Source organism: Bos indicus, chromosome X (assembly GCF_029378745.1).
Source record: "Bos indicus isolate NIAB-ARS_2022 breed Sahiwal x Tharparkar chromosome X, NIAB-ARS_B.indTharparkar_mat_pri_1.0, whole genome shotgun sequence".
NCBI lineage: Eukaryota > Metazoa > Chordata > Mammalia > Artiodactyla > Bovidae > Bos > Bos indicus.
The window spans coordinates 56,930,033-57,074,211 of record NC_091789.1 but is presented as its reverse complement, the minus strand read 5'-3'; the positions used below and the strand labels follow the sequence as shown (position 1 = coordinate 57,074,211).

At 40.3% G+C, this 144,179-nt stretch overlaps 1 pseudogene; it reads right to left on the bottom strand.

The window, feature by feature from the left end:
• Positions 1–32,480: 32,480 nt before the first annotated feature.
• On the bottom strand, positions 32,481–132,041 carry LOC139181518 (rho GTPase-activating protein 12-like; annotated as a pseudogene).
• Between the last annotated feature and the right edge of the window lie 12,138 nt (positions 132,042–144,179).

Here is a 144,179-nt window from a genome sequence, read left to right as displayed (position 1 = left end):
TGTGACTTTTTGTGAGACCATGGACTGTAGCCCACCAGACTCCTCTGTCCATGGAATTCTCCAGGCAAGAATATTGGAGTGGGTTGTCATTCCCTTCCCCAGAGGATCTTCCCGACCCAGGGATCAAACCTGGGTCTCTCGCACTGCAGGCAGATTCGTTACCATTTGAGCCATCAGAGACACAGGTCAAATCCTGTTGCCCAACACATAACAAATCCAGGCAAAACTTCCTATTATAGATTTAGAGTCCGACAGGAATGTTGATCCTGTCAGACTCTAAACCGACTCTAAACCTGTTCTCAACCCCAATGTTACGAAGATAGCCCAAGAACTGAAAGAACAGGACTCTCCAAATCAAATTCCAAAGCTTCAACCTGCTTCAAGTACACTTACACAGTAGGAAAACATTCTGTATGCTTCTCAGAAGGAAAATACTAGCAACATTTTACCATGATGGGAATTTGTCTCCATGGTGCATTTATGCCAGATGAACTTCCAGAGGGAATTGCAGCTGTGGTACCCAGAGAGGTACATCTGCAAGAAATTTACTAGGCAGAAGGAAAAAAAATGTTCATGACATTCTCCCCAAAGGGAAATTTCGGTAACCTTTTTCTGACAGGCAAGTAATAAGTATTCACACAGGAGCATATTGCTTATATTCCCCTGACAGGCAAGAACGTTTTTTTACCCTGGCAAAAATTATGGAGGATAAACTCCAGGTATATTTCTTGTGCTAATCCAGGTGCAAGATTTCATTGCTTGAGTGAAGCCAAAGGCAGAGTCAATAAAGTACTCACAACTATAATAGAAGGAAAAAGTAGATCTTGAGGTGAAGACAAAAGGGCTCCTGGTTACGTAAGTTGGCTTCAGTCTCTAGAAAACAGATGAACCTTTTGGGTACCTCTCTGCTTTTCTCAAACCTAGGAATATGTGCCTATAAATCATGGCTACTATCCATCACTGAATAGCATTATAGTGGCATCCTCTTCTTGTAATGATATTCTATTCTTATATTTTTTTTAAAATGGATGGGTGCATGGATAGAAGATAGATAGAAACAGCAGCAATAATACTAAAAATTAGCCTTGAGAACTAAAACAGAAATATTACCCAAGTTCATTGGCCAGGCTCAGGGAACATTATCGAGTTGTCAGTATTCCCTGACAATGGTAACCATAAGTTAAAAGGAATTCTAACAAGAAAAGAAATGTCAGCATAAATTTCATGGTGACTGACAGACATTAGTGAGGAATGTACTTTTATCTCTGACTGCATGTGATCGTGCCTGTAGTCTTAGATATTCACTGAAAGAATATACTGACTGTATCTGAATTGCTTATCTAGGCACTGCCATGTCCTGCCCTGTGAGGCTAATGGTATGAGTTTTAGTGATCACCTAGCTGGTGGCAATGGCACCCCACTCCAGTACTCTTGCCTGGAAAATCCCATGGACGGAGGAGCCTGGAGGGCTGCAGTCCATGGGGTCGCTAAGAGTCAGACACGACTGAGCAACTTCACTTTCACTTTTCACTTTCATGCATTGGAGAAGGAAACGGCAACCCACTCCAGTGTTCTTGCCTGGAGAATCCCAGGGATGGGGGAGCCTGGTGGGCTGCCGTCTATGGGGTGGCACAGAGTCGGACACGACTGATGCGACTTAGCAGCAGCAGCAGCAGCAGCTGGTGGCAAGATGGCTACAGCAAAGGCTCAAGACACATATCAAGAAGCTAACAACGGGGGGGAGGAGCTAAGATGGCAGAGGAGTAGGACAGCGAGAACACTTTCTCCCCCACAAATTCATCAAAAGAACATTTAAACGCCGAGTAAATTCCACAAAACAACTTCTGAATGCCGGCAGAGGACATCAGGCACCCAGAAAAGCAACCCAAGTCTTCGAAAGGAGGTAGGGAAAAAATATAAAAGACAAAAAAAAGAGACAAAAGAGGGAGGGACGGAGTTCCATCCTGGGAAGGGAGTCTTAAAAAGAGAGAAGTTTCCAAACACCGGGAAACCTTCTCACTACCAAATCTGTGCCGAGCCTTGGAAGCACAGAGCGCAACGTAACAGGGAGGAAAAATAAATAAACAATTAGAACCCGCACGTTGCAAGCCCTACGGTAACTCCCCCAGCAGAGAAGCAGCGCAGACGCCTGCATCCGCCACTAGCAAGCGGGGGCTGGGCAGGGAGGCGCTGTGCAGGCTGCATCGCTTAGAGTAAAGATCTGGCCTGAATACCCTGAGCGCTATCTGAGTGAACTAATTTGGGCTAGCAAACCAGACTGTGGGATATCTACCACGCGAAAAGCCAGCCCTAACCTAAGACACCGCCAGGCCCGCGCACAGAACAAAGGACTAAACAGAGATAGCCGGCTGCAGACCATCCCCCTCCGGTGACAGGCAGCCAGAGTCAGAAGAGGACAATCGCAGCACCAGAGAGACATTAGCTATAAAACTGTAAGTAGGCTTCTTTGCTAACTAAAACTTCTTGGGAGTCTGGACAGTCAACATCTGCCTGAGAAGGTGCGCTGGTTGCACACCTAGATAACTGAGCGGCGGGGAGACGATAAGTCGCAGCAATCGCGCGGGCCAAACACCTCATCACCTGAGCTGCTCGGATCTGGGAAGGGCACAAAACGCAGGCCCAACCGAGTCTGCGCCTCTGAGGACTACCCGAGTGTCTGAACCTGAGTGGCTTGGACCTGGGAGGTGCAGGCAGCCCAGGGCCGGCCAAGGATGGTTCCCGCCTGAGCAGTGTGGGCAGGGAGGCTACACGTGCCGTAAGTGGGGGCAGACCCAGTGTGACTGAGGCACTTCGAGCACACGCCAGTGTTATTTGTTTGCAGCATCGCTCCCTACCTCCCCACAGCGCGACTGAACAAGTGAGCCTAAAAAAAAAAAAAAGTGTTCTCCACCGTCCCCTTTGTGTCAGGGCAGAAACCAGACACTGAAGAGACCAGCAAACAGAAGAAGCTATACCAGAGGGAACTGCCTTGGAAGCTACAGGCAATAGATTAAAACCCTGTGGTTAGTACCAACTACATAGGAAGTGGCCTATAGATCTTGAGAAATATAAGTCGGACCAAGGAACTAGCCAAAAATGAACTGAACCCACAATACTCACAACAAAACCAGATAAAGTCCTAGATATATTTTTACTATTTTTACGATCATTCTTTTTTTTTTTATTAAAAAAAAAAAATTTAAGTCTTCTATTATTCCTTTAATTTTCACTTTTATAACTGATTACTTTGCAAAAAAAAAAAGAAGACCCTATTTTTTTAAGCAAACTTCATATATATATATAATTTTTTTGACCTTGTTTGTTTTTTTTTTTTTTCCTCTTCTTTTCTTTAACATTGTATTTTTGGAATTCCAAACTCTACTCTAGATTTTTAATTTTAGCTTTTTGGTATTTGTTATCAATTTTGTACCTATAGTTGTTTTTTAAAATTTCTGTGACCCTTTGTTTTTTTTTTTTTTTTTCTTTTTCTCTGTTTCTTTCTCTTCTTCTGTTAAATAACATTGTATATCTGAAATTCCAAACTCTACTCTAGATTTTTAATTTATGCTTTTTGGTATTTGTTATCAATTTTTTACCTGTGTTTTCTTTATAATTTATGCGACTGTGTTTGTTTTTGTTTGTTTTTTTTCTCTCTGTTTCTTTTTTTTCTTCTTTTTTTAACACTTTATTTTTTAAATTCTAAACTCTACTCTAGATTTTAAATTTGCTTTTTGGTATTAGTTATCAATTTTGTACCTATATTTTCTTCATAATTTTCGTGACCTTATTTGTTTTTGTTTGATCGTTTTTTCTCTCTTTCTTTTCCTTCTTCTTTTTCTTAACATTGTATTTTTGAAATTCCAAACTCTACTCTAGAGTTTTAATTTTTGCTTTTATGTATTTGTTACCAATTTTGTACCTTTAAGAACCCAATCTTCAGTACCCATTTTTCACTAGGGAGCGAGATTACTGGCTTGACTGCTCTCTCTCCCTTTGGACTCTCCTTTTTCTCCACCAGGTCGCCTGAGTCCCCTCCCTAAACCCTCTCTACTCTACCCAACTCTGTGAATTTCTGTGTGTTCCAGAAGGGGGAGAACACTTAGGGAACTGATTACTGGCTGGATCTGTCTCCCTCCTTTTCATCCCCCCCTTTTATCCTCCTGGCCATCTCTGTCACCTTCCTCCTTCTTCTCTTCTCTGTATAACTCCATGAACAACTCTGAGCGGTCCACCTGTGGAGTGCACATAAGGAAGAGATTACTGGCTAGCCCACTCTCTCCTCTATTGATTCCACCTCATCTCATTCGGGTCACCTCTAACTCCCTCCTCCCTCTTCTCTTCTCCATGTAACGCTGTGAACCTCTCTGGGTGACCCTCATGGTAGAGAAACTTTTCATCTTTAACATAGATGTTTTATCAATGGTGCTGTAAAGAAGAAGAAGCTTTGAAACTACTGTAAAAATAAGACCAATAACTGGAAGCAGGAGGCTTAAATCCAAACCCTGACTCCAGGGAACTCCTGACTCCAAGGAACATTAATTGACAGGAGCTCATCAAATGCCTCCATACCTACACTGAAACCAAGCACCACACAAGGGCCAATAAGTTCCAGGGCAAGACATACCAAGCAAATTCTCCAGCAACAAAGGAACACAGCCCTGAGCTTCGAGATACAAGCTGCCCAAAGTCACCCCAAAACCATAGACATCTCATAACTCATTACTGGACATTTCATTGCACTCCAGAGAGAAGAAATACAGCTCCACCCACCAGAACACCGACACAAGCTTCCCTAACCAGGAAACCTTGACAAGCCACCTGTACAAACCCACACAGAGCGAGGAAACGCCACAATAAAGAGAACTCCACAAAATGCCAGAATACAGAAAGGACACCGCAAACTCAGCAATTTAAACAAGAAGAAGAGACAGAGGAATACCCAGCAGATAAAGAAACAGGATAAATGCCCACCAAACCAAACAAAAGAGGAACAGATAGGGAATCTACCTGATAAAGAATTCCAAATAATGATAGTGAAATTGATCCAAAATCTTGAAATCAAAATGGAATCACAGATAAATAGCCTGGAGACAAGGATTGAGAAGATGCAAGAAAGGTTTAACAAGGACCTAGAAGAAATAAAAGAGAGTCAATATATAATGAATAATGCAATAAATGAAATTAAAAACACTCTGGAGGCAACAAATAGTAGAATAACAGAGGCAGAAGATAGGAATAGTGAATTAGAAGATAGAATGGTAGAAATAAATGAATCAGAGAGGATAAAACAAAAACAAATTAAAAGAAATGAGGACAATCTCAGAGACCTCCAGGACAATATTAAACGCTACAACATTCGAATCATAGGGGTTCCAGAAGAAGAAGACAAAAAGAAAGACCATGAGAAAATACTTGAAGAGATAATAGTTGAAAACTTCCCTAAAATGGGGAAGGAAATAATAACCCAAGTCCAAGAAACCCAGAGAGTCCCAAACAGGATAAACCCAAGGCGAAACACCCCAAGACATATACTAATCAAATTAACAAAGATCAAACACAAAGAAAAAATATTAAAAGCAGCAAGGGAAAAACAACAAATAACACACAAGGGAATTCCCATAAGGATAACAGCTGATCTTTCAATAGAAACTCTTCAAGCCAGGAGGGAATGGCAAGACACACTTAAAATGATGAAAGAAAATAACCTACAGCCCAGATTATTGTACCCAGCAAGGATCTCATGCAAATATGAAGGAGAAATCAAAAGCTTTTCAGACAAGCAAAAGCTGAGAGAATTCAACACCACCAAACCAGCTCTCCAACAACTACTAAAGGATATTCTCTAGACAGGAAACACAAAAATGGTGTATAAAATCGAACCCAAAACAATAAAATAAATGGCAACGGGATCACACTTATCAGAAATTACCTTAAACGTAAATGGGTTGACTGCCCCAACCAAAAGACAAAGACTGGCTGAATGGATACAAAAACAAGACCCCTACATATGTTGTCTACAAGAGACCCACCTCAAAACAGGGGACACATACAGACTGAAAGTGAAGGTCTGGAAAAAGATTTTCCATGCAAATAGGGACCAAAAGAAAGCAGGAGTAGCAATACTCATATCAGATAAAATAGACTTTAAAACAAAGGCTGTGAAAAGAGACAAAGATGGTCACTACATAATGATCAAAGGATGAATCCAAGAAGAAGATATAGCAATTATAAATATATATGCACCCAACATGGGAGCACCACAATATGTAAGACAAATGCTAACAAGTATGAAAGGAGAAATTAACAATAACACAATAATAGTGGGAGACTTTAATACCCCACTCACACCTATGGATAGATCAACTAAACAGAAAATTAACAAGGAAACACAAACTTTAAAAGATACAATAGACCAGTTAGACCTAATTGATATCTACAGGACATTTCATCCCAAAACAATGAATTTCACCTTTTTCTCAAGCGCACATGGAACCTTCTCCAGGATAGATCACATCCTGGGCCATAAATCTAGCCTTGGTAAATTCAAAAAAATAGAAATCCTTCCAAGCATCTTTTATGACCACAATGCAATAAGATTAGATCTCAATTACAGGAGAAAAACTATTAAAAATTCCAACATATGGAGGCTGAACAACACACTGCTGAATAACCAACAAATCACAGAAGAAATCAAAAAAGAAGTCAAAATTTGCATAGAAACTAATGAAAATGAAAACACAACAACCCAAAACCTATGGGACACTTTAAAAGCAGTCCTAAGGGGAAAGTTCATAGCCATACAGGCATACCTCAAGAAATAAGAAAAAAATCAAATAAATAACCTAACCCTATACCTAAAGGAACTAGAAAAGGAAGAAATGAAGAACCCCAGGGTTAGTAGAAGGGAAGAAATCTTAAAAATTAGGGCAGAAATAAATGCAAAAGAAACAAAAGAGACCATAGCAAAAATCAACAAAGCCAAAAGCTGGTTCTTTGAAAGGATAAATAAAACTGACAAACCATTAGCCAGACTCATCAAGAAACAAAGGGAGAAAAATCAAATCAATAAAATTAAAAATGAAAATGGAGAGATCACAACAGACAACACAGAAATACAAAGGATCATAAGAGACTACTATCAGCAATTATATGCCAATAAAATGGACAACATGGAAGAAATGGACAAATTCTTAGAAAAGCACAACTTTCCAAAACTGGACCAGGAAGAAATAGAAAATCTTAACAGACCCATCACAAGCACGGAAATTGAAACTGTAATCAATAAATGAGGTGGATGAAACTGGAGCCTATTATACAGAGTGAAGTAAGCCAGAAGGAAAAACATAAATACAGTATACTAACACATATATATGGAATTTAGAAAGATGGTAACAATAACCCTGTGTACGAGACAGCAAAAGAGACACTGATGTATAGAACAGTCTTATGGACTCTGTGGGAGAGGGAGAGGGTGGGAAGATTTGGGAGAATGACATTGAAACATGTAAAATATCATGTAAGAAACGAGTTGCCAGTCCAGGTTCGATGCACGATACTGGATGCTTGGGGCTAGTGCACTGGGACGACCCAGAGGGATGGTATGGGGAGGGAGGAGGGAGGAGGGTTCAGGATGGGGAACACATGTATACCTGTGGCGGATTCATTTTGATATTTGGCAAAACTAATACAATTATGTAAAATTTAAAAATAAAATAAAATTAAAAAAAATAAATAAATAAAATAAAATGGAAAAAAAAAATCTTTCAGCACACAAAAGCCCAGGTCCAGACGGCTTCACAGCTGAATTCTACCAAAAATTTAGAGAAGAGCTAACACCTATCCTGCTCAAACTCTTCCAGAAAATTGCAGAGGAAGGTAAACTTCCAAACTCATTCTACGAGGCCACCATCACCCTAATACCAAAACGCGACAAAGATCCCACAAAAAAAGAAAACTATAGGCCAATATCACTGATGAACATAGATGCAAAAATCCTTAACAAAATTCTAGCAATCAGAATCCAACAACACATTAAAAAGATCATACACCATGACCAAGTGGGCTTTATCCCAGGGATGCAAGGATTCTTCAATATCCACAAATCAATCAATGTAATACACCCCATTAACAAATTGAAAAATAAAAACCATATGATTATCTCAATAGATGCAGAGAAAGCCTTTGACAAAATTTAACATCCTTTATGATAAAAACTCTCCAGAAAGCAGGAATAGAAGGAACATACCTCAACATAATAAAAGCTATATATGACAAACCCACAGCAAACATTATCCTCAATGGTGAAAAATTGAAAGCATTTCCCCTAAAGTCAGGAACAAGACAAGGGTGCCCACTTTCACCATTACTATTCAACACAGTTTTGGAAGTTTTGGCCACAGCAATCAGAGCAGAAAAAGAAATAAAAGGAATCCAAATTGGAAAAGAAGAAGTAAAACTCTCACTATTTGCAGATGACATGATCCTCTACATAGAAAACCCTAAAGACTCCACCAGAAAATTACTAGAACTAATCAATGACTATAGTAAAGTTGCAGGATATAAAATCAACACACAGAAATCCCTTGCATTCCTATACACTAATAATGAGAAAACAGAAAGAGAAATTAAGGAAACAATTCTATTGTTTCTATCTACAATTGTTTCTATCTACAATTCTATCATTGCAACGAAAAGAATAAAATACTTAGGAATATATCTACCTAAAGAAACTAAAGACCTATATATAGAAAACTATAAAACACTGGTGAGAGAAATCAAAGAGGACACTAATAGATGGAGAAATATACCATGTTCATGGATTGGAAGAATCAATATAGTGAAAATGAGTATACTACCCAAAGCAATTTACAGATTCAATGCAATCCCTATCAAGCTACCAACGGTATTCTTCACAGAGCTAGAACAAATAATTTCACAATTTGTATGGAAATACAAAAAACCTCGAATAGCCAAAGCTATCTTGAGAAAGAAGAATGGAACTGGAGGAATCAACCTACCTGACTTCAGGCTCTATTACAAAGCCACAGTTATCAAGACAGTATGGTACTGGCACAAAGACAGAAATATTGATCAATGGAACAAAATAGAAAGCCCAGAGATAAATCCATGCACATATGGACACCTTATCTTTGACAAAGGAGGCAAGAATATACAATGGATTAAAGACAATCTTTTTAACAAGTGGTGCTGGGAAAACTGGTCAACCACTTGTAAAAGATTGAAACTAGAACACTTTCTAACACCATACACAAAAATAAACTCAAAATGGATTAAAGACCAGAAACTATACAACTCCTAGAGGAGAACATAGGCAAAACACTCTCTGACATACATCACAGCAGGATCCCTCTATGACCCACCTCCCAGAATATTCGAAATAAAAGCAAAAATAAACAAATGGGACCTAATTAAACTTAAAAGCTTCTGCACAACAAAGGAAACTATTAGCAAGGTGAAAAGGCAGCCTTCAGAATGGGAGAAAATAATAGCAAATGAAGCAACTGACAAACAACTAATCTCGAAAATATACAAGCAACTCCTACAGCTCAACTCCAGAAAAACAAATGACCCAATCAAAAAATGGGCCAAAGAACTAAATAGACATTTCTCCAAAGAAGACATACAGATGGCTAACAAACACAGATGCTCAACATCACTCATTATCAGAGAAATGCAAATCAAAACCACTATGAGGTACCATTTCATGCCAGTCAGAATGGCTGCTATCCACAAGTCTACAAGCAATAAATGCTGGAGAGGGTGTGGAGAAAAGGGAACCCTCTTACACTGTTGGTGGGAATGCAAACTAGTACAGCCACTATGGAGAACAGTGTGGAGATTCCTTCAAAACCTGGAAATAGAACTGCTTTATGATCCAGCAATCCCACTGCTGGGCATACACACTGAGGAAACCAGAAGGGAAAGAGACACGTGTACCCCAATGTTCATCGCAGCACTGTTTATAATAGCCAGGACATGGAAGCAAGATGCCCATCAGCAGATGAATGGATAAGAAAGCGGTGGTACATATACACAATGGAGTATTACTCAGCCATTAAAAAGAATACATTTGAATCAATTCTAATGAGGTGGGTGAAACTGGAGCCTATTATACAGAGTGAAGTAAGCCAGAAAGAAAAACACCAATACAGTATACTAACGCATATATATGGAATTTAGAAAGATGGTAACAATAACCCTTTGTACGAGATAGCAAAAGAGACACTGTTGTATAGATCAGTCTTATGGACTCTGTCCGAGAGGGAGAGGGTGGGGAGATTTGGGAGACTGGCATTGAAACATGTATAATATCATGTATGAAACGAGTCGCCAGTCCAGGTTCAATGCACGATACTGGATGCTTGGGGCTGGTGCACTGGGACGACCCAGAGGGATGGTATGGGGAGGGAGGAGGGAAGAGGGTTCAGGATGGGGAACACAGGTATACCTGTGTCGGATTCATTTCAATATTTGGCAAAACTAATACAATATTGTAAAGTTTAAAAATAAAATAAAATTTAAAAAAAATTAAAATAAAAAAATAAGCTAACAAAGGATAATATTAAATATTTGCATGACATGTGGGTCTAACAAGACTGGGTAAGGCAGTGAGGGTAGGAGCTGCCTGATGTGAGGGCAAGGAGTAGCAAGTATGCCTTTATTCTTTCTGTTATTCTGTTATTCTCTCCAGTGATTCTTTCCAGAGATGTGGCTTGATATGTTGACATCTCATTTTTCAAATCCCTGTTCTTGCTCCCCATTTTAAAAGTCTCCTTCCTTCTCTATTCTCTATTTCCATATGTCCCATTTCAAATTCCATTTCTTGCTTTAGCTGTCCACCATTTCTCGTTCTCTGGAGAATACACCCTCTCTGAAGCTCCTCAAGATGGAGTGCAAGGTGCACCTTCCCCAAGTTGCCAGGGGTCTCACCTGGCCCCAGAGATTCTGAGGAGTTTTCCATTCAGTAAAGCAGAGAGTGCTCCATTTATTCAGCTTTTTCCGTCCTGAATACCATTCTATTTATGTCCTATTTTTATGAAATGTTGATAAGCTAATTTTTGTTGGTGGGTAATGGGTTACTCTAGCTCTTGCACATGCATATTTAACATAATGGGTTATTCTAGCTCTTGCGCATGCATACTTAACATATTTAACATCCCTTCAGTCGTATCCAATGCTTTGTGACCCCAGGGACTATAGCCCGCCAGGCTCCTTTGTCCATGGGATTCTCCAGGCAAGAATACTGGAGTGGGTTGCCATGCCCTTCTCCAGGGGATATTCCCAATCCAGGGATCAAACCCGCATCTCTTATGTCGCCTGCATTGGCAGGCAGTTTCTGTACCACTAGTACCACCAAGGAAGTCCTTAGCCATAGTAATTAATTACATTTTACTTGGAAACTCTTTGGAGATAATGTTGTGGCCCCCAGACCTATTTCAATAGTGAAAATATCAGACACTTTGTCAGGCCAGGGAGAGATCCTTCTGGTCAGGGGAAAATTTGGGGATAGGACAGGAGCCTCCAGATCATACATCCATCAGCATCCAATAACAAGATCTGTCCAGATCACAAGTCCATTGCATGTTAGGAGTCATCCGGATTCTGCTGTATCCATCCATGAAAAAAAAAAAAAAAAAACAACAGGGCAGTGTGAGAAGGTACCAGGCAAGGTGAACTCTGAAATTCACAGGGCTGAATATATCACCTGTCCCACTGAAAGAATGTCAGTGTTTTCTACTTTAAAAAATGATTAATAAATATAAGTGATAAATTCTGTGAAAAACCTATATAAGTCACCCATTACTAGGAACAATTAAGCAACCAATAATTATGGGAATTCAAATTGCAAGACCCTCACAAGTTTCTAAGTCAACTGCTAATATCTTTTCAGCTCACTCCTATGGAGTAGGAGCAGAAGTATCATTATACCAAGCTGTTTTTCACCGAGTGCTTGAGAAGGTGCTTGAGTTTAATTGCAGCCAACCATCCTACTTCCTAGGAGTGGTTAGGCAGGTGTGGAGCAGGGGAAAGGCAGGATGTGGGTGTGATATGAATTAAGTCCTTCCCAATGCATGCTAATATGCTTTCAGCTACCTTTGCCATATCTGAGAAGGCTTTAAAGGGTCCAAAGAAATTGAACCCCCCTATTTCAGTGAAATGTTTGTTTTCAAATCCATTCATGCTTGGCCAAGGGATTTAGGGTTAAAGGAATGTCATGCTAAGAGCCCAGATAATTAAATGTCACATAGAAACATATACAAGGCATTTTGAAAGTGTCTATATGATTCTTGAGACAATTTACCTAGATGACTGCATATACATCTAGTGTCCACGCATTAATTCTGGGTAATGGTGAGTCTGAAAAACATTTCTAAGAAGAATAATGATGATCACTACCAGAAATTATCTGCCTCAGTTAGCCTGGTCCCCTCAATGTTAACGTTACAGTAAAAGCTCTAACAGACAATCCCTGAAATCTTAGGAGCTTAACACAATAGAAATCTTACTCAAGCAAAGTCCAAAACAGATGTTCCTTATGGGTAAGGGATATTCAGAGTTATTTTGGCACCCACATTGGTGGAATCTGTACCAGTTCCACCTTGTTGATTCCAAGGTTGCCCAAGGTATCAACATCAAGCCAGTGGATAGAAGAGAAACAGTACAAGATCACATGGGCAGGTTTTATGGGCCAGGATTAAAAATGACACACAACATAAGTCCACATTCCACCGGCCAGAACTAAGTTAAATGGTCATGAGTCACTGTGTGAAGGCTGGGATATGTACTCCATGTGTCTAGGAAGAAAATAGAAATGGTGAATAACTAGCCAGTCTCTGCAACATATTCCATTCTCATCCCCACCTCTGGTACCCCTTTTATGAATCTCCTCCCACCACGAATTCTTCAAATTCAGCCCACCCTTCCAGGCTCCAGTCAAACCTTTCCTGGTCACCCCCAGCCTTTACATGTCTCCCCATTTTTCACAGATACTTTTATCCCAATGCTTCCAAACTATAGCTTAGGCACCCCCAGCAGCAGAATAGCCTAGGCATCTTGATAAAATGCAGATTACTGAGTATCACCCATGCCCTAAAGAATCAAACTGTCTGAAGTTCAGGAATTTGTGTGTTCAACAAAGATCTCAGGTGATTCTAAAGCACACTAACATATGAGATCCCTAATCTAGGAGGCTTGCCATCTCTGCATTTTATTGTATGAAATGTATAATGCTTCTCTAGATTTGTCAATCTCCAAGTAAACTCCAACAAAATCTCAGGCTTTCTATAGGCTGAGGTGATGTCTGTTCCTTCTATTATTTCCCCAACAGTGTCTGAGGCTCTGTTGGGCACATAATAAAAGCTAAAAATGCATTGCCACGTTGATTGTGGATTGATCAATGAAATGGAGAGCTACCAAGTAAAATACACTGGATAAAGAGAATTTTTCAAACTGGAAAGATAAAGGCTGAGAAGCAACATGATGAGAGCACAGAAAACCATGAAAGGCCAAGTTGGAGGGAATAAGAACTGGGTCATTTCTTCCTGGTAATATTAGAATTTTGCCCCTCATCCAATAAAAACTAAAAACATCCAATCACATTCAACAAACAGTGAAAACAAACAAAAGGAAGGACAACTTTGCACCATTTTTAATGAACTCGAAGAGTTTGTTCCCCTCAAAAGAGAAATTTATATATAATAAAATTCAAAATATAAATAATTTGCAAATTGTACATGCAATACAGGGTACTAATAGAAACTGGGAAGTTGGAGGACACCCCTAACCCATGAGGGTTTTCATGTCATTGACAGAGAAGATACCTGCCCTTTAATTATGCCCTTGTACCCTTTTAAAAATGGAATGTTTGAACTATGGGAAAGACCCTGTGTCTTTGCAGGAGTGGAGTTTTGGCAAAATTGGATAAATGCTGTGCAACCAACCATGAAATTTAGACTAGGTTACTATCTCATGTCCAATGTGGCCGCGAGTTCATAAAATAAGCCACAGGTACTTTGACCCTATTTCAGTATTTAACTCTGTTCCCTCTGCTGATGCTGCTAAGTTGCTGCAGTTATGTCTGACTCTTGGTGACCTCATGGACTGTAGTCCACCAGGCTTCTCTGTCCGTGGGATTCTCCAGGCAAGAATACTAGAGCGGGTTGCCATGCCCTCGTCCAGGGGATCCTCCTGACCCAGGGAATCATACTGCATCTCTTGTGCCTCCTGCATTGGCAGGCAAGTTCTTTACCACTAGAGCCATCTGGAATGTGGCCATGAGTTCATAAAATAAGCCACAGGTACTCTGACCCGATTTCAGTGTTTAACATCTTCCTTCTATTCTTGCTCCTGCTCCGCTTCTCCAAACAAATTCTGCCCTGCTTCTGAGTCTTTGTTTTTATCTCCTATTTTTGGTTCTACTCTCACTCTCTGTACTTAAAAAAATGAGCCTTGGTTTTTATTTTCATTTTTGGCTTTCAATAAGTATAAGATTCCCACTTCTTGTCATTTTGGACATAAACCTTTGCCAAACACAAACCAAGCCCTCTGGCCTAGGTCCTGGCACCCAGACTGGGCCCACCTCAGCCCCTAAGAAGGAGGAATCAATCAACTGTAATACACTGGGAAGTTTTCAGAGATAATGCCTTCCCTATTCTAAAATCACAGAATGAAGATTGCTATGAAGCAATATATCATTCTTCCTTGAACTCATCTGAACTAAACAGGGGAGTAGACAGGGAAAGAACATTTAGTTCTTTATCATGGGAAAAATCTCTTCTGTCAGTTCCCTGATCAGGAGCCTATATAATCAGGGACTTCATAATTACCATCTGTATTACATATATACTATATATATATATATATATATATATATAATATGTATGTATGTATGTATGTATATATCATAAATGTATAGTATCTTACATTTATAGAGTGTTTATTTTGTGCCAAGCATCGTGCTCAGTTCAGTTCAGTTGCTCAGTCATGTCTGACTCTTTGCAACCCCATGGACTGCAGCATGCCAGGCTTCCCTGTCTATCACCAACTCCCAGAGCTCGCTCAAACTCATGTCCATTGAGTTGATGATGCAATCCAACCATCTCATCCTCTGTCATCCCCTTCTCCTGCCTTCAATCTTGCCCAGCATCAGGGTCTTTTCCAGTGAGTCAGTTCTTCAAATCAGGCGGCCAAAGTATTGGAGTTTCAGCTTCAGCATCAGTCCTTCCAATGAATATTCAGGACTGATTTCCTTTAGGACTGACTGATTTGACCTCCTTGCAGTTCAAGGGAGTCTCAGGAGTCTTCTCCAATACCACAGTTCAAAAGCATCAATTCTTTGGTGCTCAACTTTCTTTATAGTCCAACTCTCATATCCATACCTGACTACTAGAAAAACCATAGCTTTGACTAGATGGATCTTTGTCAGCAAGGTAATGTCTCTGCTTTTAATATGTTTTCTAGGTTTGCCATAGCTTTTCTTCCAAGGAGCAAGTGTCTTTTAATTTCATGGCTGCAGTCACCATCTGCAGTGATTTTGGAGCCCAAGAAATTAAAGCCTGTCACTGTTTCCATTGTTTCTCCATCTATTTGCCATGGAGTGATGTGACTGGATGCCATAATCTTAGTTTTTTGAATGTTGAGTTTTAAGCCAGCTTTTTCACTCTCCTCTTTCACTTTCATCAAGCATCCTGTTACTTTAGATTTATTAATTTCATCCAGAAGATGACCTATGAGGTAGGCAGTATCACCATTCTTTACAAAAGAGGAAACTGAGGCCAAAGAAATTAGATAAGTTGCCCAAAGTCATGCAACTGGGAACTAGCTGATTTGAACTTCAGCACAGACTTGTCTGATTCCAGAGCCCATACAATGACCAGACTTAACTTCTACATGATACATCACAGGTATCATGGGAGGCAGTTCACACTGAAAAATTCCAAGGAGGCATTAGAAGTAAGTCTGTTTTGCTATGACATTGTCTGTCAATGGATATAAGTTTCCTGAAGGCAGGGACCACATGCCATCTGTACATGAGAATTCAGAAATCAATAATACAAAGTTCCAGCAGGTACAAAATACTGGGAAAGGTGTTTGCTGCCTAAAATAACTCAAGTTCCAGATTCTGACAGATATTCCATTATTCTGAAGGATAAAGTGGACAGTGAAGTTTGTATGGAGGGGAAGGTGAAAAGAAAAAAGATTTAAAAACTATATCCAGAATAGGCTTAATCTTAAGATTCAGAGAAAGTATCTTCTCTGAAAGATTTCACATGCACTGAAACCAGATATAGCACTATAGGATGAAACTTCATAGCTTTGTCTTTTAATACGTGGAAAGTGGGGGGAAAGCCAGAGAAGAGAATAGAACTGACATATCATGAAGGCTCTTAATTGGGATGATATAAAACCTACGTTATCAAAGATGGGGCCACAGCTTTAAAAATTATTCTTAACAACTCCAATGAGTCAAGCTCTTAAAATTTCACGAGCTCAACAATAGGAGTATTACAGTATTTGCTCCTAAAAATGTGTCTCCAATTGCTTTAAGAAATTCTTTTAGTCCTAAAGTGACTGGGTAATAGCTATCACTGTATCTGTATATCATAACACTGGTTCTAGATGAGAAATATTCTTAGCCCCCAGCAAAGATAGTTTAAAGGTCAGAGCCATTTTCTGGAGAGTGAAATAAAATGCCATTTAAGTGAAATCAACTGACTGGTTAGAAATAAAGACATAAATAAAGCTTATAAATTTATTTCATTTTAATTAAGGTTCTCAGTATCCTAATACATGGATAAAGAAGCAAAAGAACAGAAATATTTGTTAATTTCCCATCATTGCTCAAGCAAAGTAGAATGGATTCTTATATAACACCTTCTGGATAAATTGCCAGTTTACATTTTTCAAATGTCCTCGGAAACTAACTTATCATGTACAAATGAAATTTCACAAGATATATTTATTCTATTTTTGTATCTCCTGGAGAATGTAAAATGTTAGAAGATGCTTGGCTTTAAAACAACTTAAGCCACTGATGCCTTATTAGAACAGATTAATAACTTAATGGAGAAGGGAATGGCAAATCACTTCAGTATTCTTGCTTTGAGAACCCCATGAACAGTATGAAAAGGCAAAAGATAGGACACTGAAAGGTGAACTCCCCAGGTCAGTAGGAGCCCAATATGCTACTGGAGATCAGTGGAGAAATAACTCCAGAAAGAATGAAGGGATGGAGCCAAAGCAAAAACAACATCCAGTTGTGGATGGGACTGGTGATAGAAACAAGGTCCGATGCTGTAAAGAGCAATATTGCATAGGAACCTGGAATGTTAGGGCCATGAATCAAGGCAAACTGGAAGAATTCAAACAGGAGATGGCAAGAGTGAATGTCAACATTCTAGGAATCAGCAAACTAAGATGGACTGGAATGGTGAATTTAACTCAGATGACCATTATATCTACTACTATGGGCAGGAATCCCTTAGAAGAAATGGAGTAGCCATCATAGTCAACGAAAGAGTCCAAAATGCAGTACTTTGATGCAATCTCAAAAATGACAGAATGATCTCTGTTCATTTCCAAGGCAAACCATTCAATATCATGGTAATCCAAGTCTATGCCCCGACCAGTAATGATGAAGAAGCTGAAGTTGAATGGTTCTATGAAGACATACAAGACCTTCAAGAACTAACACCCAAAAAAGATGTCCTTTTCGTTATAAGGGACTGGAATGCAAAAGTAGGAAGTCAAGAAACACCTGGAGTAACAGGCAAATTTGGCCTGGGAACACAGAATAAACTAGGGCAGAGGCTAATAGAGTTTTGCCAAGAGAATGCACTGGTCATTGCAAACACCCTCTTCCAACAATACAAGAGAAGACTCTATACATGGACATCACCAGATGGTCAATACCAAAATCAGACTGATTATATTCTTTGCAGCCAAAGATGGAGAAGCTCTATACAGTCTGCAAAAAACAAGACCAGGAGCTCACTGTGGCTCTGGTCATGAACTCCTTATTGCCAAATTCAGACTTCAATTGAAGAAAGTGGGGAAAAGCAGTAGACCATTCAGGTATGACTTAAATCAAATCCCTTATGATTATACAGTGGAAGTGAGAAATAGATTTAAGGGCCTAGATCTGACAGTCATAGTGCCTGATGAATTATGGATGGAGGTTTGTGACATTGTACAGGAGACAGGGATCAAGACCATCCCCATGGAAAAGAAATTCAAAAAAGCAAAATGGCTGTCTGAGGAGGCCTTACAAATAGCTGTGAAAAGAAGAGAAGCAAAAAGCAAAGGAGAAAAGGAACAATATGCCCATGTAAATGCAGAGTTCCAAAGAATAGCAAGAAGAATAAGAAAGTCTTCTTCAGCAATCAATGCAAAGAAATAGAAGAAAACAATAGAATAGGAAAGACTAGAGATCTCTTCAAGAAAATTAGAGATACCAAGAGAATATTTCATGCAAAGATGGACACAATAAAGGACAGAAATGGTATGAACCTAACAGAAGTAGAAGATATTAAGAAGAGGTGGCAAGAATACACAGAAGAACTGTACAAAAAAGATCTTCATGACCCAGATAATCACAATGGTGTGATCACTCACCTAGAGCCAGACATCCTGGAATGTGAAGTCAAGTGGGCCTTAGGAAGTATCACTACGAACAAAGCTAGAGAAGGTGATGGAATTCCAGTGGAGCTATTTCAGATCCTAAAAGATGATGCTGTAAAGTGCTGCACTCAATACGCCAGCAAATTTGCAAAACTCAGCAGTGGCCACAGGACTGGAAAAGGTCAATTTTCATTCCAGTCCCTAAGAAAGGCGATGCCAAAGAATGCTCAAACTACCGCACAATTGCACTCATCTCACATGCTAGTAAAGTAATGCTCAAAATTCTCCAAGCCAGGCTTCAGCAATACATGAACCGTGAACTTCCAGATGGTCAAGCTGGTTTTAGAGAAGGCAGAGGAACCAGAGATTAAATTGCCAACATCCGCTGGATCATCAAAAAAGCAAGAGAGTTCCAGAAAAACATCTATTTCTGCTTTATTGACTATGCCAAAGCCTTTGACTGTGTGGATCACAATAAACTGTGGAAAATTCTGAAAGAGATGGGAATACCAGACCACCTGACCTGCCTCTTGAGAAACCTACATGCAGGTCAGGAAGCAACAGTTAGAACTGGACATGGAACGACAGATTGGTTCCAAATAGGAAAAGGAGTACGTCAAGGCTGTATATTGTCACCCTGCTTATTTAACTTATATGCAGAGTACATCATGAGAAAAGCTGGGCTGGAGGAAGCACAAGCTGGAATCAAGATTGCTGGGAGAAATATCAATAACCTCAGATATGCAGATGACACCACCCTATGCAGAAAGTGAAGAAGAACTAAAGAGCCTCTTGATGAAAGTGAAAGAGGAGAGTGTAAAAGTTGGCCTAAAGCTCAACATTCAGAAAACCAAGATCATGGCATCCAGTCCCATCACTTCATGGAAAATAGATGGGGAAACAGTGGAAACAGTGGCTGACTTTATTTTTGGGGGCTCCAAAATCACTGCAGAAAGTGATTACAGCCATGAAATTCAAAGACACTTACTCCTTGGAAGGAAAGTTATGACCAACCTAGACAGCATATTAAAAAGCAGAGACATTACTTTGTCAACAAAGTCCATCTAGTCAAGGCTATGGTTTTTCCAGTGGGCATGTGTGGATATGAGAGTTGGACTATAAAGAGGGCTGAGTGCAGAAGAATTGATGCTTTTGAACTGTGGTGTTGGAGATGACTCTTGAGAGTCCCTTGGACTGCAAGGAGATCCAACCAGTCCATCATAAGGGAGATCGGTCCTGGGTGTTCATTGCAAGGACTGATGTTAAAGGTGAAACTCCAGTACTCTTGCCACCTGATGTGAAGAGCTGACTCATTTGAAAAGACCCTGATGTTGGGAAAGATTGAAGGCAGGAGGAGAAGGGGACGACACAGGTGAGATGGTTAGATGGCATCACCGACCTAATGGACATGAGTTTGGGTAAACTCTGGGAGTTGGTGATGGACAGGGAGGCCTGGTGTGCTATGGTTCATGGGGTTGTAAAGAGTCAGACAGGACTCAGTGACTGAACTGAACTGTATAACTTAATGAGTGAACATCTAAGCAACTTCTTTAGTGGCAAATAATACTGGAATCATGATCACAGCAGTTCTCAGCAGAAATATCAATTCAGTTTGAAGGGGAAATGCCCAGGAAAAGCTTCTAATTACTTTTGCAATCATAATCATCATCATCATAACCATCCTGTGTGTGTATATGTGTGCATATCAGAGTGAGAGAAAGCATATAAGGCAGCGAGAGACACAGAAAGATAACACTCTGTAGGGCACAAAATGTATTTTTTGTGTCATCATAAAGAATTTGAACAAGTTTGTAACAGAAAGACAATGAAACAAAAGGAATCCTCAGTTTAATACAGCAACTGATTTTCCAACTATATATTTTTTTTCTGAAAGCCCCATTTGAAAAGAAATTATCAAAGGGGGATAGGCCACTAACCCCTTACTGCAAACTTAGCAGATATGCTTTAGTCATCAAGAGTGGCGGAAACTGACTGGTTATCCTTCAAACCCATTTTCCTTCCATCCTAAACACAGAGCTAAAGTCTACTTCCTATCCTCTGTTGAAGTCAGGTGTGGCCATGGACTGTGAACACAAGATACACATCCAGTCCTGGGTCATAAAAGCCTCACATACATGATTCTCCATGCCTTTCTTTCTTCTTCCCACTTGACACAGAAGAGAATGGCAACCTTGGGATAGACATAGCAAAGATGATGGAGCCACAGGTGAAAGTAGCATGAGTGCTTAGAGTAGGAACCTCCAGCCAAACAGGAGCACCCATTTTGGAATTTTTAAAAATATTTATTTATTTGGCAGCATCACATCTTAGTTGCAGCAAGTGGGATCTAGTTCCCTGACCAGGGACTGAACCCAAGCCCCGTGCATTGGGAGCATGGAGCCTTAACCACTGGACCACCAGGGAAGTCCCTGATTTTTTTTTTCTTTTGCATGAAAAATCAACTATTATGTCAGATCACTGAGAGTCAGCAGTTTAATTGTTACTGTAGCTCCATTGCCCTAACTAACATTCCAGCAAAGCCTCTAGGGGAAAAAATAGAAGACAGATGAACCTTTGATGTCAGAGGGAAGAACTGGCATTGACTGGGTCCTACAGCAGTGGGCAGCCAAAGGCAGCTCAGGAGCTTGGAGTTCTGAGAGGTAAAACTGCAGGAAAGACAAACCTCTCCACTTTGCCATTTTGCCTGAGGAGAGCACTTGTTAAAGTAATAAACCTGAAGCCACAAGACGAATCACATCAGCATGGTGCTATTTATACCTCTGATCCCTACTCATGTTTCTGTTCAAAGGGCACAGATTTATAATTTTAATTATCTAAAAGTTGTAAAGATTTAAACATCTGTTTAAAGTGTTCAATAAGTACTAGAAAAGCAATCCATTTTTCTTTAAGCTGAGTCATGATTTACAGTTTTCTGCGGCTTGCACAACTCATTGCAGTCAATGTCTAAGGGGAGCTTGAGAGAGAAGCAGGGAGCACTTTAATTAGCCCACAATTAATTGCATTTAAGCTGCCTCCATGAAATGTAACCACCCTAAAGAACAGTAAATCATTCAATTACTGATTTTAATATGTTATTCAGCCCCAAAGCCAAAAGCAATAGTATTGATATTGAGTGTTCTCAGCATTGAATTTAGAGGCAATCCAATGGCACCTATTCAGTCTGAGGAATACTTAGGAGGCATTTTACTAATTCAGAAGCTGTTACCCAGTGCATAGTGTGAAGGCTTAATCTTAGTCTTCATAATTTGATTCCGGAGACTTGGTGTGGCATCTCCTCCATGAATAGTAGATTAAAAGAGGACAGAGCGGGGAGAGTCCGTGGTGGCCCAATGGTTAAGAATCCATCTTGCAATGCAGGGGACATGGGTTCCATCCCTGCTCTAGGAAGATCCCACTTTCCGCAGGCAACTAAGCCTGTGCACCACAACTGCTGAGCCCACAAACCTCAACTACTGAAGCCCACACCCTAGAGCCCATGCTCTGTGGCAAGTAAGCCACCGCAATGAGAAGCCTACATACCACAACCAGAGAGTAGCCCCTGGCCACAGAAATGCCTGTGCAAAGCATCAAAGATCCAGCACAGACAAAATAAATACATATATAAATCTTACAAAAAGGACTGGGTGCATTATCCTAACAGGAAAACACAAGAGACTTTAAAGAGATCATTTCTAGAAGCAAAGAGCTCTCTCTTGGATTGCCCTTAATTAGTATACCATCTAGGGCTTCCAGATGTCTCAGCAATAAAGAATCTTCCTGCAACACAGGTGATGTGGGTTCAGGAAGATCCCCTGGAGAAGGAAGTGGCAACCCACTCTAGTACCCTTGCCTGAATTTCCCATGAACAGAGGAGCCTGGCTTCCAAAGGGTCGCGAAGAGTTGGACAGGACTGTGACTGAGCACACACACAATATACCACCTATCTCTTTAGAGACAAGAACCACATGGAAAGAAAATGTAACCAGGATCAGGTAATTTAAGATCAGTTTTGCTGAACCCAAGAAAGATATAATCCTCCACTTCAAAAGACAAATATGGTCATACTACTATACTGCTCAAAACTTTCCAATTACTTCACACTACTTTTAGAATGAAATCCCAAACCATCAGGCTCCTGTCTACTCCCCCAGCCCCATCTACGTGTTCCATTCACATTGGCTTTCTCTAAATCTCTCGAAAGAAGGGTTGGACCCTTCTTCCCACCTGTGGGCTTTTGAATAGACTGTCAGAAAGGCCTTTCACCGTTACCCTTCTTTATCTGAATAATCCCTAATCATCCTTCAGATTTTTGTTCAAAATGTCCCTTCCCCAGCCCGACCTTCATGTGCCCTCAGATCAGGATAAGGCCATCATTATACACTTTCATAGCACTCCCTCTATTTCTTGCATTCACAAACTTCTATAATGTAATCATCTTATTTTTAAATAAAAATAAATTTAAAAAAACTATCACTACCAACACAGGATACATTACTATATCATATCAGCTATTGGATAGAGCTGTTTGGTTTCCTTGGAGTGGGAGGACTAAGGGACAAAGGCACTTTTAGAGAGGTCAGTGTTGAGGGAGCAGCACCAAGTAGAGACAAGGGGAAGCATGAGGAATGAAGGCCTTGAATAGGCATCTGGAAAAAAGGGATAGAGAAGGGGAGGGAAAGGAGACTAAGACCAACCTCCTAATTTTGCTGCTTATCTATTCTGGTCCTCAATTCAATGTGCAAAATAAGGTCACAGACGAGATGGAGATGAAGGAGGAGTCGTGGATCATACATAACAAACATATCTTGCATGGATAAACATATCTTGCAGTTGCTCTGCATTTAACCAATAATCTCACAGTTATAGGATGTGCTCATCTCAAAAAAACCATAGAGCATTCCTATCAGAGCACCTGGGAATTCACCTGCTTTCTGAAAGTCCTGCTTCTCAAATTTTTCTAGAGTTCTTTTAGAGTTACAATTTACTTTTAATGATCAATTTCATTGCTTGATAATAAAATTTTCATTTTTCCATCCTAAATGTCTTGAAGATGGCCACCTCTGATATTTATAGGTTTCTTAAGTATACAAATTTTACCTGATCAGATATCTATTAGACAATGTGATGGGGAAAGCAGGTGAAATGCAACATGATCTTTTATTTTCCTTTCCAGACTGAACAGTTCCTGCAGAAATCTTGCTATATATACAGATATTTCATATGAGTACATTTCTCTGTAATGATTTTTAAGACAGGCCCAGAGGCTTACCCAATTCTAACAGGCTTTTAAAAAAATCTTTATCATTTTCATTGATGATTAAAGGACTCATAAAATTTTAAAACTATAGAATAAAGTACTAATAAGAGCTGATATTGACTAATCAATTACTAAGGTACTATGTCAACTATTATACACCTGTAGGACTCCTATTATCATTACCATTTTACAGAAGAGGACATTGAAGCTTATCCTTCCTGAGGTTAGGAAGGATATTATTGCATTCTTCCTGAGGTCACATGGCTAGTAAGTGATAGAGCTAGAACTTTGACCCAAGCAGTCTGTACTAAGCTGGCTCAACCACAGCTCCACAATGTTAAGTAGTAAAGTATATGATGAACATCTCTCAGCCTGGGGTAGGGGTTAGGCTGCCTCAAGGGTCAGTCAAGGATGTTTCTTGTGAATATTATTGACGATTAAAAATAAACAGTGTTTTTGTAGTTTGACAGGGCTCTCCTGATGCCAGCTATTTCAAGATGGCTGTGAAAAATGGCCAGTTTCTGAATTCAACATAAAAGCCCTTAGAGAAAAGGGTCCTGAGAACAGATTAAAAAACCTAACAGTATGCCAGTGCCCTGGTTCCCTGCTAGACCTAGAGTGGTTCTCCATTTGCTTTTCAGGTAAAACTGTCATTATACTGATCAAATCTCCAGAACTAATTAATCCAGGAGAGCCCAAAGGGGAACAGGATTAAAGGAGATGAGATCTAGCTACAGTCCAAGACTTCCTGCCTGTTCAATGTGAAGGAGACTAAACAGAGCAGGGCTGCTGCTTCAATGGCATATAAGTTGGCTCACTCCTGTTTTTTTCTCTCCCTCCCTCTGATCCATCACACCCTGGATGGCCTTTCCAAAGATAAGAGGATTTCATTTCCCACCATTAAGCCAGGAAATACTCTCAGGCATTTAACTCCTCAACAACTTATTTGAAGTGATTTTACTGAAAGCAGCAGCTGACTGGGCCCCTTAAGGCTCAGCTTTGTGTGAAACACACACAGCAGGCCAGGTTCTGCTTCTAGCCATTCACAGAGCTCTCTCTACAGCTCTCTGACATCTCCAGGCTGGTAGAGGAGAGCTGTCAGACCTCCAGGCCTTTTACAGGGGATTATTTTCAAAAACTTTTTTCATCTAACCCTGCTCTAACTAGAGTTCCAAAGTGAACTGTTGGACAGCATTAAAGAAGAAACTTTCTAGACTGGCTGAGAGTCTATCATCTGAGTTAGAGATTTTCTTTTTAAAAAAGAATCAGAACTCCATGCTGGTTCAGAGGTTAAGACTCTGCACTTCAAATGCAGGGGATATGGGTTCAATCCCTGGGCAAGGAAGCTCCACATGATGTGGCTCCAGAAAAAAAAAAAAATCAATGATTGTCTTAATTAGTCTTGTATAGGCTACCCACTCCAGTATTCTTGGGCTTCCCTGGTGGCTCAGATGATAAAGAATCCACCTGCAATGTGGGAGCCCTGGGTTCGATCCCTGGGTTGGGAAGATCCCCTGGAGGAGGGCATGGCAACCCAGTCCAGTATTCTTGCCTGGAGAATCGCTATGGACAGAGGAGCCTGGCAGGCTACAGTCCACAGGCTCACAAAGTGTTGGACATGACTGAGTAACTAAGCACAACACAGTACACACACACTCACACACCCACAGAGAGAGAGAGAGATCATTATATGAAAACAGAGAAGAATGAGGAAAAGAAACCTTAGGTATACAGAAACTGAAATAAATTGTGAAAGGTGGATACTGCTTCCCTGGCAGCACTCTGAAGTGTTAGATGATTATTTTCTCACACCCCAAGAATCCCAGGACTAGAAATCACCCTTGCTCCTCATTGTTATTTCTACTGCTCTTTACTCTTGTAAATCTCTCTTTGGCTTATGTCATCTGACTATACCAACCACTCTTCCTCCTTTCTGTAGCTGTCAACAATTTTTTTACTTATCAGATCTTGGCATCATCTCCTGCAACCCAAGCCTTGCTATCTTGTCATCTTTCTTTATTTAATATCTTTGTTTGTTTTTTAAAATTTTTACAATGTTGTGTTGGTTTCTGCCATAAAACACGAGTCAGCCATAATTATAAATATATTCCTCCCTCTTGAGCCTCCCTCCCCTCCCTGCAGGCCACCCCTCCAGGTCATCATAGAGCACCAGAAAGGGTTCCCTTTGTTATACAGCAACTTCTTTCTTAGTGATATATCAACATTCATATAGATGGTTCATCCAACAGCTTCTAATAGTTCATTGACTTCCGAATTCTCACTGGCTTGGCCTACACCCCACCAATCCCTAAGATTCTTGAATCTGTTTCACCTTCCATTTCACTAACTCCAGTATTCTACTATCTGTCCAAAACGACTTCTCTTTCTGCTTTTCATATTCAAGTTCACGGAGTTCTTCACTTTCTCCTAATCCATCAGCTAGTTTTTCTTTACCTCACTTTTTATACTGCTTCAGTCCCTCAGTCCATCTTTTCTATAATTCTCGTCAATATCATAAACTCTCTTGCCATTCTCACATTTCATTGCATCCATCTGGCAAAACTTTAATCAAGGATGAACACTATTGTCCACTTTAATCAGGTCTCTATCATAGTGACCCATAAGTGCTAGGCAAAGTCACACATGAGGAAGACCTAGAAAATACTGTGTTCAAGACCTCCAGCCCAATACCACCTGTAACCCTAAGATGTATCTTTGGTTCAATTCCATTTCCCACTCTCTAAAGAGTGCTTTGAATTGTCCTATTATCTTCAAAGCTCCATCCCTTGATTCCATCCTCTTTCTTCTGTCTTAGCAAATTACAGGGAAAAATTAAACCATTAGACATAACTGCTCTATTCTTCTTGATTATAAACAAAGGCTGGCCTACACTTGTATGTGTTCTTTCACCATTAAGGGAAAGCTCTACCACTCACTAGCTGTATGAACTTTATCAAATCACATAGCTTTTCTGTGCTTTTTGTTTTCTATAAAAATTTTGACAATAGCAATAATTGATTATTAATTAATAGGTTTGAAAAGTTAATGAGTTAATATGTGTAAAGTGTTTGGAATACTGTGTGGCACATGGTAAGCCCTATTTAACAATTTGCTATTTTGAGTGTTACTATTATCCTTCCTTCTAAAATAAAGGCAGTAGCATTCCTTCTAGAAATGATAAATTCCTCCAACTCTTCTTAATATCCCATCTTTTCTATTTATACTAGGAATCTCTCATCATTCAACAAACATTTGTTAACTGTCCACTATGTGCCAAACACTTTTCCTAGGCTTTGAGTAGACAGGCAGCTGTGAACTTGTAGAATTCGAAGTCTATCAGTGGTAGAGCAGAATCAGAAAGTCATATGAGATGGGAGAGGTAGCTGGACTATAACATAGAAAGACTTATATGATTAATGTTTGCTAAAATCTCAATGACGGCCATTGTGTCTCAAGATTATGGACAAAGCCATAAATTGAAATTTGTATAAGACTTGATAGCAGATATTAGTGAACTAGTCAAATGGGTTAACTTCTTCAGAAGGTGCTATGGAATATTGGGATCCACCTCAAAATCAAGTTGTCTAATATAACTCACTTAATGATTAAAAGAGGCTAACTCAAGAACCCACCTGTGGACTTCTCAAACCCATCTACTGCCACTGATCCCTGTTAGTTGTGACTTACATAGTGGCCTCTCAATGATCTATTCTGCATCTTCATAGTTTATACCATCTCCTTGCTTTGGGATTTTCCTGCTTGCCTCACATAGTGTGGAAAGCATTTTATGGAGTAATGGACAAGAGAACTGGCTCCACCATTTATTAAACACACAACTTTTGTGTGTCTGTTTCCTCATCTATAAGGTCAGGATAACAATAGCAGCTATGGCATAGCACTGTTGTGAGGCTTCAATGGTATAGTACATGTAAAGTTCTTAGAACAGTATTTAAAAGTGAAAGTGAAATCACTCAGTCATGTCCGACTCTTTGCGACCCCATGGACAGTAGCCTACCAGGCTCCATGGTCCATGGGATTTTCCAGGCAAGAATACTGGAGTGGGCTGCTATTTCCTCGTCCAGGGGATCTTCCCAACCAAGGGATCGAACCCAGGTCTCCTGCATTGCAGACAGACGCTTTACCATCTGAGCTACTAGGGAAGGACAGAACAGTGTTTGGTCAGTAGTAAATGATTAAATACCTTGGCCACCTCATGCGAAGAGCTGACTCACTGGAAAAGACTGTGATGCTGGGAGGGATTGGGGGCAGGAGGAGAAGGAGACGACAGAGGATGAGATGACTGGATGGCATCACCGACTCGAAGGACATGAGTTTGGGTGAACTCCAGGAGTTGGTGATGGACAGGGAGGCCTGGTGTGCTGCAATTCATGGGGTCACAAAGAGTGGACACGACTGAGCGACTGAACTGAACTGAACTGAAATGGTTAAAGGGTAAGCTCTGGAGACAAGTTGGCCTGAGTATTATTCCCAGCTCTACATCTTACTAGCCATGTGCTCTCAGGCAAGCTAATTTACCTAAGTTTCTACTGGGGCTTCCCTGGTAGCTCAGTGGTAGAGTCCACCTACCAATGCAAGAGATGCACATTCAATCCCTGGGTTGGGAAGATCCCTTGGAGAAGGAAATGACAACCCACTCCAGTATTCTTGACTGGGAAATCCCATGGACAGAGGAGCCTGACGGGCTACAGTCCATGGGGTTACAAAGAGTTGATTCAAATACAACTTAGCGACTAAACCACACACCACCACAAGCCTCTATTATTTCATTTGTAAAATAGGGATAATATCAGAACCTGCCTTACAAGTTGCTGTGAAGATAAAATGAAATATAGTGCAGGGAAAGTGCTTAGCACATAGTAGTTACTCTTGTTATTATGATTAAAGTCTCAAACTTTGTATTTAAAAAGCCAGATTTCCTGTGACCCCTTTCCACATAAAACGGCATTGTTTGCTGCCATATATTTCCTTTTTCACCTCTTGGCCGCATTCCCAAATCCTAATTATCTTTCCAAGGCAAATGTTCCTACCCAGAATCTCACAGTCTACCTAACATTATATGCACCTTCTGTCACACAAAACCAAGACCTCAGACAGGAGCAAACACATTTCAGCTGTCACTTGTTCTATCTTTATCCCATTTATTTTCACAGGTGATTACCACATTTTGGAATTCATCTGCAAGTCAGAGTAGTTCCTTGGCAGCAAGACGGAGCAGGCCTGAGACAGTGCTGGAAGCTGACCATGGAAAACTCATCACACTAAAGATGACAAAGGAGATACAGTCAAGCACACAATGCCTGGAGTCCAAAGCAAAATCACATCAATCACTAGAAGGGCCTGTGTTTGGGACTGATGGATAGGGGATGCTCGGTAGCAAGGGTTCTAGGGACAAGGAAACGAGGGAGAGTGAGGGAGCAGTAGTCTGGAATGAAGAAATATTAAAATGACTTCATCTCTTCCTCAGTGACTTGAGGCAAATCCATGATGATCTTAGAATTTTTTTATTTTTATTTTCCCTTTATAAGGGAATTAAAATCCTCTCTACAAGGTATGTCCCCCTATGCCATGTAACTAGAAACTTTCACAGTCATAGATTCAATTCTTTAGGTTGAATGGGTATCCCTAAGATAACCTTTAGACATGTTTGTATTCCTGGGAACGATATATATGATTCCATTAGTATGAACTAGATGAGCAACTATTCTGTCACCTCGTTGTTGTTCAGCCATTCAGTCATGTCCAACTTTTTGTGACCCCATGGACTGCAGCATGCAAGGCTTCTCTGTCCTTCACCATCTCCCAGAGCTTGCTCAAACTCATGTCCCCTCAATCAGTGATGCCATCCAACCATCTCATCCTCGGTCCTCCCCTTCTCCTCCTGCCTTCAGTCTTTCCCAGCATCAGGGTCTTTTCTAATGTCAGCACTTCCCATCAGGTGGCCATAGTATTGGAGCTTTGACTTCAGCATCAGTCCTTCCAATGAATATTCAGGGTTGATTTCCTTTAAGATTGACTGGTTTGATCTCCTTGCTGTCCAAGGGACTCTCAAGAGCCTTCTCCAATACCACAGTTCAAAAGCATCAATTCTTCAACGTACAGACTTCTTTTTTTTTTTTTTTTAATTTCAGCCTTTAATATCTTTTCTACTAAAAATCAAGCTGTCAAGACAGGAAAATATTATTGGTTTTATTATGACAAAACAAGTGAGAATTTTTAATTCACAGAGGATGAAAACACAAGACACTGATCTCACTGTACATACAATATTACAATAAGCTGTTAGCCATGGACTATTAAAACATTTAAGACTTCACATACACACATGTGTACTTTGAAACAAGAAACACAGGACAATTTTAATCTTTGATATGTTGTAACTACCAAGAGAAAGAACATCACTGATTTGCATCTAATTGTTTTCCTGGCATACAATCACTGCACAGACCAGGCCTAGGGCATACTATATATTGTTATGAACATCTTTAGGCAAATATAAACATTCTCATTTGGGGGATTTTTCTCCCTGCCCAAGATAATCTGCTTTCCCATTGCTGTCAAATAGCTTAGTTTGTTATCAATTTAATAAGATCACAACAAACAATGCTTTTACTACAAAACTCAGGTAAGAGGTTTTTAGACAGGTCATACAAAAAATATTTGTTCCCAAGAAAACAAATCTGTAAATTGTAAATGTAATCCTAAGACAAAGAGTCTTGGTTACAAACCATTCACTTTCAAATACTGATAAAGAAACAGAGTGGAGGGCGTGGGGGTGGGGATGGCACTGGTATGGTAGAGAGCAGAAAAGGTGTTGAAATGAGGGAGACATATTTGCCACAGGATATACCAGATTCACTTGATTTTTTTAAAATGAGGTATTATAAAAATGTGCCAGTAAATGCAAAAAGAAAACAAAATTAAAAACCAAAATGCACAATTTCCAACATAAAAAATCTCTAAACCTCTTACAGTTTTCTTTATTCTGATTAGACATTTCATTTATAGCACTTAATCTAGAAAAATACATTTTAAAAAATCTTCAGCAGACCATGCTCTCTGTAATAAAACCTTCCAAACCTTGTTTTATTATACAAACTGATCTACATTACTAATGTAAAAAAGAAATTCTCAGATTTAGCAACGTCATTTTCGATCTGACCTCCATGTAATTTATATATAGGTTTCCACTATTCATACTGCAGAGCTTGAATTCTGTAATACATTTTTCTAATGTATTTTGTACATATTAAATAATCTAAAAGTTTCCTCTTGTAGTTCATTTATCATTTAGCAAGTCTATTCAGCATTTTTCCAGTACCATTTGCATTACAGTGATTGCTGTAAATGTAATTAAAATCTAAAAGTGCACACAGTTAACTTCCTCAAATAACGGCCTATTTCTGGAGGAAACCTAATATTCATGGAGAAGAATTACCAGTATCGTGATTAGAAACAAGAGGTTAGAATGTACTCTGAGACTATACAACACAATTATATACATAAGCTAAAAGACAGTTTTCAGCCTGAACTTGCATCAAAGAAAGTTCATTTCTCCACAGGGTCATACCAAGAACTCAATATGGCACTAGAGAGAATTAGGATTGCTAGCTACAAGTCGGAGAAGGCAATGGCACCCCACTCCAGTACTATTGCCTGGAAAATCCCATGGACAGGGGAGCCTGGTGGGCTGCAGTCCATGGGGTCGCTACGAGTCGGACACGACTGAGCGACTTCACTTTCACTTTTCACTTTCATGCATTGGAGAAAGAAATGGCAACCCACTCCACTGTTCTTGCCTGGAGAATATCAGGGACGGGGGAGGCTGGTGGGCTTCCGTCTATGGGGTCGCACAGAGTCAGACACGACTGAAGTGACTTAGCAGCAGCAGCTACAAGTCAGTGTAGTATAGACAGCACCCAAATACCCTGAACTGGCTTATGCTAAATTCAACTCTAGTATATCACAGCATTTTAAGTACTATTAGTGTGCTGCTGTGTTACACAGTGAAGACAGCCAGCCTTCATCAAGGGATGCTGTCTGGGTTGTAATGGGTCCTAGCACTCAGACTGCCACTGCATGCAGAAATCCTGGAAAAGATATACACAGGTTTCGAAACAGAAATACTTCACTTTGTTTTAAATGCCCAGGAGCATTTTAAAAATAACTGATTGTAAGTGTTGTTCTATCAAGTAATGAATCTATCAAATCGTGAAAAGAAATTCTTCGTTATCCAGTTTGAGGGGAAAAAAAAAAATGTATTCCTACCAAATTACCCAGTGTATATGACTGGTTGGAATTGCAAGTTTTGATTTTTTTTACTGAAAGTCAGAGTGTGAAATGCAAACATTCAGGATAAAATTAATTCAAAAGCACCCACAGGTTTATGAACTTGCAACAAAGCAGCAAATAACACACATCCGGACCCTTCCATTCCCTTCTGATCCCTCAGAAAAGTCCAAAAGAAAAGAGTCACTGCTTGGTCCAAACATAAAATACTTCAGGTATGAGGATCTGGAATCTGATGAAATCCAGCTTCTATTTCACAGGTTGTCTTCAGTAAGTGTCAGTATCCAAAGACGGAATTTTTCTCGAGAAGAATTAATTCTATGATTTGATTCTGGTAGATGGTGTGGACCACTATGTTACCAGTCTCCTTCTCTGGCTTGAGCAGAGTGGGACCAAAAACAATCACTATTCTCTGATAGGTCATTCGGTTTTTCCCTCCATTTTCTATAACTCGTTTGAGATGTCTGAACAGAATCTGCATTGTGTCCTGATTTGACTTTGGCAACTGTTTGATCAGGTCCTTCACAGCAGAGACACGCTGTCACGGTTCTTGTTTAATTGCATTAACAAAATCATTAAAATGATTAAGTGTAAAGAGAGGTTCTGGTAATTCTCGAAAAAACATTTTGAGGGCTCCAGTGATGACATGAATATCTTCCCATTTACTATCCTTCAAGTCCAATTTCTCATCATGCTTGACTGCAAACCTCAGCTTCTGGATCACTGCTAGGTTGCCACTAACTCTGTAAATCCCATCAACATCCAGCCCATATTGCTCAACATGTTCAATATGTATAATTTCACAAATTTTGGCAATGTGCTATTCTCCCTCTGACACAGATACGAAAGACTGGCTCCAAATACCTGATCTTTAATATAACCTTTTTCACGAACAGCTTGCAAAGTAGGGCATTGTGTAAGAAACTTCTTTAAGTTTTTCTTGTTTTTCTTCTGAAGAATCTATAATAGATACTTTCACAGAATGCAATTTCTTTGGTTCCTTCTGGTCCTTTTCTTTATCATGCTTTTCAATTCCTGGTGAATCTGGTATCTCCTGTTTGATTGCTTCATTGGGTTCTACTGTCTGATTAGTAATAGTACTACTGAGAAGATTAAACCAATCATTTGTAACAGTGTCACTGTCAGACTGAATCAGCAATTCTGTTCCTTGATGGCTTTTCAGCTCAAATACATTCTTTTAGCTGGATTTATCTTTTGAAGCCATCTCGATGGTCACTCCCTTAAGGTCCGCTATAACTCTGCTTTGGACTGATTACTCTCAAACCAACTTGTGCTACTTCCTTGTATTTTGGTGAAGAGAAAAGATGAACCCTGCAAAATGGCCCAAGAAGACAACCAGTCTTTTGAACCTTTTTCCCATTTTCAGTAATTTTTGTTACATTTAATAATCCATCTCTCTCTCTCAATGACAAGTGTTAAGAGAAATATGGATTATTAAATGTAATGTTCAGTCTTCTTTATGGTCCAAATTCTCACATCCATACATGACTACTGGAAAAACCATAGCTTTCACTTATATGGACCTTTGTCAGCAAAGTAAGGAGTCCTAAAGGAATTGGACCCAGAGCTGAAAAGTTTTAGTTGGGAGTTTAGTTTTCAGTTCAGTTCATTTCAGTCACTCAGTTGTGTCTGACTCTTTGTGACCCCATGGACTGCAGCACACCAAGCCTCCCTGTTCACCACCAACTCCTGGAGCCTGCTCAAACTCATGTCAGTTTTGCCATCCAACCATCTTATCCTCTGTCACCCCCCTCTCCTCCCACCTTCAATCTCTCCCAGCATCAGGATCTTTTCAAATGAGTCAGTTCTTCACATCAGGTGGCCAAAGTATTGGAGTTTCCACTTCAGCATCAGTCCTTTCAATGAATGTTCAGGACTGATTTCCTTTAGGATGGACTGGTTGGACATCCTTGCTGTCTAAGGGACTCTCAAGAGTCTTCTCCAACACGATAGTTCAAATGCATTAATTCTTCAGCACTCAGCTTTCTTTATAGTCCAACTCTCACATCCATACATGACCACTGGAAAAACTGTAGCTTTGACTAGACGGACCTTTGGTGGCAAAGTAACGTCTCTGCTTTTTAATATCCTGTCCTTTTTTTCCAAGGAGCAAGTGTCTTTTAATTTCATGGCTGCAGCCACCATCTGAAGTGATTTTGGAGCCCCCCCAAAAGTGAAGTCTGTCACTGTTTCCATTGTTTCCCCATCTATTTGCCATGAAGTGATGGGACCAGATGTCATGATCTTAGTTTTCTCAATGTTGAGTTTTAAGCCAACTTTTTCACTCTCCTCTTTTACTTTCATTAAGAGGCTCTTTAGTTCTTCTTTGCTTTCTGCCATAAGTGTGGTGTCATCTGCATATCTGAGATTACTTATATTTCTCCTGGAAATCTTTATTCCAGCCTGTGCTTCATCTAGTCCAGCACTTCTCATGATGTACTCTGCATATAAGTTACGTAAACAGAGTGACAATATACATCCTTGATGTACTCCTTTTCCTATTTGGAACCAGTCTGTTGTTCCATGTCCAGTTCTGACTGTTGCTTCCTGACCTGTATACAGGTTTCTCAAGAGGCAGGTCAGGTGGTCTGATATTCCCATCTCTTTCAGAATTTTCCACAGTTTATTGTGATCCACACAGTCAAAGGCTTTGGCATAGGCAATAAATCAGAAATAGATGTTTTTCTGGAATTCTCTTGCTTTTTTGATGACCCAACGAATGTTGGCAATTTGATCTCTGGTTCCTCTGCCTTTTCTAAATCCAGCTTGACCATCTGGAAGTTCATAGTTCATGTACTGTTGAAGCCTGGCTTGCAGAATTTTGAGCATTACTTTGCTAGTGTATGAGATGAGTGCAATTGTGCAGCAGTTTGAGTATTCTTTCACATTGCCTTTCTTTGTGTTTGGAATGAAAACTGATCTTTTCCCGTTCTGTGGCCACTGCTGAGTTTTCCAAATTTGCTGGTATATTGAGTACAGCACTTTCACAGCATCATCTTTTAGGATTTGAAATAGCTCAACTGGAATTCCATCACCTCCACTAGCTTTGTTCGTAGTGATGCTTCCTAAGGCCCGCTTGACTTTGCATCCCAGGATTTCTGGCTCCAGGTGAGTGATTATTTGTGTCGTGAAGATGTGGATTGGTTTTAGGAAAGGTCAAAACAAGAAGGCAGGCTCAACTTGTAGAACTTCTATGAGGGCTTAGAACATGCAAAGTAAACATAAAGGAAGAATAAGAGCCAGGAGTGAATGGACCATTGGATACAGAGCACTAGAGGTCCATTGACTTCCTAATCTCCCCATTCAGTGGACATGTATTACTTATTCTCTTACTTGACTTCATCATGGAAATGACTTGGTTGACCTCTTCTCTCATTCACAAAACTCTTTTCCCTGGAGAGTTACCTTTGACCTCTCCTTCTCCTTTATCTTCTCTATCAAAATAAACATGATGTTCTATTGAGTCTCTCTCAGAACTATTTTTTTCAAATCTCTCCCCTCCATTCCATTGCTTCTTTCACTGTCTTAATGTCATCCCTCATCACTTAGCACCAGAACACTACCATAATCCCTTCTTAACTACTACTTCTGCAAAACTCCTATCCCATGTCTACACTAACACCAGAGTATCTGAAGTCTTAAATCTAACCAAGTCTTTCCACTGCTGAAAATCCTTCTAGTACCCAAATGTCTTGGCCTTTGTCAATCGCTGAATACAAATAAGCCCACATTAATATACTCTTACCAAAGTCACAATAGCTCTCAACTTCTACCTGTTTGAATGTAGAAAGTTCAGCCTTTTACAGAATATTTCTAGAACCCCCGGGGTGCCTATAGGTGTCCATAAATCCTTCCTAGTCATCTCTTATTGATGCAGATGTCTGAGCCAGGATTCTGCAACCTGAGATCTATAAGGTGCCTAGGAAAAAGCACTTCAACCTGAAGTCTGTGCTGGCTGAAGTCACTATCACCTAGGGGCTCTGACCCTTAGAAACTCCTATGTGAGCTATGTGGCATATTATTTGAACACCCACTAGTAGAATGTGGCTACTACCACAGTTTCTGTCAAGCTAATTCCAAACATACACAGGTCAATAATAAAAGATGTCAGAAATAGGGGACCACTGCTGTTCATCCCATAGTTTTCAGTCTATGACAGGGCAAGTGACTACCCAGCCTTCCAAGCAGATATGACTACCTTCTGAGAGACTTTCACTGCAAACACCCACCCCAGAGGATCATCAGCCAGGCATTCCTTCTACCCTGTGAGACCAAATATGAGTGAGAAAACCCTTGGGCCAAATTCCCTTCCTCCCACCTCACAGAGAAGCTCATCTCAGGAATATCTCTTCCCACTCTGCTCATCTTCTAGGATGTGCATATTGTCCTGAGAACTGGTAAAAGTGCCAGAAGAATAGGGATGCTTTGGCTAAGAATTCACTCAGGATATCTATATACCAGAATGACATCCACAGCGGCTCAGTGGTAAAGAATCTGTCTGCCAGTGTAGGAGATGCAGGAGACATGGGTTTGATCCCTGGGTTGGGAAGATCCCCTGGAGAAGAAAATGGCAACCCACTCCAGTATTCTTGTCTGGTAAATTCCAATGGCAGAGGATCCCCATGGGCTACAGCTCATGGGGTCACAAAAAGTAAGACATGACTTAGCAACAGTATGCACGCATCTATATACCACATGCAGCTAGCCAAAGATGGAAACAAATTTAAGAACACCTACATACAACATAATATTTGCCATACACTGCTTTAAGCATTTTAGTACCATGTAAGATAGAATATAGTGATAGAGAAGAGTGGAAAAGATAGAGGAGAGATAAAATAGAGAAGAGTGAAAAAGTTGTCTTAAAACTTAACATTCAGGGTGGCAGTCCTAAGATGGCAGAGGAATAGGATGGGGAGACCACTTTTTCCCTACAAATTCATTGAAAGATCATTTGAACGCTGAACAATTACTACAAAACAACTTCTGAACACTGGTTCAGGACACCAGGCACCCAAAAAGGCAGCCCATTGTCTTCAAAAGGAGGTAGGACAAAATATAAAAGATAAAAAGAGAGGCAAAAGAGTAAGGGATGGAGACCCATCCCAGCGAGGGAGTTGTAAATGAGGAGAAGCTTCCAAACACCTGGAAACCCTCTCACCAGTGGGTCTGTGGGGAGCTCTGGAATCTCAGAGGGCAACATAACCGAGAGGAAAAAATAAATAAAACCCACAGATTACACGCCTAACTGCAACTATCAGTGGAGAAGTAGCCCAGACGCTTGTGTCGGCCAACAGCAAGCGGGGGCTGAACAGGGAGGTGCGGACTGCATTGCTTAGGGTAAGAACCAGGCCTGAATGCCCTGAGGGCAATCTGAAGGAGCTAACGTGAGATAGCAACCCAAACTGTGGGATAGCCAGAGAGAGGAAAAAAAAAAAAGAGGAAAGAGACAGAGAGTGAGAACTTTCCCACAAGAAGTTCTAACCTAAGGCACTGCAGGGCTGCTCACAGAACAAAGGACTGAGCGAATACCAGAGGAGAGCTAGCCAGCTGAAGACCGGCCCATTCTCCGCCAGAGGCAGGGAGGCAGGTGGGCAACAGCCAGAGCTGGAAGGCGAGGGGCAAACTTGGCCCCGGAGATGGCATCCTTTACCAAACTTCGAGCAGGCTCCCAGTTGCTAACCAAGTCTTCCTGGGATCCTGAACGGTTGACATCCACCAGCAGGGTCACAGCCAGAGATCATCTCCCCAGAAGAGACACACAGCACACCTGAGACGGCACTCCCACTGCACACCCAGGAAACCGAGTGGCTGGGACAGTGGAGGTGATAAGATGCACTGTCCCACCTGGGGAGAGTGCACTACTCACCAAGCACCTGGTCACCTGAACTCCTCGGACCTGGGAAGGGTACAAAACACAGGCCCAAAAGAGTCTGTGCCTTTGTGGAGTACCCGAGAACCTGAACCTGAATGGCTTAGACCTGGGAAGTGCATGCAACCCAGGGATGGCCTTAGACAGTTTCCCTGCAGAGCAACCTGGAACCTCAGCAGTGCAGACCAGGAAAGCACACACACCATGAGCAGGAGCAAACCCAGTGTGGCCCAGACGTGGAAAGCACTCTGCACATGCCAGTGATATTTGTTTGCAGTGTTCCTCCCTCCCAGCAGCACAATTAAACAAGAGAGCCTAAATAAATGACCACCTTTGCACCCTTGTGTCAGGGAAGAAGTTAGATACTGAACAGACTTGCAAACAGAGGAAGCCAAAATAAACAAAGAAGACAGAACCGCTTTGGAAGTGACAGGTGTAACAGATTAAAACCCTGTAGTTAGCATTGGCTACACTGGAAGGGACCTATAGACCTCGAGAAGAAGTATAAGCTGGAACAAGGAATTATCTGAAACTGAACTGACCCCACACTGGCCTCAGCAGCTCCAGGGAAATTCGTAGATATATTATACTATTATCATTTCTTTTTTAAGTTCTTTATTACTCCTTTAATTTTCATTTTTAAAACCTTCTATTACATAGCAAAAAAAAAAAAAAAAACACATTGTTTTTAAAGCAAATTTCTTATATACATATTTATATAATTTTTGCGATTTTGTTTTGTTTTTTTAATATTGTATTTTTGAGAGTATAACGTCTACTGTAGATTTTTAATCTTTGCTTTTTGGTATTTGTTATCAATTCTGTATTTTTAAGAATCCAATCTTCAGTACCCCTTTTTACTTAGGAGTGTGATTACTGGCTTCACTGCTCTCTCCCATTTTGACTCTCCTTTTTCTTCCCCAGGTCACCTCTATCTCCTCCCTCCCCCTTCTCTTCTCTACTTAACTCTGTGAATGTCTTTGGGTGTTCTGGGCTGTGGAGAACACTTAGGGAACCGATCACAGGCTAGACTGGTCTCTCTCCTTTTGACTCATCCTCCTCTCCTCCTGGTCACTTCTATCTTCTTCCTCCTTCTCTTCTCTATAGAACTCTGTGAAACTCTCTAGATGTTCAAGACTGTGGAGAGCAAATAGGGAATTAATTACTGGCTAGACTGTTCTATCCCCTTTTGATTCCCTCTCTTCTCCTTCTGGTCACCTCTATCTCCATCCTCCCTCTTCTCTTCTCCATGTAACTCTGTGAATTTCTCTGGTTGTCCCCTACTGTGGAGAATCTTTTCACCATTAACCTAGATGTTTTATCATTGGTGCTGTATGGATGAAGAAGTCTTGAGGCTACTGTAAGAAAAAGACTGAAAGCCAGAGGCAGGAGGCCTAAATCCAAAACTTGAGAACACCAGAAAATTCCTGACTCCAGGGACCATTAATCGACAAGAGCTCATCCAAAAGCCTCCATACCTACACTGAAACCAAGCTCCACCCAAGAGCCAAAAAGTTTCAGAGCAAGACATACCAAGCTAATTCTCCAACAATGCAGGAACATAACCCCAAGCACAAAAATACAGGTAGCCAAAAGTCACACCAAACCCCTAGACACCTCAGAACTCACTACTGGACACTTCATTGTACTCCAGAGAGAAGATATCCAGCTCCACCCCCCCATAACACTGATGCAAGCTTTCCTAACCAGGAAACCTTGACAAGCCACTCGTCCAACCCCACCCACAAGGAGGAAACTCCACAATAAAGAGGAACCACAAACTTCTAGCATACAGAAAGACAACCCCAGACACAGCAACCTAAACAAGATGAAAAGGCAGAGAAATATTCAACAGGTAAAGGAACATGATAAAAGCCCACCAAACCAAACAAAAGAGGAAGAGATAGGGTGTCTACCTGAAAAATAATTCAGAATAATGATAGTAAAAATAATCCAAAATCTTGAAAACAAAATTGAGTTACAGATAAATAGTCTGGAGACAAGGATTGAGATGATGCAAGAAAAGTTTAACAAGGACCTAGAAGAAATAAAAAAGAGTAAATCAATAATGAATAATGCAGTAACTGAGATCAAAAGCACTCTGGAGGTAAACAACAGTAGAATAACAGAGGCAAAAGATAGGATAAGTGAGGGGGAAGATAGAATGGTAGAAATAAATAAAGCAGAGAGGAAAAAAGAAAAAAGAATGAAAAGAAATGAGGACAACCTCAGAGAATTCTGGGACAATGTGAAACGCCCCAACATTCAAATTGTAGGACTCCCAGAAGAAGAAGACAAAAAGAAAGGGCATAAGAAAATACTTCAGGAGATAATAGTTGAAAACTTCCCTAAAATCGGGAAGGAAATAGCCACCCAACTCCAAGAAACCCAGAGTCCCAAACAGGATAAACCCAAGGAAAAACACCCCAAGACACATATTTATCAAATTAATGAAGATCAAACACAAAGAACAAATATTAAAAGCAGCAAGGGAAAAGCAACAAATAACTCATAAGGGGATCCCCATAAGGATAACAGTTGATCTTTCAATAGAAACTCTTCAAGCCAGAAGGGAATGGCATGACATATTTAAAGTGATGAAAGAGAAAAACCTACAACCCAGATTACTGTATCCAGCAAGGATCTCATTCAAATATGAAGGAGAACTCAAAAGCATTACAGAAAAGCAAAATCTCAGAGAATTCACCACTCCCAAACCAACTCTTCAACAAATGCTACAGGATCTTCTCTAGACAGGAAACACAAAAAAGGTTTATAAACTCAAACCCAAAACAACAAAGTAAATGGCAATGGGACCATATTTATCAATAATTACCTTAAATGTCAATGGGTTGAATGCCCCAACCAAAAGACAAAGACTGGCTGAATGGATACAAAAACAAGACCCCTATATATGCTGCCTACAAGAGATCCACCTCAAACCTAGGGACACATACAGACTGAAAGTGAAGGGCTGAAAAAAATTATTTCATGCAAATGGAGCCCAAAAGAAAGCAGGAGTAGCAATACTCATATCAGATAAAATAGACTTTGAAATAAAGGCCAGGAAAAGAGACAAAAAAGGACACTACATAATGATCAAAGGATCAATCCAAGAAGAAGATATAACAATTATAAATATATATGCACCCAACATAGAAGCACCTCAATACATAAGGCAAATGCTAACAAGTATGAAAGGGAAAATTAACAGTAACACAATAATAGTGGGAGAATTTAATACCCCACTAACACCTATGGATAGATCAACTAAACAGAAAATTAGCAAGGAAACACAAACTTTAAATGATACAATTTACAGTTAGACCTAATTGATATCTATAGGACATTTCACCCTAAAACAATGAATTTCACTTTTTTTCTGAAGTGCACATGGAACCTTCTCCAGGATAGATCACATCTTGGGCCATAAAGGTAGCCTTGGTGAATTCAAAAACATTTAAATCATCTCAAGCATCTATTCTAATCACAATGTGATAAGATTAGATGTAAACTAAAGGAAAAAAAAAACTATTAAGAATACAAACATGAAGGCTAAACAACAAACATCTGAGTAACCAACAAATCATAGTAGAAATCAAAAAAGAAATCAAAATATGCATAGAAACAAATGAAAATGAAAATATAACAACCCAAAACCTATGGGATTCAGTAAAAGCAGTGCTAAGGGGAAGGTTCATAGCATACAAGCCTACCTCAACAAACAGGAGAGAAAGCAAAAAAATAACCTAACTCTACACCTAAAGCAACTAGAGAAAAGAAGAAATGAAGCACCCCATGGTTAGCAGAAGGAAAGAAATCTTAAAAATTAGAGCAGAAATAACTGCAAAAGAAACAAAGGAGACCATAGCCAAAATCAACAAAGCCAAAAACTGGTTTTTTGAAAAGATAAATAAAATAGACAAATCATTAGCCAGACTTATCAAGAAACAAAGGGAGAGGAATCAAATCAACAAAATTAGAAATAAAAATGGAGAAATCACAACAGACAACAGAGAAAAACAAAAGATCATAAGAGACTATGATCAGCAACTATATGCCAATAAAATGGACAACTTGGAACAAATGGACAAGTTCTTAGAAAAGTATAACTTTCCATAACTGAACCAGGAAGAAATAGAAAATCTTAAAAAACCCATCACAAGCACAGAAATCGAAACCTTAATCAGAAATCTTCCAACAAACAAAAGGCCAGGACCTGATGGCTTCACAGGTGAATTCTACCAAAAATTTAGAGAAGAGCTAACACCTTTCCTACTCAAACTCTTCCAGAAAATTGCAGAGGAAGGTAAACTTCCAAACTCATTCTATGAGGCCACCAACACGCTAATACCAAAACCAGACAAACATGCCACAAAAAAAGAAAACTATAGGCCAAAATCACTGATGAACATAGACGAAAAATTCTTAACAAAATTATAGCAAACAGAATCCAACAACATATTAAAAAGATCATACATCATGACCAAGTGGGCTTTATCCCAGGGATGCAAGGATTCTTCAATGTTCACAAATCAATCAATGTGATACTCCACATTAACAAATTGAAAGATAAAAACCATATGATTATCTCAATAGATGCAGAGAAAGCCTTTGACAGAATTCAACATCCATTTATGATAAAAAAAAAAAACCCTCCAGAAAGCAGGCATAGAAGGAACATAACTCAACATAATACAAGCCATTTATGATAAACCCACAGCAAATATTATCCTCAATGGTGAAAAATTGAAAGCATTTCCCCTAAAGTCAGGAACAAGACATGGATGCCCACTCTCACCACTACTATTCAACATAGTTTTGGAAGTTTTAGCCACAGCTATCAGAGAATAAAAAGAAATAAAAGGAATTCAGATTTTAAAAGAAGAAGTAAAACTCTGTTTGCAGATGACATGATCCTCTACATAGAAAACCCTAAAGACTCCACCAGAAAATTACTAGAGCTAATCAATGAATACAGTAAAGTTGCAGGATATAAAATTAACACACATAAATCCCTTACATTCCTATACATTAACAATGAGAAAACAGAAAGAGAAATTAAGGAAACAATTTCATTCACCACTGCAACAGAAAGAATAAAATACTTAGAAATAAATCTACCTAAAGAAGTAAAAGACCTATATATGTGAAAGTGAAAGTGAAATCGCTCAGTTGTGTTTGACTCTTTGTCAACCCCATGCACCAGGCTCCTCCATCCATGGGATCTCCAGGAAAGAGTACCGGAGTGGGTTGCTATTTTAAAACACTGATGAAAGAAATCAAAGATGACACAAATAGATGGAGAAATATATCATGTTCATGGATTGGAAGAATCAATACAGTGAAAATGAGTATACTACCCAAAGCAATACATAGATTCAATGTAATCCCTATCAAGCTACCAACGGTATTTTTCAGAGAACTAGAACAAACAATTTCACAATTTGTATGGAAATACAAAAAACCTCGAATAGCTAAAGCAATCTTGAGAAAGAAGAATGGAACTGAAGGAATCAACTTGCCTGACTTCAGGCTATACTACAAAGCTACAGTCATCAAGTCAGTATAGAACTGGCACAAAGAAACATAGTCAATGGAACAAAATAGAAAGCACAGGGATAAATCCACGCACCTATGGACACATTATCTTTGACAAAGGAGGCAAGAATATACAATGGAGAAAAGACAATGTCTTTAACAAGTGATGCTGGGAAAACTGGTCAACCTCTTGTAAAAGAATGAAACTAGAACACTTTCTAACACCATACACAAAAATAAACTCAAAATGGATTAAAGATCTAAATGTAAGACCAGAAACTATAAAACTCCTAGAGGAAAACATAGGCAAAACACTCTCTGACGTAAATCATAGCAGGATCCTCTAAGATCCACCTCCCAGAGTAATGGAAATAAAACCAAAAATAAATAAACAAGACCTAATTAAACTTAAAAGCTTTTGCACAACGAAGGAAACTATAAGCAAGGTGAAAAGACAGCCTTCAGAATGGGAGAGAATAATAGGAAATGAAGCAACTGACAAAGAATTAATCTCAAAAATATACAAGCACCTCCTGCAGCTACATTTCAGAAAAACAAGCGACCCAATCAAAATGGGCCAAAGAACTAAATAGACATTTCTACAAAGAAAACATACAAATGGCTAACAAACACATGAAAAGATGCTCAACACCACTCATTATCAGAGAAATGCAAATCAAACCCACAATGAGGTGTCATCTCCTGCCGGTCAGAATGGCTGCTATCAAAAAGTCTACGAACAATAAAAGCTGGAGAGGGTGCAGAGAAAAAGGAAGCTTCTTACACTGTTGGTGGGAGTGCAAACTAGTACAGTCACTATGGAGAACAATGTGGAGATTCCTTAAAAAACTGGAAATAGAACTGCCATATGACCCAGCAATCCCACTGCTAGGCATACACACCAAGGAAACCATAACCGAAAGAGACACATTTACCCCAATGTTCATTGTAGCACTGTTTACAATAGCCAGGACATGGAAGCAACCTCGATGTCCATCGGCAGACGAATGGATAAGAAAGCTGTGGTACACAATGGAATATTACTCAGCTGTTAAATAGAATGCATTTAAATCAGTTCTAATGAGGTGGATAAAACTGGATCCTATTATACAGAGTGAAGTAAGTCAGAAAGAAAAACACCAATACAGTATATTAATGCATATATATGGAATTTAGAAAGATGGTAACTATGACCCTATATGCGAGACAGCGAAAGAGACACAGATGTGAAGAACAGACTTTTGGACTCTGTGGGAGAAGACGAGGGTGGGATGATTTGAGAGAATAGCATTGAAACATATATATTATCATATGTGAAATAGATTGCCAGTCCAGGTTCGATGCATGAGACAGGGTTCTCAGGGCTGGTGAACTGGGATGACCCTGAGGGATGGGATGGGGAGGGGGGTGGGAGGGAGGTTAAGGATGGGGAACACATGTACACCCATGGCTGATTCATGTGAATGTATGGCAAAAACCACTACAATATTGTAAAGTAATTGGCCTCCAATTAAAATAAATTTTAAAAAATATAAAAACAAACAACATTCAGAAAATGAAGATCATGGCATCCAGTGCCATCCCTTCATGGCAAATAGATGAGGAAACAGTGGAAACAGTGACAAACTTTATTTAAGGGGACTCCAAAATCACTGCAGATGGTGACTGCATCCATGAAATTAAAAGACGTTTGCTTCTTGGAAGAAAAGTTATGACCAACCTAGTCCGCATATTAAAAAGCAGAGACATTACTTTGCCAACAAAGGTATCTCTAGTCAAAGCTATGGATTTTCCAGTAGTCATGTATGAATGTGAGAGCTGGACTATAAAGAAAGCTGAGCACTGAAGAATTGTTGCTTTTGAACTGTGGTGTTGGAGAAGACTCTTGAGAGTCCCTTGGACAGCAAGGAGATCCAACCAGCCCATCCTAAAGGAAATCAGTCCTTAATGTTCATTTGAAGGACTGATACTGAAGCTGAAACTCCAATACTTTGGACACCTGATTGAAGAACTCACTGATTTGAACAACCTTGATGCTGGGAAAGATTGCAGGTTGGAGGAGAAGGTGGGAGAAGAGGATGAGATGGTTGGATGGCATCACCAACTCAATGGACATGAGTTTAAGCAGGCTCCAGGAGCTTGAGAGGGTAACATGCAGGAAGGCCAGGGGTCTCCAAACGGAGGAAATACGCTGCAAGTGTCAGACATTTTTATCTCTCTTAAGTGGCATGAGGAAACAAACTAGTGATATATTTTTTTTCCCCTTCTCTATACAAATTTAAAAGGAGGTTTCTCTTAAAATACTGTGTCGCCACAATGACACCTGGTTCCACCTGAAGTTAACTCAAACCTTGAGTTAACCAATACATTCTTCTTATGGAAATGTTTGTCTTAAGCTATGTTAATGTACTATGCATTTACCCCAGACTCTGTCTTCACATCGGTTCTGCCTAATGGCTCAGAACCTACTTGACAAACCATTATGTTATACTCAGATATTGTTCCCCTAATCTATGTAAATGAAACTATTTGTATGGTAATCTGCCCTTCTACAAGATTCAAGTCAATAATTTTATGGCCCGGGATGACTTATCTGGTGCCAAGATTATCCCAAAATACATCTTATGGATGAAGGGCCTGGTGCCATTCTGAGTTTTAAAACATTCCTTTCTTTCATTAACAAACTGCTAGTGACTATATAACATCCAGCTGAAGACTAGCAGGGGGGTACTCTTTCTGCTCCCTTCTGATGCCTATGTCAGAAGCTTTCTCTATCTCCTTTATACTTTAATAAAACTTTATTACACAAGAGCTCTGAGCAATCAAGCCTCGTCTCTGGCCCCGGATTGAATACTTCTCCTCCAGAGGCCAAGAATCCCAGCGTCTTTTCATGGTTCAGTAACAACCTTTCAAGCTGGTGATGGACAGGGAGGCCTGAAGTGCTGCAGTCCATGGGGTCACAAAGAGTTGGACACAACTGAGTGACTGAACTGAACTGAACTGAAGATACAATAAATATCATCCCCATTTTACAAATAAGAAAACTGAGAAACAGAGAAAGCAACTTGCTCAAGGTTATAGAGCTAACAAATTGTAGAACCAGGATTAAAACCCAGAGAGTCTGGTTCAAAGCTCTATGTACTGGGACTTCCCTGGTGGCCCAGTGGTTAAGAATCTGACTGCCAATGCAAGGCACATGAGTTCAATCCCTGGTCCAGGAAGATGCCATGTGTTGCAGAGCAACAAAGCCCACGCAACACAAGTACTAAAGCCCATGCTCCACAATGAGAGAAGCCACCACAATGAGAAGCATGCACACCGCAAAGAAGAGTAGACCCCGCTCACTGAAACTAGAGAAGGCTGGAGTGTGGCAACAAGGACACAGCCTAGCCAAAAACTAAAAAAATAAATAAAAAAATAAAGTGGCCCTTAATTGCTGCCTAAAAACAAAAAATAAGAAATATAAAACAAAAAATAATAAATATAAAATAATAACAAAAAATACTCTGTATTAAACCACTCATCTTATTGGAGCTGTGCTCAATTACATTCAACTCTTTGTGACCCCATAGACTATAGCCCACCAGGCTACTCTGTCCATGGAATTTTCCAGGCAAGAATACTAGAGTGGGTAGCCATTTCTTTCTCCAGGGGATCTTCCCAACCCAGGGATCGAACCCATGACTCTTATGTCTCCTGCATTGGCAGGCGGATTCTTTACCACTAGCACCACCTGGGAAGTCCATAGCTCTAAGGAGCAGTGATAATTTTGCCTGTTAGGTATGTGTCCTCCTTCCCTTCCCCTCCCCTCACCACCCACCACCACCCCACCTCACTGATAGGCTATTCAAACCTTCCAGTTACACCATATCCATAGCGTTAAACAAGCCTGTCCCCAACATGTGTGTGGCATGGGGACAAGTGTACAAATGAAGGTCTATATACCATGTGTCCAAATAAGTTTAACAAACTGTTAAATAAAATACGTTTTATCTTCCTACCTTGATAAATATTCCTACATAACAACCTGGAAGTCTAGGTTTGAAGAATTCTTGAGCTCCTTAGAACTCTTCATAAACATTTGGCAACACAAGGAAATCTGGCCTACCTCCCTTCTCTTCCCACTCCTGTCTGCATAGTACACTATCCTGTCTGGTACATATGAGTGGAAACTCTAGGCTGAGCGTGAAAGATTCACTCACACATCCCACAATATCATTCTGGGGCCTAGATGTATACACACTAACAGTATAGTCTGCCTTTGGGAGAACAGACCCTAGAAAGAGACCTATGAAAGCTCTGGAAATCGATTCCAAGCCACTTGAGAGATTGAGAGAGAAAGAGGTTACAACAGTACCTGGTACACAGTAAGAGCAATAGAAATCATAGCTATGATTAATCCTCTCATAAAAAACACAGACATCATGTGTGCAAATAAGGCAGAGTCCCACCTCTAAAAAACAGCATAGCAACTACTGACTGCCCATGCACAGAATCCAACATATTTTGGTGAGAGGGAGTTTCTGAGCTGCAGAAACACAATCTTCTGTCCCAAACCTCCTCAGTTTCCATGAGTAAATTTAAACACATTTTTGGAAAAGTACAGAGAATCACATTGTAAACAAATTCTTAATATGTTGGTAAAGAAAATTAAATAAAAACATATCCTCAAGCTCTTTGTGATGAACCTGGCTATTCTTCAACACAAATGCAGAGGTTATTAGTTTTTTCTATCATATGAAGTTCAAAGAGTTGGAAAAAAGACATGCAATGTGTGAAAATTAAATAAGTGAAGTACAGTGTTGCCTAAACAACGTGAAGATAAAACTGAAAGTTGCTCTACTCAAAGTTAATTTCCCCCAGGTACCAGAAATTTCACCAAGTGAAACTCATTTCTTTGGGTATCTTATCCAAGAACCACACTCTGGAATGCAATTATGAGCTGGAAGTTCTTTTATTAGCCCATTTTTAGCCTGAAAGTATTAGTGTGAAATTTATCACCAGATAACCAAGAGCTGAGAGCAAGGTCTTAGGGTCTAGATTCCCCAAGGTCTTCACTGTGCCTTCACTGAAAAAAAACAGAGGTGAGGGAGCTACTCCACCCCAGTGTTCCGGGGACAGAGCCAGAAAAGCAGAGAACACCTAGAATGTTTTTGCTTCAGTGGTTGTAACATTTCCAACTCAACAACAATAACAAAGTACAAACAACCTAACTTAAAATAAGCAAATAACTTGAATAGACATTTCACTAAAGAAGATACACAGATGGCCAAAAGTCACAAGAAAAAGTGCTCAACATCAACAAATCATTAGGGAATTACAAATCAAAACCAAATGAACTATTACATCATACCTACTTAGATGATTAACAAAAACAGAACACAACAGAAGATAGCAAGTGTTGGCAAGAATGTGGAGAAATTGAAGGCCCTGTGCACTATTGATGGGAGGGTAAAGTGGAACTGCTGCTCCTGCTGTGGAAAACAGCATGGCAGCTCCTTACAAAATTAAATAGAATCACTATGAAATCCAGCAGTTCTATTTCTGGGTATATATCTAAGAGACTAAAAATAGGGTCTCAAATATATTTTGTACAACCATGTTCATATCAAAATTATTCACAATAGCCAAAGGGTGGACATAACCCAAATGCTCATCAATAGATGAATTAACTTTTTTAAAAATGTCGTATATTCACAAAAAATATTATTCTTTCTTTAAAAGGAGGAAAATTATGATACATGCTACCACATGAATGAATTTTGAAAATATTATGATAAGTGAAATAAGCCAGTTTCAAGAGGACAAATATTGTATGGTTGAATTATATGAGAAACCTAGAACAGGCAAATTCTAGGTCTAGACAGAAAGAAGAAAAATGGTTGTCAGGGGCTGGGAAGCAAGGAGTTATTGTTTAATGGGTACAGAGCTTCAGTTCAGTTCCGTTCAGTCACTCAGTCATGTCCGACTCTTTGCAACCCCATGGACTGCAGCACGCCAGGCCTCTCTGTCCATCACCAACCTCTGGAGCTTGCTCAAACTCATGTCCATTGAGTCAGTGATGCCATCCAACCATCTCATCCTCTGTCATCCCCTTTTCCTCTCGCCTTCAATCTTTCCCAGCATCAGGATCTTTCCAAATGAGTTCGTTCTTCACATCAGGTGGCCAAAGTATTCGAGTTTCAGCTTCAACATCAGTCCTTCCAATGAATATTCAGGACTGGTTTCCTTTAGGACTGACTGATCTCCTTGCAGCCCAAGGGACTCTCAAGAATCTTCTCTAACACCACAGTTCAAAAGCATCAATTCTTCAGCACTCAGCTTTCTTTATAGTCTAACTCTTACATGCATATATGACTACTGGAAAAACCGTAGCTTTGACTAGACAGACATTTGTTGGTAAAGTAATGTCTCTGCTTTTTAATATGCTGTCTAGTTTGGTCATAGCTTTTCTTTTTTTAATTAATTAATTTATTTTATTTGGATGCTAATTACTTTATAATATTGTAGTGGTTTTTGCCATACATTCACATGAATCAGCCATGCGTGTACATGTGTTCCCCATCCTGAACCCCCCTTCAACCTCCCTCCCCATCCCATCCCTCAGGGTCATCCCAGTGCACCAGCCCTGAGCACCCTGTCTCATTCATCGAACCTGGACTGGTAATCTGTTTCACATATGATAATATGCGTGTTTCAGTGCTATTCTCTCAGATCATCCCATGCTTGCCTTCTCCCACAGAGTCCAAAAGACTGTTTTTTACATCTGTGTTTCTCTTGCTGTCTCACATAACTTTTCTTCAAAGGAGCAAGTATTTTTAATTTCATGGCTGCAGTCACCATCTGAAGTGATTTTGGAGCCCAAGAAAATAAAGCCTGTCACTGTTTCCATTGTTCCCCATCTATTTGCCATGAAGTGATGGGACTGGATGCCATGATCTTTGTTTTCTGAATGTTGAGTTTTAAGCCAATTTTTTAACTCTCCTCTTTCACTTTCATTAAGAGCCTCTTTAGTTCTTCTTCAGTTTCTGCTGTAAGGGTAGTGTTATCTGCCTATCTGAGGTTATTTATATTTCTCCCAGCAATATTAATTCCAGCTGTGCTTCATCCAGTCCAGCATTTCACATGATGTACTCTGCATATAAGTTACATAAGCAGGGTGACAATATATAGCCTTGACATAATCTTTTCCCAGTTTGGAACCAATCTGTTGTTCCATGTCCAGTTCTAACTGCTGCTTCTTGATCTCCATAAAGATTTCTCAAGAGGCAGGTCAGGTGGTCTGGTATTCCCATCTCTTGAAGAATTTTCCAGTTTGTTGTGATCCACACAGTCAAAGGCTTTGGTGTAGTCAATAAGCAGAAGAAAGTAGAAGTAGATGTTTTTCTGGAACTCCACAGGGACAGAGTCCCAGAGCTTCAGTTAGGGAAGATGAAAAAGTTCTGGCAATGGATGGTGGTGAGGGCTTCACAACAATGAGTGTGGGCTTAATGTTACTGAACTGTACACTTAAAAATGGTTAAATGTTAAATTTTATTTTGAATATATTTCACCATATTAAAAAAGTATTACTACCTGCCCACCATAATACTTTTCACTCTCATGAGAATACTATGTGGCTAAAATTTATAAACTTTTTACAAGACTCGTATCTTAAAATGTTTGGAATTCCAGACCATAGTATATTCATGCTTGTTCAATGCTTCTAAAAGGGTCCTAAATCTTGGATGAAACTTGTTCTAGGAAGACATTGGCCCAGAGGTTACAAAGCAGAACACGTGGTCCTCTGTCAGCAATTTGAATACTGAAGGCCTAAAATAGTTTCTTAATTGCAGAATTATTGACATTTGGGGCCAGACAATTCTGCTGTTGGAGGGCAGCCCCATGCACTTTGGGATGTTTAGCAGCCACCAGTTGCCAATAGTAGGAGACCCCACTAGACTGAGCCCTATGTGAAAGGTGGTCCTAGGCAAGCACAGGATTCCAGCGAGGAAAACAAACTTTGCCTACTTAAAAATGTGGCTGACAGTGGCTAGGTAGATGTAGGGAGAAGGTCTGTTAACTGAAAATGCTTTAAATGATTCTTAATTCATTAACCTGCTTAGTCTCTAGTTAAGCAGAAGAGTTATTTTTCTCTGAAATTTTTTTGCCACCTAATTTCTATCTTTGAATTCTCTTCTGTTCTTTCACTGAGCTATTTTTTTTTTTTTTCTTTTCTTTTTTTTTTTTTTTTTTATTCTTCCAATTTTATTTTATTTTTAAACTTTACATAATTGTATTAGTTTTGCCAAATTTCAAAATGAATCCGCCACAGGTATACATGTGTTCCCCATCCCGAACCCTCCTCCCTCCTCCCTCCCCATACCATCCCTCTGGGCCGTCCCAGTGCACCAGCCCCAAGCATCCAGCATCATGCATCGAACCTGGACTGGCAACTCGTTTCCTACATGATATTTTACATGTTTCACTGCCATTCTCCCACATCTTCCCACCCTCTCCCTCTCCCACAGAGTCCATAAGACTGTTCTATACATCAGTGTCTCTTTTGCTGTCTCGTACACCGGGTTATTGTTACCATCTTTCTAAATTCCATATATATGCGTTAGTATACTGTATTTATGTTTTTCCTTCTGGCTTACTTCACTCTGTATAATAGGCTCCAGTTTCATCCACCTCATTAGAACTGATTCAAATGTATTCTTTTTAATGGCTGAGTAATACTCCATTGTGTATATGTACCTTAGCTATTTTTAAAAATTAATTAATTTTAACTGGAGAATAATTACTTTACAATATTGTGATGGTTTTTGCCATATATCAGCATGAACTGGCCACGGGTATACATGTCCCCCCACCCCCGACCGCATCCTGAACACCCCTCCAACCTCCCTCCCCACCTTATCCCTCTAGGTTGTCCCAGAACACTGGTTTTGGGTGCCCTGCTTCTTGCATTGAACTTGAACTGGTCCTCTATTTTACATACAGTAATGTACATGTTTCAGAGGACTCAAGTCTTTAAGTCACACAATGAAGTCAAAGTACCTCACATCAATGACTTTATAGCTCTTTGGGGAAGGGCAAACTTTCCATCTTTTCTGAGTTCATAAACTATCCATTAATGGGCCTTAGACCTTGGGAGCTTTATGATTATACTTCCTATTTATTTTGGGCCTACTATATGCTAGGCACCATGAAAGAAAGTGAAAGTTTTACTCAATTAGTCGTGTCCAAATTTTTGCAAACCCAAGAACTATAGCCAGGCTCCTCTGTCCATGGGATTCTCCAGGCAAGAATAATGGAATGGGTTATCGTGCCCTCCTCCAGGGGATCTTCCTGACCCAGGGATCGAACCTGAGTCTCCTGCATTGTAGACAGATTCTTTACCATTTGACCCAGCAGGAAAGCCATATATATGACTTAATTCGTACCTTCGTTTTAATCCTCACAACAGTTCTCATAACAACACCTGTGAGGAAAGTGAAGTGAAGTCGCTCAGTCGTGTCCAACTCTTTGCGACCCCATGGACTGTAGCCTACCACGCTCCTTCATCTATGGGATTTTCCAGGCAAGAGTACTGGAGTGGGTTGCCATTTCCTTCTCCAGAGGATCTTCCCGACCCAGGGATAGAACCTGGGTCTCCCGCATTGTAGGCTTTACTGTCTGAGCCACCAGGGAAGTCCGTGAGGAAGACGTTTTAGTAATAATACTCATTTTCTACATGAAACTGAAGCTCAGGAAACTTGAATGCCTTAAGCAAGGCTGCATGGCTTAGAAGTGGCAGATTTGAACATAGGTCTGTCTTACCCAGGAGTTGCACTTATACAGTGCCTCCCAGGGTAGATCTAGGCCCCTACTTCAAAGCAGATTCAACCTGGAGCACAGGAAAGAGCTGAACCAGAGATTTCTTCTAGTTCAGGGACTTGGGCAGAGGATGGGTGGGGTGGGGAATAAGGCTTAGAAACCAGTCCACTTACACCGAATTTCCAATTATAAATGTCTCCTCTGTGACTGACTCAATCACTGCATTTGGCTATCTAGATTTGAGATATTATGGGATATTGGTATTATCTGAACATGTCAAGTATCTTGCTGATTACCATACAACCTTTAAGGTTAATGGTTCTCAAAGTCTGGTCCTAACCAGTAAGTGTGCCCAGGATTGTCCTAGTTTTAAGTGCTCAGAGTCCAAAATTCTGGAAAACTCCCCACTTTCAGGCAAGCTAAGATAGTCACCCTGTGACCCACAGCATCAGCATCACCTGGGAAGTTGTTAGAAATGCACCATCCCAGATATGGTGAATCAGAAACTCTGAGGGTGGCACTTGGCAATCTGTTTTAACAAGCCCTCCAGGCAATTCTGATGCATGCTACAGTGTAAGAAATACTGTCCAAAACTAACCTTCTGGATGACTGGGGAAAGTGCTCATTTGTCCTTCTGCCTTTTTCTCTGAACATTCAAATAAAACATGCTATTGAGAGAAAGCCTATTGCTTTAGGTTTTTATCATTTTTCTATCTCCAAGGTTATATAGAATTACTAAGTAAGTCAAAGCCTTGAGTGAAACAAATAAATCCATTAAGGAAATGCTTGCTGAACATCTACTATGCATCACTGTGTGTTCCACCACTGTTCTTGTTTTTCCTTCTTAATTTTGGCAGTTGCATTGTCCATAGTATTGAACACTATATCATATGATATGACACATGTGAGCTATTTCAAATCCTGAAAGATGATGCTGTGAAAATACTGCACTCAATATGCCAGCAAATTTGGAAAACTCAGCAGTGGCCACAGGACTGTAAAAGGTCAGTTTTCATTCCAATCCCAAAGAAAGGCAATGACAAAGAATCCTCAAATTACTGTCCAATTGCATTCATCTCACATGCTAGTAAAGTAATGTTCAAAATTTTCCAAGCCAGGCTTCAGCAATATGTGAACCGTGAACTTCCAGATGTTCAAGCTGGTTTTAGAAAAGGCAGAGGAACCAGAGATCAAATTGCTAACATCCACTGGATCATGGGAAAGGGAAGAGAGTTCCAGAAAAACATCTATTTCTGCTTTATTGACTATGCCAAAGCCTTTGACTGTGTGGATCACAATAAACTGTGGAAAATTCTGAAAGAGATGGGAATACCAGACCACCTGACCTGCCTCTTGAGAAACCTATATGCAGGTCAGGAAGCAACAGTCAGAACTGGACATGGAACAACAGACTGGTTCCAAATAGGAAAAGGAGTATGTCAAGGCTATATATTGTCACCCTGCTTATTTAACTTATATGCAGAGTACATCATAAGAAACTCTGGGCTGGAAGAAGCACCAGCTGGAATCAAGATTGCCAGGACAAATATTAATAACCTCAGATATGCAGATGACACCTTATGTCATAAAGTGAAGAGGAACTAAAAAGCCTCTTGATGAAAGTGAAAGAGGAGAGTGAAAACGTTGGCTTAAAGCTCAACATTCAGAAAACGAAGATCATGGCATCCGGTCCCATCACTTCATGGGAAATAGATGGGGAAACAGTGGAAACAGTGGAAACAGTGTCAGACTTTATTTTTGGGGGCTCCAAAATCACTGCAGATGGTGAGTGCAGCCATGAAATTAAAAGACGCTTACTCCTTGGAAGGAAAGTTATGACCAACCTAGATAGCATATTCAAAAGCAGAGACATTACTTTGCCAACAAAGGTCTGTCTATTCAAGGCTATGGTTTTTCCAGTGGTCACGTTTGGATGTGAGAGTTGGACTGTGAAGAAAGCTGAGCGGTGAAGAATTGATGCTTTTGAACTGTGGTATTGGAGAAGACTCTTGAGAGTCCCTTGGACTGCAAGGAGATCCAACCAGTCCATCCTAAAGGAGATCAGCCCTGGGTGTTCATTGGAAGGACTGATGCTAAAGCTGAATCTCCATACTTTGGCCACCTCATGCGAAGAGTTGACTCATTGGAAAAGACTCTGATGCTGGGAGGGATTGGGGGCATGAGGAGAATGGGACGACAGAGGATGAGATGGCTGGATGGCATCACCGACTCGATGCACGTGAGTTTGGGTAAACTCTGGGAGTAGGTGATGGACAGGGAGGCCTGGCGTGCTGTGATTCATGGGGTCGCAAAGAGTTGGACAGGACTGAGTGACTGAACTGAACTGAACTGATGTGGCATCTAAGAAAAATGATACAAATGAACTTATTTACAAAACAGAAACAGGCTCACAGTCATAGAAAAGAAGCTTATGGTTACCAAAGGGGAAAGAGGGTGGAGAGAGAGATAAATTAGGAGTGTGGGACTAGTAGATTCACACTACTACACATACAGTAAACAAGGACCTACTGTATAGCACAGGGAACTATATCTAATATTTAATAATAACTTATTGTGAAAAGAATCTGAAATATATCCATATATATATATATATATATATATATATAACTGAATCACTGTGCTGTACACATGACACTAACGCAACACTGTAAATCAACTATACTTCAAAATAATATCATTATAAATTAGAAAAAACAGAATGTAGTTCTTTGGGCAGGAATTTGAAGGTTCTGTGATTAGTTAGAGTTTTCCTATGTTGCCTCTGTAAACTTAGTGTACGCCTCTACAGGATTAAGAGGTTAGAATGGAAAGGAAAAGTTGTGTGTGTGTGTCCGCATGTGCATGTGTGTGCATGGGCGTGCATGCGCTTAAGAAAAAATTTTGGTAAAATAAGATCCTTACATCTTTTAACCTGAGCAGATGGGAACTGTGCCATGAATGTTATGAGAAAATGCACTGACACAGATCAAAGGAACCATGCGATCTGGGGACAAGGTGGTGAGAATTGAAGGCCTAACAGAGCAAAGGGGCCAAAGAACAGATGACGTGAAGGATGACCATTAATGAAATAATGCAGCAAAAAAGCAAAGAGTGACCTGGAGAAAGGAAGATGTCACATCATGCCAGGTGCTGTGCAGAGCACTTGGGATCCTGCTTGGCATTTGGAGGGGAGTAGTCCTATTCTCAGGGCCTCTGTCTGGGGCACAGAATGCTGTAAAGATCTTTCAGTCCCTTCCAAAAGGGTCATACTGAACCCAGGGTCAGGAAAATTCCCAGGTGTCTTGGCTCTACATGTGACTATACAAAGCACAACTGTTCTATGATTAAAAAAAAAAAAAAACTGTGTGCTGCAAACTGTAACTGAATTTTAAGTGCTCAATAGTGGTAATGCTTGCATAGAGATCTCCGGGTAAAAAGTTGTATGTACCTGTCCCCATAGCTTTGCTGTTGGCAAGCATGGCTAACAAAAGTGTAAAATGACAATAACACACTTTTTACTTCTGTTTAATGAAAGTGAATAAGGAATAAAAATGGTTCAAAATGCAAAATATTTTATTCTATTCAACATTTTAATTATCTCTATTAAATTATACAAGCTAGATTGATTAGCACTACATTAAGTCATTAAGTTTGACAGTCTGACCACCTTGCGCTAAGGATGGCATCTAAGTGCCCTCATTTATATGCATTAGATTCACTCATGTAGGGTCTCCCTGGGAGATGAGGAGGGAGGAGGGAGGAGGGTTCAGGATGGGGAGCACATGTATACCTGTGATGGATTCATTTTGATATTTGGCAAAACTAATACAATTATGTAAAGTTTAAAAATAAAATAAAATTTAAAAAAAATAATAAATTACCTTAAGGCATGGGAAAAAAAAAGACAACACAATACTAATTCTGAGGAACAACATCACAATTTTGCCTTCAGATTCTGTCAACATAAATGCAAACCTACTTCAGGCAGGAACTTATAAACATAACAGGCAGATGGCATGTGGAAATTCACACAGCTTTAGAAAAATGCAATAATATTGTGCTTTGTGTTGACAGAAGTCTTTCTTTGAAAGGAGCTCTAATCTTCAGACATGTGTCCTGTCTCTTCTGCACAGTCCTGTGGTCCAGGTGCAGATAGTTATGTAGTGGAAGGGCTTGGCAAGGTCATATCCTGCACATCATTCTGGGGCCTGAGAAAGAGCTGGGTCTTTGGATAAAATGAGCACCTCCTGATTCCTCTACTCCATACACTATGGCTACCTTCTAGGCAACAGAAGCAAAACTGACCTCCATCAGACATCCATTGATTGATTCATTTAATCAGAGTTTACATAGAATATAATCAATCATTCCCTTAATGATGAGCCTCTTGGCTACGGGTGCATATTAAAATCAGTTGGGGAGCTTTTAAAAGTTACTGGCATACTCAGATCTTCTGATTTTTTCATTGGAAGAATAAATATGGTATCACGTATTAAGCATAAACTTTGGGGTTTTTTGTTTGTTTTGGGTTTTGTTTTTTTTTTTTTTTTTTTTGCTAACTGACTTACTGAGATAGAATTCACATACCAACCAATTTAACATGTCTACTTTGGCTCTCAACTTCTGATATAGACTGCATTCTGCCTATGGAATGTGTCTCTTGCTTTCACTTTACTATGACTCATCCAGAACTCCTTATTGAATGAAGCCAAGGACGCTTACTCAGTAGCCTGTCCCAGGAATTCATCCGAGACCTGGGATGATGACCATCGTCCTGCACCCCATTTCCCTGCAACCTCTTTACAAAGGATATTAATAAATTTACTTCCTACCTATCAAAACAATAAAGTTTCTAATTCAATGGCTTTTAGTATGTTCAGAGTTGTACAACCAAAATCACAATCCATTTTGGAACTTATACTATCTGTGTAACTATGAGCAAGTTACAGTATTTTGATCAGTGTTTTGTTCAGTATTTTGATCCCTTAACTGTAGAATGTGAACAGTAATACTTTTTTATTTGGTATATGTGAAAATTACATAAAATTATGTAAGCAGAAAGAAATCCTTCACTCTTTTAACTATCACCATCACCCACATCTAAGCCTACATCCCTACACTAGCACAAGGTAAATTCAAATCTACTTTCTGACTCTACAGATTTACTTACACTGAACATTTCATATAAGTGGAATCATACAATCTGTGGCCTTTCATTTCTGGCTCCTTTCACTACTATAGTGTTTTCAAGGTTCATCTATATTATGCCATGAATCAACACTTAGTTCATTTTTATGGTCAAGTAATATTCCATTGTATAAATATAACACATTTTGTTTCTTCATTCATCAGTTGATGGACATTCATATTCTTTCCAACCTGTGCTATTACAGTAATGCTGATACTAACATTTGTGTACAGCTTTTGTATTAACATGTTTTTCAGTTTAGGGGGTATATACCTAGGAGTGGATTTCCTAGGCCAAATGGTAACTCTATATTTTACTTTTTGAAGAACTTCCAGAATATTTTCCAAAGTGGTTATACCAATTTACATTCCGACCAATAATGTATGAGGTTTCCATTTTCTTGACATCTTTACCAACAATTGTTACTGTCTTTTTGACAAATGGGTATGAAGTAGTATCTCATCTTGGTTTTAATTAGCATTTCCTTTGTGACTAATGCTGTTGAGCATCTCTTCATATACTTATTGGGCATTTGCTTATTTGCTTTGGAGAAAAGTCTTTCTGATCCTTTGTCTATTTTGACTTACTTGTCTTTATATTGATGACTATTAAATATTCTTTATACACTCTAGATATACACTTTTATCTAGAGTGTATAAAGAATACTCTAGAGTGTATTCCTTTATCAGAAATATGATTTATGAACATCTTCTCCAAGTGTATTTTTACTTTAATACTGCCTTTTGATTAAGAAAAGTTTACAATTTTCAAGAATTCCAATTTCCCTATTGTTTTTCTTTTGCCATTCATGCTTTTGATGTCATATCAAATATTTATTGCCAAGTTCAAAATCATGAAGATGTATTCATGTGGTTTCTTCTCAGAATTTTGGAGCTTTAGTACTCACATTTATGTCTTTGATCCATTTTGAGTTAATTTTTACATATGGTATGAGACAAGGGTCCAAAATTCCTTTGCATGTGGATATTCAGTTGTCTCAGAACCATTTGTTGGGGAGAACATATTTCTCTTTATTGAAACATGTTTGCACTGTTGTTGAAAATAAATTGATCATAGACTTATGAGTTTATCTCTGGACTCTGAATTCTATTCTACTCACCTATGTGGTTGGTGGTGATTTAGTCACTAAGTCATGTCCAACTCTTGCGACCCCATGGACTGTAGCCTGACAGGTTCCTCTGTCCATGGGATTCTCCAGGCAACAATACTGGAGTGGATTGTGATTTCCCTTTTCCAGGGGATCTTCCTGACCTCATTGCAGGCAGATTCTTTACCTACTGAGTTATGAAGGAAGCCTGTTCACCTATATGGCTATCCTTATGCTAGTAGCATACTACTGTGAGTACTATAGCTTTTTAGTAAGTTTTTAAATAGGGAAGTGGGAATTCTCTATTTTGTTCTTTTTCAAGATTTTTTTTTTTTTTGGCTATTCAGAAAGTGAAATGAAAGTTGCTCAGTTGTGTCTGACTCTTTGCAACCTCATGGACTATACAGGCCATGGAATTCTCCAGGCCAGAATACTGGACTGGATAGCTGTTCCCTTCTTCAGGAGATTTTCCCCACCCAGGGATTGAACCCAGGTCTCCCGCATTAGGGGTGGATTCTTTACTAGCTGAGTCATCAGGGAAGCCTAAGAATACTGGAGTGGGTAGCCTATCCCTTCTCCAGCAGATCTTCCCAACCCAGGAATCAAACCAGGGTCTCTTGTATTGCAGGCAGATCCTTTGCTAGCTGAGCTACCAGGGAAACCCTTGGCTATTCAGTTCAGTTCAGTTCAGCCGGTCAGTCATGTCCAAGTCTTCGTGAACCCATGAACCACAGGCAGAAAGTGAAGAAGAACTAAAGAGCCTCTTGATGAAAGTGAAACAGGAGAGTGAAAAAGTTGGCTTAAAGTTCAACATGCAGAAAACTAATATCATGGCATCTGGTCACATCACTTCATGGCAAATAGATGGGGAAACAGTGGAAACAGTGGCTGATCTTATTTTTGGGGGCTCCAAAATCACTGCGGATGGTGATTGCAGCCATGAAATTAAAAGACGCTTACTCCTTGGAAGGAAATTTATGACCAATCTAGACAGCATTTTAAAAAGCAGAAACAAAGGTCCATCTACTCAAGGCAATGGTTTTTCCAGTGGTCATGTATGGATGTGAGAGTTGGACTGTGAAGAAAGCTGAGTGCAGAAGAATTGATGCTTTTGAACTGTGGTGTTGGAGAAGACTCTTGAGAGTCCCTTGGACTGCAAGGAGATCCAATTAGTCCATCCTAAAGGAAATCAGTCCTGGGTGTTCATTGGAAGAACTGATGTTGAAGCTGAAACTCTAGTACTTTGGTCACCTGATGCAAAGAGCTGACTCATTGGAAAAGACCCTGATGCTGGGAGAGATTGAGGTCAGGAGGAGAAGGGGAGACAGAGGATGAGATGGTTGGATGGCATCACTGACTCGATGGGCATGAGTTTGGGTAAACTCCAGGTTTGGTGATGGACAGGGAGGCCTGGCATGCTGCAGTCCATGGGGTCGCAAAGAGTCGGACATGACTGAGCAACTGAACTGAATTGAACTGAACCACAGCACACCAGGCCTCCCTGTATATCATATTCTAACTCTCATATAGGGAATCTAGAAAAATGGTACTGAAGAATTTATTTACAGGGCAGCAATGGAGAAACAGACATAGAGAATGGACTTATGGACATGGGGAGAGGGGAGGAGAGAGTGAGACGTATAGAAAGAGTAACATAGAGACTTATATTCAGTTCAGTTCAGTTGCTCAGTTGTGTCTGACTCTGCAACCCCATGAACCACAGCACACCAGGCCTTCCTGTCCATCACCAACTCGCGGAGTCCACCCAAGCCCATGTCCATCGAGTCAATGATGCCATCCAACTATCTCATCCTCTGTCGTCCCCTTCTCCTCCTGCCCTCAATCTTTCTCAGAATCAGGGTCTTTTCCAATGAGTCAGCTCTTGGCATCAGGTGGCCAAAGTACTGGAGTTTCAGCTTTAACATCAGTCCTTCCAATGAACACCCAGGACTGATCTCTTTTAGGATGGACTGGTTGGATCTCCTTTCAGTCAAAGGGACTCTGAAAAGTCTCCTCCAACACCACAGTTCAAAAGCATCAATTCTTCTGTGAACAGCTTTCTTTACAGTCCATCTCTCACATCCATACATGACTACTGCAAAAACCATAGCCTTGACTAGATGGACCTATGTTGACAAAGTAATGTCTCTGCTTTTGAATATGCTGTCTAGGTTGGTCATAACTTTCCTTCCAAGGAGTAAGCGTCTTTTAATTTCATGGCTGCAATCACCATCTGCAGTGATTCTGGAGCCCCCCAAAATAAAGTCAGCCATTGTTTCCACTGTTTCTCCATCTATTTGCCATGAAGTGACAGGACTGGATGCCATGATCTTAGTTTTCTGCATGCTGAGCTTTAAGCCAACTTTTTCACTCTCCTCTTTCACTTTCATCAAGAGGCTCTAGTTCTTCACTTTCTGCCATAAGGATCGTATGATCTTCATATCTGAGGTTATTGATGTTTTTCCCGGAAATCTTGATTCCAGCTGGTGCTTCTTCCAGCCCAGTGTTTCTCATGATGTACTCCACATAGAAGTTAAATAAGCAAGGTGACAATATACAGCCTTGACGTACTCCTTTTCCTATTTGGAACCAGTCTGTTGTTCCATGGCCAGTTCTAACTGTTGCTTCCTGACCAGCATACAGGTTTCTCAAGAGGCAGGTCAGGTGGTCTGGTATTCCCATCTCTTTCAGAATTTTCCACAGTTTATTGTGATCCACACAGGCAAAGGCTTTGCCATAGTCAATAAAACAGAAATAGAGGTTTTTATGGAACTCCCTTGCTTTTTCGATGATCCAGGGGATGTTGGCAATTTGATCTCTGGTTCCTCTGCATTTTCTAAAACCCGCTTGAATATCTGGAAGTTCACGGTTCACGTATTGCTGAAGCCTGGCTTGGAGAATTTTGAGCATTACTTTACTAGTGTGTGAGATGAGTGCAATTGTGCAGTAGTTTGAGCATTCTTTGGCACTGCATAGTATTTGGCATAGTATTCTGGCTATTCCATATGTAATTCTATATGAATTTTAGGATCAGCATGTCAATTTCTACTATGAAACCAGCTGAGATTCTGATATGGCAGAACTTCTTTACTGGTCATCCTAAAATATTTAGTGAACAATTATTGTGGGAAAGAACTGTACCCGCATTTTGTGGGCCCTTCAGGACTGCACTGGGTGCTTCCAGTGCAGTAGATAGGAAGGAGGGAGAGCAGAAAGAGAAAGAGGAGAAAAAAGGAAGGAGAGGAAGAATAAAAAGAAGTAAAAATATTTTGAGTTCCTACTATGTGCCAGAAACTATATTATGTGCATTTATATTATTTTGTATTTTTGTCATTTTTTTTAAGTTTCATAGAGATATAACTGACATAAAACATTGTAATTTTTTAATATACAGTGTGATGATTTGATGTACATATATATTGTGATATGATTACAATAATCACACCTCCATCACCTCACAGGATTACCTTTCTTGTGTGGTGAGATCATTTAAGATATACTCTCTGAGAAACTTTCAAGTATATAATACAGTATTGTTAACTATAGTCACCATGCTCTATATCTCACATTACTTTAAAGAAATATGAGATGAGCTTCCTAGCCATGAAGATTCCAGCTATATTCTAGTTGAACACAGCCACAGAATGATACACACTATTAAGGATGAAATAATATGAAATTGCCTGATACAGGCTATAAAGGTCAGAGTCCAGAGAAGAAAAAAGCCCATATATACTAGAAGATGATGAAAAGGCACATTTGATAAGATGTAGGCTTTCAGTTGGCAAAGGAGATGGGCTTCCATGAAGCAGAGAAGCAGGGGAAAAGTATGAGCAATCATAGAAACCATTCATTAAGAACTTACTACAGGGCAGGCACTATCTTCAGCACTTTGTGTGTCACTGCATTCTCAGTTCAGTTCAATTCAGTTGCTGACTTGTGTCCGACTCTTTGTGACCCCATGGACTGCAGCACACCAGGCTTCCCTGTCCATCACCAACTCTCAGAGCTTGCTCAAACTCATGTCCATTGAGTCGGTGATGCCATCCAACCATCTCATCCTCTGTCGTCCCCTTCTCCCCCCGCCTTCAGTCTTTCCCAGCATAAGGGTCTTTTTAAATGAGTCAATTTTTTGCATCAGGTGGCCAAAGTACTGGAGTTTCAGCTTCAGCATCAGTCCTTCCAATGAATATTCAGGGCTGATTTCCTTTAGGATGGACTGGTTGGATCTCCTTGCAGTCCAAGTGACTCTCAAGAGTCCTCTCCAACACCACAGTTCAAAAGCATCAATTCTTTGGTGCTCAGCTCTCTTTATAGTCCTGCTCCCACATCCATACATGACTACTGGAAAAACCATAGTTTTGACTAGACATACCTTTGTTGGTAAAGTAATGTCTCTGCTTTTTAATATGTTGTCTAGGTTGCTCATAACTTTTCTTCCAAGCTGTTATACCCATTCTACAGATGAGAAAACTAAAGCTTAGAAAACTAAATTATCCAAAGTCATCCTGTTTGGAAGCAGTAGAAGTAAAATTGGAATATGAATATGTCTGTTGTTGTTCAGTTGCTAAGTCATGTCCGACTCTTTGCAACCCCATGAACTACAGAATTCCCTGTCCTTCACTATCTCCTGGAGTTTGCTCAAACTCATGTCTGTTGAAAAAGATATTGATGTTGTTTAAGCCACCTAGTCTTTGGTATTTTGTTATCACAGCCCGAGCAAACTCATATAGCTGCTATGTATGGGATTTTGTGTGAAAACAACTTTTATTCTCTGGGATAAACTTCCCAAGTATGCTATTGCTGGGTCATATGAGAGTTAGATGTTTAGTTTTAAAAGAAATTGCCAAATTATTTTCTTGCTCTCTAGAGTAACTTAGCATTTTACATGCCTACCCCCAACACACGTTGTTGTTGTTCTATTGTTTGGTGATGTTCGACTCTTTGTGCCCTCGTGGACTGCAGCATGCCAGGCTTCCCTGTCCTTCACTATCTCCCAGAGTCTGCTCAAACTCATGTCCATTGAGTCAATGATGCCATCCAACCATCTCATCCTCTGCTGCCTGCTTCTACTCCTGTACTAATCTTTCCCAGCATCAGGATCTTTTCAAATGAGTCAGCTGACCTGCATCAGGTGGCCAAAGTACTGGAGCTTCAACTTCAGCATCAGTCCTTCCAATGAATATTCAGGGTTGATTTCCTTTAGGATTGACTGGTTTGATCTTCTTGCTGTCCAAGGGACTCTCAAGAGTCTTCTCCAGTACACAATTCAAAAGCAACAATTCTTCAGCACTCAGCCTTCTTTATGTTACAACTCTCACACCCCTAAATGACTACTGGAAAAAACATAACTTTAACTATACAGACCTTTGTCGGCAAATTGATGTTCCTACTTTTTAATACAGTCTAGGTTTGTCATACCTTTTTTTCCAAGGAGCAAGTGTCTTTTAATTTCATGGCTGCAGTCACCATCCACAGTGATTTTGGAGCCCAAGAAGAGGAAATCTGCCATTGTTTCCAATTTTCCTCCGTCTATTTGCAGTGAAATGATGGGACCAGATGCAATGATCTTAGTTTTTGAATGTTGACTTTTAAGCCAGCTTTTTCACTCTCCCCTTTCACCCTCATCAAGAGGCCTGGGTTGATAAAACAAGACCTCTGGGAGTTGGATGCAAAAAAAAATTGTAGAGCATGTGGTTAGTTTGTTCTATGACCCTGAGAGGAGCAACACAACTGCGGGCTGCTGTTATCACTGTCCTTCAGATATCAGATATACAGATCCTGGTGGCCTCAAAATAATTCCCTTTTGGAAACACAACAGGGTCAGAGTCATTCAAAAAGCACACACCCATGAATCCTATGTTTGTCTAGAAACAGAAAGAAGCAACCATGGTAGGAACTCCCCAAAATACTGTATCATATGGGACCTGGCCCAGTGTTAGAGCAGACCATCTTTCCCACTCGTAGTTTCCAAGAGAAAAACATCACCCTAAACACTCCTGATCCCTCTTTACCTTCTTCACTCACTGTTCCCTTTCAGAGGAGATCTCAACTGAGTGGTTAAAATGAGCGAGAATAAATTAAACAGGCTTGACTTGTCTCCTCAGTCCTCCCTCTCTGTGAACCAGCCTGCCACCTGAGAACACTTTTTGGACCAGGCGCCGAGTTTAACATGGAAAGTTTTAGCTGGATATGTATACCCTCTAATTCTGGAGTTCAGTAAGCAAACCTGTTTGGCTCACATCCTTAGCTGTCTACCCCAAGCTAGACTTTCTCAGGACTAAAGGCAACATTTTATACTCCATCTGCTTTACAATTCAATTGCTTCAGAACTTGGGTAGAGAAGACAGTGCAAAAATCTCAATTCCCAAACTTCCTGGGTTCCTAGACTCTGAAAGTGACCATCAAATACAGGACTTTTTTTCTTTAAATCCACAGGTGAAGCTCTAGGGCAGAGAAACCACCAAGACACACAGAAAGCCCAGACTACACTAAATATCTAGAACAGCGGGTAAGTCCAATGAATAAGACACTTAGCAAAATCCCCTTTAGCCTGTGTTTTGGTGAGGTGGTGTAGTGTAGCATCTTAAGAGCGCCACCTCTCAAGCGAGAATGCCAGCTCATTGACGGTCAGCTCATTATGAGCAGTGTGATTTTGAGCAAGTTGTTTTACTTCTCATTGCCTCAGTTTCCTCGTGTGAAAATTTTAATGGGTTTTTATGAAACTCACATGTGTTGTTGTTGTTCAGTTGCTAAGTTGTGTCCGACTCTTTGAGACCCCATGGACTGCAGCACACCTGGCTTCCCTGTTCTTCACTATTTCCTGGAGTCTTCTCCAACTCATGTCTATTAAATCAGTGATGCCATCCAACTATTTCATCCTCTGTTGCTCCCTTCTCCTCCTGCCTTCAATCTTTTCCAGCTTCAGGGTCTTTTCCAGTGAGTCGGCTCTTCGCATCAGGTAGCCAAAGTATTGGAGCTTCATCCTTCCAATGAATATTCAGGGTTGATTTCCTTTAGGGTGGACTGGTTTGATCTCTTTCCTGTCCAAGGGACTCAGGAGTCTTCTCCAGCACCACAATCCGAAAGCATCAATTTTTCAGTGCTTAGCCTTTATGGTCCAATGCTCACATCCATACATGACTACCAGAAAAACCATAGCTTTGACTGCATGGACCTTTACATAAATTGCTTAGGACAGTGGCTAGCATATAGCAAGCACTGTGTATATAGTAATCACTTATCTGACCTAAGCACTCCTGCTTTCACTGCTGTCATTAATACTGTCAGTGAGCAATATTCTTTGAATTTCCACATGAATTAGTGATTGTCACTTCATGGAGTATATTAAAGACTCTAAGGAAGGAATTGGTTCATCACTCTTCTCAGTTTAGGTGGCAGATCAGACTCAGATGGAATCTAGGATTCAGGACCTATCCTCAACTCTTGTATTTGTCTTTTAGAAGAATCATTTTCAAATTAAACTGTGGCTCCCACTAATAGATTATTAGTTTCCAAAATGGCATTTTCTTTGATTTTTTAAGGGCACATCTTTTATACTTAAGGTAATAATGAGCATTTATCCTGCACCAATCTGATATCCAATTTTTAACTCATACATTGCTCTCTTCCTATTGTAATTTTGCATGTTACAACAAAACTCAAAGCTTTCAAATCATACAACCTTTGATTAAAATGAAATTAGACACTGTGCACTCACACATGTGTTTGTATATACATGGAGGTGTATGTTTACTGCTGCTAAGTCACTTCAGTTGTGTCTGACTCTGTGCGACCCCATAGACGGCAGCCCACCAGGCTCCCCCGTCCCTGGGATTCTCCAGGCAAGGACACTGGAGTGGGTTGCCATTTCCTTCTCCAATGCATGAAAGTGAAAAGTGAAAGTGAAGTCGCTCAGTCGTGTCTGACCCTCAGCGACCCCAGGGACTGCAGCCTTCCAGGCTCCTCCATCCATGGGATTTTCCAGGCAAGAGTACTGGAGTGGGGTGCCATCGCCTTCTCCGGGTGTATGTTTAACTATCCTCAAAAACAAGTTTCTGTGTATTCTGGATGCATTCTTGCTTTTAGTAAAGATTTTGAGATAAGGACTTTTGAAGGTTGCTTAAATGTTATAGATGTTATCAAATTTCTAAAGAAAGGTAATAATAATAATAATAATAGCCAACAGTTCTTGAGTGCCTGCTATATACCAGGCCCAGTGCTACATAAATAGCTTACTTGATCTTTATAACAACTCCATGAGGTAGATATAATTATGACCTTCACTTCATACACGTGAAAACTGAAGCCTAACGAGATTAAAGTAAATTATCCAAAGTCACAGAACTAGAAATGACAGAGCTGAGATTGAAACCCAGCCTCTCCCTACAATGCCCTCTGTCTACACTGGTCTTTCCATTTACATGGGACCTGGCTATGTGCACTGTGGCCATCTGCTAGACACAAAAGCTCTAGGAGAGAGAAAGAGTGCTTTGCTAGGCATAGGGGGTAAAGTTTAGTTTAATTTATCTCTCTTCCAGGGAGAAAAAACAAAGATGTGGCTGCCCTTACTTACCAAGGCTCTCACTGCATCCAACAAGTAGGAATTGATAGTGTGCAATGTTCTAGACACTGTGCCAAGCCCCTCACATCAAATGCTCCCCTCCTTGCTAAGCTATGTCTCTTTCGTCCTTTACAAGCTCATTTCAAGACCTCTGTTCCAGGACGCTGAGCCTAATTCAACTCATTCAGCTCTGCTGAGCATGCTCTCAGCATCCCTCTTTACTCTGTGTGCTCCCACGATAGCACAGAGGATGGATGCAGAGTAAGAATTCACCAAATGCATTTGGATGTCCTAGCCTCTAAATAAAAAGTAAGAAAGAGTTCACTGTTAATTCTATGCAGAGACATTAGGCCCAGATGGAGGACAGAGTCAGGAGGTTAGGGTGGCAGACACAGACATGGGCTTTGGAGTCAAGCAGGCCTGAGTTTGTAAACTGACTTTGCCACTTACAGCTGCATGTCGTTGGGGCAAGCAAGTTACTTAGCCTCTTGCCACCTCAGTTTACTCATTTGTGAGATGGGGATGATAAGAACAAAACCCTCATGTTACTACTGTGAGAATTCAATGATAAGCTGCATGTTAATCACTTAGCACAGAGCTTGACATGTAAAAACCATTCAGTGGGAGCCACTCTGATCATTAGTATCATCTAATGAAAGACCCACAAGTCCTTCTCAGAAGCATTCCTCAGGCAGGTGAACTGTTTGGCTTCCTTGGGATAGGCACGGCAGAGAAGGAGGACACAGGAAGTGATAGCGTACAGATGCTCTGTCCACCACCTGCCCAGAAGTGAGTGCTTCTGAGCTCGGCAGTTTACCAGTGACGAGGACAGGCAGAAAAGGAGCTCAGCCTGTGCACAGATATAGCTGTCAGCTTCCCATCACCTCCAAAAGACAAAGGCAAAATGTCAATTCCTAGGATTATTTCTTCCACCAGTAATGCCAGTAATTTTTTCATTGCTAGGAATGGTGCTGAAGTGAGCTCCATGAAGCAAGCCCCACAGTAGGGGCTCAGCCTTTCTACTGTGATTCCAGTACTTTCTCAGGCATCAGTCTCTGAAAGCCAGGGCTGTCGAGGTCTCTTCCTGCCTCACTGCATTTAAAATGTCTACTCCCAGCTAACTACTTACTAGGGAGCCACCATCAGCTCTCGAGTCTCATTCTGACACCCCTCTCTGCACGGGAATGGCTGCATAAGAAGCCACAGGAGTAGGCAGTTACCAACCACTTCAGCTGGTCCTTGCTGTCTGTTCCTTTTCAGTTCACTGAAGCTATTCTCACAAAACTCACAACACTACATCACTGGTTGATGGAGTCTCTGACCAAAAATAGTAACACAGTGGTCTGTCCACATTTTTTCCATGAGTATACTGCTATCTGGTTAACAGTAGTGCCCTAGACCCAGGCAAGAGGCCCTGTTCTAAGGCCCATATTTTAGAGGGGCCTATTCTGACTCTCCTCTGGCAGCACCCCTCAAAGTGAGGAGTCTACAGATTCAAGGGGACATGCTCTCTTCAAGTCCAGACTTTCAGCTTCTAGACCAAATTCCACTTAAATAAAGCTCAGAATTATCTGCCCAAAAGCATGAAGCTTATTCTGGGGGATTTGTACAGGCCTTTTCCCCATGACCATCCTCCCAAAGGTGGACAACATCAGAGCTGTGTGCAACCCTAGCCTGCTGGGTGATCCAGGGCCACTTGTTTAAGACAGGGGAGCACTGAATGGAACTTGAACATATGATCTGGCATATCCATGTGCATGAGGCCTCTGGGGCTTCAGAAAGAGAGCCAGGAGTAGAAAGACGAGGGGACAGGAGTTTGCTAGCTTCAGGCCAGGTGCCTCCATTTATAACTTTGGCTTGTGCTTTACAAATAGGAGAATGAGACTGCACGTTGATGCTATTTGATTCTTATGAATTACATGGAAGAGGCAGAGGGGTGTAGCCCCATTTCCCAACCTCTCTAATTAAGTACAGATGACGGCTCTCTAAGTAGAATTTCTATTTGGTAGAAGAGAGCTGCCTATAGTGAAATCAACCATAATGCTGAGAATTTCAAAAATAGTCTTAAGTCAAAACATTCTCTCCTAAGTCTATGTTTTCTGTCTATATTTTCCAGTTTAGGACTCAGAAAACTAAGATCATGGCATTTGGTCCCATCACTTCATGGGAAATAGATGGGGAAACAGTGGTTGACTTTATTTTGGGGGGCTCCAAAATCACTGCAGATGGTGATTGCAGCCGTGAAATTAAAAGACGCTTACTCCTTGGAAGGAAAGTTATGACCAACCTAGATAGCATATTAAAAAGCAGAGACATTACTTTGTCAACAAAGGTCCATCTAGTCAAGGCTATGGTTTTTCCAGTAGTCATGTATGGATGTGAGAGTTGGGCTATAAAGAAAGCTGAGCACAGAAGAATTGATGCTTTTGAACTGTGGTGTTGCAGAAGACTCTTGAGAGTCCCTTGGACTGTAAGGAGACCCAACCAGTCCATCCTAAAGGAGATCAGTCCTGGGTGTTCATTGGAAGGACTGATGTTAAAGCTGAAACTCCAATATTTTGGCTACCTGATGCGAAGAGCTGACTCATTGGAAAAGACCTTGATGTTGGGAAAGACTGAAAGCAGGAGGAGAAGGGAACGACAGAGGATGAGATGGTTGGATGGCATCACTGACTCAATGGACATGAGTTTGGGTAAACTCCGGGAGTTGGTGATGGACAGGGAGTCCTGGCGTGCTGGGGTCACAAAGAGTCAGGCATGACTCAGCAACTGAACTGAACTGAAAACTGTCCACTTCCACAGTGAGTTTCTTATGTAAGCTCTCCTCACATTGCCTCTATCCTGTAACTGTAATTGAGCAGATCTGCTTTAGGGATGAACCCTAAGGCCCTTCCCAATAGAATAACATCCTCATGAGTGTCCTAACCTGGAAACCTCCTCTCTCCTTCACACACTGTCCAAGCACTTCCCTGTCCTTTATTCAACACTTGGTTCCCACCAGGAAGACATGGCCATTTACTATTAGGTTGGTGTAAAGGTAACTGCAATTTTTGCATTGTTGAAATTTGTTGTTTGATATTGGAATACATTCTAAATAAATGTGGTTATGTTATACATCACTTTAATGTGCATTTCTCACCTTATGGATTTTTGCTAATGACTTGCTGTTTATTTTATATTTATTTTAGCCTATGGAAATGATGTTACACAAAAAGCAAATTTGAGTGATTTTCTTATTTGAGTTCAAAATGGGTGGAAAAGCAGCAGAGACAACTCGCAATATCAACAATGCATTTGGCTCAGGAACTGCTAACAAACATACAGTGCAGTGTTGGTTTAAAAAGTTTTGCAAAGGAGACGAGAGCCTTGAAGATGAGGAGTGCAGTGGCCAGCCATTGGAAGTTGACAATGACCAACTGAGAGGGTCACTGAAGCTAATCCTATTACAACTACATGAGAAGTTGCTGAAGAACTCAATGTCGACATTGAGTCAGCATTTGACACAAATTGGAAAGGTGAAAAAGCTTGATAAGTGGGTGCCTCATGAACTGACCAAAAATCAAAACAATCGTCATTTTGAAGTGTTGTCTCCTCTTACTCTACACAACAACAATGAACCATTTCTTCATAGGATTGTGATATGCAATGAAAACTGGATTTTATATGACAACCAGCAATGACCAGATCAGTGGTTGGACTGAGAAGAAGCTCCAAAGCACTTCCCAAATCCAAACCTGCACCAAAAAAAAAAAAAAAAAAAAAAGGTCATGGTCACTGGTGGTCTGCTGCCCATCTGATCCACTACAGCTTTCTGAATCCTGGCTAAACCATTATATCTGAGAAGTATGCTCAGGAAGTCGATGAAACATACCAAGAACTACAACACCTGCAGCCGGCATTGATCAACAAAAAGGGCCCAATTCTTCTCCATGAAACACCCAACCACACATCACACAACCAACACTTCAAAAGTTGAACGAATTGGGCTACAAAGTTTTGCCTCATCCACCATATTCACCTGACCTCTCACCAACTGACCAGCACTTCTTCAAGCATCTTGACAACTTTTTGCAGGGAAAATGCTTCCACAGGAGCAGGAGGCAGAAAATGCTTTCCAAGAATTTGTCAAATCCTGAAGCATGGATTTTTATGCTACAGGAATAAACTTATTTCTTATTGGCAAAAACATGTTGATTGCAATGGTTCCTATTTTGATTAATAAAGATGTGCTTGAATCTAGTTATAATGATTTAAAACCACAGCCCAAAACCACAATTACATTCTCCAAATCTGTGTTACCCTGGTGCCCACCCTTCTTGGGGGAATGTGGTTAGCTCTCAACACTGATTATTAACTTTCACTGTGAGGTTGTTGATCTGTTCCAGGGTAAATCTTGAAGCATAAGACTTCCTTAATGCCAAACAGTTAAACTGGATCAGAGAAATTTTAAACCACTAGAAGCTGATGGTCTCTAGTAAAACTAGACCCCCATCCATCCACAAATCTGGGCATTACTAATACTGTCCGTAGAGGCTTATTGCTTCGAGTACATTTGAAACAGTGATTATTGCACCACGAATAGCTATCATATATCCAACACATCACACTTCCAAATAACAAAATCACTCACCTGTTTTTATGCTCAAAAGGCTGGCTTTTCTGTGAGCAGTCTGACTGGCAAAGCCTCAAGGATCCCAGAGAGAAGCAGCAGTTTGCTGACTGACATTTCATCTAAGTACTAAGGACATCAACTGGAGAAAAGATAATGGACTGTACCTTTATGCTTCTCAGGTGGCTCAGTGGTAAAGAATGCTCCTGCCAATGTGGGAGACGCAGGTTTGAACCCTGGGTCAGGAAAACCCCCTGGAGAAGGAAATGGTAACCCACTCCAATATTCTTGCTGGGAAGTCCCATGGACAGAGGAGCCTGGCAGGCTACTACCCAAAGGGTCACAAAGCACTGGACATGACTGAGCATGCATGCACCTCTATTGGCATCTGGCCAAAGTCTCTCAATGTTGAAGCTGTCACATAGTCACCCCCTGCTCGCTTGCCTTCTGTTCTCTGGCCTGTGACTCACCAAATGTGTGCTACTGGGACACAGTCCTGGTATTTCTAGTGCAGGTCTAGCTACTTCCAGACAAACGCTGTAGACACAGGCCAACACAACTCCAAGTTCACTTTCCAAGGCTCTGTCCCCTTTCTCACTCTCAATCTGCACCAACTCTAAATATTAAGGTAAATTAGGACACATTTTTTTTTTGTTGTTCTTGCCATCTCTTAACATCTAACATGAGGCTCCAAATTTGTTCCTTCAGTGGTACCTTCTTGCCTGTACTCTGTAAAAGTCCTCCAGGCCAGTCTCCTTTCTCTCTTAAAATGCTCTCCACTCTTACTTCCCAATAACCTGTTTTCATCTCATACTGAGCCCTTTTAGGTAATAAAAACAAACAAGCCAATGTGCACAACAGTTTTGAACAGAATAAAATGAATTAATACTCTTCCCCCAAGCATCATACCTGGAATTTATTAAAGACTTTCAATACCATGGGGGGGGGGAAGTAATGGTTAAACATTTATCTAAAGCATCTGTTATAGTAACCACTAAATGCTACCTATATTATTTTAATTAAAATTAAATTAAAATTTACTTTTCAAGTGCTAAGTAATCACATGTGACTGCTGCTGCTGCTGCTAAGTCGCTTCAGTCGTGTCTGGCTCTGTGCGACCCCACAGACGGCAGCCCACCAGGCCCCGCCATCCCTGGGATTCTCCAGGCAAGAACACTGGAGTGGGTTGCCATTTCCTTCTCCAATGCATGAAAGTGAAAAGGGAAAGTGAAGTCGCACAGTTGTGTCCGACTCTTAGCGACCCCATGGACTGCAGCCTACCAGGCTCCTCCGTCCATAGGATTTTTCAGGCAAGCGACTACTATATTGGATGGTGCAGATTTAAATATTTCTATCACTGTAAAAATTTCCATTGGGCTGGATTGCTCTGGAGACTGACCCTAATGGTGGGACATTCAGGCATGGTAGTAAGCCAGTAAAACTGGTAGGAAAGCTGGAGGTACCAAAAGGACCATTCTCAATTCTTTGTGAGCTATCTTTTGCCTGTACAAAATGTACTCTCTACTGCTGCTACCCAAAGAGACCGTCAGCCTTTGCCAAAAAGTCATTTTTGCCCCCTGCCAACCATAAGAATAGATGGAGAAAGTGACACACAGCTGCCTGGCCCCTGCTTTTACAAACAGAGCAACCTTCAACTGAGTTCTTACTTTAGGGACATGAAGAATTATAAAGCCATTAACTTGTCCCTATATTACAGGTTACTAAAACTATGAAAAACAGTCCTTGGCAAAGTCCAAACAGAAAACTAGCAATCCTAAGAATTCTACAGCATCTGGGGGCATGCTCACTGCACTCACAGACTACCTAATGTCACAGCCATCACCTTGGCACTGGAGGACCCTCTGCCTCTATTGTAGACTTGGAGGGAGTCACTAGACTCTTTACTAAAGGGAGAAAGTAGCTACTGACATTTAGGAAAGATTTTCAACCACAAGGGCTGAAATCAATAGCGTATTCTAGCAACCCTTGGTTAATTAACTAGAAAATGAAGCTCAACATAAAACTCCATATTTGATAATCAAGGTTTTGCTGTAAGCAGCGTGCAGTCAAGTAAAACATCACCTCAAAGTTCAAGCATTTCTATAACTAAATCTCCAAATTAATGTTATTTCCATTAGCACTGGTGAGAGAGAAAAAACATACTAATGGTAACAAGCAAAGCTTATTGAATGGTAACTGCATTCCATGTATGTTTCTAAGTATTTAGTATGTTTTAATTCATTTAATCTTCACAACAATCCAATGAGATATGTACTATTATGACCCCTATTTTACAGATGAGGGAAATGAGACACACAGACATTAGGTGACCTACCTAAGACCACACAGGTAGAAAATAGAGACTAGATTTGAGCCAAGGTGATGAGTCAGAGCCTATGCTCTAGGTCATGATAGTATAGTGTACTATCTGGCCCCTGTGGGTAACTAGAAATGAGTCACAGAAGTTCCTTCAAGGCTAGCCTTATCTCCAGCTAGCACAGTGCACAGCAAACAGCAGATTTTCACTAAATATTTGGTGAATAAATAATAACTAAAATCTATTAAGCACTTCATATCTCATTTAATCCTCAAAGGAATCTTATTGCTATTATTATAATTAGTTTATCACCCTCTGTTTTTACAGGGAGGAAAATGAGACATAAAAAGACAAAGTCACTTACCCAGGATCACAGAGCTAGAGAATGATGGAGAAAGAATTGAACCCAAATCTAGATTCCATCCTTCAATGAATAAATGAGCTCTTACAGAATATACAGTCTGCCCTTACTGTGTGCTCACTCACATATGACTGCTTGCAACCCTATGGACTGTTGCCCACCAGGTTCCTCTGTCCATGAGGCTTTCCAGGCAAGAATACTGGAATGGGTTGCCATGCCCTCCTCCAGGAGATCTACCCAACCCAGGAATCAAACCCAAGTCTCCTGTGTCTTCCACATTGTAGGAGACTTTTTAACCCACTGAGTCACCTGGGAAGCCCCCATCCCACTCTTAATTATTTCCTTATGTCAAGTGTGGGCTGCGGCAGCCTCAACCTGTCTTAGCTCTTCAAGGTAACTGTGAGCTCCTTGAGGCGAAGACCATGCCTGACTGCTCTTTCCCCTACGCTGTTAATCCAGTGCCACTGTGCAAAGAATCAGGGTTCAATAAGCACTTGTAATTGATTCAATACTCCAGTGAGGGGCTTTTCCAGTCTAAAGCCTGGCTTCCCGTGTCCCCTTCTGGCCCTAAGCAGCATCTCTGGCACTAGATAGACAGCCTGAGGAGAATTGCCTCCCAGGAGTGAGTGGTGGAAATGGTTTACTCTGGCAGCCAGAATGATTTTATTGCTGATACTGTTTAGAGTCGCTGAGGCATCATGATAATAGAGAGCAGACTGACTTGGAGTTAGCTTTATTGTTGTTCTCCAATTCTCTACAATGCACTGCCTTACTGTCTGCACCTAGACAGATCACTCCCACTACCCTCTTCCCAACAATAGTATGTCATTGTGGCTTCCTGACAGAAAAGTTTAGAGAGGCAGGGCTGTAATCATTCTAATCAAGCACTAGACTTGGAGACCAAAGGCTAGGATTAGAGTTTCAGTTCAGTCAATAATTAGCAGCTCTTGGGCAAGTCGCCACACTTTTTAATGTTCTAATCCGTAAAATAGAGGTACCATCGCTTACTCACACATTGGTACCAAGAGAAGAATAAAGTAATACAGATATGCTACATGAAGTAAGGGGATTATCACTATTTTTGTTTTTCACTAAACTAGTGGTCACTATTTTGCTGACTCACTCATTAGCCTTCCTTTTGCAATTCACAGAATTGCATGGATTTTTTTTTAAGAATAAAGAATTTTTACTAAAGCAAAGTAAAGCAAATCCCTGGTTCAAGCTAGTTCAGGTTTATCCCAAATAAGAACCATGGAGCCCTTAATAGAGGATGTTAACAAATACCAGTGCAATGCCATAGTCACTTAGCCCTATTGTAGCTAAAGAAATCCACCACCACAACTGAGAGCCTTTGAGCCAGAAAGTAGATTGATAATGAAGAATGTGAAGAAGGAAATTCTGCTAAGCCAGATGCCCCACAGCATCTCTCAGTCATCACACAGCAGCTGGAACCACATCAGGTTTTTTAAAATAATAGCATCAATAGCAAGAAGTTCAAAGGAAGTGAAGAAGGGGTGGTAGAGCATGGTTCCCCTGGAGAGTCCTTCACTAGCATATAGAATTGGGGCAGACACCTCAGTCAGCTTCATGCTTACCTTCTACAACAGTAATAGAGCTGCCCTGTTAAAGTTAATTCCAAAGAAAGAAGCCTAATGTACCATCATTTTAGAAAGCATTCCCAAGGCTCACCATTGCTGACTAATGCAAAGATGCATCAAAAGACCTTTGTTTTTTAATAAAAAGCAGTCCATCTAAACATGAAATTTCAATGAAAACTGATGTCTCAAAGTTTAATTTAGCTCCCCATGAGGGTTTGTCAGAGAGCTTTGTTTTTCTCTCACATACCATACATGGTTGCCTCAGACTAAGGCCCCAGGCAGAACTTCATGGCTATGAACACTGCTATTAACAATTAATAGAATATTCAGGCCAAAGGGACCTTTCAATTCATCAAGTCCAGTCTGGTCAAATTATGGAGAAGAAAAATGAAGGCCAGAGATTTTAACTGATGAATCCAAAATCAGTAACAGAAGGGATCAGATGCCAGGTCCTCTCAAACTTTGAGTATTATTTTACTAAAACACACGGCCTCATTCTTTCTTCTGAACTCGCTGGTAAAGCTACCACCTTGGATGGTCAGACTGACAATTTTTATACACTGTCTCACTTCACCAAATTCATACACAGACTACCTTTAATTATATGTTTGATAGATAACTGAAAACCAAATTCTTCCTCTCAGATCAAGTTCTCCTTAGCACCAAATACATTCCCAGTTTCTCCCCCAGTCAAACCAGAAACTCGTATTTATAACAATTTAAGAAGATCATAATTAAGACAAATATGCTTCCTATAAAAGAAAACCAAAGATACTCAGGTTATTCATTTTTCATTCTTTGAATTACCCCCTGAGAGATACCATGTCATTCATAGTGCTTGGAATTGGGGATTTCATGTATTTTAAAGACTACTAAGAGGAGGGTACTGTGGTTCAATACTTCTTTTGATTGCATACAGTTAATCTTTATTTGAAACCGTATTTGTATGCAGTAAGATGGTGTTAGCTGTAAGGCTTTAAAGCTGTATAAATTCCCATACTTACATCACTTTATTCCTGGTCCCTGGGAACCCAACCTTGCACATTCTCTGTGAGAGGGTTGACTTATACTTTACTATGAATGAAAACATAATTTCATTCATAAGACTGAGAGTTGTGCACTTGGAATGAATATCGGAATCTCTAGAGTGTTGTTTTCAAGCCATAGATTTAACTATAGGGAGTCTAATCTGCCTCCTGAGGGGGTGAGTAATCCTGCTGGGTGATAATCACTGTGTTCAAAGAGTCTAGTTACTCACTAAAATGGTGTAGAGGCAGGAAAAAAAAGGTTGATCATTATCAGCATAATACTTTATATTTTCCAAACCATTTTTTTAAATGAAAATGACTAGCATTTACTGAACATTTACTACATGCCAGATACGGTTCTAATTTTTTTTTACTATATATAACTCACCTAAATCCCTGATATATCATATGACATATGTATTGCTATGTTCCTTATTTACTGACGAGAAAACTGAGGAGGAGAGAAGTGAAATCACATAGCTAGTGAGTGGCTGAATCCAGACTAACCAAGGCAGGCTGAAATCAAAAGTCCTTCTCAGAAACCTACACACCTACAAGTCAACTGTCTTTGGCAAAAGGAGGCAAGAATATACAATAGAGAAGAGACAGTCTCTTCAATAAGTGGTGCTGGGAAACGTGGACAGCACATTTAAATTAATGAAGTTAGAACACTCTATCATACACAAAAATAAACACGAAATGGCTTAAATACTTAAATATAAAACACAGCACAATAAAAATGCCTAGAAGAGAACACAGACAAAACATTCTCTGACATAAATCATAGCAGTATTTTCTTAGATCAGTCTCCCAACAAGGCAAAAGAAATAAAAGCAAAAATAAACAAATGGGACTTCATCAGACTTAGAGCTTTTCAATAGCAAAAGAAACCATTAACAAAATGAAAAGAAAATCTACAGACTAGGAGAAAATATCTTCAAATGATGTGAACAACAAGGGCTTAAAATCCAAATAGAAAAACAGCTCATATTACTCAATATCAAAAAGCCAAACAACCCAGTCAAAAATGGGCAGAAGACCTAAACAGACATTTCTCCAAAGAGGACATACAGATGGCCAATAGGCATATGAAAAGATGTTCAACATCATTAATTGTTGTTATTGTTATTGTTCAGTTGCCAGTCGTGTCTGACTCTTTGTGATTCCCATGGACTGCAGCATGCCAGGCCTCCCTGTTCCTCACCATCTCCCAGAGTTTGCCCAAGTTCATATTCATTGCATCAGTGATGCCATCCAGCCATCTCATCCAGGCCAGAATACTGGAGTGAGTAGCTGCTCCCTTCTCCAGGGGATCTTCCCAACCCAGGGATCAAACCCAGGTCTCCAGTATTGCAGGTGGATTCTTTACTGTCTGAGCCACCAGGGAAGCCCCACTAATTGTTAGAGAAGTACAAATCAAAACTATAGTGAGGTGCCATTTCACACCAGTCAGAATTGCCATTATCAAAAATAACAAATGCTGAGGAGTACATGGAGAAAAGGGAACCCTCCCGCACTGTTGGTGGGAATGTAAATTGGTGTGGCCACTGTGCATAACAATATGGAAGGTCTTCAAAAAATTAAAAATAGAGCTACCATATGATCCAGCAATCTCACTCCTGGGCATATATCCAGAAGAGAGAAAAATTCTAATTAGAAAAGAAGCATGCACCCCAATGTTTATAGCAGCACTATTTACAATAGCCAAGAAATAGAAGCAAACTAAATGTCCATCCACAAATAAATGGATAAAGATGATGTGGGGGGTGTGTGTGTATGTATTGTTATTTAATCACTAAATCATGTCCAACTCTTTGTGACCCCATGGACCAGAGCCCACCAGGCTCCTCTGTCCATGGCAAGAATACTGTAGTTGGTTGCCATTTCCTTCAGCAGATATTCCCGACCCAGGGATCAAACCCACATCTCCTGCATTGGTAGGTGGATTGTTTACCATTGAGCCACCAAGGAAGTCTGTATGTATATAGGCTTCCCTGTGTGTGTGTATATACATATATACACACACATATACAAACACGCATATATATACATACACACAATGGAATATTACCCATTGTTTATTTTTGCTTTTTATTTCTTTTTATATATTACCCAATATAAAAAAGAATGAAATAATGCCAATTGCAGCAACATGGACGGACCTAGAGGTTATCATAATAAGTGGAGTAAGTCACACAAAAACAAATCACAAAATACCATTTATAAATGGAATCTAAAAAAAATGACACAAATGAACTTATTTACAAAACAGAAATAGACACACAGAAATTAGGAGTATGGGAATAACAGATACACACTACTATAAACAAAATAGACAAAAAGGATTTACTCTACAACACAGGGAACTATACTCAATATCTTATAATAACTTAAAATGGAAAAGAATTTGAAAGCATAAAAATATGTGTGTATAGATAAAACTGAATCACTTTGCTGTATACCTGAAACCAACACAATATCGTACATCAACTATACTTCAATTAAAAAAAAAAGACCTTCTTGATCCCACTGTCATCCCTGTAGCTCTAATCCCCTCTCCAGAGGTAACCTGAGTTAAGTGTTTGATGTGCAGCTTTCCAAAACTCATTCTATGCATTTATATACATAGTCATGCACCTATGTGAAATAAATATTTTGTTTTATTTTTTATTTTGTTGTCTATATAAATCATACCATCTGGTATTCTTTCCCCTACAGTACACTGTCTCAAGAAGGGTAAGTTAAGCACTATTTACAAATGATTCAGAAATCTCTTTTGGATATCAGCTTTCTCCCATGGAGTATGCTGAGACCCTTAAGGGTTTGCAGTTCCAGGATTTACATAAGATCTGGGCCAAACCTGGAGCTAGAAAACACAGCTTTGGACCAGCAGTTCCTCTCAGCCATGGAAGTACATTAGAATTACCTGAAGAATTTCTAAAAAGAACTGATATCCAAGCAGGACCTTAAACCAACTGAGTCCGAATCATAAGAGACTGAGCCAATGGTCAGTAGTTTCTAAAGGCTCCCCTGGTGACCCTGATGTGCACTAGGGCAGGGGTTGGAAAACAACAGCTCTTGTGCAAAATCCAGCTGGCCACCTGTTTTCTTACAATGTGAAAGCTAAGATTGGTTTTCACATTTTTTAGATGGTTGAAAAAATGGCAAAAGAATAACATTTCATAACATAAAATACATGAAAATCAAACTGTGTCCATAAATAAAGTTTTATTGGAACACAGCTATATGCCCATTCATTTACATATTATCTACAACTGCTTTTGTGCTACTTACTCATTTAGAGCTGAGTAAATCCAACACAGACCCTATGGCTTGCAAAGCTGAAAATAATTATTATCTGACCTCTTACAGAAAAAAACATTGCTAATTCATGATCTAGGTCATCACTTTTCCAAGAGGTCTAGCTTCACAGACTCTGTAATCTCAAAAGAAACAGGTACACTACTGTCTAACTAAGAGGTTCTAAACCTGGGTCATGGCTTTCCTTGGGATCACTCTATGAATGGAATTATGAACAAAATTTTGAATGGGTTTGCAGTTTTCTGGGGTAAAGTTTCATATCAAGAGTAATTTCTTCACAAGTTTTCCCAGATAGGGACTTCCTTGGAAGTCCAGTAGTTAAGACTCTACACTTCCAATGTAGGGGGGCACAGGTTCAATTCCTGGTTGGTGAACTAAGATGCCACATTCTTCATGGCATGGCCAAAAAAAAGTTCCCAGATAATTAGTAAGCTGCCTAACTGCACAGGTAAAAGAAAGTAGTCAGGAGTGGGCTGTAAATGAGTAGCAACTAGGATGGGATACTAAAGTTGCACCAGATTCAAAGTCATTGATGTCAGCTAATTGGAAATAGAAACACCTGAAGTCTAGGCATTACCTGTGATGTCACTAAATTTCATTATCAGGCAAAGTAAATGATCAAGTGCAATTCCAGAAGTGTTATGAAGACCAGGTCACATTATGGATAGGAAAATGCTTAGAAAAAGAATAAAGCATGATAATTAATCACTTCTGTTTAAAAGTTCATTTCTTTTAATTAAAAAAAGAAAAGCTTTCAGGTCAAGGAAAAAAAGGGGGGAACAGACTGTCCAAATGAGCTTTATATTCACTTGGAAATATAGAAATAATTCACTTGGAGTGTGGCATTAGAGCTATGTGTAGGATTTTCCAAATATTTGGAAAGTTGTCTAAGAAATATACAGACATCATTTGCCCATGGTCCATGATGACCACATTCAACCTATTTCCAGAATTCCCCAAAGGTTAATACTCCAGATAAATAGAGGAAATTTTTCTCTTAGGCTTGCATCAGTAATTATGAAAAAGGGGTTCATGTGTGCATGCTAGCTCACTTCAGTCGTGTCTGACTCTGTGACCCCATGGAGTGTGGCCCACCAGGATCCCCTGTCCCTGGGATTTCTCAAGCAAGAATACTGGAGTGGGTTTCCACATCCTCCTCCATGGATCTTCCTGACACAGGGATCGAACCCACATCTCTAGCATTGCAGGTGAATTCTTTACCACGGAGCCACTGGGGAAGCCCATGAAGAAGAGCTAAATGTCCATATTATTCTTCAATTGGCTTTCAAATAATTTGGAAAACATCCTTGCCCTTACCTAAAAGCAAGCAAACAAATGAACAGAAAAGAAGATTCTTCATCCCAGAAAAGATGGCACACTGATTTTTGGAAAAAGCATTCTAATGTGGTTGGCATGTCCAATTTTGTTTTTCCCAAATGTTTGCTGTGTTTAGATTTTGTGACAGAAAGATCTCATTTTATAAGTGATACCATAATGTGTTTGAGGAAAGACTTATGAATGTCAGTTCTTAAGATATTTTCCACTATGTCAGGATGCTTCTAATATATAAATATTATCATGAGCATGTAACAGAACCCTTGCCTTATTTAACCTCATCCACTGGAACTGTGACCCTCCAGTCACAGGAATCTGAGTCATGATAAACTCAAATTAAAAGGAAGGAAGAGATGCTGGAGAACTCTCCCTGTGCATCTGGCTGTGGGATGCTGACATTAATGTTTCAGGCTCCTTGACCCTCACTGTGATTCTCTGATGCAGTTCACCTAAGAGGACCCTCATAGCTTTAAGCAGTTAAGCTATCTTTCCCCAAGTAGCTTACTCATCCCCATAAACAAATTCCTAATGAAAATCTGGCTCAAATAAAATTTGTAAAAGGCCCACTCCTTAGGTTCCTGGGGGTTTTATGGTATGTGTGTGCTAAATTTTGTTTTTGCTGAAGACAAGCAAAATCAGCACATGGCTCATTAAGAAAAACCAAATGGTATAGATGTTAACATTTTAATTGTGGGTGGGCTTTCAGGTTTCACAAAATGGCCTATTTAAAAGAAGTTATATGCACTACAAGGTGAACTAACAAGGAATCCTCTTTAATTGGGTCATCCCCTTTCTTGGCTCGTACCTGGGAAAGGGGACAATTAAGGACCCAGGCTTCATTTCACAGGTGGTTTGGGGAGGCGATCTCATTACCTTATAGTCAGAACTCATATACCCGATCACTGAGGAGAAAACAAAGAGCAAGGAACTTTACTGAAGCCCATACCATTTTCTATTCTGATCTATTGCAAATGTTCTCTCCCCAAGGCACAGGAAGGACACATGGAGCGCATCTTGGCTACAACATATGGTGCTGAAGCAGCAAGCTGATAAGTCTTTAGCAGTACTTGACAGTAGTAAGAGATCAATTATTGTCACATAAATATTAAAAAGCTCCCCTAGTACTCCGTTGCAATCAGAGTATATTTAACCACGATAACTGCCTCCCTCTAATAGCAACCAAATTTGCCTGAGAAACAAAATGTCACCCCATCAAGTGAAGTTCAATTAAATGCTCAGTTGGTCCAAAGTTGTGTCACTGCTGTTGCTGCTGCTTCTATCTGTAATGAAAGCCAAGATGTGAAACAAGTACCTATTACCTTCCGTGGAGAATGTGATTCTATCTTGCAGGTGATGGGAACTTTTTGGAAGGCTGTTCAATGCGGATTTTGCCTAGGAAATTCTGACCTCCTAAATCCTATGAAGACATTGAATCTGGCCCTGAGATCGGAAGCACAAAGTCTTTTGCCCTAGAGGTTCCATTTTTTTTTTTTTTTCTGGAGCAGATTCCAGAAATCAACCCCCTAACAAGAATTGACTAAGTAGAACTAATTAGCTTAAGCCCCCACTCCCCAAGTCTCAGCTTTCTCTGAGCAGGATTAGAGAGGATAATGAACAAAAACAAAAAGAACTCTCCAAGAGGTTGAAAATCCCAAGATTCAGATGCTTACGTGATCCCATGATTCTGAAGGAATCATATAGTCTGGAGAGCTCAGGTACAGAATTTCTAGGTTGGGTCACTGGGAAATACCTTCGCAATATTCCAAAGCTAGAATGGGAAGGCATTCTGTGAAAACTGAATTCATCTCCCCTGATTTTAGTTGTAATTCTGATTCCAGTGCACTAAGACACCCCAGCTCCAAAGAGAACAGTGATGTCTGCTTACTAAATCAAGTGGAAAAACATTTTAATTATTTGAGAGTATGTGCCGTTGTTCACAGGACAGGTGAGAAAGTATTCAAAGCATCAAGAGACTCTTGACTGAAATGATAAATAAATATCAATATACATACAGTTGTAGAAAGGATATTTATATGCTATAATCAGGACCCATTGGCTGTAGGGTCAAGAAAAGAAAACCTTTTCTCTGAACTGAACATAAGACAGCAAAGCAGTGTGTGTCGTGTACTGGAGCCAGACTGCTTGGGTTCAAATTGTGGCTAGGCCACTGACTTGAGCAAATCTCTTAGCCTTCCTGTGTCTTAGTTTCAATTCATATATATATATATATATATATATATATATATATATATATATTTAAAATTTTAAATCCTCAACTCTAGAATTCATCTTTATTTCTTATTTATCTCCAAAGAATAGCAGCTGCCACCATTTTAAATCCCCTATCTGCCTCTGAGTTTCTCTGGGCACAAAAGCTCAAAGATTTCTAAGCAAAGATTTTGCTTTGTAGGGGAGCCAGGTACTGCAAGGAAGGCTGAGGCCAACTTTGTTGAAAAAAACAAAGCTTCACCCCCATTTTCAACTGGGCTTTGAAATCTTTTCAGAGGGGCCCCTCCCCACTGCTCTGGGTGGAAGCAGTTTCATGAGAAGCTCTCCCAAGAAGCAAACTCCCCTCAGGCTGGCAGAGTTAGGGAGAAACTATTCATTTCCAGGAGTGTTATTAATTGTTGTGACACCTGCCTCTAGCGTCTGCACCTTTTGGTGTAAATAAATGATTGGCTAGGGCCAGAGCATTGCCTGCGACGAGATGATTAGAAAATGCAATGCTTTGGTGAAGCTGCCCGCACAGCACCTCCCAGCAGCCCCTCCTCCACACATTTTTCTCCCTGTCCCCCTACCCTACCCTTTTTTTCAATGAGGAAAAAAAAAGAAACCTGTCTTTTCTTCATATTCTCATCCCAGCTGGTGTTTATTCCCTCTCCCTTTCCCTCCCCCTTCACTACACTTAGGGGGAAAATTAAAAGGAAAAGTGGTTTCTAAGCAGCTGAAGGAATGCCTCGTTCTGTGGGTAAAGGTCAGCAATTTGGGTAGGAGGGGGTAGCAAGGCAGGAAAATTCAGTGATATTACCATGAATGAGCAATGGCCGTTGGACCTAAGGCACCACCCTGGCCCTTCTCCCCATGTTAAGGTTAGTTGTTCTTCTATATCTTATCTCATTTTGAGCACAAGCCCCCAGAAGTCAGGGATGTAGCTTGCTTTACACTATTACCAGATCTACCATAATCATGGCTAACATTTGCCAAGTGCTAAAGTTCTCTGGTGGCTCAGAAGGTAAAGAATCTACCTGCAATGCAGGAGACATGGGTTTGATCTCTAAGTCAGGAAGATTCCCTGGAGAAGGGCATGGCAACCCACTCCAGTATTCTTGCCTGGAGAATCCCATGCACAGAGGGGCCTGGAGGGCTACAGTCCATGGGGTCACAAAAGAGTTGGACAAAACTGAGTGACTCATACACACACACACACCCATATACCAAGCACAGAGAGAAACACACATGCATTATCTCCTTCAGTCCTCACAGCAGCCCTATAGGATCAGGACTCATGGACCCTCTGCCAGATGCAGAAACTGAATCAGAGAGGTGAAAGGAACCACCTAAGGTCACACAGTGAATAAGAAGAGGAGGTGTCAAAGTGCACATGGGTAATCACATCGCACATAGACCGTTTTAGTTGTCCCAGATCACACATGAGCTCATTATGAGTTCAAGCTTTTGGAAGGCAGGTTTCAGCTACTTTTCCACTAGTGACTAGCTTACTGGAGGCACCCATTTCACATAAAATAATCCTTCTCATGCCTGGAAACATCAGAGCTATTCTTCAGAGTTTCTTTGATGGCTTTAGAAAAGACCACAAATTCTAAGTTACTCTCCTGCTCTTGTGTCTGAAAATGAGAGGTGAGCTATGAGCCCAACAGTATAATTCTGAAGTAAGAAATCACCCTTTGTATGTATGTGAGTATTCATAAGTTCCCCTCCCCCAACATAAAGTGAAGAGAAACAATATAAGCAAAATTAGGAAGCTATGTTTTAAAAATGAAAGAGTAAATTTAGTGCTCCTGAGAGTGAGGAACTCAACAGGATGATGTAGAAGAGGCCACTGAAGTTTCACACTCAGACTCTGTCAATCTCCTCCATAAATACCCCTATTTCAGGCCTGCTTCCTCTCTGGAGCAGATGCCACCAGTCTCAAAACATCATGGGGGTAGAGATGTAACAGGCAAAAGAGGCAAATATGGTGACACCACTGCACATTCAGTTAGGGCTTTATATTTTGCAAATCACCAGTGCCTAAATGATCTCATATGCTCCAATTATATGGAGGCCAATTAGCACCAACCCCATTTTCCACACTAGGATCACGAGACTCCAGGCAGTGACTGGACATGGCCCAGCTTCCACAGTTACTGAAGTAACACAGTCGGGATTTGAAAACAGGTCAGCTGACTCCAAACCCCTGCATTTTCCAATAATATACTTTAAGTGCTAGGAATTTGATTTTTGTTTTGCTAAAGTGTACCAGATACCAGGAGCTTCCCTGGTATCTCAGCTGGTAAAGAATCTGCCTGCAAGGCAGGGGATCCATGGGTCAGGAAGATCCCCTGAAGAAGGGATAGGCTACCCATGCCAGTATTCTTGGGCTTCCCTGGTGGTTCGGATGGTAATGAATCCAGCTACAATGAGGGAAACCTGAGTTCGATCCCTGGGTTGGAAAGATCCCCTGGCGGAGGGCCTGGCAACCCACTCCAGTATTCTTGCCTGGAGAATCCCCATGGACAGAAGAGCCTGGTGGGCTACAGTCCATGGGGTCACAAAGAGTCAGACATGACTGAGTGACTAAGAACTGCACAGCATCAGATACCAGAGAACATCCAATTTCCAATGTCGATATTAAAGGCCTGATACACATCTTAGAGGTTCCCCGAAAAGTCTCTATACTCTTACTGAGTATGCTTAGGACATATCTGGGACATGTATCACCCAGCCATACGTCGTCCCATTTCTGGCTCTGGTCACCCTCTTCTCTGAACTCCTAGAGAAGGTAAGTATAGAAGAGTCTCACCCCGTGCAGTTTTGCACATATACTTTATTTGAAATAGTGGTACACTCCATCTTACCAGGTCTGATGTTGTTTTACATTTGAGTTCTGTCTCTCCAGATAGATTAAAAGGTCCTGTATGTTGTGCTACTGTACCCAGGACTGTGATGACCACACAAATGATGGATGTGTATATATATCCACATTACAGTCGACAAGGAGGTTAGCTATAGACCAGATCCAGCAAATGATATTGAAAAAAACATAATGCTTTACTGAGTACCAGCATTGGGCTAGGAGCTTTATGTTCTTTATCTCATTTAATTGCCTAACAATTTTCTGAGGTTGATACTATCATCATTTCTAATTTGCAGAAGAAACTAAAGCCTAGAGCTATGGTCCTCAGACATTTGTTCATAAAACCACTTTGTGTGTGTGTGTGTGCTCAGTCACTCTGTAGTCTCCAACTCTTTGCAACCTCATGGACTGTAGCCTGTCACGCTCCTCTGTCCATGGAATTCTCCAGACAAGAATTCTGGAGTGGGTAGCCATTCCCTTTTCCAGGGGATATTCCCGACACAAGGATCAAACCTGGGTCTCCTACATTGCAGGCTGATTCTTTACCACCTGAACCACCAGGGAAGCCCCCGAACCACTTTACATTCATAAAAATCATGAAGTACCTCAATGAGCTTTAGTTTGTATGGCATATATGTATCTCAGTATTTGTTGTTTAGTCTCTTAGTCGTGTTTGACCTTTTTGTGACTCCACGGACTGCAGCCCGCCTGGCTCCTCTGCCCATGAGATTTCCCAGGCATGAGTATTGGAGTGGGCTGCCATTCCCTTCTCCAGGGGATTTTCCCAACCCAGGGATTGAACCCATGTCCCCTGCATTGGCAAACAGATTCTTTACCACTAGGCAAACAAGGAAGCCTATCTCAATATTTAACATATTAGAAATTAAAACCCAGACCACACTTTGAAAACTATTGGACTGGAGGGTTGATTAAGTGTGTAAGATCACTCAAGGGCTGCCCTGTTAGTTCAGTGGTAAAATGTCTGCCTGACAATGCAAGAGACACTGGTTCAATCCCTTATCCGGGGAGATCCCACATGTCATGGAACAAAAGCAAGCTTGTGCACCACAACCATTGAGTCTGTGCTCTAGAGCCCGTGAGCCACTACTGAAGCCCATGTGCCTTAGAGCCTGTGCTCTGAAACAGGAGAAGCCACTGTAATGAGAAGCCCATGCACCACAAAGATTAACCCACATGGCAATGAAAACCCAGCGCAGCCAAAAATAAATATGATTATTTTTAAAATGTTAAAAAAAGATCACTCATAAAATGATAAGATTTGAACCACTACAGTTTGAGTGCAGAGGCCCCACTTTTAATCACTGGATTATATTGTCTCCCTAAAAAGATTCCTTTGATTTGCTCTTGAGTCAGGGAGAAAAGGGGTAGCTACACAGGTAGGGAGTAATCATCATGATGGCAATGAAAATAAATGTTAGAAAATCCCAGTGGCATGCTACAGTCTTTCCTTAGCTGGGGATGGCTGGTTGTCCCCAGTCCTGGGACCTCACTTTTCAGTCTACCCTAAGGACAGAGCAAGTATCTTGCCTGGAGCCTTGATCACCCTCCCTCTTCTCTACAGCCTCTTGCCTTCTTCCTTATGCAGTGGTGGGGAGAGGAAGTTCTACTGCTTACTGGTTGTGTAACCCCAGACAAATTACTTCTCAAAGTATCACTTTTCTCACCTGTACAACAGAGATAAGAATAAAACCTATCTCACATCTGTGGCAGGCTTCCAAGGTGGCTCAGTGGTAAAGAACCTGACTGCCAACACAGGAGATGCAAGAGACGTGGGTCTGATCCCTAGGTCAGAAAGATCCCCTGAAGGAGGAAACGGCAATCAACTCCAGTATTCTTGCCTGGAAAACTCCGTGGACAGAGGAGCCTGACAAGCTACAGTCCATGGAGTTGCAAAGAGTTTGACATAACTGAGCACAAACACACACACCTGTGACTGAGACTAAAGAAGATAACATATGCAAGGTTTTTACCACAGAGATAGCCATGTACCCAATAAATTATTCAAAAGGCTATCAAAACCAGGAAGCAAATCCTATTACAAAAAAATAACTTGTTCAGCGTTTCCTTCCCAACAAGCTTTACAATTGGGATCATTTTGCCAATGGAAAAAAAAAAAAAAAAAAATGGGAGAGGTTTGGCGGCATGACCAAGATCACAGAACTCACAAGTGATGGCCCTAGAAATCAAACCCAGGCTGCCTCTTCCCAGAACCTGAGCTTAAAAACACAGGGATCCCCTCAAACAAAAGTCAAAGCGGCTATAAGTGTGCAAGTGAGCAATGCTATACCCATTGGACTCAAGACAACCAGATCTTTATCCTCAAATCCCTAGATCCATCATGAACATGAGGAAACAAATGAGAGTGCTTTTCCTTGATGGTGTAAAAAGTCAAGGACATGAGGATTTGTAGTATTTGTAGATGGGACACCCACCAGGGTTGCCTATGGATGGCAAGATTAGAAGGCATAATGTCTGTAGCATTACTTATGTTTTTCCAAAGCCTAGTAACCTCATGCATAAAATTTCTGCACCAAATAAATGGGAACCCCTTGCTTCATTCAATTCTTCTTCATTGACTAATACAATGGCCAACGTGCCGAACTGCAAGCACCTAGCTGGCTCTGAGGCCACCTTGTGGAAACCAGAACCACTCATCGGTGATCTGCTAGGTAATGACTGGTTTATGGGTCCCTTATTTTCCTGTCACTTCAAAGTAAAATGCACAAGACACTTATTTCATTTTACCACTTTGCAACTTAGGCTGTCAGGGCAGCTGCTGGATTTTTGATTTGTCCTTGAATTTATTTCTCCTCTGGAAACATTAGTGACATTCACAAGTCAGGAGCTGTAAAAATCAAAGGATCCCTTCACTACCTGTCTCAGTGACATCAAATCAAGTAATGGGGTGAAACAGATAATATGGGAAGGAGGGTATGGAGTTGGCCCAAGGAGTATGAATCAAAATGCAATGCTATCTCTCTGCCACTGGTGTCAGAAAGTGTAATGTCTGTAATGAGCAGCTATACACCATCGCTTAGTGTACTGTGAGAGCTTCCCTTATAGCTCAGCTGGTAAAGAATCCACCTGCAATGCAGGAGACCCCAGTTCAATTCCTGGGTCAGGAAGATCCCCTGGAGAAGGGAAAGGCTACCCACTCCAGTATTCTGGCCTGGAGAATTCCATGAACCTTATAGTCTATTGGGTCACAAAGAGTCAGACACGACTGAGCAATTTTCACTTTCACAGTGTACTATGAACCAAGGGCTTTAATAAGATAATTGTTGTTGCTTAGTTGCTTAGTTGTGTCTGACTCTTTGCGACCCCATAGACTATAGCCTGCCAGGTTCCTCAGTTCATGGACTTTTCCAGGCAAGAACACTGGAGTGGATTGCCATTCCACTCTCTAGGGGATCTTCCTTGCTCAGGGATTGAACCTGTATCTCCTGTGCTGGCAGGCGGATTCTTTATCACTGAACTACCAAGGAAGCCCAGTGAAATAATAGCTCATATTTATTCAATGTAGTAAATATGCCAAGCATGCACTTTACATATATTAACTCACTTAGTCCACACAACAAAACTATGATGAAGAGGAAACTGAAGCAGAGATCTCAAGTGATTTTTCCAAGGTTAAACAGCAAGTAAATGGAAAAGTCAAGATTTGAACTCAGATAGTCAGGCTCCGGATCTGCATTCATAGTTATACTGCCTCTCTTGACAGAGTAAATGGTGAGAAATATTCTACTTCCATATACTGGATCTTGTTTGATGTGTCATTCACGTATCCATGTATCCATCAAACCACTGCTGAGCACCTAAAGTGAATGAAGAATTATGCCAATAATGAGGAGCCTAAAAGTCAGGGGAAATATTTCTGCCCTAGTGAAACTTTGAGTCTAAAATGGGAAACAGACATTCGTCTTTAAAAAATTACACCAGTAAACCACAACTGTGACAGGTGACACCGAGGAATATCTGGTTCTTTGAAAACAGGTAATAGGGGACCATGACCTCGAAGGAGGCAGTGACCCACCACTGGGAATTCTTCTCTGAAGTGACAATTGAGTTGCAATCTCACGAGGTGGGAGAAGAGCATTCCAACAGAAGGAACAGCACGTGAAAACTATTTTTTGTTTCCTTTTCTCCCAAGCTTCTTCGACAGCTGCACTGGGCTCGTTTCTCTGGCCTCAGTTTGAATTAGATGGTTTGCTTTATCATGGTGAGACAAACATGACAAACCTAAAAATAATGGCTTCCTTTTTTTAAAAGCAGCCTGGTTGCAAAAAAGATTTCAAGCTCAGGGCTCACCACTTTTTTTCTTTTCTCTTAATGCCCAAAGATGAGTGGGGGTGTCAACGAAGACTAATTATTCCAATTGCAGATTAATTTGCCTTTTCCTTCTGAACTGGTTCTTAAAGTTCCATGGTGACAACGGAAGAAGGGTGAATCAGAGTGGGAGGCTCTGAGGGATGGTGGAGGGTAAGGATGCTTCCATCTATCCACTAACTTTGGAGCCTGAGCAAAGAGCAGGGACCTCTTAGAATCCATTTGAACGTGAGCTGTCAGCCTCACTGGAACTTGGAATCAGGCTGGTAAAGAATCCGCCTGCAATGTGCGAGACCTGGGTTCAATCCCTGGGTTGGGAAGATCCCCTGGAGAAGGGAAAGGCTACCCACTCCAGTATTCTGGCCTGGAGAATGCCATGGACTGTATAGTCCATGGGGTCGCAGAGTCAGACACAACTGAGTGACTTTCACTTTCACTTCCAGTCAAGAAAGACACATCAGGGAAACAGCCTCCCATCCACAGTGGCCCCACACTGACTGTGTCCCTCTGACTTGAAGGCAAAGCTGCTTCCACTCCTTACTCGCTAACCACAGAGCCCCAGAAGTACCGTGACATACAGGTCATTAAAACTAGAGCCATAGCATTCTACCCAAGTGGCCAGGAGCTGCTTTATTGATTTACTTATTTTGGCAACAAATAAAGATTAAGGATACTCTTCCTGCTTTTGAACATAAAGCTTAGCAATTCATATCCCAGCAGGAGCCACAGCCCTTAGGCTACCGATTTCTCCACTCTGGGCCTCAGATTCACTATCCCCACAATACAGGGAGAGTTTTATAGGCTTATTATAAATTATCTATAAGGTTCCCTTCAGGAGAATACAAAGAGCAGTAGCATCACTATTCATGGGAACTCCTATTCCCATGGATGGTTATAAACACAGAATTAGAGTGCCAAGTTTGAATTCCAGCTCCACCTCTTGCTAATTACATGTAACCCTGGGTATGTTTTTTATGAGCCTTAGCTACCTCTTCTGTAAAATGTGAATGATAACATAAAGTGGGGAGTATAATAGTACTTAAAATGTAAAGTTGTTTTAAGGCTTAAATGAGGTAATACATGTAGGAGAGAAACCTGACACCATTAAGCTCTCAATATTTCTTAACTATTATTCTTCATGAACCCATTTGCTTTAATGTCACAAGGATAATTAAACAGTTCAATGAAGGCCACAGAGGTACCCATCTAGTGTCACCTATGATTCTCTTTGTTTACCTCAGTTATACAGGTAAGTATTAAATAATTACATTGTCCAATCCAGCATGTTTGACAACTGTTGCTACCAGAGAAGGAAATGGCACCCCACTCCAGTATTCTTGCCTGGAAAATCCCATGGACAGAGGAGCCTGGTAGGCTGCAGTCCATGGGGTCGCTAAGAGTTGGACACGACTGAGCGACTTCACTTTCACTTTTCACTTTCATGCATTGGAGAAGGAAATGGCAACCCACTCCAGTGTTCTTGCCTGGAGAATCCCAGGGATGGGGGAGCCTGGTGGGCTGCCGTCTATGGGGTTGCACAGAGTCAGACACGACTGAAGCGACTTAGCAGCAGCAGCAGCAGCAGCTACCAATAATCGATTCTCATACTTGTTTGGTTTTGAGCTTGAGTTCTGTAAAGAATTTTGTCCTTTCTTCATTGTGAACCTCTTAAGACATTTCAAACCCTTTTTCTCAAATACAGTTATACAATAGATTTCTCATAATTTCATATATGTAGTTGGAGTTAAAATATGCCAACCCTGAAGGGACTTTAATTCTTCCTTTTAGAAGAGTCATATTTCATGCACATTTTTAAACACCAAGGTTGAGGCTTTCTTCATTTTATTTAGATGCCTGGAGATCAGTGAGAAGAATCTGTGAAGACTCACTGTTGTGCTTTTTTTTTTCCTCCTGAATCAGTAGTGACACTGATTTATAACTTAATAGTGATTCCCTTGAGTACTTAATAACATAGATTACACCCTAATAAATGCATTTCCTGTAGGCTTAAGTGACTAACACACTGATCTATTAGACTGGTATAATAATATAGGCAGCTTCTTCTTGGTTACTGAGAAATTTTCTAAGGATTAGGTACCTTCTAAAATAAGAGTATTAAATAAACATTTTTCTACTGGTAGATTCTTTATACCAATTAATTCTTACCTGGGAAAGAGAAATGCATAATTTCATATTCTCAGAATATGCTCACCATGTGTATTTTGAAGAGCGGGCCCTTTTATTTTAGTTAATGTTAATTATCTTTAAAGTGTTCAGGATCATTAAGAGAATTAAGATGTTTAGTACTCTTTAAATGTATTTAGCAATGTCAAGATTCCCGTTTTGCATTTTATTTTCTGGTTTCTAAATCTAGGTCAAATCTGCATGCACTGTGCATCTCCAAATGTGCTTTATCTTTTTTTTTTCTCAGTTCTTGGGCCCTGTTACATGTTGATCAGTTTAAAAAAAATCTTAACATACAGATGCTTGTACTTAGCATCTGTCAGTAACCCTGTGATTAATGACTCCAGTGTTGCCTAGCATGTCCAAGCATCTTAAGGCTTGGCTAATGTTTTGATCAGGTCTGAACAGCATGTTTAAGAGCTTCTCTTAAGGACAGCTAGAGGGTAGAAAGTAATCACATTGAACGAAAAGTCCAAGTTTTTGCAACTTGTGGTGAAATCTTTCTGAATATTGATTCCCTTTGCTAATAAGCTCAGAAGTTCAAAGCAAGGACCGGAGGCCATGGCTCCCCCTTGCCTCCTTCAGACAAACTGCACTCCTCCTCCTTCTAAATGGACAGGATTATGAAACAGAATTTTTTTAAAGCTATGTTACCCCCTTGACCTCTTTTTAAGAGTTTCTGTTACTAACATTAACTTAAATTCCCTCCGCCAGAACCAAGTTTTCAAATAAATTACACTCAGATCAGTCCTCCCACCTCATCTTAGTGGTATTTAAAAAATGATGCAATGTGGATAATTTCATATCTAATGGTGAGGCTTTTAAAATTCAGCCTCAGGTAAGTGAGCATTGCTCTTGATGAGTAGCAAGTAGGTGTGGCAACTGGCTGCTAAGCCTACAGAGGGTACCAGGCACTGGTAACTCAGATACTAAGGCAATTTGAACGTTTGCTCATCTCTTGCTCCTTATAGAAGCAGAAAGAAGCTCCACTGCACCCCAGAGATTTGGGGGCCAGTATCACTATATGGTAGGTACATGAAAGTCTATGTCAAATAATCAATGAAAAAAATGAATGCCTATTTTGTTTTTAGTCACATCAAAGAAAGAAAGCCCACAACTCCCCACCACCCCCGCCCCACATGCCTTGGTGCCATTCCAGAAACAAACATTATCGTCATGAGTTCTCATTTATTCCTCAGAAAGAGGGACTGTATGTGCCCAGTGACTAAAAACATCAGTGTATTTAGGAAACGTTAATCAAATTAAAGGCTTCCCAGGTGGTGCTGAAAGTGAAAGAAAGTGAAAGAGTTAGTCATTCAGTCCTGTCTGACTCTTTGTGACCCCATGGACTGTAGCCCACCCACCAGGCTTCTCAGTCCATGGAACTCTCCAGGTAAGATTACTAGAGTGGGTTGCCATGCCCTTCTCCAGGGGCTCTTCCTGACCCAGGGACTGAACTCAGATCTCCTGCATTGCAGGCAGATTCCTTACTTTCTGAGACACCAGGGAAGTCCACCCAGGTGGTGACTGTGGTAAAGAACCCATCTGCCAATGCAGGAGCAGTAAGAAATACCGGTTCTATTCCTGGGTCAGAAGATCCCCTGGAGAAGGAAATGACAACCCAGTCCAGTATTCTTGCATGGAGAATTCCATGTACAGAGGAGCCTGCGGGACTATAGTCCACAGGGTCGCAAAGAGTAGGACATGATTGAAGCCACTTAGCACGCATGCATGCAATCAAACTAAAGGCTTAAAAAGATGCCACTAGATTGAACATGTAAGAGACCACTGGTTACTTTGAAAAGAGCAGCTCCAGTGGAGTGGTGAAGGCAGAAACCACCCTGCGGTGGGGTGTGGCAAGTGGGTGGGAAGGCAACAGAGGCAAGAAATGTAGGCCACTTTTTAAAGAAATTTGCTGGCAAATGAAAGGATGGAGACAGAGAATAGCAGCTTTAGGGAGATAGCTATTCCCCATAATCTCCCTAAGAGACGAGGGTGATTTTAGGGAAGGCATTTATTTTATTTGGACAAATTTCTATGCCTTCTTCACCAAGGGTAAATCAGTTATGGAATCAGAAAGGTTGTGGATACAGGAAAAAGAGCAAATAAAATCAGAAGGTGGTTCCAAAGAGCGGTTGAAGGCTAGTCTTGTCCTTGGAGGCAAGAGTGAGGCACACATCATCCTTTGTGGGGATACGGATGAGGAAAGAATACGTTGGAACCCAGAGAAATGTTGGCTTCCCTGATAGCTCAATTGGTAAAGAATCTGCCTGCAATTCAGGAGACCCCAGTTTGATTACTAGGTTGGGAAGATCCACTGGGGAAGGGATAGGCTACCCACTCCAGTATTCTTGGGCTTCCCTTGTGGCTCAGATGGTAAAGAATCCACCTGCAATGCTCAGGAGACCCCAGTTCGATCCCTGGGTTGGGAAGATCCCCTGGAGAAAGGAGAGGCTACCCACTCCAGTATAGTCCATGGGGTTGCAAAGAGTTGGACACGACTGAGCGACTTTCACTTTCAGAGAAATGTTGAGAGGTAGAGGTAGTGACATGGATGTGTTAAGGATATAATAAAGGGATTCAAGATTGAAAAGAAGAGATGGGCTCTGAGCTCAATGGTTTGGCAACAGTGGTGACTAGTAGCAAACAAAAGGCCTTCTTGTCTCCTGATGAAGAGCAGTCAAGGGGGCACTTGAAGTCTTTTCTTAACCACTGGTACCAGTAAGAGTAAGGCTATGGCCTCTAATGAAAGCAAATGCTATCTGACCAGACCCCATTCTCTAAGTTTTGGCTGCAAGAGTCTCTATAGAGACAAATGACCTGGTAGAGCAAGCAGCCTACCTGGTATGTTTTACAGGAAAAACTAGAAGAATATTTTTTAGCACATGGGGTTCATCAGTTCTAAAACTGTCTTCCTGTCAGTGGAGAGGGAAGGGTCTGCCTGATTTACATGAAGAGTAAATCCTGATTAATAAGTGAGGTCGAGTGGGAAGTTATTAGAAGTCTTTCTGGAGGAATTCTCTGGTGGTCCAGTGGTTAGAACTTCGCACTCTCACTGCTGGGGCCCTGGGTTCAATCCCTGATGAGGGAATTAATATCCTGCAAGCTGTGCCCTGTTGCTGTGGCCAAAAAAAAGTTTCTCTGGCTTCCTGGAAAGTTTTAAAGCCAGGTTCAAATCATTCCAAATTCCATGTCTCTTGCCCCATATTCTAAAACCTCACCACTGTGTTTGGTCTATGTTGCCTCCCTACCTGTTTACTCAGAAAATTCTCCTCTACAGACAACCACTCTGTCTGAATTTCCAAGTTTAACCACTTATTTGGGTTAAGGCTATGTTTTATAAACATATATCAAAATGAAAGGGATCACCTAGCAATACATGGGTACTAAGTGAAAGAAAGTAAAGTAAAAGTGAAGTAACTCAGTCATGTCTGACTTTTTGTGACCCCATGGACTATAACCTACCAGGCTCCTCTGTCCATGGGATTTTCCAGGCAAGAGTACTGGAGTGGGTTGTCATTTCCTTCTTCAATACATTTGTATGGAGCTCAGTGTCAGATTAGTTTGCTATTACCTTGGGAGCATGGACCTTAAGAAAATGAAGCACCACAGAGGTATGGAAGAAGTAGGACACGATGTGCTGCCAGGAAACCAGATTAGAAAGTGGCAATACAGTGTGGGAAAAATCAGGACACTGGATTCTGAAGTAGCTCTCATCTAGAGTGTCTGAAAAAGAGTTTAGTGGCCCTCTAGAAGACAACTTTTACCCATTATATATTTTTCCTAGGTCCAATATGAGGTCCTGCAGGACGTTATTTCTATGAGAGCACATGGAAAAATGATTCATGCTCCTGCTGTCATTAACCTATTCCAGGTTACTGTTTTAATGGAAACAAAGCAATGCTATGATAGCTCCATGGAGAAGGATCAGTTAGTTTAACAGTCTCAACCCAAAAACTACCTCAATTCAGGCTCAGGCCCAAAGAGATATTCAGCAGGCCACAGAAGGTTCACTGCCAAAAGTTCTTGCCCTGACCCACGATGACAAAGATTATTTTCTCCCTGGATAAGACCTGTAACTTTCCAATGGAGTAGATGCCTTAGGATGCATATACGCCTGGCAGGGGGAACACACTTACTTCACCATATGTTGTGACTTTAATGATTGAGATGAAAGCCTATTCTGGGAGCAATATTTTCTTTTTTTCAAAATGGAAATATCTTGGAACTTCCCTGTGAAGTTAATCAATGAAGTCAAGTGGGAAGTGACTAGAAGTCTCTCTGGAGGACTTCCCTAGTAGCCCAGTGGGTAAAGACTCTGAACTTCCACTGCAAGGGGGCGAGAGTTCAATCCCTGGCTGGGGAACTACTATTCCACATGCCACTTGGTATGTACAAAAAAATAGAAATATATTGTTCCTGTGATTATAGAAGTAATACATGTTCTCTGTAAACACTCAAATAATACAAATGTGTGTGCGTGTCTGTGTGTGTGTGCACACATGCATGCACTAAGTTGCTTCACTCGTGTCCCACTCTATGGGATCCTATGGACTGTAGCCTGCCAGGCTCTTCTGTCCACGGGATTTTCCAGGCAAGAATACTGGAGCTGGTTTCCATTTTCTCCTCCTCCAGGGGATATTTCCAACCCAGGGACTGAACCCCTGTCTCCTGCTTGGAGGCAGATTCTTTACCCCTAGCGCCACCTAGTGGTGTCACTTCTCCATAAAGAAAAAGTTGTGTATAACCGTCCAGATTTTATTAAAACCTATAGAATCCTTTCATTTACACTATTTTGTACCTTAATTTTTTTCACTCCACAATATGTCATAGACATTATGGAGAAATAAGCTCCTAAAAACCTACCCTCCTGCATATAATAATGATAAACTCTGAAACAAAACACAAATAAACCATTACCTGAGAGACCCAAGTTAGGACACTGAAAGATGAATTCCCTAGGTCAGTAGGTGCCCAATATGTTACTGGAGATAAGCAGAAAAATAACTCCAGAAAGAATGAAGAGACAGAGCCAAAGCAAAAACAACACCCAGTTATGGATGTCACTGGTGATGGAAGCAAGCTCCAATGCTGTAAAGAACAATATTGCATAGGAAACTAGAATGTTAGGTCCGTGAATCAAGGCAAATAGGAAGTGGTCAAACAGGAGATGGCAAGAGTGAATGTTGACAATTTAGGAATCAGCAAACTAAAATGGACTGGAATGGGAGAATCTAACTCAGATTATAACAGAATCTAACATTATATATACTACTGTGTGCAAGAATCCCTTAGAAGAAGTGGGGTAGACATCATAGTTAACAAAAGAGTCTGAAACGCAGTACTTGGATGCAATCTAAAAATGACAGAATGATCTCTGTTCATTTCTGATGCAAACCATTCAATATCAAGGTAATCCAAGTTTATGCCCCGACCAGTAATGCTGAAGAAGCTGAAGTTGAATAGTTCTATGAAGACGTACAAGACCTTCGAGAACTAACACCCAAAAAAGATGTTCTTTTCATTACAGGGGACTGGAATGAAAAAGTAGGAAGTCAAGAAAAACCTGGAGTAAAAGGCAAATTTGGCCTTCGAGTACAGAATGAAACAGGGCAAAGGCTAATAGAGTTTTGCCAAGAGAATGCACTGGTCATTGCAAATACCCTCTTCCAACAATGCAAGAGAAGACTTTACAGATGGACATCACCAGATGGTCAACAATGAAATCAGATTGATTATATTCTTTGCAGCCAAAGATGGAGAAGCTCTATACAGTCAGCAAAAACAAGACCAGGAACTCACTGTGATTAAGATCATGAATTCCTTATTGCCAAATTCAGACTTAAATTGAAGAAAGTAGGGGAAACCACTAGACCATTCAGGTATGACCTAAATCAAATCCTTTATGATTCTACAGTAGAAGTGAGAAATAGATTTAAGGGACAAGGTCTTATAGACAGAGTGCCTGATGAACTATGGATGGAGGTTCATGACATTATACAGGTGACAGAGATCAACACCATCCCCAAGAAGAAAAAATGCAAAAGAAAAAGAAAATTGGCTGTCTGAGGGGGCCTTACAAATAGCTGTGAAAAGAACAGAAGCAAAAAGCAAAGGAGAACAGGAATGATATACCCATTTGAATGCAGAGTTCCAAAGAATAGCAAGAAGAGATAAGAAAGCCTTCCTCAGTGATCAGTGCAAAGAAATAGAGGAAAACAATAGAATAGGAAAAACTAGAACTCTCTTCAAGAAAATTAGAGGTACCAAGCAAATATCTCATGCAAAGATGGGCATAATAAAGAACAGAAATGGCATGGGCCTAACAGAAGCAGAAGATATTAAGAAGAGGTGGCAAGAATACACAGAAGAACTATACGAAAAAGATCTTCATGACCCAGATAATCATGATGGAGTGGTCACTCACCTAGAGCCAGATATACTGGAATGTGAAGTCAAGTGGGCCTTAAAGCATCACTATGAACAAAGCTAGTGGAGGTGATGGAATTCCAGTTGAGCTATTTCAAATCCTGAAAGATGATGCTGTGAAAGTGCTGCACTCAGTATGCCAGCAAATTTGGAAAACTCAGCAGTGGCTACAGGACTGGAAAAGGTCAGTTTTCATTCCAACCCCAAAGAAAGGCAATGCCAAAGAATGCTCAAACTACCACACAATTGCACTCATCTCACACGCTAGTAAAGTGATTCTCAAAATTCTCCAAGCCAGGCTTCAGCAATATGTGAACTGTGAACTTCCAGATGGTCAAGCTGGTTTTAGAAAACGCAGAGGAACCAGAGATCAAATTGCCAACGTTTGCTGGATCATCAAAAAAGCAAGAGAGTTCCAGAAAAAACATCTATTTCTGCTTTATTGACTATGCCAAAGCCTTTGACTGTGTGGATCACAATAAACTGGAAAATTCTGAAAGAGATGGGAATACCAGACCACCTGATCTGCCTCTTGAGAAACCTATATGCAGGTCAGGAAGCAACACTTAGAACTGGACATGGAATAACAGACTGGTTCCAAATACGAAAAGCAAAAAAAAAAAAAAAAAAGCAAAAAAAAAAAAAGTACGAAAAGCAGTACATCAAGGCTGTATATTGTCACCCTGTTTATTTAACTTATATGCAGAGTACATCATGAGACGCTGGACTGGAAGAAGCACAAGCTGGAATCAAGATTGCCAGAAGAAATAGCAATAACCTCTGATATGCAGATGACACCACCCTTATGGCAGAAAGCGAAGAAGCACTAAAAAGTCTCTTGATGAAAGTGAAAGAGGAGAGTGAAAAAGTTGGCTTAAAGCTCAACATTCAGAAAACGAAGATCATAGCATCTGGTCCCATCACTTCATGGGAAATAGATGGGGAAACAGTGGAAACAGTGTCAGACTTTATTTTTGGGGGCTCCAAAATCACTGCAGATGGTGATTGCAGCCATGAAATTAAAAGACGCTTACTCCTTGGAAGGAAAGTTATGACCAAATTAGATAGCATATTAAAAAGCAGAGACACTACTTTGTCAACAAAGGTCCATCTAATCAAGGCTATGGTTTTTCCTGTGGTCATGTACGGATGTGAGAGTTGGACTGTGAAGAAAGCTGAGTGCTGAAGAATTGATGCTTTTGAACTGTGGTGTTGGAGAAGACTCTTGAGAGTCCCTTGGACTGCAAGAATATCCAACCAGTCCATTCTGAAAGAGATCAGTCCTGGGTATTCATTGGAAGGAATGATGCTAAAGCTGAAACTCCAGTACTTTGGCCACCTCATTCGAAGAGTTGACTCATTGGAAAATACTGTGATGCTGGGAGGGATTGGGGGCAGGAGGAGAAGGGGACGATAGAGGATGAGATGGCTGGATAGCATCACCGACTCAATGGACATGAGTTTGAGTGAACTCTGGGAGTTGGTGATGGACAGGGAGGCCTGGCGTGCTGCAATTCATGGGGTCACAAAGAGTCGGACACGACTAAGCAACTGAACTGAACTGAATAGGCATCACACTTTCTGATTTCAAACTATATTATAAAACTATAGTAATCAAAACAGGGTAATACTAGCATAAATCAGACACATAGACCAAAGGGACAAAATACAGAGCCAGAAGTAAAGCCACACATGTATGGTCAGCTGATCTTTGGCAAGGGTGCCAACAACACAAAACATGGAAAGGATAATCTCTTCAACAAATTATGTTAAGAAAACTGGATAGCTACAGACAGAAAAAGAAAAAGGACACCAGCTTAAAGCACTCCCCAAATTAACTTAAAATGTACCTGAAAATGTAGAACTGCTAGAAGAAAACAGTGGAAAAACTTCTTGACAAGGGTGTAGGCAAAGATATTGCAGATATGACACCAAAAGCATGAGAAACAAAAGCAAAGCAAAAATAAACAGATAGAACTATGTCAAACTAAAAATCTTCCACACAGCAAAGGAAACAATCAACAAAATAAAAAGGCAACTACTGACTGAAACAAAATATATGCAACCATCTATCTGATAAGGGGCTATTATCCAATATGTATATAAAGAATTTCTAAATCTTAATAGCAAAGAAAACCAAATAATATGATTAAAAACTACACATGAAAACTAAAAAAGGTGAACTTATAGAAGCAAAGTATAGAATGGTGCTTGCCAGGAGCTGGAGGAGTGGGAAAAATGGGGAGATGGTGGTCAAAGAGCACAAGTCTTCAGCCATTAGATGAAAAAGTTCTGGAGATTTACTGCATGGCATGGTGACTATAGGAGATGATACAGTATAGCACACTGGAAATTAGCTAGAGACTAGACCCTAAGCATTCTTGCCACAAAAAAAAGTACTGTGAAATGATGGATGTGTTAATCAACCTGATTGTAGTAATCATTTCAAAAATATGTGCATATCAAATTATCAGGTTGTATATTTTAATATATGCTACTTTGTTAGGGGAATTCCCTAGTGGTCCAGCGGTTAAAACTCCATGCTTCTACTGCAGGGGCATGGGTTTAATCCTTGGTCAGAGAACTAAGATCACATGCTGCATGGCCATAAATAAATGATGTAATAGCACACAGATGTTATATATGTTCTTGTAAGTATTTGACTATTAAAAATGTTTTAAATCCAATCAATAAAAAAACATAATGGCAATTGTCTACTTAAAGGACTTCTGAAATAAATCTTAAATGTTTAAAAATGACCTTTATACAATATTATACAATATGTCAAATACATCTGACAAAAAAATAAAAGGAAAAATACCTTAAATGTAATAATTCTTACATCTGCAAGAATTCAGATTTTCTTACCTTAGGTTTGTCTACAGTACCTATACCTCGAGTATCACAGAACAGTAATGTCAGAGTAGACATTCAAAGGTCATCTAATCTGGCCCCCAGTCTTTTTTTTTTAATTTATTTATTTTAATTAGAGGCTAATTACTTTACAATATTGTATTGGTTTTGCCATACATCCACATGAATCTGCCACGGGTGTACACATGTTCCCAATCCTGAACCCCCCTCCCACCTCCCTCCCCATACCATCCCTCTGTCTTTTTAAAAATTTCTAATTGGAGGAGAATTGCTTGATGATATTGTGTTAGCTCGGAGAAGGCAATGGCACCCCACTCCAGTACTCTTGCCTGGAAAACCCAATGGACAGAGGAGCCTGGGGGGCTGCAGTCCATGGGGTCGCTAAGAGTTGGACACGACTGAGTGACTTCACTTTCACTTTTCACTTTCATGCACTGGAGAAGGAAATGGCAACCCACTCCAGTGTTCTTGCCTGGAGAATCCCAGGGACGGGGCAGCCTGGTGGGCTGCTGTCTATGGGGTCGCACAGAGTCAGACACGACTGAAGCGACTTAGCAGCAGCAGCATTGTGTTAGCTTCTGCCATACAACAAAGTGAATCAGCCGCAAGTACACGTATGTCCCTCCTCTCCTAAACCTCACTCCCATGCCCACCCCACCCAACCCTTCTGGGTTGTCACAGAGCACCAGGTTGAGCTCTCTGTGTTACATAGCAGCTTTTCACTGGCGATCTATTTTACACTTCAGTTCAGTTCAGTCACTCAGTCGTTACACATGGTAGTGTATGTATGTCAGTGCTACTCTCTAAGTCCATCCTACCCTCTCCTTCCCCCACTGTTTCAACATAACAAAACCCCAGGTTTTTTGACACACCTGAAAATCCCATCAGAGAATAGAATATCTGACTGTACATTACAAATTATCTTAGGTGAATCCACAGTCTCCTTTGATAGGTTGCTTTGGATATGTCTTCTATCTAAGTGAACCTTTATCATGCTTTCTTTATAAACATACATTATGAACATTTTCAAATGTACAAAGATGTAAAGAATAATATAATGAACCACATATAAAGCTATCACCCAAACAAGTAGCAAAATGTCACAACCGTCATTTTAACTATCGCTTTTTTCCTCTAGAGTATTTTAAAACAAATTTCAAACATATCCTTTAGCCCCTACATACTTCAGTATGCATCGCTAAACAGTATAGACATTTTTATTACACATCACCTATGATATTATTGCATCAAACTCCAAAAATTAACAATCCCTTGGTGTCATCTAATACCTAACACATATTCATATTTCCAAGATTGCTTCAAATTTTAATGTTATAATTATTTTAATTGAACTTCATTTATTTTTAAACTACCGCTGAATGTTCACTGTTTGGGGCCAGACTCTATATTTTGAGATGGCTTACCATCCTGCAGACATCAAAGCTTAGCTTTCAACAGTTTTTCTCAGGTGCAGAGAAATGCGTCCCTGCAGCTGCTGCTGCTGCTAAGTCACTTCAGTTGTGTCCGACTCTGTGCGACCCCACAGACAGCAGCCCACCAGGCTCCTCTGTCCATGGGATTTTCCAGGCAAGAGTACTGGAGTGGGGTGCCATTGCCTTCTCCAGAATGTGTCCCTAAACCTTCTAAATACAGTCTCTTACTGCCTGTCAAGGCTAACAATAACCTGTCTGCAAGGTGGTTTTCTGAAGCACAGATTAAAGCAATCGGAGCCTCATGGTAGTAAAGCCCATAAGAAGTTTCACTGGGTAGCATCCTTGCCTTGCCTGCTACTGCTCTAGCTGCTGTGTTGCCTTGCAACCTCCAAACCACTCTGAATTCCACCTAGAGATGTACAGTGGCAGGAAAATACACTGTTCAGGAGTCTCCAAATAACAGCCATAAAGGTGAGGAAATGACTTGTATAAATGTTTTACTATCTCCTAATTGACAAGATAAAAAAAAAATAATAATCCCATTGAGGGACTTCCTGGCAGTCCACTGGTTAAGACTCAGCACTTCCACTGCAGGGGTGTGGAAGTTAAAGTGTTATTCACTCAGTCGTGTTGACTCTTTGCAACCCCAATGGACTATAGCCCACCAAGCTCCTCTGTCCATGGAATTCTCCAGGTAAGAATACTGGAGTGGGTAGCCATTCCCTTCTCCAGGGGATCTTTCCAACCCAGGGATCGAACCCAGGTCTCCTGCATTGCTGGCAGATTCTTGACCACCTGAGCCACCAGGGAAGCCTCATTGCAGGGGGTGAGGGCTCAAACCCTGGTCGGAGAACTAAGATCCTGCATGCCCTGGGGTGTGGCCAAAAAAAAATTATTTTTAAATAATCCCACTGATGCTGTAATTGGTGCATCTTAGGAAAAGACACTCTCAGCTCCTTCCACGTGGGCCAGAAAGGCCTACATGATCCACACTAGAAAGCTTTATTAAAAAAAAATTTTTTAAACAAATATCCTATGACCCGGAAATTCCATTTTTTGACATTTTCTCTAGAGAAACACTCATGTGTGTGTTCAAGGAACTGTGTATAAGGATTTTTCATTATACTGTTGTTCGTAATAATTAAATCCAAAATTGGGAAAACACTAAACATGTGTTGCTGCTACTGCTGCTGCTAAGTCACCTCAGTAGTGTCCGACTCTGTGCGACCCCATAGACGGCAGCCCACCAGGCTCTGCCGTCCCTGGGATTCTCTAGGCAAGAACACTGGAGTGGGTTGCCACTTCCTTCTCCAATGCATGAAAGTGAAAAGTGAAAGTCAAGTCGCTCAGTCGTGTCCGACTCTTAGCGACCCCATGGACTGCAGCCCACCAGGCTCCTCCGTCCATTGGGTTTTCCAGGCAAGGGTACTGGAGTGGGGGCAGAAATATAATGCAGCAGTTTAAAAGAATGAAGAAATTGGTCTTTACCCGGACAGATCCCCAAAACATGTCGTTAAATTTAAAAAGCAAGCTGCAGAATACAACATGACACACGTTTGTCAGAAAACTCAAATCTCTATGCAGTAGTTGTGCCTTATCCACAGGGGATATGCTCCAAGACTGTCAGTTGATGTCTGAAACCACAGATCAGGTCCTAAAAATACTGTGTTCCCCTTCTATATACATACTTATGATAAAGTTTAAATTATGAATTATGCACAGTGAGAAATTAACAATAACTAATAAAATAGAAAAATTATTTAAAATATACTTAATAAAAGTTATATGAGTGTGGTCTAATTCTCCCTCTCCCTCTTTCTAAATATCTATTGTACTATACTCACCCCCCTCTTCTGAAGTGAGAGGATGAAATGCCTATATGATGAGATGAAGTGAGGTGAATGACATAGGTGCAGCATTAGGCTCCTACTGACCTTGTGACAAGACAGCAGAAGGAGGATTATCTGCTTTGGGTGTCCTGAATTATTGATCCAGGATAGTGTTGATGGTGGGATGTCAGGAGCAGATGATGTCAATGGCTGGGCAGCAGGAAGGGACCAAGCAGCTAAGCAGGACTGTACAAGATTTTGTCATGCTACTCTAAACAGCGTGCAGTTTAAAATTTATACATTGCTTATTTCTGGAATTTTCTATTTAATATTTCTGCACTGCAGTTGACTATAGGTCACTGAAACTGCAAGAAAGCAAAACCATAGATAGGGGAGCTGGGGAAGACTACTGTATCTCAATTATGCATATACATGTATGTGAATGCTGAGAAAAATATTTGAAAGATTCCTACCTACAAATTGTGATTATCTCCTGAAAGAGGACTGGGATGAGGAGGGTGGTTAAGTAAAAGAGAATTTAGCATCATCTGCATCATTTGAAATTTTACAGTGACAGTGTAAATGTTACAAGAAAGGAAAGCCCTATATGTATTTTCAGGGGCAAAGACAAAATTGCAGGTTTTCCTAGACAAAATTACAAATATCTACTGACAGTAGACTCTGTAGCAGATGCTGTGGGATGTTAAACATGAAGGAGCCATGGACCCTGTCTACCAAGGGCTTCTCTTCCTGGCAGAAAGATGTGAGGTGAACACGTGAAAAGATTCTCTAGGACTTCCCTGTTGGTGCAGTAGATAAGAATCTGCCTGCCAATGCAAGGGACACAGGTTTGATTCCTGGTCTGGGAATATTCCACATACCACAGGATAACTAAGCCTGTGCACCAAAACTACTGAGCCTGAGCTCTAGAGCCCATTAACCACAGCTGCTGCAACTACTTAAGCCTGTACATGTAGAGCCTGAGCTCTGCAACGAGAAGCCACCACAATGAGAAGCCCATGCACTGCAATTAGAGTGCAGTCCCAACTCACCACAACTCGAGAGCGAAGTTCTCAAAGCAACAAAGACCCAGCACAGCCAAAAATAAATTAAAAATAAAAGAGTCTCCAAAATGAAATACCCATCCACACCCAATATGGCATTCACAGAAGGAAAGAGAACTATAGAAGGGGGAAGGCCTCAAGGAAGACGTGGTTGCTGAGCTGAACTCTGAAGATAAGGAAAGATCTGAGTAGGATAGGAAGCCACTTCTGCTCTGTTTGGAATCTCACTGAAGAGCAGACAGAGGCAGGGAATCCCAAGAACTTCTTCTTCTAGTCTTTATTGGCTCCCTGGGCAGCTCTCCCCACTGATAAGACTCTACTCCCTGGGCTCAAGATCAAAGAAGGCACAGCCAATGTACAGCTCATCTCAAACTGTGAATGATCCAAGAATTATTTTGTCTTTGGAAGGTATCATGTATATTTTTTCTCTTTTTTTCACCAGCAGATTTAACTTCCCTAATTACATTCTGCTCCTCCAATGTTAAAATGAGGTTCCATTTTCTAAGCCCACATGGTCAAAACTGTCCCTGCCTGATTCTCCCCACTCTGTACCACCACCTGCACCAAACTTTACCTATCTCAGGTCCAAAGTACATACAAGTCTCCCAGGTCTCCATTCTCTGCTGGTGAGTCAGTGGATGCTAATGGATTAGTCATTAAATAATTCCTATTAATGTGTTATCTTGCTCACAAAACATACTAGCTTAATCAGGCTGCAATGAATACATCTAAAACTCCCTAAGAAATAATTAATGGTGGCAATTTTAGACAATAGCTTCAAGATTGAAACAGAAGCTATATGGAGAACTTGACTTATCCTAAAAGTGTGGGCTTCTGTGCTGGGCAAGGTAGACTTCTAGGCTATAGGTGAGAAAAGGCTCTCAGTGCTCTGGACCTCTGGCATATCACCTTACCTGGAGCCCTAGAGCACTCCAGAATCCATAATGTTGAACTCTTAGCAGGTTTCTAGGCCACCTGATACCATGGCAAAAGCCTTCTCTGAATGAATCCTAGGCCTAGACTGTGACCAAATTCTTTTTCATAGGCTCATCCTGCACTTTAACACTATACCAGGTACTTTCTTTATCCCTTCTACCCTAGTACCTAGAATAGTCTCTATCCAGCACCCAGCAGGGAAGTTATGGGTTTCTCCCTCTCTACCTTACTGCGGAGATTTGAAAGATTTCCAGTGGAAAAGAATTGATATCTTCCCTCACTGTGCCTTTTAGAGAAGTCATTCCAATTCCCAGAAGAAGCAGGCTTTGTTCTCCCCAAATTGAGGAGAAAAGTCACTTGGTGCAGGATTACAGCTTCGCCAGGTGCCCACAACCAAGCAGAGGCTGAGTTAAATCTTTATTCTTTCACTTCTTTCCCAGTGCCTTAAGAAAAAAGGAAAAGCGTGACATTTCCATTGACTGTGACAGATGTAGGTGGATCAGGTGAGAGAGCTGGAAAGAGATGAGACAAACCAACCTGGGCAACAGGTGATCCAGGATCAAGATCCCAGTGTAACAACCAGTGTTTATAGAGTTACTCAGTAAGTGTATGACAGATACTCCAATAAGCACCTTTCACAACAGCCCTATAAGGTTAAGTATCATTATCATCATTTAAAGGAGAGAGGTAAAAATGATTTTCAGAAATGTTCAGTAACTTGCAAAGGATCACATAACAATTTAGTGGCAGATTCAAACCTGGAGAGTCTGACACTAGCACCAGTACCCTTACCTGCTATATCATGCTGCTGTGCATGCATGCTAAGTCACATCAGTCGTGTTTGACTCTTTGCAACTACATGGACTGTAGCCCCACAAGGCTCCTCTGTCCATGGGATTCTCTAGGCAATAATACTGGAGTGGGTTGCCATTTCCTCTTCCAGGGGATCTTCCCGACCCAGGGATTGAACCCACATCACTTATGTTTCCTGAATTGGCACACGGGTTCTTTACCACTAGCACCACCTGGGAAGCCCCATTATGTTGCTATAGGTGCCATGAAAATTTCTAGGCAAGGAGGGCAAGACTCAAGCAGAAAATCGGCAGAGGAACAGCTGGCTCAGATGGTAAAGAATCTGCCTGCAATGCAGGAGACTAGGGTTCGATCCCTGGGTGGGGAAGATCCCTTGGAGGAGGAAATGGTTATCCACTCCAGTATTTTTGCCTGGAGAATTCCATGATCTGAGGAGCCTGGCAGGCTACAGTCCATGGGGTCACAAAGAGTCAGACACAACTGAGCAACTAACATTTTCACTTTTACTTTCATTTTCTTTTCAGCTGGACAATAGGTAATTGACATTGGGGAAGTCCAGTATAGGCTGAGGAATGGGAGGGTGTCAGGCAAGCAGTGTGTAGGAGAAGTAAAACAGAACCTAGCAAGGATCCTATCACCAGGGCTAGAATCAAGAGGTAAACCTCCAGTGCCCAGGAGGAAAGGCAAGAACAAGAAAAGTGCAGAGGTGCATTAAAATTGGCACTGAGGCAAGGGAGGAATCCATAAGGAAGCAAATGACAAGGATGTCTTGATGCTGCACTGTGTACTATGGGTCAAGGACTCCAGAGAGCTGCCTTGCCTAGAGAGAGTATATAAAATAAAGCTGTGGTTTCATATTCAGTTGACCGTTGAAAAACACAGGTTTGAACTGTGTGTTCACTTATACACAGACTTTTTTCAATAGTAAATACTACAGTACTACATGGTCTGCAGTTGGTTGAATCCACAGATGTTGACCTGCAGGCAACAGAGCAAAGGCAGATACAAAGGACCAACTATAAGTTATATGAAAATTCTCAACTGCAAGCTGGTGAAGGGTATCCTCTCAAATGTTCTCTATCACTTTCAAATTTAGCACTATGATATGCAATCCATTTTTTCCCTGCTGCTCTTTGGACCATAAGATGGAAATGAAAGTCAGAATCTTATATTCATGAAGTAAAGAGTGCATGGCCTAAACACTACATCTGAGAGTTCACAGCAGGGCAGGACCCAGAAAATGGTACAAAGGCAGTTCTGACTAATTCCAGTGACTTCTATTTCCTTCTTTTTGACTCATCTCCCCAAGCAGGCCTAAACCCTTTGGCAACACCAGGAATTTGGTCCAAATCCCATGAAAATGGACCTGCACTATGATATGGCCCATCATTTTAAGGCCCTGATAATAATAAGTCCTGTTAATGTTTGGATCACAGTGTAACTGCAGGAAGGAAGACTGCTGTATTGCAACTTTGACAACTCTGGGGACAAGAATCTTAACTGCAATTGACAGTTGCATTCTCTCCAAAATCACTCTTGTAATACACATGCTAAGGTTCTTACAAGAAATTAAGAATGTCCATATCAATGCTATGAAATGGATTAGAGTGTATTAAACAGTTACGGATGCTATGATATGCCTCCAGAAGCACCATTCAGGACTAAGACACTCATATCTAACCTGCTGAAAGTATTGATAGCCTGACAACCTTGAGCTGGGCTCTAGAACTTGCATGACCTCTCTAGAACTTGCATGACCCAAAGAGTGAAAGCTCCCTCCTGACGTGAACAGTCCTTTATGTATTAAGAAAGTTGAATTCGTTATTGAAACCCTCCCATAAAAATATACTCCATTCCCAGATGGCATCACTAGTGAATTCCATCAAATGTTTGAGGAAAAAATAGTCAATTCTATCCAAACTCTTGCAGAAAACATGAGGGAGGATTATTTCCTATCTCATTCTGAGAGGTTAATATTACCATTATTCTAATATCTAAACTGAATAAAGATGTTATAAGAAGCAAACCAAAGACCAACATCTCTTATGAACATAGATGCAAAATTTTAAGCAAAATTTTACAAAAAGAATTCAACAACATAAAACAAGTTTGATACATTGTGATAAAATGGGGTTTATCCCAGGAATGCAAGATTGATGTAATATTTCAAAAATCAATCAATGTAGTTCACCATATTAATAAATGTTTTCTAAAAAAACGATGAGGCACAAACTATGATGTATAAACTAAATAAGCAACAATGATACATTATATAGCACAGGAAATATATCCATTATTTTATAATAACTTAAATGGAGTATAATCCATATAAATATTGAATCACTATGTTGCACATCTGAAACTAATATAATAATATTATAAATCAACTGTACTTTAAATTCAGAAGTTAATTAAAAATAGGATAATCTCAATAGAGAGAGAGAGAGAAAACATTTGATAAACTGTAACATCTCTTTCTGATCAAAAGAATTCTCACGATGCTAAGAATAAGGGGAAATCTCTTCAATATGATAAAAACAGCTATGAAAAAAACTACAGGTAATATCATAATTAATGGTGAAAAACTTGAATTGTTTATCCCCTTAAGTCTGAATCAAGGCAATAATTTCCATTCTAATCATTTCTATTCATCATTTACTGCAGATTCTAATCAGTACAATAAAGCAAGAAAAAGACATAAAAGACGTCCAAATTGGAAAGAAAGAAGTTAAACTGTTTTTGTTTGAGGATTGTCTGTGATATAATTCTATGTACTCTACATAAAAGCTACTACAATTAATAAGTGAATTTAGCAGGATTGAAAGATACAAGATTAATATATGAACATCAAACTTATCTACACAACAGAAATAAAGTATTGAAACTGAAAATTTAAAACAATGCCATTTACAATTGCATCAAAAATATAAATGGATAAATCTAACAAAATATTTGCAGGATCTGTCTGAAAACTATAAAACAATGATGAAAGAAATAAAGACCTAAATAAATGGTAGGAATATACAGTGTTGGATCAGAAAACTTGAAAAGTTAAGATGTCAATTCTCCTCAATTTTTTCTATAGAGTCAACACAATGCCAATCAAAATTTCAGCAGGTTTTTTTTCCTTAGACAAACTAAGTCTAAAATGCATACAGAAATACATACAACCTAGAATAATGAAAAAATAGCTTTGAAAAAAAAGAATAATGTTGCAGGACTTCTAGAATCTGATTTCATGGCATAAAACGACTATAACCCAAACACTGTGGTACTGACAAAAGATCAACAAATAGATCAACGAAATGGAGTCGGAAGCTTAAAAATGACCTCCATACGTTTGAAGAATGATTTTTATCTACCAAGGCAATTCAGGGAAAACAGGATAGATTATTGTAACAGAGAGTGCTGGGAGATGGAGGGAGCCAAACAGTATGGAATGTGAGTGGCCTCTATGAGTTCGGAGTGACCTCTGGATGACAACCAACAAAGAAATGGGGACCTCAGTCCTACAACTCCAAGTAAGTGACTTCTGTACCAACAAGAATGATCTTGGTGGCCAATAAACACATGAAAAGATGCTCAACATCACTCATTATTATAAAAATGCAAATCAAATCCACCTCACGTTGGTCAGAATGGTCATTAATAAAAAAATATAGAAACAATAAATGCTTGAGAGGATGTAGAGAAAATGTGAAAAAAAAACCTCTTGCACTGTTGGTGGAAAAGTAAATGGATACAGCCATTATGGAGAACAGTATGGAGGTTCCTTAAAAAACCAGGAATAAAACTACCGTATGATCCAGCAATCCCACCACTGGGCATATACCCTGTGTGTGTGTGCGTGTGTGTGTGTGTGTGTGCTGTCTTGTCTGACTCTTTGCAACCCCATGGACTGTAGACCGCCAGGCTCCTCTGTCCATCAGATTTCCCAGGTAAGAATACTGGGGTGGGTTGCCATTCCCTTCTCCAGGGGATCTTTCCAACCCAGGGATCAAATGCAAGTCTCTGGAGTCTCCTGCATTGGCAGGCAGATTCTTGCCCACTGAGCCATCTGGGAAGCCCCAAAGTAAAACTGTTAGGCACTCAGTTGTATCCAACTCTTTGCAACTCCATGGACTGTAGCCCACCAGGCTCCTCTGTCCATGGAATTCTCCAGGCAAGAATACTGGAGTGGGTACCTATTCCCTTATCTTCTGGACACAGGGATCAAACCTGGGTTTCCTGCATTGCAGGCAGATTTTTTACTGTCTGAGCCACCAGGGAAGCCTGGGGCATATACCCTGATAAAATTATAATTCAAAAAGACACATGTACCCTAATGTTCATTGCAACATTATTTACAATTGCCAGGACATGGAGGAAACCTAGATGTCTATCAACAGATGAATAGATAAAAATGTTGAGGTACATAAATACAATGGAATATTACTCATCCATAAAAAGGAATGAATTTGAGTCAGTTGAAATGAGGCGAATGAACCTAGAGCCTATTATACAGAGTGAAGTAAGTCAGAAAGAGAAAAACAAATATTGTATATTAACACATATATGTTGAGTCTAAAAACATGGTGCTGAGGAACCTATTTGTAGAGCGGGAACAGAGACACAGACATAGAGAACAGACTTGTGGACACAGTGGGAGAAGGAGTGGGTTGGATGGATTTAGAGAGTCACATTGACATACATCACTACCATGAGTAACAGATATCTAGTGGGAAGTTGCTATATAACAGAGGGAGCTGAGTCTGCTGCTCTGTGATGACCTAGAGGGGTGGTGTGTAGGGGAGGTGGTAGGAGGGAGGTTCAAGAGGGAGAGGATGTATGTATACTTACGGCTGATTCACGCTGTTGCAAGGCATAAACCAATACAACATTGTAAAGCAATTATCCTCCAATTAAAAATTAATTTTTAAAAACGAATGATCTTGGAAGGAGATTTTTTTCCCCAAACACTCAAGACAAGAACTTAGGCCAACCACCACCTTAACTTTAGTTTTGTGAGACCCTGAGCAGAGAACATAGCCATGCTCTGCTAAACTTCTAACCTACAAAATAGCTAATAATTGGGTGTTGCTTAAAGCAGGTAAGTTCACCGTAATTTATTATACATCTTTAGAAAATCAACACATTTGATTTTTAAATTTATATTTAGAATAGAATATGTAAAGAACTGTGAAAACCCAATAATAATAAAACAACCTAACAGAATATGAACAAAAAATTTGAATAAACACTTTACCAAAGTCGATATATAGGTGGTCAATAAAAATATGAAGATTCTCACATTATATGTCACTGCTGCTGCTGCTAAGTTGCTTCAGTTGTGTCTGATTCTGTGCGACCCCATAGACGGTAGCCCACCAGGCTCCCCCGTCCCTTGGATTTTCCAGGAAAGAGTACTGGAGGGTGGTGTATATGTCATTAAGGAGAGGAGGGTTCAGGATGGATTTTCTTTTAAAAATTTAGAAAAGAAAAAAAAAAAGAATATTATTAGCATAAAAAACTGACTGATATTTTGATAAATAATAGAAAGTTTTAGCTTTCTTTCCTAAAGTACACATTTACTTATTCACTTAGATACTGAGTTATATGCCCAATAAAGATTTCTCAGACTTTACAAAAATAAAAAATAAAAAAATAAAATTACAATCAATGTCTAAATTTTTTTAATGATTATACCTACTATTGGTGAGGACATAGAGCAATAGGAATTCTCATACACTGTTATTGGGAATGCAAAATGGTACAACCACTTTAGAACTCAGTTTGGAAGTTTCTTTAAAACAAGATAAATGAAAACATACTCATTTAAAACTTATACACAAATGTTCCTAAACACTTCATTTGTCATGGGCCCAAACTTGAAACAACCCAAATGTCCATCAATAGATGAATGAATAAACAAGTCGTCGAATGTCCATGAAACAATACTACTTCGGATTTCCCTGGTGGTAGAGTGGATAAGAATCCAACTGCCAATGCAGGGGACATGGGTTCAATCTCTGGTCTGGGAAGATTCCACATGCCATGGAGCAACTAAGCCTGTGTGCCAAAAATACTGTGCACAGTGCTCAGCTACTGAGCCTGTGCACCTAGAGCCAATGCTCTGCAACAAGGGAAGCCACCACAGTGAGAAGCCTGTGGATCACAATGAAGAGTAGCACCCACTCGCAGCAACTAGAGAAAACCTACATGCAGCAACAAATACTCACGGCAGCCAAAAACAAATTAATTAATTAGACTGTGTGGATCACAATAAACTGTGGAAAATTCTGAAAGAGATGGGAATACCAGACCACCTGATCTGCCTCTTGAGAAACCTATATACGGGTCAGGAAGCAACAGTTAGAACTGGACATGGAACAACAGACTGGTTCCAAATAGGAAAAGGAGTACGCCACGGCTGTATATTGTCACCCTGCTTATTTAACTTCTATGCAGAGTACATCGTGAGAAACACTGGGCTGGAGGAAGCAAAAGCTGGAATCAAGATTTCTGGGAGAAATGTCAGTAACCTTAGATACGCAGATGACACCACTCTATGGCAGAAAGTGAAGAAGAACTAAAGAGCGTCTTGATGAAAGTGAAAGAAGAGAGTGAAAAAGTTGGCTTAAAGCTCAACATTCAGAAAACGAAGATCATGGCATCCAGTCCCATGACTTCATGGGAAATAGATGGGGAAACAGTGGCTGACTTTACCTTTTTGGGCTCCAAAATCACTGCAGATGGTGATTGCAGCCGTGAAAATAAAAGACGCTTACTACTTGGAAGGAAAGTTATGACCAACCTAGACAGCATATCAAAAAGCAGAGACATTACTTTGCTAACAAAGGTCCATCTAGTCAAAGCTATGGTTTTTCCAGTAGTCATGTATGGATGTGAGAGTTGGACTATAAAGAAAGCTGAGCACAGAAGAATTGATGCTTTAACTGTGGTGTTGGAGAAGACTCTTGAGAGTCCCTTGGACTGCAAGGAGATCCAACCAGTCCATCCTAAAGGAGATCAGTCCTGGGTGTTCATTGGAAGGACTGATGTTAAAGCTGAAACTCCAGTACTTTGGCCACCTGATGTAAAGAACTGACTCCTTGGAAAAGACCCTGATTCTGGGAAAGATTGAGGGCAGGAGGAGAAGGAGATGACAGAGGATGTGATGGTTGGATGGCATCACTGACTCAATGGACATGAGTTTAGGTAAACTCATGGTGATGGACAGGGAGGCCTGGCATGCTGCGGTTCATGGGGTCACAAAGAGTCAGATATGACTGAGTGACTGAACTGAACTGAATTTAAAAAGTAAAATAAAATCCAGGAGTGTAGACAACACAGGACCAAATCCAATAATAATAATAATAACACTCAGTAATAAAAAAGCATGGTCTACTGATACACTCTACAATATGGATGAATCTCAAAATAACTATACTGAAAGAAGTCAGACCAAAAGAAAAATACATACAGTATGATGTGATTTATATAAAACTTTAGAAAATGTAAAAATAATCTATAATGACAAAAAGCAGATAAATAGAACAGGCAGAATAAAGAGGAATGAGAGGGAGGCTTTATAAAGGACGTACAAGGTAACTTTTACAGAGATAGATATTTTCATTGCAATTGTGGTGATGGTATGCATACATGAGTTAAAATATCAAATTAAGTTTAGTCAGTATATATTCATGTGTGTATAGGCTGCATACAGCATCAACAAATATCTTTATTTTTTTGAATCAGAGTTTGCCAGTGATACTTTTTTATTTTTATATTTTCTTTACTTTACAATATTGTATTGGTTTTGCCATATATCAACATGAATCTGCCACGGGTGTACATGTGTTCCCCATCCTGAACCCTCTCACACCTCCCTCCCTGTACCATCCCTCTGGGTCATCCCAGTGCACCAGCCCCAGGCATCCTGCATCATGCATAGAACCTGGACTGGCGATTCGTTTCATATATGATATTATACATGTTTCAATGCCATTCTCCCAAATCATCCCACCCTTTCCCTCTCCCACAAAGTCCAAAAGACTGTTCTATACATCTGTGTCTCTTTTGCTGTCTCTCATAAAGGGTTATTGTTATCATCTTTCTAAATTCCATATATATGTGTTAGTATACTGTATTGGTGTTTTTCTTTCTGGCTTACTTCAGTCTGTATAATAGGCTCCAGTTTCATCCACCTCATTAGAACTGATTCAAATGTATTCTTTTTAATGGCTGAGTAATACTCCATTGTGTATATGTACCACAGCTTTCTTATCCATTCCTCTGCTGATGGACATCTAGGTTGCTTCCATGCCCTGGCTATTATAAACAGTGCTGCGATGAACACGGGCACACGTGTCTCTTTCAATTCTGGTTTCCTCGGTGTGTATGCCTGGCAGTGGGATTGCTGGGTCATAAGGCAGTTCTATTTCCAGTTTTTGAAGGAATCTCCACACTGTTCTCCATAGTGGCTATACTAGTTTGCATTACCACCAACAGTGTAAGAGGGTTACCTTTCCTCCATACCCTCTCCAGAATTTATTGCTTGTAGACTTTTGGATAGCAGCCATTCTGACTGGCATGACATGGTACCTCATTGTGGTTTTGATTTGCATTTCTCTGATAATGAGTGATGTTGAGCATCTTTTCATGTGTTTGTTAGCCATCTGTATGTCTTCTTTAGAGAAATGTCTGTTTAGTTCTTTGACCCATGTTTTGATTGGGTCGTTTATTTTTCTGGAATTGAGCTGCAGGAGTTGCTTGTATAATATCTTACATGATGAATAAGCTGAAAATAAATGATAAATATTGGATAAAGGTATTCCCCTTCTTAGATGTTTTGCAATTTTAGCAGTAATTCCAATGCCTTCACTCAAAGGAGTGAATAAAAATAAGGTTGTTTTATGGAAGAACAGAGTGCTTAAACCCCTTTAGTGCTTGAGCCAGACTACACAGGTTTGAATTCCAGCTCTTTGAACTCACTGGTTGTGTGGCTCCAAGCCTGTTACTTAACTGTTTCTATGTCTTAGTTTCCTTATCTGCCAAGGTGCATAGTAAATATCAATACAAGTAAGTTATTCAGTTCAGTTGCTCAGTCAAGTCCGACTCTTTGTGACCCCATGGACTGCAGCTCGCCAGGCTTCCCTGTCCATCACCAATGCCCAGAGTTTACTCAAACTCATGTTCATCGAGTTGGTGATGCTATCCAACCATCTCATCCTTTGTCGTCCCCTTTTCCTCCCACCTTCAATCTTTCCCAGCATCAGGGTCTTTTCCAATGAGTCAGTTCTTCATAGCAGGTGGCCAAAATATTGGACTTTCAGCTTCAGCATCAGTCCTTCCAAAGTAAGCTGTTACTACCTAGCATATATTTCTTGAATATTTATCATGTACCTGATCCTTTGATAGAAAGTGGGAGACTTTTGGCAGAAATATCTACGGGCCAATCAGGGATCCCACCACCTTTTCCACTAGGATCAGCAGGGCCAAGGTGCACTTGCTTTCTTCTGACTGTACTGAACTACAAGAAACACCTATGATACAATTCTGTCCTAGATCCAGAATTTAACTAGATTGTTCTCTTGTTCTGATGCCACTACCTTGTGCTGACTTTCCATCCTCTACACTGCCTCCATAATAAAATCCATGGAATCGCCATGGCCCTTTTGTTCTTAAGAGAAAATTTTTATAATCCAAATTCTTGATCTACCAAACATACAGTGTCCATTCATTCATTCAATAGATAATTAATAATCACTGTGTTCTTGGTAAGGTATGAAGAATGGCAAATGTAATGGTGAAGATATATTATCGCCCTCTTCTCAAAAAACTAAAAATATACTTACCATATGATCCAGCAATTCCACTCCTGGGTATATATCCAAAAAAACCAAAAACGTTAATTTGAAGATATTCATGCACTCCAATGCTCATAGCAGCACTATTTACAATAACTAAGATATGGAAGCAACCTAAGTTGCTTTCAATAGATGAATGGATGAAGGAGATGTGAGATATTACACACACACACACAGACACACACACATACACAATGGAATATTGCTTGGCCATAAAAAAGAACAAAATTTTGCCACTTGCAGCAACATGGATGGACTTGGAAGGAATTACACTAAGTGAAACAAGTGAGATAGAAATACAGATACTGTAAGATATCACTCATATGTGGAATGCAAAAAACACAACAAACTAGTGAATGTAACAAAAAAATGCAGTAGACTCACAGATACAGAGAACAGACTAGTGGTTACAGTGGGGAGGCAGGGGAGAGGCATTGTAGGGGTGAGGGAAGGGGCGATACAAACTATTCAGTGTAAGATAGGCTGCAAGGATGTACTGTATATTATACAACATGGGGACTATAGCCAATATTTTGTAATAACCATAAATGGAGTGTAACCTTTAAAATTGGTCAAAAAATTTTAAAGTTGTTATATTAATTCCCCTAATCAGTTCACAGGTTTGTAGGGGAGACAGGGAACCCCTCAAACAACATAACCTGCCTGGGAAAGATCTGCTGGCTTTGCTCTCAAGGAACATATATGCCTGCAAAACCAAATATTCCCTGACTACCAAATAAACTTCATAGAGAGAATTGAGGACTAAAAGCACATGAAAGAATGAGAAGGACAGAGTGAGTTTTGATTGATTCCCTTTCATACAAAACTACTTGAGCTCCTGAAGAAAAAAAAAAAATGAACACAGTAAAATCCTATTCCTATAGGAAGAGGCACTACTAAAGTGAAAAGTGAAGTTGCTCAGTTATGTCTGACTCTTTGCGACCCCATGAACTGTAGCCTGCCAGGCTCCTCCGTCCATGGGATTTTCCAGGCAATACTGGAGTGGACTGCCATTTCCCTCTCCATCTTTTCTTGAATACTTCCTTGCCTGCCTCCTGCATCCCCCCCTGAGAGACCCCACCCATTACAGCTATTCTTTGCTGAATAGAGTGTTCTTTGTCTAGCTATTGTACCAGCATGCACTTTTCTCTGCATTCTCTATCTGCTGTTAGTCTGTAATTAGACGCTACATAAAGATTACTGGAAACCAACACAAGTGATACCAACCCAGTGAACACTCCTCAGGGAGTGGAAGCGCGCTATTATCCAAAAACAACAGAGCAAGCCAAGCCCAAATCTAATCTCTCCCCAGCACACTTTGGAAACCCGCACCCACTATATCTGCTCAAAGGCAAATCTCTCTGGGGTAGGCCCTTTCCTTATGGCACCCAGAGCCTTCCATGGTACCAGTTCCTACGTAGCCTTGTCCTTTTGAATACACACACACAACCACATACATACATACACCATTCAGATGAAGAGGCAGAAAATACCTCATAGTCCCACAGCTGCTGGTACCAGGATCAGGACTAGGACTATGCCCTTTAAGCAGCAATTAGTGATGGGCTCAGTGAATAAACGGCATTCCAGTATTCTTGCCTGAAAAATCCCATAGATAGAGGAACCTGGCGGGCTACATTCCAAAAGGTCACAAACAGTCAGACAGGACTGAGCGACTGAGCACGCACCTGCAAAACCACGATTCAGCCATAAGCTCAGCCCCTATAGTGAAAACGTGTCAGGGAAAAGATCTGAGCCGGGACTTGGAGTACGTGTGTGCTCAGTCACTCAGTCTGGTCCAACTGTTTGCGAGCCCTGGATCATAGCCCACCAGGCTCCTCTGTCAATGGGATTTTCCAGGCAATAGGTTAAAAGCAACAAGAAGAGCATTCCAGTCATATCACTGGGGGGAAAGAACAATAGGAAGGCCCCCAGGAAGGCAGGTATAAAACATCTTTGGGAGACAGCGAACAACTCAGTTTGACTATAGGATTGGGTACAATAAAAGCTGTGATAGAAGTGAAGGCTGGTGTGCCACATGGACAACAGCACTGTGCATGGGCGTTGGTGTTAGCCTGCCTGTGAGCTTTAGCTTCTGTGTATTCCTGGCAACATTACCATATTCATCATGCATCAGTCTACTCAGCTTGAGAATAGGGGCAAAAACAGAATAGTCTTACTGTTGTTTTGAGAATTCAATGAATTAATACATAGAAACTTGAGACCATGATTGGCACACAGAAAGTACTCACCAAATGTTAGCTGTTACCATTACTGTGGAGGCAGATCATAAATGGCAGTTTAAGAGTGTGGGATCAGGTACTGTCTTGTCCTCAGCCTCTTCTTCCTTTCCAGTGACTGAAACTATTTTCTGGGCGTCTCTTATTCCAAGATACATGCTCAACTCTGCCTCAGGCTCTCAGATTTTGCCTGACCACAGACCACAGGAATACTGCCCAGGACTTTTCCTTTGATCACCCTTTGCTGATGGGCCATCCCTGACCTCAGGTTCCAGCTCTTAAAACTAGTCATTCATTTCACTCTTGAGACCCAGTTGCCTTCATGATTCTTCCTAAATTATTACTATTGACATTTTCCCCTTACCTTAAGTCCCAGTTCAGGTAACCTTCACAGCTTTCCCATCCTTCAAAGACTAGAGTACTGCTTAACTATTGCTGGTTCCCTCCTTCCCAAGGACGGCAGTCCTAATCCCAAGCTCTAGTCCAGTCCATGTTAGGTCTTGTTACCTCTTATTTCCTTTATGCTGGCCAACACCCGGCCTGCCTATACCTACAGCTTCTGCACCTGGATCCCTGTCACCATGCTTCACCCACCTGTCACAAAATCTGTACTACTTTCCACCGAAGTCCTTGACACAGAAGATATGCCAGGATTACCACCTGCCAAGCCCTGCCATGCTGAATTCTGCCTTCAGTTCAGTCACTCAGTCATGTCCAGGTCTTTGTGACCCCATGGACCGCAGCATGCAAGGCCTCCCTGTCCATTACCAACTCCCAGAGTTTACTCAAACTCATGTCCATTGAGTCAGTGATGCTATCCAACCATATCATCCTATGTCATCCCCTTCTCCTCCTGCCTTCAATCTTTCCCAGCATCAGAGTCTTTTCCAATGAGTCCATTCTTTGCATCAGGTGGCCAAAGTATTGGAGCTTCAGCTTCAGCATCAGTCCTTCCAATGAATATTCAGTAATGATTTCCTTTAGGATTAACTGCTTTGATCTCTTTGCAATCCAAGGGCCTCTCAAAACTCTTCTCCAACACCACAGTTCAAAAGCATCAATTCTTCAGCATTCAGCTTTCTTTATGGTCCAACTCTCACATCCCTACATGATTACTGGAAAAACCACAGCTTTGATTAGATGGACCTTTGTTGGCAAAGTAATGTCTCTACTTTTTAATATGCTATCTAGGTTGGTCAAAGCTTTTCTTTCAAGGAACAAGCCTCTTTTAATTTCATGGCTGCAATCACCATCTGCAGTGATTTTAGAGCCCAAAAAATAAAGTCTCTCACTGTTTCCATTGTTTCCCCATGTATTTGCCAGGAAGTGATGGGACTAGATGCCATGATCTTCATTTTTTGAATGTTGTGTTCTGTTTACTGGATGTTAATTACTTACATCACCTGCATTCTATGCCCCCCAGGGTGTTCTCCTACCCTTGATGACAGAACAGGCAGGAATAGATCAAGCAAGACTGCCAATGCTGCTCTAAGGAACTTGAACTTGTTCCTAGAGACCAGTTGTCTCTAGCACTTTTGGTATATCATTCCCTTGACAGCAAAGAATTTGAGCATGTAACTCAAAGAATTTTAGCATGTAACTCACACATTATATATGTATTCCTGTACTAATATATTATGGACATGATAGCACAAATAAATCAAACAATGAATAAAACCTAATATAAATAGAAACCCTAATATTTTCTCTTCACAGAGCTTGTATACCTTAGAAATGTCCCTGTGGAAGGCAGAGTGTGGATTATGGCTTGAAGGAAGCAAGCAAGGAGACTAGCTGAATGGCTGATCCAGGTAAGCGATAACAGTGCCCTGAATTCTGGGCTGTGGTATAAGGAATGAAACACAGATATGAAATAAAATGTGAATAAACCTCTCAAGTAGCTCACAATCAAGTAGAAGAGAGATATAGGCAAAATAACATTATCTAAGAAAAATGTTGTGATCAGTTCCACCCTTAGCTCTGGGCAAGAGGAGACCTGACCTATGCCATATGCTTTATAAGATTGTGCAAAACACACACACACACACACACACACACACACACACAATGTTTATTAAAGAATACATAGCTGCCACTGCCAGGCTTCCCTGGTGGCTCAGTGGTAAAGAATCCACCTGCCAATGCAGGAGATAGAGTTTAATTTGTGGATTAGGAAGACCCTGTGGAGAAGGAAATGAAAACCCACTCTAATATTCTCTTTTAAATTAATTTATTTATTTTAATTGGAAGCTAACTACTTTACAATATTGTGGTGGTTTTTGCCATATATTGACATGAATCAGGCACAGGTGTACATGTTTCTCCCCATTCCGAGAACACCTCCCACCTCCCTCCCCATCCAATCCCTCTGGGTTGTCCCAGTGCAACAGTATTGAGTGCCCCGTTTCATGCATCGAACTTGGAATGGTGATCTGTTTCACATATGGTAATATACATGTTTAAATGCTATTCTCTCAAATCATCCCACCCTCACCTTCTCCCACAGAGTCCAAAAGTCTGTTCTTTATATCTCTGTCTCTTTTGCTGTCTCATATATAGGATGATCATTAACATCTTTCTAAATTCCATATATATGCATTAATATACTGTATTGGTGTTTTTCTTTCTGACTTACTTCACTCTGTATAATAGGCTCCAGTTTCATCCACCTCATTAGAACTGAGTCAAATGCATTCTTTTTAATAGCTGAGTAATATTCCATTGTGTATATGTACCACAGCTTTCTTATCCATTTGTCTGCTGATGGACATCTAGGTTGCTTCCATGCCCTGGCTATTGTAAACAGTGCTGCGATGAATATTGGGTTACACATGTCTCTTTCAATTCAGCTTTCCTCAGTGTGTATGTCCAGCAGTAGGATTGCTGGGTCTTACAGCAGTTTTATTTCCAGTTTTTTAAGGAATCTCTATACTGTTCTCCATAGTGGCTGTACTAGTTTGCACCCACCAACAGTGTAAGAGGGTTCCCTTTTCTCCATACCCTCTCCAGCATTTATTGTTTGCAGGGTTTTGATGGCAGCCATTCTCACCAGCATGAGATGGTACTTCACTGTGGTTTTGATTTGAATTTCTCTGATAATGAGTGATGTTGAGCATCTTTTCATGTGTTAGTCAGCCATCTGTATGTCTTCTTTGGAGAAATGTCTGTTTAGTTCTTTGGCCCATTTTTTTATTGGGTTGTTCATTTTTCTGGTATTGAGCTACATGAGCTGTTTGTTTATTTTTGACATTAATTCTTTGTCAGTTGCTTCATTTGCTATTATTTTCTCCCACTGTGAAGGCTGTCTTTTCACCTTACTTATACTTTCCTTCGCTGTGCAAAAGCTTTTAAGTTTAATTAGGTCCCATTTATTTTTGCTTTTATTTCCATTACTCTGAGAGGTGGGTCATAGAGGATCTTGCTGTGACTTATGTCAGAGAACATTTTGCCTATGTTTTCCTCTAAGAGTTTTATAGTTTTTGGTCTTACATTTAGATTTTTAATCCATTTTGAGTTTATTTTTGTGTATGGTGTTAGGAAGTATTCTACTTCCATTCTTTTACAAGTGGTTGACCAGTTTTCCCAGCACCATTTGTTAAAGAGATTGTCTTTTCTCCATTGTATATTTTTGCCTCCTTTGTCAAAGATAAGGTGTCCATAGGTGCATGGATTTATCTGTGGGCTTTCTATCTCATTCCATTGATCTATGTTTCTTTGTGCCAGTACCATACTGTCTTGATGACTGAAGCTTTGTAGTTTAGTCTGAAGTCAGGCAGGTTGATTCCTCCAGTTCCATTCTTCTTTCTCAAGATTGCTTTGGCTATTTGAGGTGTTTTGTATTTCCATACAAAATTGTGAAATTATTTGTTCTAGTTCTCTGAAAAATACCATTGGTAGCTTGATAGAGATTACATTGAATCTATAGATTGCCTTGGGTAGTACACTCATCTTCATGATATTCATTCTTCTTCCAATCAATGAACATGTTATATTTCTCCATCTATTTGTATCACCTTTGATTTCTTTCATCAGTGTTTTATAGTTTTCTATATATAGGTCTTTTGTTTTTTAGGTAGATTTATTCCCAAGTATTTTATTCTTTTGTTGAAATTTCTCTTTCTGTTTTCTTATTGTTAGTCTATAGGAATGCAAGGGATTTCTCCACATTAATATTATATCCTGAAAATTTAGTATATTCATTGATTAGCTCTAGTAATTTTCTGGTAGAGTCTTTAGGGTTTTCTTTTTTTTATATATAGGGTTTTCTATGTAGAGGATCATGTCATCTGCAAACAGTGAGAGTTATACTTATTTTCCAATCTGGATTCCTTTTCTTTTTCTTCTCTGATTTTTGTGGCTAAAACTCCCAAAACTATGTTGAACAGTAGTCGTGGGCTGTAGCAGAGAGTGGTCACCCTTGTCTTGTTTCTGACTTTAAGGGAAATGCTTTCAATTTTTTGCCATTGAGGATAATGTTTGCTGTGGGTTTATCATATATGGCTTGTATTATGTTGAAGTATGTTCCTTCTGTGCCTGCTTTCTGGAGAGTTTTTATCATAAATGGGTGTTGAATTTTGTCAGAGGCTTTCTCTGCATGTATTGAGATAATCATATGGTGTTTATTCTTCAATTTGTTAACATGGTGTATCACACTGATTGATTTGTGAATATCAAAGAATCCTTGCATCCCTGGGATAAAGCCCACTTGGTCAAATGTATGATCTTTTTAATATGTTGTTGGATTCTGTTTGCTAGAATTTTGTTAAGGATTTTTGCATCTATGTTCATCAGTGATATTGGCCTGTAGTTTTCTTTTTTGTGGCATATTTGTCAGGTTTTGGTATTAGGGTGATGGTGGCCTCATACAAACAGTTTGGGAGTTTACCTTCCTCTGCATTTTTCTGGAAGAGTTTGAGTAGGATAGGTGTTAGCTCTTCTCTAAAGTTTTGGTAGAATTCAGCTGTGAAGCCATCTGGTCCCTGGCTTTTGTTTGTTGGAAGATTTTTTGTTACAGTTTCGATTTCTGTGCTTGTGATGGGTCTGTTAAGATTTTCTATTTCTTCCTGGTTCCGTTTTGGAAGGTTATACTTTTCGAAGAATTCATCCATTTCCTCCAAGTTATCCATTTTATTGGCATATAGTTGCTGATAGTAATCTATTATGATCCTTTGTATTTCTGTGTTGTCTGTTGTGATTTTTTCATTTTCATTTTTAATTTTGCTGATTTTATTCTTTTCCCTTTTTTTCTTGATGAGTCTGGGAATGGTTCATCTATTTTATTTATCTTCTCAAACAACCAGGTTTTAGTTTTGTTGATTTTTCCTATAGTCTCCTTTGTTTCTTTTTCATTTATTTCTGCCCTAATTTTTATGATGTCTTTCCTTTTATGAAACCTAGGGTTCTTCATTTCTTCTTTTTCTAGTTGCTTTAGGTGTAAAGTTAGGTTATTTATTTGATTTTTCTCTTGTTTCTTGAGGTAAGCTTGTATTGCTTATGAACCTTTCCCTTAGCACTGCTTTTACTGAATCCCATAGGTTTTAGGTTGTCGTGTTTTCACTTTTATTTGTTTCTATGCATATTTTGATTTCCTTTTTGACATCTTCCATGATTTGTTGGTTATTCAGAAGTGTGTTATTTAGCCTCCATATGTTTGCATTTTTAATAGTTTTTTCCTTATAGTTGACATCTAATCTTACTGCATTGTGATCAGAAAATCTGCTTGAAGTGGTTTCAATTTTTTTGAATTTGCTAAGGCTAGATTTATGGCCCAGGATGTGATCTATCCTGGAGAATGTTCCATGTGCACTTGAGAAAAAGGTGAAATTCACTGTTTGGGTGAAATGTCCTATAGATATCAATTAGGTCTAGCTGGTTCATTGTATCATTTAAAGTTTTGTTTCCTTGCTAATTTTCTGTTTGGTCGATCTATCCATAGGTGTGAGTGGGGTATTGAATTCTCCCACTATTATTGTGTTATTGTTAATTTCCCCTTTCATACTTGTTAGCATTTGCCTTATGTATTGAGGTGCTCCTATGTTGGGTGCATATATATTTATAATTGCTATATCTTCTTCTTGGATTAATCCTTTGATCATTATGTAGTGTCCTTCTTTGTCTCTTTTCATGGCCTTTATTTCAAAGTCATTTTATCTGATATGAGTACTGCTACACCTGCTTTCTTTTGGTCTTCATTTGCATGAATTATCTTTTTCCAGCCCTTCACTTTCAGACTGTATGTTTCCCTTGGTTTGAGGTGGGTCTGTTTTTGTATCCATTCAGCCAGTCTTTGTCTTTTCATTGGGGCATTCGACCCATTTACATTTAAGGTAATTATTGATAAGTATGATCCCATTGCCATTTACTTTGTTGTTTTGGGTTCGAGTTTATACACCTTTTCTGTGTTTCCTGTCTAGAGAAGATCCTTTAGCATTTGTTGAAGAGCTGGTTTGGCGGTGCTGAATTCTCTCAGCTTTTGCTTGTCTGTAAAGATTTTGATTTCTCCTTCATATTTGAATGAGATCCTTTCTGGGTATAGTAATTTAGTTGTAGGTTTTTTCTCTTTCATCACTTTAAGTATGTCCTGCCATTCCCTTCTGGTCTGAAGAGTCTCTATTGCAAGATCAGCTATTATCCTTATGGGCATCCCTTTGAGTGTTGTTTGTTGCTTTTCCCTTGATGCTGTTAATATTTGGTCTCTGTCTTTGATCTTCATTAGTTTGATTAATATGTGTCTTGGGGTGTTTCGCCTTGGGTTTATCCTGTTTGGGACTCTCTGGGTTTCTTGGAGTTGGGTGACTATTTCCTTCCCCATTTTAGGGAAGTTTTCAACTATTATCTCCTCATGTATTTTCTTATGACCTTTCTTTTTGTCTTCTTCTGGGACTCCTGTGATTCAAATATTGGGGCATTTAACATTGTCCCAGAGGTCTCTGAGGTTGTTCTCATTTAATTCTTTTTTCCTCTCTGCTTCATTTACTTCCACCATTATATCTTCCACCTCATTTATCCTATCTTCTGCCTCCGTTATTCTACTGTTGGTTCCCTCCAGAATACTTTTGATTTCAGTTACTGCATTATTCATTATTGATTGACTCTCTATTTCTTCTAGGTCCTTGTTGAACATTTCTTGCATCTTCTCAATCCTTGTCTCTAGTCTATTTATCTGTAACTCCATTTTGTTTTCAAGATTTTGGATCATCTTTACTATCATGATTCTGAATTATTTTTCAGGTAGACTCCCTATCTCCTCTTATTTTGTTTGGTTGGGTGGGCATTTATCATGTTCCTTTACCTGCTGAATATTTCTCTGCCTTTTTATACACTCCAGTATTCTTGCCTAGGAAATTCCATGGACAGAGGAGCCTGGCAAGCTACAGTCCTTGGGGTCACAAAGAGTAGGACATGACTGAGTGACTAAACAACAATCTGCTTCTGCTACTCCAGATCCAGGACTCAGCACTGTCAGGGCTCAATCCATAACCCTAGATATCCACACTCATATTTACTGCTGTTCAAGCAGTGATTTCTGTATCACTTTCCCTATGTTCTAAAAACAAAAGGTAGCCAAGTCTTAATGCAATCAGGGTTGGAGGTTGCACCTCTGCCAAGTTTGAAGACTGACAGTGTCTTAGCATACAACAAGGATATAGGCTGGAAAAACATGCTAGAAAGAGAAAAAAATGAGCCTCCAGCTCCACTGAGGTCCTCTCCAGGCCCCAGGGCTTCTGTGGCCGCTGTTCATCCCTTCCCTTGTCCTCTGCCTTGTCCTTGCTCTTCTTACGCTTGTTCTTCTTTGCCTTTTCTTCCTCCTCTCTGCCCTTCTTCTCCTTTGCATGAAGCTTGTCCTCCTTATCTTCCTCACTGTTCTCCTTATGGCCTGTCTCTTCCAGCCTGAACCCAAAGAGATCCAAGTAGTTCTTCAGCCTGAAGGAAGGGACAGGGGGCCTTGCTGGGCATCAGCAGCTGGACAGGGCCGGCTTTCTGGTCTGTTGTGTCTGAGTCTTGTTTGGACTTTTCCGTTGGCTTATAATTGGTCTTTCTGTCTCTGGTCTTGACCTCTTAAAATTCATTCCTCATACAGTAGATGGAGCATTTAAAAAAAAATAAATGTATACTAAATCATGTAATACCCCTTCGTAAAGCCCACCAATGGCTCCCTTTTTCTTTCAGAATAAAATCCAAATTCCTTCCTAGGCCAACAGAGTTCTAGTTTATTTCAGAGCCTACAGAGTTCAGAATTCTTAGTTCTTGCCCCTGTTCACTTCTCTGATTTCATCTCCTATGATTCTCCTCTTCTCTCAATATAGGGTAGCTGTACCGGCCTTAGTGCTGTTTGTTAAACACACAGAGCTCGGTTCTGCCTCAGGGCCTTTGCACGTGTTCTTTCATACACATTGAATATTCTTCCTCTGGGTCTTTGATCGGCTCTCTCTTGTCATTTAAGTCTCTTGTCCAACATCACCTCTTTGATGATAGCTTCTCTTACTATTCAGATTTAAGTATGTGCACAAACACATTCATTGTGTGTCATTCTATCCCATACCTCTGCTTTCTTTTCTTCATAACATTTGCAAGTTATTTGAATTTATCTTTTGTTGTGTGTTTATTACTTCCTTCCCCCTCTAGAATAGAAAGTCCACTACAGGATGGATTTTTGTCTGTTTTATTCATTGATGAGTACCACATATATTAATTGATTAAAACCACAAACCAAATTGGGGTGGTAGTGATTTAAGTGGCAGATGCCAGAGATGTTTTAAAGAGTCACTCTCCAGGTTGGTGCTATCAACTTAGAGAATATCAAGGTCTTAGCCCACTTGGAAGCCCCAAATGCCTCCAAAAGTCTAAAACATGGAAAGAAAATCTTAGCACTTTCAGTGGCCCTGAACCCATTCACACTGCCTTATTTCTTCCTCTTCTTTCAGGTCTGTCTATGCTTGTTTTTCTCATCCCTTTGCTGTATTCTTCTCTGATTATGCCCTAGCATGTCTGTGCACACCCAGACATCTGTCTTATTCTCCTTGGAGACCCTGGAGCCTAAGGAGTTTCTGGATGCTTCCTAGAATCCATTCTGCATATTCTTTTCTTCTCTCAAATCTTAGTGATGAAGCCCCTTCCTTTAAAAGAGCACATTACTCAGGGATTTGACCAAGATGATTGCTATAATTAATTTAAAGATGCTAGACTATGAATATCAGAAAAACATTCTCCTCTCATGCATGTAAGCAAAGCTACTCAAAAACACTTTTCTAAACTTTTCTAACATGTTACAACGTCAGTAATGTCATTGTTTTTAAATTCTATCACAAGTTTTAAAATGGAAATCAAGGTAGTAGATGGGCCTTGATGTAAATCAACAAGCTCACTTCCTGTCAACTTGGCACCAAATCAATCCAGTTAGTCAAATCACCATAAAGAAAAAAAAATGAAACATAGACTTTAAACTGCCTAGTTCCATGGATACACACAGCCAATTTCAGGCCTTTGTAGCTTAAAGAAGAGTCTAGAACAGGCAACTCTCTCAACTGTATATTAACCCTAGTTCAGACTGAGCCTCAAATCTATGGGCTGTGTTCTGATTTTAACTCATGAATGTTTGATTCACTGTTATTGTCAGTTTATGGCAACTGCTCAGCACCTTTTCTGCTTCATTTGTTCCAAAATTTCAGGAAGTTTGGGTGTGCTTCTGAATAAATTCTGTTTCATGCTGACTTCAGAAAATCACCTCTACCCTCTTCTGTGTATTTCTATATCTAGCGATGGTTGCTGAGAACTGTGTCACTTCCCCATCTGTTCTTCCCTAGTGGCAGCACTCACAGAATTCCAGCCCAGTACAATACTGCAGAATGATACTGCAAATAAGTGTCCCTGTTCAGCAAGACAGACTTTGCCATGACACTGTTCCCATCTTTTCTCTTCCTTATCCAGTCTTACTTCACTTTGTTTACTAGCTGAGTTACCAAAGGTGGTGTGTTACTTTATCCAGTTGAGGAAGTCTCTGGTTCACTTCTGAAGGATTCCTATACCAGAGATTCTAGGACAATGTGTGGATGAGTATGATTGTGATTACCAAAGAAGGCCATCTTGCTTCTTCCCCTCCATGACAACCAGGGAGCTGCTGTGATTCCAGGGGGATAAGGAGTTTGAAGTTCAGCCTCAGGGTTGATCCTCTCATTTCAAATGGACTCAGTGAGTACAATGCTCTAACACACCCTATTAACTAGCAAAGTAGGGGTAAGGGGGTCAAAGGGAAATGCTCCTGTGTATAAAATGAGAAGAGCTGGGCAGTCAGAGGTTATGTGCAGCCTCACATCTGTGACTGGATGCTGTGGGCAAAAGGAAAAGAACAATGGGCAAAAGAGGCATAGGCAGGGGAAACGGCAGTATTAGGGCAATTATATTAGATAGTTCGTAGAAAGTATCAGAACCAAAGGATTAAAAGTCTTCTAATATCTTTATCCATCATTATAAATGTCCCTGTTCTAAAAGAAATCACACCTGAGACCTTAAGGTATCTCCCCACATCTACCACACTCCCCTTGAACCAGGACAGAGGAGAGGGATGAGGGTTCTCCCAAATCTACTTCACTTCTCAAAAATGAGGGAAACAGATCCCAGATGCTGCTCTATTTGGAACCCACAATATGACAAGAAGACTTCAGAAATCCATCAATTAGGGATTCTGGTGATTTGGCCTGCTCAAGATAAAACTAATTGAGAAATGGGCCTTTCAGGCATCCATATACATTATGTAGCTTTTTTTTCATGCTGCTCTGACCCAATTCAAAGGGGAGTCTTCCCTAAAATTCCTTTCTTACAACAAAGCTGACAGCATTTACTTGGAAAACTTTGAAAAGGAAGTCTAATTGTGATTTTCAATTCAGGATTCTCCCACCTCCATTCTCCTTTTCATAAGAATTTCATTAATCCAGCCACCAGGCACAACCTCCTATTCATCCCAGTTTCTATCCTGATAACTAGCATGCATTCTTTTTGGCTTATTACCTCTAAATAAAGACTATTGAATAAATTTCTTTAGTCTCCATCAATAATTCAAATACTATATCATATCCCCAATTTAATTTTTTTAAGAATTATATTTAAAATAAACCTCTACTTTCTCCTCTTAAAAACGACTGTTTTACCTCTTTTACTTGCAAAAAATACAAAAGATCTCATGTCAACTTTTACTAGAGAAAGTGGCAGAGAATCTGAGCAGCCAAATACAAAGAATTCTCATCTGTATGGAACAACAGGGGCAGAAAGTCTAGAACTTTCTCATGGGAAAACGGCAAATTGCTTTCCTTCTCTGAACCTCAGTTTCTTCACTGTAAAATTAAGACATCTGACTTACATTGGAAAAGCTAGTTTCTGACCTAAGGGTCACCACATTGCCTTTGGCTGAGAATTTTTAGTTTTCTTGTTTCTTATTTAATGACCTACAGAACTTCACTGAATATAACATGGTTTGAGAGCACTGGGAAGGCCACTTCTCCCTCCCTTCTATGGGAAACATTTTTTTTTTCTTCTTTTGTAGTTTTGTTTAGAAGCAAACCGGTATCCAATTCTTTGCAACCTGATGGACTGTAGCCCACCAGGCTTCTCCGTCCATGGGATTTCCCAGGCAGGAATACTGGAGTAGGTTGCCATTTCCTCCTCCAGGAGATCTTCCCAACTCAGGGTTCAAACCTGCATCTCCTGCATTGGCAGACAGATTCTTTACCATTAAGCCACCAGGGAAACCAAGGGAAAACATAGATTCCTCCTGTTTATCTGATTTATTGACCAAATTTCCAGCTGTTTTCCTCCCTCTAAGCAGTTTCTCCTAAATGTATATTGCTTCAGAAAGTGTAGTATGTTAAGTTGTCATCAGCCAAGAAATGAGGAGCTTATTGAAGGGAAGGGGAAATAAAAAGGCAGAAGTTACATTCTCACCTTTGGATGGCACCAAGAAGGGAAGACCTTAGCTACAGGGCTTGTGGGCAGCATGGCACCAGCAAGGGCTTTGGGGATGGCATGGAAACAGGATATGGTTTCCCTAATCGGTCGGCCATCTTCTCCAACAGTCTGCTATCAGGTAGAACAGCTTGGGTCTTTTCTATTTCTTCTAAAAAGAATCTTCTTTCCCTCCTCATGTCAGCACAGTTGTATGCTGATAGAACAATCTATTCTGTACTTGACAAGACAATATCAGATCAAACAGCAGTCAGTCTTGCTCAGATAATCAAACATAAACTAGAATTAGATGAGGACAATGAAGGTGCCCTGATAAAGAACTGCAAACCAGGCACTACACCATCTCTGAGACCCATTTTCTCCAACTTCACAAGTTTATGAGTTCATGAATTAAACCCAACAACCTTACTAGGTATAAAGCTCTGTTCTGGGGTCTAGAAGAGAAGATCAGGCAGCGAAAGCCTGAGTTCTCCCTTCAAGTCACTTCTGATAGAGGTGACTTGATCATGTATCTTTGTACCTAACACTGGAAGCTTATTTTAATGCACAGGTTGACTTAGGGTAAGATCCAGGGAAAACATCCTAGGATGCTAAGGTAATCAAAAACCATGGAGGTGCCAAGTCCCAAGATTTAAGCTGCTGGGAGGAAGTAGAGCAGGAAAAGAAAGCATATGGTTTTTATCTTTCACTCCTCCCTCTGCCTTTTGTTCTATTCAAGCTTTGAACAGATCGGATGAGGCCCACTTACAGACTGCAGCCATAAAATTAAAAGATGCTTTTTCCTTGGAAGAAAAGCTATGAAAAACCTAGACAGTGTATTAAAAAGCAGAGGTATCACTTTACCAACAAATTCCGTGTAGTCAAAGCTATTGTTTTCCCAGTAGTCATGTATGGATGTGAGTATGGACATAAAGAATGCTGAGTGCCAAAGAATTCCAGTGTTCTTGACTGGAGAATCCCAGGGACAGGGGAGCCTGGTGGGCTGCCGTCCATGGGGTCGCACAGAGTCGGATACAACTAAAGCAACTTAGCAGCAGCAGTGGTGCTGAGGAAGACTCTTGAGAGTCCCCGGGATATCAAGAGGATCAAATCAGTCAATCCTAAAGGAAATCACCCCTCACTATTCATTGGAAGGACTGATACTGAAGCTGAAGCTCCAATACTTCGGCTACCAGATGCAAAGAGCCAACTCACTGGAAAAGACCCTGATCCTGGGAAAGACTGAGAGCAGCAGAAGAAGGTGATGACAGAGGATGAGATGTTTGGATGGCATCACCAATTCAATGGCCATGAGTTTGAGCAAACTCCAGGAAATGGTGAAGGACAGGGAAGCCTGGTGTGCCTCAGTTCATTGGGATCCCAAACAGTCAGACATGATTTAGCAACTGAACAACAGCAATACTCACAGTGGAGCGGGCACCCTACTGAGTCTACCAATTCAAATGCTAATTTCATCCAGAAACACCCTCAGACACACCCAGAATCATTTTTAATCTGGGCACCCCATGGCCAGTCAAGCTGACATGTAAAATTAACCATCACAATAAGCAATATTTAGGCCAGATGGAAGGAAGTGGTCTTCCATAGTAGAGAAACAAGGAATGTGAAGGCAACAAAAGAGCAGGAGAAAGAACTGTGTGATATGATCCAACTGCCATGGAAGGAGAGCCACTGGAAGTCTGTAGGAAGAGGCCATGGAGAAGAGTAGGAACCGAAATCCTGAAATTTGGGTAAACCAAGTTGATATTTTGTATCGTATCAGATCAGATCAGTCGCTCAGTCATGTCCGACTCTTTGCGACCTCATGAATCACAGCACGCCAGGCCTCCCTGTCCATCACCAACTCCTGGAGTTCACTCAGACTCACGTCCATCGAGTCAGTGATGCCATCCAGCCATCTCATCCTCTGTCGTCCCCTTCTCCTCCTGCCCCCAATCCCTCCCAGCATCACAGTCTTTTCCAATGAGTCAACTCTTCGCATGAGGTGGCCAAAGTGCTGGAGTTTCAGCTTTAGCATCATTCCTTCCAAAGAAATCCCAGGGCTGATCTCCTTCAGAATGGACTGGTTGGATCTCCTTGCAGTCCAAGGGACTCTCAAGAGTCTTCTCCAACACCACAGTTCAAAAGCATCAATTCTTTGGCACTCAGCCTTCTTCACAGTCCAACTCTCATATCCATACATCACCACAGGAAAAACCACAGCCTTGACTAGACAAACCTTTGTTGGCAAAGTAATGTCTCTGTTTTTGAATATGCTATCTAAGTTGGTCATAACTTTCCTTCCAAGGAGTGTCTTTTAATTTCATGGCTGCAGTCACCATCTGTAGTGATTTTTGAGCCCAGAAAAATAAAGTCTGACACTGTTTCCACTGTTTCCCCATCTATTTCCCATGAAGTGGTGGGACCGGATGCCATGATCTTCGTTTTCTGAATGTTGAGCTTTAAGCCAACCTTTTCACACTACACTTTCACTTTCATCAAGAGGCTTTTGAGTTCCTCTTCACTTTCTGCCATAAGGGTGGTGTCATCTGCATATCTGAGGTTATTGATATTTCTCCTGGCAATCTTGATTCCAGCTTGTGTTTCTTCCAGTCCAGCGTTTCTCATGATGTACTCTGCATAGAAGTTAAATAAACAGGGTTACAATATACAGCCTTGACGAACTCCTTTTCCTATTTGGAACCAGTCTGTTGTTCCATGGCCAGTTCCAATTGTTGCTTACTGACCTGCATACAGATTTCTCAAGAGGCAGATCAGGTGGTCTGGTAATCCCATCTCTTTCAGAATTTTCCACAGTTGATTGTGATCCACACAGTCAATAAAGCAGAAATAGATGCTTTTCTGGAACTCTCTTGCTTTTTCTATGATCCAGCGGATGTTGGCAATTTGATCTCTGGTTCCTCTGCCTTTTCTAAAACCAGCTTGAACATCAGGAAGGTCACGGTTCACATATTGCTGAAGCCTGGCTTGGAGAATTTTGAGCATTACTTTACTAGCGTGTGAGATGAGTGCAATTGTGCGGTAGTTTGAGCATTCTTTGGCATTGCCTTTCTTTGGAATTGGAATGAAAACTGACCTTTTCCAGTCCTGTAGCCACTGCTGAGTTTTCCAAATTTGCTGGCATACTGAGTGCAGTACTTTCACAGCATCATCTTTCAGGGTTTGGAATAGCTCAACTGGAATTCCATCACCTCTACTAGCTTTGTTCGTAGTGATGCTTTCTAAGGCCCACTTGACTTCACATTCCAGGATGTCTGGCTCTAGGTCAGTGATCACACCATCGTGATTATCTGGGTCGTGAAGATCTTTTTTGTACAGTTCTTCTGTGTATTCTTGCCATCTCTTCTTAATATCTTCTGCTTCTGTTAGGTCCATACCATTTCTGTCCTTGATCGAGCTCATCTTTGCATGAAATGTTCCTTTGGTATCTCTGATTTTCTTGAAGAGATCCCTAGTCTTTCCCATTCTATGGTTTTCCTCTATTTCTTTGCATTGATCACTGAAGAAGGCTTTCTTATCTCTTCTTGCTATTCTTTGGAACTCTGCATTCAGATGTTTATATCTTTCCTTTTCTCCTTTGCTTTTCGCTTCTCTTCTTTTCACAGCTATTTGTAAGGCCTCCCCAGACAGAGGTATTAATAGTTCCAGTAAGGAATCTGTACTCCTGAAGATTGTCCACTTCTCTGTCTTTGCCCTCTCACACCAAATTTTCTATTAAAAGTTCCTTTTGAAAAGGTCCAAACATGTTTCTGCTTAACTAAGGTAGAAGGCATTTTCTCCTAATTGTAGAAGACAGATAGGTAATGCTGATACTCTGTTTCAAAGTACAAAGCCATGGCCTTGTTCAGAGATCAGGAAACAATAAGTTTCTTGTTCAACATTGGCAGATGGGCCACATCCTACATATATTCTGAAGCCTTCCTGCTCAAATGCTAGGTAAACATTGATCCCAAACTGATGATTAATGACTTGTGGCACCAAGCACCCCCCAACTCTCACTCTCAATATGTTTCTCTCAGCAGATGGTCTATTTCTTGGCCCAGAGAAAATAAAAACCACTAAGTATAAACTCCCCAACTCCCTGGACCCCTCCCTACATACTTTTCTATATATGTACCTGCCTACCTGCTTGTCTCTTATAGAGAGAACGGGTTTTCCTCCTAACTCAGATCAAACCTCCAGCTGGGTTCTGAATCCCATCCCCTGTCTCCTTATGAATCATACTTCAGTGACTAGCCTTTTAAGTTTAATTTTTTTAATTATTAAAGTATGATAACACATTTACTGGAGACTTGGAAAATATAGAACAAGGTCACATATAGTTCCACTACATATTACAATTATTTCTTAAGTAGATAAATTAAGATTTTAGTTGAATTTCAATATTAAGCATTCAAAAATTAACAGAATGAATATACAGAGGTAGAAAGATATAGAAGATCTGAAAAGCACTGTAAACCAATTGAACATAATTAGGATTTATATAATTTTCATATGACAGTAGCATACAAATTCTATTCAAGTTCCCATAGACTGTAAACTAGGAGACACTGGAACATATACCCAGGGACATACAACAAGGTACAAAAATTTCATGGTCTAAAAGGTATTGGAAACTTATAGAGTCTGTTCTCTTATCACTGTGGAATTACGCTAGAAATCAGTATCAAAAGATATTTGAAAATAACTCACATAGTTTCAAGTGCGATGTGACATTCATCAAGAGAACTCTTCAACTTAGCCATCAAAATCCTCAATAAACTTATACTGAAAAAAACACAGAGGATGATTGCAGAGAAGAATGCATTTAAATAAGAAATTAGTATCAAAATGAGACATTAATATGAATGATAAACAAAATCCCATGTATTTGGACATTAAATGTCCACTTTTAAATGATGGGTGTATCTAAGAACCTATAACAAGAAAAATTAGAAAATATTTGTAATAAAATAAAAATGAAAAGAGAATTCACCAGAATTTGTTGCATGCAGCTGAAGCTGCCCAATGCAATTAAATACAACAGAGAGTCTTGAATAAGATATGAAAACAAATAATGGACACTAGCATAAAATTTTGTGAAATCTGAACAAAAACTGTACTTTAGTTTATTCTGTATCACTTGTTAATTTCCTGTTAGGTTTTTTATGGATTAGAAATTTCAAGCTTCATTCAAATTTTTTTAAAAGCACTAAGATAATAAGTTTTCTAGACTTTTAGCAGTAATATTAGATGCCAAAATACATGGAATTATATCAAAGTTTTGAGTGAATATAAATTAGAAATCTAGCATGCTATTCATACTAAGTCAAACAAGTTGAATGAAAATGTCATAAATTTTTTTAGGTAGGCAGAAATTCATAAATTTTCTAAAATATACTATACATACTATATATATGTGTGTACAAAAGCTTTTCTACTATGCTTGATAAAGGCTTGAGAAAGAACAACAAAAAAAGAGGAGAAATAGGAAAACTCAATAAAATGGGAGCACTGAATATGAAATAGAAAACGTGAAGCAAACTACATAAAAGTAAAAGATCATCATATAGTCCAATTGTTTTTAAACATTGCTCATTAGAAGCACAACTGGAGCTTTGGAGGAAAAAAAAAAAAAAAACTCTGATTCAAATTCTAGCTCTGACATTTATAAACACAAGCAAACAATTTGACTACTTAATGTCTCAGTTTCCTACACCTGTAAAATAGGGATGATAATGGCACCTATCTGTGGGAAGTATCTCACCTGTGAGATATTGAACATGTTCATCACAGAAACTGACACAGAATAAGCATTCGGTAAATTCTTATAGTTGTTTTACTTACTATTATTACAGCCAACTCAATATAGCCAAAAATGAAAATATAATTTCCACTTATACATCTTGTTTCCTATTCCAAATTCCTTAAAATACGGTATATTTTACCATGGTATTACCATCCTCCCAATCCAAATGTAGGGACCCAAGAGTCACCCTAGTCTTTCTTTTCCTCTCCTTCTCTTCCTTTCCTTCCTCCTTTCCCTTTCCCTACCCTTTCTCCTTCTGCTTGTCCCCAACCCTCAATGGTCCTGAGACTTCCCTGGAGGTCTAGTGGTTAAGATTCCGTGCTTCCAGTGCAGGTGGCGCAGGTTCAATCCCTGGTCAAGGAATTAAGATCTCACGTGCCGTGTGGCCAAAACGTAAAAATTCTTTTTAAAAAGTCACCAAGTCCTGGTGTTCCTGACTCTTGACTGTCACTCACCTCTGCCCTCTCTTGTATATCCTCCTACCTGCTCCTACTTCTTAGGAACTCTATTCTTCATTTCTTGCTCACACTTTGCCAATGACTTCCTGATTGGTCTGCCTCTTCCTGTATCGCCTACTGCCAATCTGCCCTCTACTATGCTTCTAGAGTAATCTGTGCAAATCACAGATCTGATCATTTTACTTTCCTGCTCAAGACCCTTCAGTGAGATTTCATCAGCTACAGAATAAAATCTAAACTCGTGTGTGGTGTATTTACTAGACCCTTCAGCATCTGGTTCTTGCCTAATTGGCCCTTGACAAATCTCCCACCACTTTTCACCTCTCCCATCTCACCCTCTTACTATATACTCTATCAGTTTTGTGTCATCAGTTTTTTGTTCTTAGAACATCCCCCTTTCTCACATACCCAATTGACAAACTCCTTTAAATCTTAAAGGTTTATTGCAAATACTTCTTCCTGCCATCATGGATCATAAAATCATGTGAAGGAGATAGGCATAAAGCAACAAAATAGATAAATGAGTTAATTTAAAACATGATGAGTCAAAACTAATACAATATTGTAAAGTTTAAAAATAAAATAAAATTTAAAAAAAAAAACATGATGAGTGACATGAAGAAAATAAAACATGGTGATGAGAAAGAGTAATTGACCAATACAGTAGTTAGAGTAGATTTCTTAAGAGGTAGAGCATGAGCTGACATCTATATGACTTGAAGGAGCCAGGCATGAAAATACCTAAGAGAAGAGCAATACAAGATCCTGAAAGAGAAAACACTTCTGTTTATCAAAATAGCCAGTGAAGACAGAACAAAATAAGCAAGGTAGATCATGTTGAACATAGGCCAAATCTTGGAGGGTCCTTCAGTAAAGAGTTACTTTATTAGTAAAATTATTTTGTACATTTATCACAAAAACTTTAAAAATTGTTTTTAATATAGATTTTTTAATATATGACAAAAAGACCTCTAGAAGAGAGACAAAAATATGATTTACATTTTTAAAAGATTACTCCAGAGGATGAATCATAAGAGAAAAGTGTGGAAGCAGGGGGATCAGTTCGGAAGTTATTGCAGTGGTCCAGGTGAGAGATGATGGATGGATGGACTAGGGTAATGGCAGTCAAGGTGGAAAAGTGATAGAGTTCATGACATATATTTAACATAGACAAGACTGTCATGTTTTGGAGGGTGAGAGAGAGAAATCAAGGTTGGTGAGTTTTCTGCCTTGAGCAAGTAGGTGGATGGTGATGCCTTTTACTTAAGATGGAGACTACTGAGGAAGGAATAAATTTGGGATGAGAAGGTCAGAATCAAGGTATTTACACCTCTCTAGGTGATCTATCCAAATTATTTTAGACTTTGGAATTCCAGTCTATATCACACTTTCAGCCAAGCTTCTCTTCTACATTCAGTGTCAAAACCCATTTATCCACAAGTCTGTACAGTGGGGGAAAGAGAAAGAGGCAAATTGAGAGAGTAGTTTTGAAACATATACATTATCATGTGTAAAATAGATAGCCAGTGGGAATTTGCTGTAAGATGCAGGAAGCTCAAATCCAATGCTCTGCAACAACCTAGAGGGGTGGGATGGGGTGGGAAGTGGGAGGCAGGTTCAAGAGGGAGGGGGCATATGTATATCTATGGCTGATTCATGTTGAAACCAACATATGGCAGAAACCAACACAATATTGTAAAGCAAGTATCCTCCAATTAAAAATAAATTTATTAATTTTTTAAAAACCCATTGTCTTCAGCACACTATCTTCAGGCCTTCTAAATGCTTCAGAAATGGAATGGCTTCTTTGGTGCTACTTTGTTCACCACTAAGATAGAGTGATTTTGTGTGCTGTATGCTTAGTTGCTCAGTCGTATCTGACTCTTTGTGACCCCATGGACTGTAGCCTGCCAGGCTCCTCTGTCTATGGAATTCTCTAGGCAAGAATACTAGAGTGGGTTGCCATTTCCTTCTCCAGGGGATCTTCCTGACCCAGGGATCGAACCCAGGTCTCCCGCATTGCAGGTGGATTCTTTACCATCTGAGCCACCAGGGAACTTCTATTACTGAACTTTGTGCCTCTTACTGATGTAGTAGATGCAGGTTAAAACCATAAGGGTCAGAGAAGATTCTATAGCAACAGTCTTCAAGAATGTTTTCAAATTAGATGGGTTCAAGAGGGAGGAGACATATGTATATGGCTGATTCATGTTGATGTTTGGCAGAAACCAACACAATTCTGTAAAGCAATTATCCTTCAATTAAAAAATAAACTTAATTTTAAAAACTAGATGGATTATTCACTTGAATGCCTCAATAATTTCCAATCATTCATGGCACTGCTTATCCATTTTATAGGCCCCTGCTCAGTGCTTCAGTGCATAGTCTCTCAGTCATGTCTGACCCTTTGTGACCCTATGGATTGTAGCCCACCAGGCTCCTCAGTCCATGGTATTCTCCAGACTATTCTTGTCTGGATACTAGAGTGGGTTGTCATGCCCTCCTCCAGGGGATCTTCCCAACCCAGGGATCAAACCCACATCTCTTATGTCTCCTGCATTGACAGGTGTGTTCTTTACCACTAGTCCCACCTAGCAAGCACAGACCCCTGCTCAAGTGACAAAATTGTTAGTCTGGTGGATCTACAAATTTCAGATTTACAGAGTACAAGTCTGTCTGGACTCCTGACCACTAAGGCTAAAGAACCTCTCTAATACCTTGTGAACTAGAAAGGGTATGGTGCCAAAACTTCTGTCTGCATCCATATTCTTATTAACAAAGCCTTTACACTGCCAAAAAAGAAAAACAAACCACTGAAGTTGATCCTTCTTCCAAAGCTTTCCTGGATGAAGGAGATGCTGTCCAGGCTTCAAAAGAACTTCTATCAACCTTAAAAGAGTAGCAATGACTTCTGAGTAAGAAGCGAATAGAGAGATACCAGATACAATAATAATAATCATATGGATAAGTAGAGACTATGTGCCAGATATTGTACAATGTGCTCCAACTGTTTTATAGCCTCAAAAAATCCCTATAGGATGAGTGTTATTCTCCTTTTAGCACTGAGGAAACTCAGAGGTTTTATAAAATTAAAGTGACTTAGCCAAGGTCACATAGCCACTAGGACTAGAACTCAGATCTATTGATCCTCAAATCCATGCTCTTAACTATTATATTATGCATAAATAGTTACCAACAGAAATGGTTACCATTTCATGAGCACATACTACTGTCAGTCATCATGTTCTAAGTACCTTACATTATCTCAGTACTCACAACAAACATATGAGATAGGGACATACCACTTTTATATTATACTATTCTACTATTCTTATATTCTTCTTCAAATAGTCCAGACCCTTTAAGATTGGAAAAGACTTTCCTAACACCCCAGTCATCAGACTCCTCACAAAAATGGCACTTAACTGAGAATGTCCATTGACCCAATTCACCTTTCTAGAGGAAGTTTTTCCTGATGCACCTGACCTCAGTCCAACTCCAGGCTACACATCACAGCCCCTGACCTAAGCCCACATGGTTCTCTGACCTAAAACATCTACTGACACAGACTCACATGCCCTAGACCATTTGGGAGTATTCTCTAGACCCAAGCACTGCAGGCTATTTAAATTTAAATTAATTGAAACTAAACAAAAATTTAAATATAGTTCCTTAGTCACACACTCTTAATTACTAATAGTCACTACAATATGGGCTTCACAAGTGGCTCACATGGTAAAGAATCTGTCTGCAATGCAGGAGACCGGGATTGATCTTTGGGTTGGGAAGCTCCTGGAGAAAGGAATGTCTACCCACTCCAGCATTCTTGCCAGGTGAATCCCATGGACAGAGGAGCCTGGTGGGCTAGATTCCATGGGGTCACAAAGAGTTAGACATGACTGAGTGACTAACTCGTTCACTTTCACTACAATATGGTAATAAGCATTTAAATTGGAAGGAGTTGAGTATAACAGCTACTGAGAAAGGAAGAAGATTCTACAAGACTGGATGACTGATTACTTAAGTCACAAGGGAGGA